The sequence below is a fragment of the Phacochoerus africanus genome, chromosome 2, assembly GCF_016906955.1.
Source record: "Phacochoerus africanus isolate WHEZ1 chromosome 2, ROS_Pafr_v1, whole genome shotgun sequence".
NCBI classification, from domain to species: domain Eukaryota; kingdom Metazoa; phylum Chordata; class Mammalia; order Artiodactyla; family Suidae; genus Phacochoerus; species Phacochoerus africanus.
This window is the reverse complement of record NC_062545.1, coordinates 29,288,434-29,432,612: the sequence shown is the minus strand read 5'-3', so window position 1 is coordinate 29,432,612 and position 144,179 is coordinate 29,288,434. Positions and strand designations below refer to the sequence as shown.

At 40.0% G+C, this 144,179-nt stretch overlaps 1 long non-coding RNA gene and 1 other non-coding gene across 6 annotated transcripts; both read left to right on the top strand.

The window, feature by feature from the left end:
• The first annotated feature begins 45,925 nt into the window (after positions 1 to 45,925).
• Positions 45,926 to 110,792, top strand: LOC125114778 (uncharacterized). Of its 5 annotated transcripts, none has more exons than XR_007131902.1 (8): positions 45,926 to 46,163; positions 101,353 to 102,391; positions 102,549 to 102,723; positions 103,627 to 103,693; positions 104,540 to 105,059; positions 106,166 to 106,309; positions 106,834 to 107,707; positions 109,997 to 110,792. It is a non-coding gene; the product is annotated as an uncharacterized LOC125114778 (long non-coding RNA). The 5 variants fall into 5 exon arrangements; XR_007131904.1 differs by lacking the exon at positions 109,997 to 110,792 and having other exon boundaries at positions 101,353 to 101,424; positions 102,314 to 102,391; positions 106,834 to 107,805; XR_007131901.1 differs by lacking the exon at positions 109,997 to 110,792 and having other exon boundaries at positions 106,834 to 107,805.
• Positions 110,793 to 120,025: 9,233 nt separating this feature from the next.
• LOC125121657 (U6 spliceosomal RNA) lies at positions 120,026 to 120,131 on the top strand. Its single transcript, XR_007133541.1, has one exon. It is a non-coding gene; the product is annotated as a U6 spliceosomal RNA (small nuclear RNA).
• The last annotated feature ends 24,048 nt before the right edge of the window (positions 120,132 to 144,179 follow it).

Sequence of the window (144,179 nt, the reverse complement as noted above, 5' to 3'; positions counted from 1 at the left end):
ACTGGGTCTGTAATGCAGTCACCATCCGGCTTCAGGGTTGCATCATCTTTATATAATAATATTTGTTTGCATAGAAGAGATCATAATTACACACCATGACCCACAGATTACTTCTCCAGCTTGTCAGGATCCATGAAACTTCAGCCTAGATGGGCGGAAGCGCTAATGATCTGCGACAGGGGTGACAAACTAGAGCCAGACCGTCTGTGTTTGCGTGGTTGATGAGCTAAGAGGGTTTTACATTTTTTTTCATTGTGTGTGGGGAGGAAGTCAAAAGAAAACTATTTCATCAATATCAGTATTACATGAAATTACAATGTTTGCATCTGTAAAAAACAATGTTGTCATCCACTCATTTTTATTCCTTTATATGTATAGTATCTGTTTTCCCCAGATCTCAGTAGCTGGAACAGAAACCATGTGGCCGGCAAAACACCAAAAATATTTATTTTAGGACACTCTACAGAAAAATCTTGCCAACTCCTAATTTATAAATTTGGAGTTTTCATCTTCTAAAGTTTCAGAATAAGGACAAGTTAACAATAGAAGTTTAATAAAAACCGTTGGTGTTTTACTTATAGTAAGTGTGGCGGAGTTCAGATATATGAAGTCGAGACGTAAATAGATATGGTAGGGCAGAGTCCTCCCCTGCTTTGTTTTTTTTAAGGCTGCACCTGCAGCATATTGAAGTTCATGGGCTAGGGATCAGATCGGAGCTGCAGCTGGGGCCTACACACAGCACACAGACACAGCCACATCAGATCTCAGTCTAACCTCACTTGCGATCTACACTAACGCTTGCGAGTGAGGCCAGGGATCAAACCCCCCATCCTCACAAGAGACATCCTATCCTTAACCTGCTGAGCTACAAAGGGAACTCCACAGTCCTTCCTTTTTGAGTGTTAATATTTTTTGTGTTTCTTTCCAGTGTTTTTTTGTTTTGTTTTGTTTTGTTTTTTTGCTTTTTAGGGCCGCACCTGTGGCATATGGAGGTTCCCAGGCTAGGGGTCAAATCGAAGCTATAGGTGCCAGCCACAGCCACAGCCATGCCAGATCTGAGCAGCATCTAAGACTTACACCACAGCTCACAACAATGCTAGATCCTTAACCCACTGAGTGAGGCCAGGGATTGAACCTGCAACCTCATGGTTCCTACTCGGATTCTTTTCTGCTGCGCCATGATGGGAACTCCAAAAACAGATTAGTTGCTATATAGTCTGAGTTATAAAATTTCCTTTGGGTTATAAACCTTAACAAGGGAGTTCCTTGAAATAAGGCTTGTCTTGGTGCAATTCCTGTCTGGGCTCATCCTGTCTATTCCCCATCCCATCCTGGAACTTTAGCATTTAATAAGGGCAGGGTCCTGTGCAACAACACAGGTTGTCCACACACAAAGCTGACCCTAGTTCACATCTCTGTTTAAAGTTTCCCTATAACTCTCAGTATCATTTCAAACATAATTTAAAGCAACATATTTGAATTGTCTATTCACCCATCTGCCTCCTTTTCTAGATTGTACTCCACTTGGGAAGGAACCATATCTGCTTCATTCTTTTATTTATTTATTTATTTATTTTGCAGGCATGGACTATGGAAATTCCTAGGTTGGGGGTCACATCGGAGCTGCAGCTGCTGGCCAATGCCACAGACACAGCAACACATGATCTGACATGGCAATGCCGGATCCTTAAACCACTGAGTGAGGCCAGGGATCAAACCAGAACCCTCATGGATACTATCGGGTTCATTACCACTGAGCCACGATAGGCACTCCCTCTTCTTCATTCTTGACTCATTCATTCATTCAATCACTGTGATAGATGCTAGGAATAAAACATACAAAAATAAATAAGACCAGTCTCTGCTCTCAAGATGATCACTGTACTGGAAGAATGAGATACATGAGCAGATGCTTATACAGACATATGGTGAATACAGGTGAAAAGGTTAGGCAGGAAATTACAGGTGCTTGGAGGAAGGTCCCCTAACCAGGCCAAGGGATAGGTGCCTGTCTGAATTTCAGGATAGGCTTCCTGTATAAGTGATTGTTGCTTGATAACTAAAGACTGAATGGGGATGAGCCTGAGAGAATTCCAAGATTTGAACAAATAGAAGTGCTAAGACATTTAATACTACTTGTGGTCATGGCTGGCAGAGATAGGAAGGGACTTCCTTAAACGTATTTAGCAATTAGAGACCAAAGGGAGATAGTATTAAGAGGGAGTTCTGAAGAGGTGGGTAGACACCAGATGCCTTGTGGTCGTACATAGCCTATTGTCCTCTAGATCATTGCTTTGCAATAGAAATAAAATGCAAACCACGGGTGGAATTTTAGACTTTCTAGTAACTGGGTAAAATTGATTTTACCAATCTATCTTTAAATCTTTTTTAAAAAAATTGAGATGTAGTCGACATATTAGTTTCAGGTATACGACATAGTGATTCAATACTTGCATATATTGCAAAATGATCACCAAAATAAGCCTAGTTGACATCCCTTATCACTGCTACAATTATTTTTTTGTGATGAAAACTTTTACGATCTCTCTAAGCATCTTTTAGATGTAGAGTAAAAGTATTGTTAATTATAGTCACAATGCTTTATATTACATTCTCATGACAGTTATTTTATAACTGGGAGTTTGGATTTGTTGTTGAGTGATAGATGTTATTAATGCAATATATCCAAAATATCTGAAAATACTATTGTTTTAACATGTATTCAATATAAAATTTGTTACTGAGATTGTCTACAATCTCTTTTTTGTACTGAATTTTTGAAACACAGGGCATTTGACTCTTAGAACCTGTCTTAATCCAGATCAGCCACCAGTCAAGTGCTTGGTAGTCATCCATGACTAGTGGCTACTACATCGGGACATGCTCTGGACCACCTTTCCCAAGAACCTCAGTCCTGCAACCCTTTCTGAAAACACTTGGGAGATCTACCTCATACAGATCCTTCCTGGAGATTCAAACAAGGGATTAACACATTCAAGTCCTTGAGAAGTCTTCCAGAAATAAAGTGGTTGTACTGCATACTCTTTCTCCAACTTGGGTAACCACAGAACGCTTCACTTCCCCTGGCGTCATCAACCACACAGGGTACGTGCCCTCCGGCAGCTCTGCTCCACGTGGTGGCAAGTTGCTGAAGGGCCTTTCAGTGGATGGTGTCAGGGGACTAGCCCACTCTAACAGCAGCACGTAGGACAGAATGAGGGACAGAGAGTCGGGACAGAGGTCTGTGAGAAGGCTGTCTTGGGGAACGATATAAGGAACTAGGACAAAAGTCAAGGAAGCCCACACAGGTTCTCACTGGTCCAATTGGTAAATAACTAGTTAGTAAAGAATGTGAACTCACAGGGATTTCATTGGACCTCTTGCCAAGTTGATTCTATTAGAATAATTTCCTCATTCGTTTTCATTGTTTTGATCACGAATGAAATCCTCATTAAGTAAAGAATGTGCCGACCTGCTGTATACCACGGAGGACCCTGATATTCTGGGATAATTTATGCAGGAAAAGAATCTGAAAGAGCAAGGATGTGTGTATATGTATAACTAAATCACTTTGTTGCACAGCAGAAATCATCACAGCGTTGTAAATCAACTATATTCAGTAAAACAAAAAAAAAGAATTTGTCGTATGTTATTCAAAATTTTGTTGTGGGACACACAATAAAAACTGCTCACTTTTTTTTTGTCTTTTGTCTTTTGTTGTTGCTATTTCTTGGGCCGCTCCCTCGGCATATGGAGGTTCCCAGGGTTGAATCCGAGCTGTAGCCACCGGCCTACGCCAGAGCCACAGCAACGGGGGATCCGAGCCGCGTCTGCAACCTACACCACAGCTCACGGCAACGCCAGATCGTTAACCCACTGAGCAAGGGCAGGGACCGAACCCACAACCTCATGGTTCCTAGTCGGATTCATTAACCACTGCGCCACGATGGGAACTCCAAAACTGCTCACTTTTAAAAATTTAAGCAGACTGCCTCTTAGAAGATATTCTATTTCCTTTTTCTATCTTTTCTTCATTGTTGCATTTTCTGTTTCTGTTATAATCACAGTTTTTGCTAACTCTAAAGGAATAAAAAATAAAATGTAATTAAAATAAATGAAAAATTTTAAAAATACACAAAATTTGAACATATTCTCAAAAATTATGTCACAGTAATGTAAAAACCATTATTTATAGTTTAAAATGTATTTTTAGGGAGTTCCTATTTGTGGCTCAGAGGTAACAAACCCGACTAGTAGTATCCATGAGAAGGCAGGTTCCATCCCTGGCCTTGCTTAATGGGTTAAGGATTCTGTGTTGCCTTGAGCTGTGGTGTAGGTTGCAGACTCAGCTCAGATCCTGTGATGCTGTGGCTGTGGGGTAGGCTGGCAGCTGTAGCTCCGATTCAACCCCTAGCCTGGGAACTTTCATATGCCACAGGTGCGGCCCTAAAAGACAAAAAAAAATTTATTTTGATATTTTTAATACAATTTATTAAAATTTAAAACAAATGCAAACTATGATGTTTAATAAAAATAAAAATTAAGACAATTTTTTTGAATTTTTAAAAACTTAAATCATATAAAATGTTTATAAAAATACAAGTATTTGCAATTTTTTTCTTTTCTTTTCCATTTTTTTTTATTTAAATGGCTGCATCTGCCAGATATGGAAGTTCCCAGGCTAGGGGTTGAGTTGGAGCTGCAGCGGCCAGCCTACACCACAGCCACAGCAATGAAGGATCGGAGCAGCTTCTTTGACCTACACCACAGCTTGTGGCAGTGCTGGATTTTTACCCCACTGAGTGAGGCCATGTACCAAACCCACATCCTCATGGACACTATGTTGGGTTCTTTTTTTTTTTTTTTGGTCTTTTGTCTTTTTGTTGTTGTTGTTGTTGTTGCTATTTCTTGGGCCGCTCCCGCGGCATATGGAGGTTCCCAGGCTAGGGGTTGAATCGGAGCTGTAGCCACCGGCCTATGCCAGAGCCACAGCAACGCGGGATCCGAGCCGCATCTGCAACCTACACCACAGCTCATGGCAACGCCGGATCGTTAACCCACTGAGCAAGGGCAGGGACCGAACCCGCAACCTCATGGTTCCTAGTCGGATTCGTTAACCACTGCGCCACGATGGGAACTCCCTATGTTGGGTTCTTAACCTGCTGAGCCACAAAGGGAACTCCTCTTTGCAATTTTAATATCCACCTTATTGCTAATATTAAAACTGATATCATACGTCACACAGGCTCTGTCTACACAGATATGCATAAATACACTTTAAGAGTAATATGAATTGTTTAATATTGGAAATTATTCCCCAGTCTCTATATGCAATGGTGGCAAATATTGCTCTAAGTTATGAGTCCCTCCAGAACCACTGAGCCTAATGCTAATATTTGTGGAGTCTGAAGCAAGATATGAGGACCTATGTGTCATGTGTCTAAATATACAAAGGTTGTAAATCATATCAACAAATCATAAAATAAAATATGTGCTATTCCCTGAGCCTTGAAAAATATATCTTCTTAAGGACCTGGGAGGTCAAATTCAAGTTAAGAGCTCCTGGGCTTCTCAGAGAACCATGTCAGAAGGTGACAGCACAAGCAATGCTGGCCTGCAGCCTCAGCCGCACACGTCACCCCCATCTCTTGCCACCTCCTGCTCCAACCCATACCATATGGACCTTGCACACGTGCATGTGGACATTCCTGTCTCCCTGTCACACTCCAATTATGTCACCCAACAAACAGCTGCTGTAAGTGTCTCTCCAGCTTAGGTTCCGTCCATCTTCCTGGGAAGGATTTGGGGAGAGGCTGGCCTAATCCCTGGTAATGGGCCCAGGGCTACAGGGACGGGGATTCTGGGAAGGGGGAGATAAGGCTTCCCATAGGGACTTCTAGGCACTCTGTCCTTCCGGGCCTGTGAGGAAAGGCACTGTCAAGAAGGGCCAGGTCGGGCTCTTTAAAGTATAGGCCCAGGGCTAGACTCTGAAGGTGCTACTCGGAACCATAAACTGGAACAGAAAGAAAAGCAAGAAAATGACACCCTGGGGACAAATATTCAGTTATACTATCTGAGAAGAAGAACTTTGGCAAGTGTATTAGCTTGCTAGAGCTGCCTTAACAAAATACCAGACTGGGTGGCTTAAACAACAGAAATTCATTTCCTTAGTTCTGGGTGTTAAGATGTTGGTTCCTTCCAAGGCCTCTCTCCCTGACATGGAGACGTCTGTCTTCTCTCTGTGTCCTCACATGGCCTTCTCTCTATGTGTGTCTATGTCCAAATGTCCTCTTTTTATAAGGACACCACTTGTATTGGATTATGGACTAGGGCCTACTTTAATGACCTCCTTTTTTTTTGTCTTGTTTTTTTTTTGGGGGTCTTTTTGTCCATTTCTTGGACTACTTCTGTGGCATATGGAGGTTCCCAGGCTAGGGGTCGAATTGGAACTGTAGCCACTGGCCTATGCCAGAGCCACAGCAATGCGGGATCTGAGCCACATCTGCAACCTACACCACAGCTCACGGCAACTGCCAGATCCTTAACCCACTAAGCAAGGCCATGGATCGAACCCACAACCTCATGGTTCCTAGTCAGATTCGTTAACCACTGAACCACGACGGGAACTCCAACCTCCTTTTAACTTAATTGCTTCTCTAAAGACTTTTTTGCCAAATACAAGTTCCATTCTGGGGTATTGGAGATCAGGACTTCCACCTATGAATTTCAAAAGGACATTTCATCTCGGTAAGCTGTGTTAATTTGTCTTCCTTTTCACCTAGACACCTGCCCGCTTAAATTCCTCAGCCACCTGAAAGCAACAGTGTTTTTTCCTCTTATTTAGGTAATGACACAGTCACACCTTTTAATAGCATTCACATGGTTGGTCACCTCTCGGGACCTAAGGGAAGAGATGTGGAGAAACGTTTCCTGGGGACGTGAACGGTGTTAGTCACCAGAGTGGATTTGGGGCTTGTGGGTTGACTCTTTCAGTGCTGAGCACCACATCCTAAGGGATGGAATCCTGCCTGTTCTTCAAAAACGTTCTGGGTTTGTGATATGCTGGTCCCTCTATAGCAGAGCATCTATGACTCCAAGAAGGATGGCAAGGAGTGATGAGGGATTCCATTATAGCTGTGCAAGTAGAAAGCAGAGGAATAGAGAGTAGGAGATGATTTGATAAATATTTCCACACAGTAAAGTCTGTAGGATTGATGGTAGGGAGTGAAAAAGAGGAAGATTATCCAGAGTTCCGGTCATGGTGCAAGGGGAACAAATCCCATTAGCATCCATGGGAAGGTGAGTTCGATCCCTGGCCTCACTCAGTGGGTTGGGGGATCCGGTGTTGCCCTGAGCTGTGGTGCAGGTTACAAACGTGGCTCAGATCCTGATTGACTATGGCTATAGCATAGGCCGGTGGCTACAGCTGTGATTTGACCCCTAGCCTGGGAACATCCATATGCCCCGGGTACAGCCCTAAAAAGCAAAAAAAAAAAAAAAAAAAAAAAAAAGCAAAAAAAAGAGAGAATCTGCTTTAAGTGGAAGACAGGAGCTGCATTTTAGGGTGGGCAAATTCCACAGGTAAATTCTACTGATCGCATGCCTTCCAGCTTATGTTCCTGTCACACATATAGCCTGGGTAGTGATGTCAGCCAGCAGAACTTGATTTATATGTTGTGGTGGTAGATGATATGCTACTAAGTAATCAGTGTAAATCCATTGAAAAGTGAATCACCCAACTTTATTAAGGATTCTACAGCCATGACGAAAGGAAGAAAAAAAAGGGAATAAGAAGGAAAATAGCATTTTCTTTTCAAAGATTAATGCTAATTTTCTGTTTCTTTTATTTATAAACGTCTATCTTAAAACACAGTCACTCTTCTCTTTTTGTGGGGGAGGGGGGTCAGCCTGAAGCACATGGGGCTCCTGGGTTAGGGATCAGATCCAACCCACAGCCGCCAACTAAGCCACAGCAACACTGGATCTACTGTGCCACCGAGGATTGAACCTGTATCTCAGTGCCCCTAAGCCACTGCTAATCCTCTTTGCACCACAGTGGGAGCTCCAAGAGCATGATGTTTAAAAGGGTTCTGCAAAAACAAACCAAACGTAAAAGAACAGGCAACAGAAGCAAGTCTTTCTGGAAGATTGCTAAGTGTTCAGTTATTACTTTGGCCTGGGGCCTCTAGAGCCAACCCCCATAATACCAGTGACACAAAATTCATCTGATTCATTTCCAGAGTATTTACTTCTTTAGCATCAAACGAAAGGCACTGATGCTAACTACGATTAAGCCAAGTTTTACATTCCAGAAAAATTCAAGAAACTTTAAAAAAAATGCTTACAAAGCCTATTGCTGTAAAATAGCCAAAAGATGGGAATAACACTAACGTCCATCAACAGATATGCGGATAAATAAAATGTGGTGTGTATGTCTACAGTGACTATTGTTCAACTATAAAAAGGAATGGAGGGAGTTCCTGTCATGGCTCAGTGGTTAACGAATCTGACTAGGAACAATGAGGTTTGGGGTTCGATTCCTGGCCTTGCTCAGTGGGTTAGGGATCCGGCGTTCCCATGAGCTGTGGTGTAGGTTTCGGACATGGTTCGGATCCCACGTTGCTGTGGCTCTGGTGTAGGCCGGCGGCTGCGGCTCCTCCGATTCGACCCCTGGCCTGGGAACCTCCATATGCCGCAGGTGCGGCCCTAGAAAAACCAAAAAAGACAAAAAAAAAAGGGAATGGAATTCTGACACGTGTTACAATGTGGATGAACCTTGAAAATCTGCTAAGTGAAATAAAAGGACAAATATTGTATAATTCCACTTATACTAATTGTCTAGGATAGGCAAACTCATAGAGACAAAGTGGATTAGAGGTTAGCAGAGGCTGGCAACATTGTGACCGTAATTAATGTCACTGAATTGCACTCTGAAAAGTGGTTAAAATGGAAAATTTTATGTTACTTATATTTTACGGCAGTAAAGGAAAAAAGTCCTGTTTTATAGGTTTTGAGCTCACAATAGGGTTGATTAAGCCTCAAAAAACAGTGTAATGTGTTCCAAGGAAAAGGAGACCTGAACTTACCCTCTAATTGCCAATTATGGGACCCAGATAGTTTTCTAGAATATAACAATTTTCTGTTTAATAGATGCTGATGAGCATTTGAAATAAGGTTTTTGGGTCATCAGTTCATTCTCAAGGTAAGAAACCCAATCTAAATGCATCTTCAGAGATGAGTTCCTTTGGGTCATGCCTGCTGACTAGATTCACAGGAGGTGCCCTACTTTTATTTATTTATTTATTTATTTATTTATTTTTAGTCTTTTTTATCTTGTTAGGGCTGCACTCAAGGTATATAGAGTTTCCCAGGCTAGAGGTCAAATCAGAGCTGTAGCTACTGGCCCACGCCACAGCCACAGCAATGCCAGATATGAGCTGTGTCTGCAACCTACACCACAGCTCACAGCAACGCTAGATCCCTGACCCACTGAGCAAGGCCAGGGATCGAATCTGTATCCTCATGGATACTAGTCAGGTTTGTTTCCTCTGAGCCACAATGGGAATTCCAGCAGTGCCCCACTTTTAGATGTTAAAAAAAAAAAAAAATTCAAACACCCTGCAAGATTTCTTAGTAGGAAAAACTTATAAGTAAAATGAAGCAACATCCACCAATGGGATGTTTCTCAAATTTATGAGTCCTTTTTTCCTTAAGGCATCAGATTTAATTTTTTTTGCTTTATTTTTTGTTTTTTAAGGTAAGATTTTTTTTTTTTTTTTTAATGGCCGCATCTGTGGCATGCAGAAATTCCCAGGCTAGGATAGAATCAGAGCTACAGTTGGGGCATATGTCACAGCCATGGCAACACATCAAATTCAGCCACAGCTGTGACCTATGCTGAATCTTATGACAATGCCGGATCCTTAGCCCACTCAGCAAGGCCAGGGATCAAACCCACATCCTCATGGATACCAACTGGGTTTGTGAGCCACCATGGGAACTCCCTATAATAAACTTTATTTTAGAATGCTTTTAGAGTTACAGAAAAGTTAAGAAGATTGGTTTCATAGGCCTCATATCCATTTTCCCTGTTGTTAACATTAGTGTGGCACATTTGTAACCACTAACGAATCCATATTAATACGTTATTATTAAATGAAGTTCATACTGGATGCAGATACCCTTAGCTTTTACCTGATGTTCTATTTCTTTTCTAGAATCCAACCCGGGATACCACAGTAACATTTAGTTATATTGTCTCCTTAGGCTGCTCAAGTCTGAACAGTTTCTCAGACCTTCCTTGTTTTTCATGACTTCGACAGTTTCAAGGACAATTTGGTCAGGTATTTTGCAGCATGTCCCTCCACTGGGTTTTCTTAGATGCTTTTCTCCTGATTGGACTGAGGCGATGGGTTTTGGGGGAAGGAAGATCACAGAGATAAATGCCATTCTCATTGCATCATATTGAAGGTCCTTGGTATCAACGACTTAAGACTGGTGTTGTTAATCTTGACCACCTGTCTGAGATAGAGTTTGTCGGATTCTTCGCTGCGGAAGCATTCTCCTCCCCACCCCCTCCATACTGCACCCTCTGGAAGCGAGTCGCTGCATGCAGCTCACATTTAGCGGATGGGAGTTATATCAGCTCACTGAGTGGAGACTAGTGATCTAAGTAAATGTACTAATCTATATACATGATTAAATAAAAATTAGGAGAGAATAGACAACTTCCCTGTGCAGAAAAATTCCATACAGTTTTTATAGATCTAATTTTTATGCCTATAACTCTCACTTCAACATCCTTTAAAACTGTGTAAGTTATTGGGAGTTCCTGTCGTGGTGCAGTGGTTAACGAATCCGACTAGGAACTATGAGGTTTTGGGTTCGATCCCTGGCCTTGCTCAGGGGGTTAAGGATCCAGTGTTGCCGAGAGCTGTGGTGCAGGTTGCAGACGTGGCTCGGATCCTGGGTTGCTGTGGCTGTGGTGTAGGCCGGTGGTTACAGCTCCAATTAGACCCCTAGCCTGGGAACCTCCATATGCCTTGGGTGTGGCCCAAGAAAAGACGAAAAAGACAAAAAAAATTGTGTAAGTTATTAAAAATATTATACTTGAAGAGGCAAGACTAAGGGATAATAAGGCCATGGAGCATCCTTCAATTGAAGTGAGCAAGCTAAGGCTGGTACAAAGCCACCAAAGGGCAAATCTTCTTCTACTTCACTCTTGGGTTTCCTGGGTAATGAACTTTACCTGACAGTTATAACTTTTTCCTACTTAGCTCTTAAGAGGACACTCCTCTTGCGTCTCCCAAGATCTGTTTGAATTACCAGGTGTACATGCCCTTGTGTAAGAGTACACTCACATCCACGTGTACCACCTTCAAGAGAAAGAGAAATGTAAAAATTTTTGTTTTCATTTGTAGCTAAAACAAAATCTCAATGTTTGCTAGTTTCCGAAAACCACAACAGTGACGGGATGCCGTCATCTTCCTGGTCACTCATTACTGATAGCTCCCAGAGTGTAAGGGCTGCAGTGACTCAGTGGCAAACACTGCAGCCTCACCCCTTGTCCTCCTGAAATGCACATTCAAAGGAGGGGTGAGCTGAGTGACTAAGCCGGGGGACATTTACAGTAAGTTTTGTGTGGTTCAGAAATAGCCACCAACAATGGCTAGTTCAAAAAAGCAAAACAGGCAGCAATACAATTGCTGAAAAATGTTTATTCTTTTCTCTACAAAAGGTTTGACCATCTGAGATATTTGGAATGGTGGCAATGCATTATTCAGCCCTAGTTATTCTTTCCTATGTGATCTTTGTCACAGTGATATGTCTTGCTCCAGCCTATCCAGGTAGCTGTGATTGACAGCCCTCCCGAGTGAACCTTTTGAAAATGAGAGGGCCCTTTACGCCACTCTCCTATCTTCAAAGAAATGGCAGGCCATAGGGAGCATTCATAGATTCTCAGGTAACAGTCCTGCCTTTAAAATCTTTATTTCTTCTATTATAGATGTAACAGCTGTTAGGGTAGATATGAACCTGAGGAGGGCAATTCTTAAAAAGAAATTCTTAAGAAATCCAAATTAGACTTAAATTATAGATAACAGATGTGCTTTTTGGGAAATAACTTATCCTATCATACAAGCCAGATAGAATATAAATCAGTTGTCACAAAAATTACAAAGTTTTAGCACCTATAATAAGGTCTTAGCTGGATTGAAAGACTCCTTTTTCATATCTTACTCTCTCTTGGAAGTCAACTCCAAACATCCACATAACAACGATGTGCCTGAATAGTGCTAATTATATAAATATTTTCAATGGATTTAACTAAATAAAAGACCCAACTTGCTCGCATTTGAAATTTGTTAACCCCTGTCCCTGGCCAGCATTTCATGCTGATCTGAAACTGTTAAACTGTGCAAAAATGCTGCAATATTGCAATTACTCTTTGGGTTTTGGATACCTTATTTTTGTAATTTCCTTTATGTAATGGGATTATTTTCCTTACCAGGAGCATATAAACACTCAAAGAAAGGACAAGGTCAGGTCGACAGATTATGGGGTCTAGCTTGGTACCGGAGCCATTTAAGGTTGACACTGTAATCTTGACTGTTTGTGTTACTGACCATGGTTCTTTAATCAATAGAAATTGATAAGAGACCAGACAAGGAATTCAGGTAAGGGTTCATTGGAACACATGCTATAGTAGGAGGGAGTGAAAACAAGTAAGAGGTGCCCTTGCTTGCTCCCCAAGGTGGAGGGAGGTGCATATCGGTGGGTGGGGGGGAGGGCTGCCTTGGGTGGTCCATACCCCCCTTCATGATGCTGTGTGCAAAGATCATTACATGGCTTTGCTCCCAACACTTCAGAAATGGCGGTTGGGTTATGGCCTTTTTTGTATCTCACTATTTATAATTTGCCCCGCACTGCACATGCACACAGTTATTTTCCGTCCTGTATAGTTTCTTCGTATTCTGTTGCTAGAGGAAACATTTGTCCAAGGGCTGACACTGCAGTAAAGGGTCCCAGGTCTCAGGTCCCAGCTTGTCTCATTTGTACCCACAGTGGAGTAAATCAGTGTTCTTGGGCATCTTACAAATTTTAGCTTGGGCACAAGTTGGGAAGAAGAAGGAAGGCTGGGAGAGTTATTTCCTAAACAACCTACTCAGTCCCTCCTCCATCTCCGTATGATCCAAAACTAAAAAAAAAAAAAACAAAAAAAACAGGAGTTCACAGGAGTTCCCATTGAGGCTCAGCAGTAATGAACGCAACTAGTATCCATGAAACTCAGCTCGGATCTGGCATTGCTGTGGCTGTGGTGTAGGCCAGCAGCCAAAAGTCCAATTTGACCCCTTACCTGGGAACCATCCATATGCTGTGGATATGGCCCTAAAAAGACATAAAATAAAATAACAGTTGATAGAAACAGACCTATATGGATCTGGATAACACTCATATCAGGAGTTAATTTTTAAATGCTATACTTAATATGATTAAAGAATTAAATGATTGAACTGAAAATTATGGCAAAGAACTACAGAAAAGAACCAAATAGAAATTTTTTTTGTCTTTTTTTTTTTTTGGTCTTTTTAGGGCTGCACCTGCAACATATAGAGGTTCCTAGGCTAGGGGTCGGATCAGGAGCTGTAGCTGCAAGCCTAAACTACAGCCACAGCAACGCCAGATCCAAGCCGCATCTGCGACCTTTACCACAGCTCATGGCAATGGTGGATCCTTAACCCACTGAGTGAGGCCAGGGGTCGAAACTGCATCCTCATGGCTACTAGTCTGATTCGTTTCCACAGGGTCATGACAGGAACTCCCCAAATGGAAATTTTATTTTATTTTAAAAATTTATTCGTTTGTTTATTTTTTCCCCTTCTTCAGCTGCACCCACAGCATATGGAAGTCATGAGCCAGGGATTGAAACCAAGCTGCATCTTCAACCTACAACATAGCTGTGGCAACACTGGATCCTTTACCCACTGCACTGGGGCTGGAGATCAGGGATCAAACTGGCAACACCACAGAGACAAGCTGGATCGCTAACCCACCGTGCCACAGTACTCCCCAAGTGGGAATGTAAGAAATGAAAAATATAATATCTGAAATTAGAAACCAGTGGAGGAGTTCCCATTGTGACACAGTGGAAACAAATCCGACCAGGAACCATGAGGTTGCAGGTTCGATCCCTGGCCTCGTTCAGTGGGTTAAGGATCTGGCATTGCCGTGAGCTGTGGTATAGGTTGCAGACGCGGCTTAGATGTGGTGTTGCTGTGGCTGTGGTGTAGGCCAGCAGCAACAGCTCTAATTTGACCCCTAGGCTGGGAACCTCCACGTGCCTTGGGTGTGGCCCTAAAAAGACAAAAGACCAAAAAAAAAAAAAAAAAAAAGAAAGAAACCAATGGATAGATATATAGGAACTTTCCAGGTTTGACTGGGGATAAACTTACAGACTGGTTCCAACATTTCAACATAATTATGACTCCAATTGTGTTGAAAGCATTTCAGGAAAAATGTGGATAGAGAAATATTTGGCTTTGGTTTATCTATAGCTGGGTGAATAAACAATACATGCATTTCACTATATAATTCAACAAAAACAATTTAAGTATTTCAACATAAATACAGAAGCCGTCTATTATGAGGTGTTTCTCATCTTCCAAGTCAATAAATAATTCACATTATTTTTATCCTATTCAACTCTGGCTTAATATAACTTTCTTTTCCCTGAGCCCCAAGCTTAGGAATCTCAAAACTTGCATTTATTTCTTTCCTAGAATTTAGAAATCTGAGCTTTATGCTTATCTTTGCCACTATCTTTGACTGACATTTCCTTTTTTGGCTCTCCTCTCTTCCTCTGTAAGGTGAAAGATGGCTCAGTCTCTTGCAGCTATAAAAGTCAAGATAGTAAAAATAAAAATAAATAATAAAAAGTTTAAGCTCTTTAAGGAAGGAAGGGTGTATTTTTAAAAAGAAAGAAAAGGAAAGAAAAACAAAAGGATTTAAAAAATAAAGGGTAAAATATAACCTTTACCATGGAAGGAAGACACAGTTCACTCGCGTTAACTGTGGGAAAGCAAAAAGTCAGATACTGACCAAAGTTTAACGTTTTCTAAAAGGCGACAACATTTTTCACACTATGAGCCTCTTGAAAGTCAACCCAATAAATTTCTGCGTGTAAAAGCCTACACATAACAAAAATTATTTCATTTTACATCTTGTAATGTGCTTTGAGTTCACAAATTCTGTATACATTTCATCTCTTTTGATCTTCATAACAAACCTATTAGGTGCAAATTGGAGCCTACGCAAATATGAGGCTGACAAAAACATTGGGCCCTTTTGTTCAGACCCTCAAGACTGCTCGACTTTGAGGACAGATTTCTGTTACTTTATGCTCTCTCTCTTATCTCTCTAGTGATCGAAATATTTAAGAATTTGTTCTTGTCAGGAATGTATAATGGGAACAATATTTATTTTATTAGATCCAACTGGATTATATTCTAAACAAGCTGCATTATTCTATCTTGGATTAAAAATTAGATCATAGTTCAAAATATGTTTAACATACTGCTAATGTTCAAAAAAGCAGAAAGCTTTGTATATATATATATATATATATATATATATATATATATATATGTATATATTCTTTGTATCACTTATAGTTATAGCTGCAATGCCTTGCCCAGGACCTTGCATACAGTAGGTGCTCAATAAATATTTACTGAAGTAGACTCTTGAATTTAACTGACACTCCATAGACATTATAACAAAACTCTTACCAGGTAAGCTGAGGACAAACTTTCAAAGAATTTGCAGTTTAATGTCTAAATATCCCTAAATAAAGTCATTTGGGAAGTTCCTGTTGTGGCGTAGAGGAAACAAACCCGACTAGGAAACCACAAGGTTGATGCTTCAATCCCTGGCATTGCTCAGTGGGTTAAGGATCCAGCGTTGCTGTGAGCTGTGGTATAGGAATCAGACACGGCTCAGATCTGGTGTTGCTATGGCTGTGGTGTAGGCCAGTGGCTACAGCTCTGATTCAACCCCTAGCCTGTGAACCTCCATATGCTGTACATATGGTACATATGGTACAGCCCTAAAAAGAAAAAAAAAAAAAGAGAGAGAAAGAAATTTGGACTCATTCATATAAGTTTTGCCTAAATATTTTTATATAGATAAGGTCACTTCATAGTTGCCTTCCACTTCTAAATCTATTGGCTTAATTTTGCTACATGTAGTTTAAACAGAATTTCTCTGATTTTTCTTTGGCTTTTTGGCTTGTCACACTGAACTACAAGGATTGATAACAGAAGAAAAGTAATCAAACATTTAGGTAGGTGTTTCTGATTCTATGTAGCAGTTACCATATACATGTGATGGCAAAGAATTACATTTTTCCCCCCGAGAGTATTAGCAAGTGGCGATTATATTTAGGAGGAAGATGGAGAGAATTGTGTGTGTGTGTGTGTGTGTGTATGGTAAAAGGAATTTCTATTCAGGAGAGCAAATACGTGAGAATGGAAATTTAAGAGGAAAAAAAAACAAGGCTAGTTTTGATAGAAATAATTATGATATCTGAACTTCCTCCATGTTGAAATTCTGTATTTATTATTCTTTCCCTTGCACTTATTTTCTTTGTTCATTAATTATGAGAAAGTAATACATGTATGAAACTTGTAAGTACTTTTTTAATGAATAAAAAGAACAATTTTTTTTTGGTCTTTATTTATTTATTTATTTACCTTTTTTTTTTTTTTTTTTTTGCCATTTCTTGGGCCACTCCCGTGGCATATGGAGGTTCCCAGGCCAGGGGTCTAATCGGAGCTGTAGCCACCAGCCTCTACCACAGCCACAGCAACGCAGGATCTGAGCCGAGTCTGCGACCCACACGACAGTTCACAGCAATGGCAACGCCGGATCCTTAACCCACTGAGCAAGGCCAGGGATGGAACCCACAACCTCATGGTTCCTAGTCGGATTCGTTAACCACCACGCCACGATGGGAACTCCTCTAAATGTTTTAATTCTTTTACAAGTGATACTTTCCCCATGATCTTTCTGCTCTTTTTGGAATTAGCTTTTCTAAGACATTTTCATTGTTAACACACAATCAATATATCTTACCAGTTACACCAGAGGTTGACTTGCTTAAAAAACAGTAGCGGCCAGAAATAGACTCACAGACATAGAAGACAAACTTATGGTTTCCAAAGGGATAAGGGTGGGGGAGGGATAAATTAGGAGTTTGGGATTAACATATACACACTATGATATAAAGAATAAACAACAAGGGTCTACTGTATAGCACAGGAAAATATATTCATTTCCTTATAATAACCTATAATGGAAAAGAATTGGAAAAAGAATATACACATATAAATTTATATGTTTAACTTATATATAACTTTATATAACTTTAATATTTAACTTTATATAACAGAATCACTTTGCTGTACACCTGAAACTAATAGAACATTATAAATCAACTATACATAAATTTAAAAAAAGTGAATAAGGGGAAAAACAAACAACCCCCCCCCCCCAATAATGTTATTTCTTCTCCTGACCGTTAGCCAGGTACCAATGCCTAGAGCCTAGTGGGAACCACAGCTGCTGTCCTGGCCTGTGGTGCAGCTCCTCTGGGTCAGAGGAAAGCTGGATGAGGGAAATGCTAGAGCTGGCTCCCACCAGGTATGAGAGCTGGTCGTGTGCCTCTTTTTCCAGCTCCATGTTCAGTACTGCCAGGTGGGTATCTCCCAGTTGGCCATGCTAGGAGTCTTTACATGGAAATCAGCAAACAAGGATTCCCTCCCACCTCCCTCCATCGAGAGAGCCAGCGGTTAACCATTGACCAGAACATCTTTGGTTGGATATGAGGTGGAAAGAGAAGTTGAAAATAGAGAATGGATCACAAACTGCTTAAAGGCTCATACTAAAATAAGAGACTGAGGCAAAGTGGCTTCACGTTCTCCAGCCTCCGTCAACATCAGTGGGTCTCACGGACAGGTTGCTCTATTCTGGAGTCAGTGGAATAGCCGAAGAGCATTGGCCTGGGGATTGGAGGAATGGGTTCTGGTCTTCGTGCTGCTACCTCATGCCTATGTGTCCTGGAAACTCACATAACCTCTCTTGGTCTCAGCTGTCACACCTAGAGAACAAAAGGTGGGCTGTGGCTTGGATTCTCCTTACTCACAGCATGGTTCATGGACCATCAGCGTGCACATCACCTGGGATCTTGTTAGATAAGCAGAATCTCATCTACTGAAACAGAAATTGAATTTTACCTGGATCCGGAGCTATGCACACGTTTGGAGAAGCACTGGAGCACTAGGTTGGTGATTCCCAAGGCTGAATGAGTATTTGGAGAGTTAAAAACAAAACAAAACAAAACTTTTCTTGCTTTCATTCCTGATCCATTGGCTCAAGATTTCTGGTGATGAATCTCCAAAAAAAAAAGTGTTTTTTTTTTTTTTTTTCATTCTGACCACACCCACAGCATTTGAAAATTGCTAGGCTAGGAATCAGACCCACACCATGGAATTGACAATGTCAGATCCATAACCACTAGGCCATCAGGGAACTTCTGAAATTTTATTTTATTTATTTTTATTTTTTATTTTTTTGGGCTGCACCAGCAGCTCATGGACATTCCCAGGCTAGGGGTTGAATTGGAGCTATAGCTGCTGGCCTACATCACAGCCACAGCAATGTAAGATTCAAGTCGCATCTGTGACCTACACCACAGCTCATGGCAATGCCAGATCCTTAACCCCCGAGCAAGGCCAGGGATCGAACCTTCATCCTCATGGATCCTACTCTGATTTTTTTTCTGCTGCAGCATAACAGGGAACTCCTGAAATTTTATTTTTAAAAAGATGGTTTTGAAGATCAAGCAGTGACGGGATCTGCTTGATGGGTTGATGGGATCAAACAGCGATGGTCCAGTCCAGTCCAGTTTGCATCATCTGTGGGAAGTTGCTAGCCTTCGAAATATGCTATCCTTAGCCTTACCTAATCACTCTGCTGGCAGTTACTAAAATTGGTGAAAAACTAATTTTTGAAGTGTTTAGAGACCACTTTTTTTTTTTAATTTTTATTTTTTGCTTTTTATGGCCACATCTACAGCATATGGAAGTTCCCAGGCTAGGGGTCCAATCAGAGCTGCAGCTGCCAGCCTATGCCACAGCCACAGCGACAACAGATTCGAGCGGCATCTGCAACCTACACCACAGCTGATGACAACACTGGATCCTTAACTTACCGAGTGAGGCCTGGGATCTAACCCCACATCCTCATGGTTACTAGTCAGATTCATCACCACTGAGCCATGGGAACTGCGAGACCATGAATTCTTAAACCACCTTTGTTTCATAAAATATGACAGGGCCCTGTAAAAGATTAGATTTTGGAGGGGATACAAAAATCTAAATATGAAAAAAAAAGTGTGCCAGCAGATACACATTATTTTGTGGAGTTGGAAGAGAAACTAAAGGAAAACAAATGACACAGTAAAAGGACCTGTCCTTGAAATCCTAGCTGACATTAAAATCACCGCCACACAGAGGGGTTTAGAGGGGTTCATCTAAATTAGGGAGGTTTAATGGAATAAATGTGGCTAAAAGCTCAGGAAATCTGCTTTTACCTACAAATTATGAAATAGATATATAATATATAGGGAGATTATTTAAGTGTTATTCTTCAAGTGAATAAATTTACAAACTCTAAAACATTTTCTCATGAAATAATCTTAGGATCATGTGCATTTTTATTTTAAAATTAGGGTTTTTTAAAAAATTTTTTTGTTGTTATTTCCCTAATACAATTTTTTTTTCTACTGTACAGCATGGTGACCCAGTTACACATACATGTATACATTCTTTTTTCTCCCATTATCATGCTCCATTGTAAATGACTAGGCATAGTTCTCAGTGCTACACAGCAGGATCTCATTGCTAATCCATTCCAAAAGCAATATTTTGCATCAATTAATACCAAGCTCCCAGTCCATCCCACTCCCCCCGCCCCCCAGCAACCACAAGTCTATTCTCCAAGTCCATGATTTTTTTTTCTGTGGAAAGGTTTATTTGTGCTGTATATTGGATTCCAGATAGAAGTGATATCATATAGTATTTGTCTTTCTTTTTCTCACTTACTTCACTCAGTATGAGAGTCTCTAGTTCCATCCATGTTGCTGCATATGGCATTATTTTGTTCTTTTTTTATGGCTGAGTAAGTATTCCATTGTGTATATATACCCCATCTTCCTAATTAGTTTTATCAAATACAACTAAAATCTGGGCAATGTCTTTCTGGTCAAAAACTAGCCTAAGAATATCAATTAGCAAAATGCTATTATCTATAAATAATAGAAAGTGGGACTTATAATCAAGTGGGATTATTTTTTCCCACATTGAAAAAGAGGATGCAGGAGTTCCCTTGAGGTGCAGTAGGTTAAGGATCTGGTGATGCCATTGCAGTGGCTAAGATCGCTGTTGTAGCATGGGTTTGATCCCTGGCCCAGAAACTTCCACGTGCCTTGAGCATAGACAAAAAACCCCCAAAACAAAACCAAAAAAAAAGCAAAGAGGACACAGAGATATGGAATCCAGCACATCATGATCCTCTGTCTTTTCCTTCTTGATGGAGGACAGTGGCTGCAGCTCCAGGCATCACATCCAACTTTCCAGGCAGGACTGACTGAAAAAAAAGTTGGGGCTGGCTGTGTCTGCCTCTTTGCATCAGGATAAGTAAAGCCTTCTCACACAGGCACCCGGCAGAGTGTGGTTGACTTTTTGGCCAGATCTAAGTCCTGCAGCCACATTTAAGTGGAAGGAATTTGTGGAATAGATGAGGTTTAAATTTCAAACTGTATTGGGAGGGTCTTTGGCTTTGTATTCTTTTACTTTCACTCTTCTTCCACAGCTCAGAAGGCATTCTCTCTACTTTGCCAGACTTAATCTTATCATTCCTACAATGGTCAGCTGAGTAATGAACTTTGTAATGAAGTCTGCTCTGATTATTTCCACCTAGTGATTTCCTCATTTTCTAAGCATGTGTAGACACATTGTATCCCACCACTGCACGTATCTGTGAATCTATTGTTCTGTTGTAGACTTATCTTTTTTTTTTCTTCATAGTTTCTCTCCTGTGCTTCTCAAGAACAAATGATTTTTGCAAGTCCCTTTGTGCCCAGAAGGAGGCTGTGCCTGTAATGCTTCTAAACTGAGCTGAGTGAAACACAGGCTGTTCAACTATTTTCCTCCACTACACAAGGTAACATGTGCAGTGCTCTTCAGGAAGTAAAAATCTTCAGTTTCTTTGGTGCTTTTGTGTACGCAGTGAACTCTCTCTGACACTCTGGAAGCTTACTGTTAATACAAATCACAAGGACCACAAATACGAATCATAATGGTAAACCTGTAAATTTCAGTTATCCCTAGTGAAAGATTCGATTGGAGTGGTTTGTACAGCATCCAAGAGATTTTCCCAAGGAACCTTATGATTAGAATGAGGCTACAACCTTCCATGTCTTAGATGAGTTGCCAGGAAAGGAACATGCTGGATGCATGAATTACCACTGACAAGCATGAACCCCCAGAGTCAGTGGCCTGGAACTCCCACTGGTGGATGCTAAAAGTGCAGGCGCTAGACAAACCCCATAGCAGGCAGTGACATGTGGATTAGTTTACGAGGGGAAAAAAAATCAACAAACTCCTTATTATGTACGTTTCCTCTCCTTCCCACTCCTCAGCCTTCTGTTGCGAGTTATTTTTGTACTCATCTCACACTTTCTGTATTTTTTCAGACATGCATTAACAAACTAGAGAGACGATTTTTACTGGCACTTGCAATTTTCTCCTGATGGATATATCCCTGGAACGTATGTGTGAAACACATTCGTTTGAAAACAATCACAAGCGGCGAAACGGTGATTCAGGGATGATGGGGTCAAAAATGAAGAAAACAAGAAAGGAGCAGAGAGAGGGTATTGAAAAACCTACAGGGAAAAAAAAAAGCTATGATGACACACATGGAAAGTAAGAACTGCAAATTGTAACTGTCAACTTGAAAAGTCAAAAATACATCCTGCCTCTTTTTTCATGGCATAATTTATCAATGTAGCACATTTCTGAGCACACATTCTGTTCTTCAAATCATGGCTACGACTACAAACAAAATAAATGTGGGAGGGCCTACCAAAAATAATACTGGGTTATTATCTTTAAAAGTCCTGATGCTAAAGAGCCCATGTGGCTGAAATGTTCACTTTCAATTAGCTGGAATAAAGTCAGGTCGCCTGATTACAAAGATAAAACATATGATGTATATCTCATTACCCAATGTTACAGTTTATATAGTTCCCCATTCGTGATTCTTATTCAGCAGAGGTGAAAGATCATTTTGGGGACATGTGTTCACCCACATTTGCTAATTTGCTACGGTCATCTTCCAAGATTTTGGTATCATGGTTCTAAGAGGAGGGTCACAAAGAGCCGAAGCAGAGTACATTACCAAGTTTCCACTTTCAACATTTCAGATGTTACTAGGTTTTGGTACTTTATAGTAGGAAGGATTCTTAAGTACAAATTTTGTTTTAGAGAAGTACTTCATCCTGAGCAAGCTGGGAGAAGTACCCAGTTAATGTTATCTCTTAAGACCTGTTTCAACAACCACTGGTTTCTATGGCTTGTAGGACATTTCAGTAGCCAAGAGGAGAAGGAGAGAATAGATTAGTTAAATTCCATGCTCACACCATATGACTTTTTGGTGGAATGTGGAAACCCAAGATTCAAGCTAGCATTTGAAATATCAGCTCACTTTTTAAGGTTTAGAAGACATAAAAAGATGCTCTTAGGACACAGCAATTCTTCTCTCAGGCATATACCCAAGAGAACTGAAAATCTATGTCCATACACAACCCAACTGAATGTCAACAGTGAAATTATTCACAATAGCTAAAAAATGAAAAGAATCCCAACTTTCCATCAACAGATGACTGGATAAGAAAATATATCTCTATTCAATGGGATATAATGTAGTATAAAAAGGAATGAAGGGTATTCCCACCGTGGCGCTGTGGGTTAATAACCTGACTGCAGCAGCGTGGCCCACTGTGAAGGTGTGGTTTGGATCCTCAGCCAGGCACAGTGGGTTAAAGGATTTGGCATTGCCACTGCTGCAGCATAGGTCACAGTTGCAGCTTGGACTGAATCCATGGTCTGGGAAATTCCATATGCCACAGATGTGGCCCTTAAAAAACAAACGAAAAGAAATACCATAATGTTTCACATCGCAACATGAATAATGGACCCTGAAAACAGTATTCTAAGTGAAAGAAGTCAGACACAAAAGGTCACTTATTGCATGATTTTTACTTCAAATGTCCAGAACAGGCAAATTCAAAACAGTAAGAAGTAGATGAGTAGTTTGCCAGCTAAGAAGAGGTTGACATGGGAGTGAAGGCTCCTGGATGGTGGTGTTTCTTTGGAGAAGCGTAACATGTTTCCAGAATTAGAGTCAGGTCACCTGATGCTACACCTTTGTGAATGTACTCAATTCCTGAACTTTACACTTGAAAAGGGTGAATTTTATGGTGTGTGAATTATATTTCAATAAAAAGTAGTAAAAGATAAACTTGGTATCAAATGGCTTTTAACTCGGAAGTCACATTACCTACCACATGATGTATCTTCCAAATACTGCACAAGGTTTTGAAAGAAAATAAACCACAAAAGGAGCCTGTTTCCATGTGGTGAAACTTTTAGTCAACTAAAACTATTTGGGTTGGTTGTTCCTTCCATAAAGGTAGCCCATTTTTCAGCCAACTGAAGCAAATAAACCTACATTTAAACTACACAGATTCCCAGGGTCTGTGGTGGGAATGTTTAGGAAGGCAGCATGGTGGTCTCAGCTTCCCTTCTCATTTCTGGAACCTTCCTGCCATCTTATTTCCAATGCCCTTCAGGTAACCAAGGCCCTTGTGAAGTCTGCACCATTCTTTCTCCATGCCTGTGGCTGCTCTCCACACTGCTTCTGAGAAGTTTAACCAGAGCTCGAAAGGCCAGTCCTATATCCCAGCTGCTATCAGTACAACCCAAAGAATGGTCCTCTATGGGTAAAATTTCTGGCCTCAGCTCCAGCTAGGCAGGGAGCTATCTTTAGATAGCAGGTAGATCCCTTGTGCATATTAGTGACAACACAGAGGGACAACTCACATAGGACCTGCTCTTAGCCCTCAGCAAGGTCTCCTGACTTATCTGGAAGCCTCATTTAATCACACCACTGGGAAGACTCTCCGGAAAATTAAATTATGTATAAAAAGATCTAGGGAACTTTGGAGAGCTCAGTGAGTTATTTTCTTTATGACATCAAATGCTATTTGGTTAAGTTTTAGTTTTAACTCAGTTGAGCTTCATAGCATTATAAATGATACATGTAAGGAAAGGCTCCTATGCAGTTCTCAGTCACTCCTTCAAGCGAAAGGATGTCTCCAGCAGAGGGTCAATTTTGTCCCTCATTCCTGCTACCTTTCTGATGTTTTCTGCCTGAAGACTCCTCAGAACCTTGTGCTTCCGGTCTCCTGAAAGTCATCCAAATCTAACACCGGGGTAGAGGCCCCCACCCCTCCCACCTATGCCTGTTCCTTTTGTTTTCTTAACACCTGCCCAGTCTTGCAACCTGAGGGACGTCGCGCATGCTCATAGTTACGTGGACATCCCAGCTCAAACACAAGAGGCCTGCAAAAAGGCTTCCCTTTGGCTACTGTCAGGCTGGGGATGCAGTTAATAGTGGTGATTAGATAAGTGTGGCTTGAAGAATAGGCCCATGCAAGTTCTGGAAGCAGGCTGGGTCACTTAGGAAGAAAGTTTCAGGGTTTGAGGTATACAAAGCATGGACCGGAAGGAAGTATATTGGCTCCAGGCGGGCATGACCCCTTGGCTTCACCGGCTTCTCTCCTCCTAAACTAAAGCACAGACCTCAGGCTTGGGCCTCGTCTGCCTGGTCTAAGGATAGAAGTGCCTGGAGATCCCATCCCCCTGCAATCCTCTGACCCCACAGCCCCAGAGACACAGGCATCTTACCCTTGATGGAAGATGAGCTTGGCCGTCAATCACTTTCTTACCTAACCCTCCTCTCCGTAACACAGTACACACCAGCATGCAAATCATTAAGAGGAGCCTGGCTCATTCTCTTGCTAGAGGAAGGTAAGAAGTCCATGTGACCGTGGAGTAAACTAGGTCAAGGTCTAGGTCCTAAAAAGACCTCCTGAAACACACACTCCTTCTTCCACATGTAATGACTAAGCTCTTGCTCTCTCACTGGGACGCTCAGCAGGACCCAGGAATTTAATGGATTTCTCTCACTTTATTGAGCATCCAAAGTGGGTTTTAATTCCATGGGGTAATTTAGAAATTGTTGTGAAATGTAATTGATTTTTTTACAAAATGCATATATTTTGCACTAATAAGCATTTGCATTGTGGTTTGTTCGTGCCTGTGTATCCTTGACTCCCCAGAATGCTAACAAACAAAGTGTTATGGCATGCTTTCAAAAAAAGCACAGTTTATTATTTTACTTTTAACAAATGAACGCTTTTCTCAAACAGAGAACAATGCAAAATTGCTGGAAAGATCATTTCTAGGAAGAAAGGTGAACTCAAGTCATTTTTATGATTGCGGTCTTTTTCTCCCTACCTTGTTTAACAAAAGCCTAAGAACTTCTCTGTTAGCTTCCCAATACTTTCTCTAATTGGTCCTGGATATATATTTAGAGAGAAAGAGAGAGAGGGGAGGGGTGTGGATTGAGAGAGAGAAAGAGGATTTAGAATGATTGTTTGTACAGCATGTAATTAAGCAGGGCTGTGTTCTGGTCTATAATCACCAGAGACTCCCTTCCGAGAAAATATTCTTATTTAATCTCGCGACTTGCTCTATAGTGTGACGCTTTCAAGGGACACACCTTTCCTGGGTAAATTAGTTTTCTCAGACAGACAAGAAAAGCTCATCAGGGGAGGATCTCCTTCCAATAAGTCCTCCCTTCTTATTTATTCAGTATGTATCCCTTGATTCCTCCCACCCCGTGAGTCCTCATCCAGATGGACTCCCTAATTTGCAAGGTCCAGGGCAAGAACACCACAGGGTCTCTTGTTCAAAAAGTTGAGTTCCCGTCGTGGCTCAGTGGTTAACGAATCCGACTAGGAACCATGAGGTTGCAGGTTTGATCCCCGGCCTTGCTCAGTGGGTTAAGGATCCGGCATTGCCGTGAGCCGTGGTGTAGGTTGCAGACTCGGCTCAGATCCCCGTTGCTGTGGCTCTGGCGCAGGCCAGCAGCTACAGCTCCGATTAGACCCCTAGCCTGGGAACCCCCATATGCCAAGGGAGTGGCCCAAGAAATGGCAAAAAACAAAAAACAAAACAAACAAACAAAAAGTTGAAAGAAAGCTTCTTTTTCTGTCTCTTTCTCAAAGTATTCTAGTGTTTTCTATTTGCTATGCACCCTTCTGCCCCCTCTAGCATGGGGGGTGCTTATGGGTGGTGCAGAATTGCCCTCATCCAGCCACCTGCTTGTCTTCTAGGCTGTAGTCACTGGATAGGGTTGGAGAGGCAGGAGATTGACATCCTGTGAGGTCAAAGAAGCAGTAGGGGGGTGATGAGCAGGTTTGTCCCCAACTCCCACTCCACTGTCCCTTTGGACTCTACTTACAAAGAAAGCACTAATTCAAAGATGGAATTATTATAATTTCAAGAGGTGGCCACAGAGTGTTAAGCCCCAAGCATGTGGCCCCTTCTGCCCCTGAGGCTACACTGGCGGTCCTCACTCTACCTCCTTGACACCTTCTCTGGGGCCCAGCTTAGCAGTAGGCCTGGATGGACAGTTAATACACCCTTGCTGAAAGCGTTCTTTAACTGCAATTTGCTTGACCACTTGGGGCAGGGAAGCATTTCCCTCTCACTTACCTGCCATTGCCCATCGTAGAGGCAGCAAGGGTCTGGCCAAGACATTCAGCTGTAAGTTATACCATTGCTCTGACTTCAGAAAGTACCACACCTACATCAGCCTTGAAGGATGGACAACTCTCCATATTAAAAAACTCCATCTTGAAGTTCCCATTGTGAATCAGCGGGTTAAGAACCTGACTAGTATCCATGAGGATGTGGGTTTGATTGCTGGCCTCGCTCAGTGGGCTAAGGATTCAGCACTGCTGTGGCTAAGGTGTCTGGCAGCTGTAGCTCTGATCCTGGGAACTTCCACATGCCTCAGGTGCAGCCCTAAAAAAGAAACTCCACTGAAGGCTTTGCAAATTCTGAGCCAGGCTAACATCCTCTGGCTTCTTTCTTTTCTGTTCTCAGAGGTCATCAAGGACATACAGGGTCAGCAGTATTCCAGGCCACTTGCACTGCCTAATGGATGGGAGACTGTATCTGCATCCACTGGGCACAGGTGTGGGCAGGAAAAGAGCAGGGGACGGTTTCCAACCTAATTCTGAATTGACCTGGACCTCTACTGCTCAAGCAGACTTAAATGCTCTCCCTTTTGAGACACAAATAGAGTTGCTTCGTGCATCCGTGTTTCGATTTTATTTATTTTTTCTCTATTTCTTGTTCATATCTGTCTACATCAGAGTTCTCTAGCCTCAGGTACAAATGTGAAATTCTCATTCCGTAGGTCAACAACACACACATACACACACACCGATCTGTGGATTTCGAAATAACATCTCTTTTTTCATGGAAGTTATACACATTACTGGAAATGTGGAAAATTTAGAACAAGAAGAAGATGAACAACCACCAGAATTGCCATCTTATCATCCAGAGATAATTGCTTAGCATTTTTCCATATGTATTTTTGGTCATCCATGGTACCTGTGCTATTGAGATACTGTAAGTATTTGCTTTATAATACGTTTTGACAAAATGCTTTGTAATATCATATAGCACAAATAGTTGCCATGGTATTAAGTATTAAACTGACCATGATTTTCAAACTTTTGTGTGCTTAGGAATCACCTAGCAGCATGTGAGAAGGGAAGATTTTCAGGTCCCTCACTCACCGATTCTAACTCATAAATCCGAGATGAAGAGCCTCCCTGGTGATTCCGGTGTAGATGGATCTCAGGGCTGGCTCTGACACCCACAATGTGTGACATGATTTTTAATTGCTACACTGCGTTCCATTACGTAGAGGTGCCATAATTTATTAAACTTGTCCCATAGTGTTTATTTAACTCTAGTTTCCAAAGTTTTACTTGCATGATTAATTCCTCAGTGAATAACCTACTACATAAATCTTTCTGAGCATCTCTAATTATTTCCTGAGGAAAATTCTGCAAAGTGGAATTACTGGGTCAAAAGAAATACAAACCTGAGCAAAGCAGGTGGTGTTTTGAGTGGGAAAGCAACCTTGTAAGCTGTAAAGTACGGGATGAATATGAAGTATATGACAGCTGTCATTTTTGGAGACACTTTCATATGCCAGGACAGTGGCTCTCAAAATGTATTGTGCTAATCAGAACCCCCCGGAGGGCTTGTTAAAAATCCATTGCAGCTCTCTCCTCCCTGTTTCCCTCTGATTCATTAGGTCTAGGGTGAGGCTCAGAATTTGCACCTCTAACAAATTCCCAGGTGATGCTGACCTTGCTGGTCTGGGGACCACACTTTGAAAACCACCTCGCCAGACACAATCCTAGGGGTTTTCGGTAAGTTCTATACATTTCACAGCATTTCTTTACAGTGGAGGACTGAGACTCAGAGAGGAGCTAAGGTCATGAGACTAATGATGGCAGGAGTGGCATTTGGTTGCACGTTTGATGCCAAGGCTGATGCTTTTCCCGCAGGCAGCCTGGTCTCTCACTTCATTTCATTGCCCACCCCCCCAAAATATGTAGGATATCTTCATAACAAGCACCCAAGGTTTCAGTGTAAACCACCCCCTTCCAGCCTATGAGGGGTACCCAAGGGAGAAGACAGATTAGGAAGGGTTTGGCTGAGAATTTTTTTCCAGGGAAACTGGTTCAATGGGTTATGCTCTACCATTCGCGTCAATGTGCAGGATTGCTTTCCTGGCCTCCAGTGGCTTCACTGACATGTGGACATTGAGAGACTCGTTTCTCCTCAGTTACTGGAACTGTATAATAGTCCCTCCTTGGAAGACAGCTCTAATTTCTCCAAGAACCACTTCCAGGCTCCTCCACACAATAGCCCAAATTACGACCTGTTTGTTCAGGCAACTCAGAAAATAAATCGTATTGTTGCAAAAAACAAAGAACTCTTGACAAACCGGTTGGCTAATAACACCCAGCAGAGCAAACACCCAGTGGATTGGCAAAACATGAAGTCAGGTTGGCTTCTATCAGTCAGTTTAAGAAAGTTGAACATTTCCTAACCCACACCCAGAATCACCCGGTGAATCATCCACATTTCACAACTAAAGACATTCTTAAGGCCTAATTACGCAAACTTTTACCTGTTTGCTATCCTAGGCTCTTGTCACTCTGCTGCCTTTTGGTGTGTTCATGATTGTGTGTGGGGGTTAGTATCATTATTTTTGCATGTCATTCCAACTTCATTTATTCATCCTTTGAGCTAAGGACTTTGCTAGGCACTCTACAAGGAGACATGGAGGGTTGTCTGTTGAAAACACATTTTGTGTGGCTTCTAGCAAAGCTCCGCTAGATGCTGATATCTGAGAACAATGGGGTGGAGTTACTGTACTGATCAAATACATAATGCAAGTGCATTGCTTCCATCCATGTTAAAAATAAATGCAGTCCGGGAAGCTCTCTCATGTAAAGACAATGCCTTCCAATAAATATTTTGTCCAGAGGTTATAAGAAGCCTTATACCACCTCTGGCTTTATCACTTTCAATAGCTCCTGAATGGATAAGGAAAGGCCTTGGGCAAAGAACACGTGGGAATCAGTGGAAGAGTGTGTCTTCAGAATCTAAGTGGTTCTAGGTGTCAGAACCAGTGTCAAAAGTTGACTGTTTTGGTGGTCAAAGGAGGAGAGCAATTAGAATTGTCTGACAAAGGAGGGGATGCTCAATGGCATAGAGGTCCCTATAACTAAAGGAAGTGACATTCAGACTGGATGTCAGGAATGCTGCTGAAGGCCTGTCTGCACTAGGTTAGAAATTTGATTATTAGCTGAGTCTTAAGGATCTTGTAACACACGCAGACACACACACACAGTGGTGAGTGAGCTTAAAGAAAAATAGAGAGAGTGGCTTGAGAGGAATGGGAGACCAGAATCATATCTGCCTGTTCTTTTTCCAAGGGAGTAGCTGGGTGAGAGATGAGAGAGGGGATTAGGGTGTGGCAGGAATGTATATTTTGTTAAAGCACAGGGTCCTCTTTCTTCTTTTTCTTTTTTAAACAAACAATGTTTTCAACTATTTGTTTTGCATTTAGTGTCTTTGTTAGAGCTTTCTTCAAACCCAGTAATTCAAGAATTACATTTGTGGAACTGCTTGAAACCTTAGTGCCTAGCCAGACCTTATTAACTGAAACCACAGAGCTAGAATCACTTTGAAAATCCTATTATTAGTATCATGGGGAAGATACCTCAAACAAACCTAGACTGATGATTTGGTATATAAAAAAAAAGAATATTTTCAGGATGGAGCACAGTTTCCATATAAATTCAGCTCAACATATTTTTACAGAATGATAATTGGTATTTATAATAATTACATAAGACATTCTTTTATCAAAAGAAGATCCCATTATTATTCTACCAAGAAGAAATACTAACATATTTCAGAAACTGTTTCGGTAATAAAGATGGAAACAAAAGAAGGTTTCTGTTCATCACCGACATAGCTGGAACATTTAATTAGCCGGTGTATTGCAATTATGTATGGTACATAGAAAACACCTATAAATTAGTAACGAGGCCATGAATACCGAGTACTCGTGTCAAAAGTAATTTTATATAAATCAGAAAATATGGCCCTAAAGTTTCCAGATACTGATGTTAAATAATTTATGTCTTTAAGCTTCACAGTGCACCATATACTGTACACTCTGCAAGGAGTGAGTGGGGTTTCTCTGGGAATGTTATGATTATATTTTCAGAAGTCAGATTCTTTTCAGTTAGGGAGGCTGTGAAGGGCACTGTATTAACACATGGGTTTCTATACCTGGAACTATCTCTGGACTTGTGCATTCACCTTTTGCCAGTGGCAGGCCCTTGAACAAATCATTTGGTACAGCATTCTCTGTAAACTGGGAGGGAAAACCATCCAGATTGTAGAAATCTGAAGATTCAGGGAGATAAATATGTAGGCTTTTCGCAGAGCCTGGCACTGGGCAGGCAGCGAAGCAGTCTTAGCTAAGATGATTGCATTTCCATTCAGTACTTCAAGTTAAGAGGTCCTGTGTTTCTTTTTAAAATTGTGGTAAAACCTACACAACATAAAATTTTAACCATTTCTAGGTGTTCGATTCTGTGTTCTTTTTATTTAGAGCAAAGGTCTTTATAGCAAGTGTCTGCCTATTAGCATTGTGCAGTTTGTTTTAGCCATATATATTGAAAAAAGAACCAAGACTAGTAAAAATATTCGGTATGAAGAACAAAACAATTGAAAATTCTCTACAGTTTTATCATTTTTTTCTTTTAAGGGTCAACCTGCAGCATATGGAAGCTCCCGGGCTAGGGGTTGTATCAGAGCTACAGCTGCAGGCCTATGCCACAGCCACAGCCACATCAGATCTGAACTGACTGCATTTGTGACCTACAGGGCAGCTAAAGGCAACGCCGGCTAAGAAACGCTCATCCTCATGGACACTATGTCGGGTTTTTAACCCACTGAACCACAATCGGAACTCCCTACAGCTTCATAATTTTAAAACGAGGTGTAGAAAGGCATAAAATGACTTCATCCAAAAGCTCAGCAATATTTCAAACACTGAATTTATTGAAAGCACGGACTTTCAGTAACTATAAAGGTAGAACATTGAAATGATGAGATGTAACCTGAAAGATAAAAGTCTCCTTCACCTTTTGCAAATTCCTTTCTCTCCTCCCAATAGTTTGCATAGCCTCCTAGGAATGTTTCATGTATCTACAAGCGTATAAACCTGTGTGTATAGGCTTACAAACGGAATCCCACTATACCCATTATTTTCCATCTAGATATTTTTAACTTAACAGTATATCTTAAAGATCTCCTCATGCTTTTAAATAATTCACTTTTTTTCTCTATTTTGTCTTTTTATGGCCACACCCATAAAGTTCCCAGGCTAGGGTTCGGCCTACATCACAGCCATAGCAACACCAGATCTGAGCCATGTTTGCGACCTACAGCATAGCTCAAGGCAACTCAGGATCCTTAACCCATTGAGCGGGGCAGGGATCGAATTCGCATCCGCATATTTACTAGTCGGATTCTTAACCTACTGAGCCACAACCAGAACGCCTAAAGAATTAATTTTTTTTTGTCTTTTTTGTTTTTTAGGGCCACACCTGCGGCATATGGAGGTTCTTAAGCTAGGGGTCCAATTGGAGCTACAGCTGCCGGCCTGTGCACCACAGCCACAGCAACGTCAGAGCCAAGCCGCATCTGCGACCTACACCACAGCTCACGGCAACGCCGGATCCTTAACTCACTGAGCAAGGCCAGGGATCGAACCTGCAACCTCATGGTTCCCAGTCAGATTCGTTTCTGCTGCGCCACGATGGGAACTCCGAATTAACTTTTGAATTCTGTTATGTAGATAGGTCAAAATGTACTGCTAAGTTTCCTAATTGATGACATTATATTTCCAGGCTTTTTTTTTTCCTCTTACGAAAAAAAGTGGAAGAAATGCCTTTGTACACAGATGCATATTTTTGCAAATATAAAGAAGGCTAAATTCCTAGCAAAAAAGACCTAGCAGATCATTTTAAAGATACTTGAGAAGCAAAGCGAAGATACACATTTAATGAGATTATTTGGGGGAGATTTATGTTGTGGATCTCCAGGCTCCTTACTTGACGTCTTGTCCTCTTTGAAATTAAACTGAAACCTAGAGCTTCGCAGCCAAGAGTTGAAGACATTGGAATCCCACCATTTACCAGTTAGACAAGGTACTTAAGCTCTCTGAGCCTAGCCCTGCCTAAATGGGGCTATTGTGAAAGTCAAATGAGATGTTGAAAGTAAGCATTTTGCACAGCCGCGTATAGCGTTAGTAGTCTCTCAATAAATAGTTAATAATTACCTGGTGATCATGACTATTCTTAAGACGCACCAGACCAGGACTTCCCTGATTTCCAGTGTTTAAATATCAATGTAAGCTAACTTAATTATCCATTTATCATTTACATGGTGTATATTCCCTCTTAGGCCTGAAGACATCATTAAGTCTCCTCTGGAAATGTTTTATTCCAAGTTTCAAACACCTTGATTGTTTTTCTGTTTATTTATTTATTTTTTTCACAAAAGTATGTCTTAAACAGTGATGTTTTCACAACTTTGCTTCAGGCCTTTACTTGGTCTGGGGCAGGGCTGGCCACCCGTTCCTCAAGAAGCCTGGTCTTGAACTGGAAGTAGAGGAGAAAATCATATCGCTTTTAAGAATATGTTCACTGAGCATTTAGTCAAGAGCAAAGCAATGATTGCAAGAATATCTCTTGGTCTGCTGGTGGTCAAGCTCTGGTGTATATCACTTTGGGGGCGGGGGGAGTCTTGCTTTCAAATCCTCCATCTAGAAACCAGAACCTGCAGCCAGGCTCCTCTGCAGCCCTGGCTCTGCCCATCAGGTGGCCCTTATCTGAAGACAGGAGTGAGAAATAGGAGCATATGGAACACTATTATTTTATTTATTTATTTTTTTTCTGGTGAGGGTGACAGTGATGGCTGGGGCTTCTGGCAGGAGGGGTGGAGTTTCCGGTATCAGGTGTCAACCCGGGATTTAGTCTTCTGGGCCTTGGAGACTTGTCTGGACCAGAAAGTGGGGCCCGGCCGCCAAGCCTGGCACTCTGGCTCTGTTGCAGATGCTGTGAATGCCCCCCAAGTAATTTGCTGCTTAAATAGGCCAAGTGAGACCTGTTATTTTAAATGGGTGCTAAAATCCCCCTTTCCCCAAGCTCCAAACACTCGTTTCCTCAATTCACTGTGCCCCGCCAGCAGCTCAGGCTCCAAATCTTTGCGTCCATCTTCATGTCGCTCTTTCTCCCAATTTCTCTCAACAGCTGCTTAATTGGTCTTTCTACAAATGCTCTGAGACCCCATGGCTTACTGTGAACACAGATTCTAGAAAGATCTTTCAAAAAATCAATCAGATTATGTCAGTCCTCTTGTTGCTAAGTCAGTCCTTCAGGGGTCTACGGGCGGCTCCCCTGGTATCCTTCTGACCTTTCCAAGGAGTCCTTCCATTCTTCACTCACTGCTCTCCACACACAGTGGCCCCAAGACTAGGGTCCCAAATGACCCAACTGCCCACCAAGCAGCTTCCACCACAGAGCCCTTTGCTAGTCTCAGAACATATCCAGCGCACCGCTACCTCAGGGCTCTCTCATTGGCTGTTCTTCAGCCTGCAGCCCGCCTCCCTCCAAGACACAACTCTGACCCCACCCCCACCCCCACCATTTCCACACATAGAACTTCTCTTTTCTTCCTTCCCTCTTCTCTTCTCCCTCCATGTATCTGTCCTCTCCATCCCACCTCACTCAGCTCCTGAACTCTCCTATCCTCTATTTTTTTTTTCTACAGAATTTTTTTTTTTTTTTTTTTTGCTTTTTAGGGCTGCACCCTTGGCATATGGAGGTTCCCTGGCTAGGGGTCCAGTTGGAACTACACCTGCCTGCCCAGGCCACAACCACAGCAACAGGGGATCCGAGCCACGTCTGTGACTGCCACCACAGCTCACGGCAACGCTGGATCCTTAGCCCACTGAGCAAAGCCAGGGATCAAACCCACAACCTCATGGTTCCTAGTCAGAGTCGTTTCTGCTGCACCACATCGGGAACTCTATAGCAGTTCTTACCCTACAAAATAAAATTGCTTATTTGCCTACGCTCTGTATCTCTTCCCATCAGAATATAAACTCTATGAAGGCAGAGATTTAAGTTCCTTTCATATCTTCAGAGAATATTGTCTGGCTCGTAGTACGTACTCCAAAAATATTTGTTGAATTGTTGAATGAATTAATGAAGATGAATGCATTCAACATTCTCTACTCTGAGAGTTTATAAGGAGGTTATTACCAGTCACTTAAGGAACCATTATAAGGGCAGCAACCTTAATGGAAATCAGTCAGAAGCCTTGAAGGAAATGACAGATTTTATCTACAGTCTTCATTTTAATGAGAATGAAAAGTGCCCTCTCAGATTTACTGAAGTCTCTTTGAAGACTTTCATAAGCTTAGTCAGAGGCATCTATGGTATGATTTAAGGGGTATATCATGCAATCACCTGCCCAGACCAATTATATTCTCTGGTCTATCATAGTGTCTAAAATTCTCAATATTCATTATTTTATTCATTCTATAAATATGCCAGGCCCTGTTCTAAGAAGTTGGGATATTGAGGTCCACAAATCAAAGTCCTCCCCTTGTGGAATCCACTCTTTATTAGGTAACAGGCAGTAAACAGAGAAATACATACACAGCAAGTGTCAGATGGTAAGAAGTGCCAGGAGGAAAATTAGAACAGATGAGAGAGAGTGGTATGGATGGGTGTGTGGCTTTTTTAGAGAGGGTTGTTGGGGAAGTCAGTATTAGGAGGTGACATATAGTTGCCCCAGTGGAGGTCCCATCGTGGCACGGTGGAAATGAATGTAACTAGGAACCGGGTTGAGGGTTTGATCTCTGGCTTTGCTCAGTGGGTTAAGGATCCAGCGTTGGTGAGCTGTGGTGTAGGTTGCAGATGCAACGCTGATCTGGTGTTGCTGTGGCTGTGATATAGGCCGGCAGCTGTAGCTCTGATTGGACCCCCTAGCCTGGGAACCTCCATATGCAGTGGGTGTGGCCCTAAAAAGCAAATAAATACATACATTCAAAACAACAACAACAAAAATTAGAGACCCCAGTGAGGTGTGGGAGAAAGCATACAAACGGTGCTCAAATCCCTCCCAAAGACAGCTCAATGGGAGAAGAGTGACAGTGACTCCTGCCTGTCTGGGAGAGGTAGCTTAGGCGGCTGCCATAATTTTGGAGTTTGTGTTTTAGCCTAAATTTCATGCTAAAATGTAATGTATATACTTTTTATTTTTAAAAATAATTTGTTTTAGCCATGAATGAGAAATACCATCTTTTGACCACATTTCTCAAAATTGTGAGGATGCCTTCATTAGTCAAGGTGACTGTTGTTTGTGAGAAGGAGTAGGGGCTTGTACCAGAGTCAAAAATTAGAGGCATCATATTTTAAAAACTGTCAGATAAAAAAAAATTAATTATAGTCGATTTACAATGTTCTGTCAATTTCTGCTGTACAGCAATGTGATCCAATTATAAATATGTTTACCTTCTTTTTCTCACATTATCCTCCATCATGTTCCATCACAAGTGATTGGATATAGTTCCTTGTGCTCTACAGTAGGATCTCATTGTCATTTGTAAATAGAAAATGAAAATAAAAGGCAGAGGTGAATGAGCATGTAGCTAGAATTATTTTTCCTTACTAGATTTTGGGTCGTGGGGTTTTAGTTATGTTTATTCAAAGCCAAATTCAAGTCATCCTTCAGGAAGTTGGATTATTCTCCTTCCAACTAATCCATTTGGCTGATTTTATACTTTCTATCCAGCTGCTTTGTGCAAAAAAAAAAAAAACAAAACAAAACAAACAAACAAAAAAAAACATATAGAAGGTGAAACTATCAAATTTCTTGATTATCTTTTTATCCACTAGCCATGAGACTTTAAACAGAGTAGTCACCCTGTGTTTCACGTATGCTACTTGCAGTGAGGATACACTCTGATGTATATCTTCTCTTAGAAATACTCTGAAAGCATAGTTTATGCTCTCAGAAGGAAAAGGACTCGTCACATCTAAAATCTTATTAATCAGTCCTATCACCTGAACATAGTTTGTATGTCTCTGTAGGCTTCGGTATGTAGTCTGAGATTATGAGGAAATGAGGAATATAGAAATGCGTGCAACATCTGGGAAGGGACATTTGAAAGAGGAGATGCATCCTTTGGACTTTGTTCTTCTTCTCCTTCTTCCTCTTCTTCTCCTTCTTCTTCTTCCTCTTCTTTTCTTTTTTGGCTGACCCAGGCATATGTAGCTCCCGGGCCAGGGTTCGGACTCCAGCCACAGTTGTGACCAGGGGATTGAACCTATATCCTGTCACTGCAGAGACACTGTAGAATCAGGTGCCCCACAGCAGGAACTCCTGGACTTTCTTCTTATCTTCTGAATGTAGTCAATGTGAATGGGGCCATATGGTACCATGAGGTGATGTCCTACTGAAGAGAACAGCATGACTGAAGGACCCTGGGTGCTGGCCGTTGGGAATCTGCCATGCTTTCCCCAGACCACCTACCTCGGGTCATCTTTCACACAATAGGAACATTGAGTTTCTTCTCATGTAAGCCTCCATCACTTTGAATGGTTCTGTTACAGAGTCAAACCTAACCCTGAGTAATGCACACCTGTGATTTGAAGACTTATTAGCATTTATAAAAACACCCATATGTGTTATTTCATTTTTAATTCTTCAATAATCCTATGAAAGACAAGGAACAAGAATGGTCATTCCCATTTTGCAGAAACTAACCTTTTAGGAAGCTAAGTGAGTCAAATAACTAATACACAGAGAATCTGGATAAAGGGATGTCTGTTAACTCTGTACAACCAATCACATACGTGCAGATGTGCAGACACAGAAACACAGGGCATAGTCTTGGAGCAAGGCAGACCTGATTTCAGATTTTTCTGTCTAGCTCTTATGGCCTTAGGAAAATTACCTACTTTATCTGACCCTTAATTATCTGCAAGATGGGTAAGCAATACCTCCAGGGATTGAAAATTCCAAGTGAGGTTTATGAAGCTCCTGGCCCAGGGTGTGATAAACAGTGGATGGTTAGCAAATAGACCCCTTATTGTTGGCGAAGGCTTATCGGTCTGAAGATATTCAGATATGGGAGCAAAGGAATGGAGTGGAGAGACCAGAGAGTCTGCTTCATCTTGAAATCCCAGGTGTCTGTAAAGAATTTGAAATATTTTGATCTTTTTTCTGGTTCAAAAGACCAGATTAGTTAATGTGCCTGGGGATGACCACATTCTTGGGTCCTCTGAACATCTTAAAGCTGTTTCTCCATCTCTCAATTTGGAGAGAAATATCACATGGAAATCTCTTATGCTTTCAAGCTCCTTATAAGGCTCAAGAAGGGGGTAAAGCACTGATTCCCCAGCAATTTTAACATTTCCCTTAAAGAAATAGGGTTGTGAATTCCTAGTATAGCAGGTTGAATTTTGATTCTCAAACACTGTTTGAATGCACCCTACAAGTATTTGGTGTCAGGTGGGTGTTGTGTTATATAGTGGGATTCAAGGATGTTTATGAGCTTCTTGAGGGGCTAAGAGTTATGAATTTCTTCCTTTTTTTTTTTTTGTCTTTTTAGGGCTGCACCCATGGCATACGGAGGTTCCTAGGTTAGGGGTCCAATCAGAGCTGCAGTGCTGGCCTACGCAGGAGCCACAGCAATGCAGGATCCAAGCCACGTCTGCGACCTACACCAGGGGTGGATCCAATGCTGGATCCTTAACCCAGTGAGCAAGGCCAGGGATCGAACCTGCGTCCTCGTGGATGCTAGTTGGGTTTGTTAACAGATGAGCCATGACGGGAATTCTGAGTTATGAATTTCTTAAGTGGGCATTTTATCCCAGATTGATGCAGCATTGGCAGCTGATGTTGTTAAGTGAGCACATCAGAAATTATCTGACCCAGATTCTAGTTTAAATTAGGTCCAATCCAGACTAAATTGGTGGTGGGTCAGAATAATAACATGAATCTGAAGTTGTGAGATGCGTGGCATTTATGAGTCTAACAGCAATGATAAGCTTTCTTTTCTTTTCCTTTTTTCAGACTCAACGAGATGAGAAAAATGTCTTTCAAGCTCCTCAGACTTTTATGTGAAGTCTTTCCTTTTTCTTTTCTTTTTTTTTCTTTTCAGGCTGCACCTGTGACATATGGAAGTTCCCTGGCCAGTGATTGAACCCAAGCTGTGGCCTCGGCAATGCTGGATCCTTAACCCACTGTGCTAGGCCAGGTATCGAACCCACGCCTCAACAGCAACCCAAGTGGCTGCAGAGACAACAGTGGATCCTGCTCACTGCACCACAGTGGGAACTCCACAGTTATTCTGATGAACACAGAGACATGCACTGGCAGTAACTGATGTTTACTTCATTCCTATTCTGAACAGTTGGCTAGATCGTGTAATCACAACCTTATTGACGCCAGAATTAGGCAGGGTTTGTTTGATGGAATGGACTCCAGTAATTCACCTTCACGTCTAAGCACTGCTCACACCATGACATAGCAAACGAGCCCAGAGCAGCAGCTGTTGGAACCACGTCCTACTTCCCACCCAAGACTGACATTTCTGGGGTAGGATTTGATTACAACCAGCAATACAGAATTATGGGCAAAGCGATGAAGTGCGGGGACCAGGAGATATTAAGAGATGAATCTAACAAGGCGGTGAGGCAGTCTGCGATATTCCCTGATCAGGCATTGAGAAATAGGCAAAGGATACTTCCGAGAAGGAGAGAAAAGACACCCTCAGGCCTGGCCCAGTGGAGAATATTTCACAGGACAGACACCAACCTATATGGTTCCTCCAAAGTGGCCAGTGTTGCAGGCAGACTCTAAGTCAACTACAGACCTTTTTTTGGGAGGGCCACACCCAGGGCATGTGGAAATTCCCAGACCAGGGATCGGAACCAGCGACACAGCTGTGACCTGTGCCACAGATGCAGCAACACAAGATCCTTTACCTGCTGTGCCACAAGCGAACTTCCTAGAGAAAATAAAATGAGAAATTCCAAGCTTATGTATACTTATTTATTTATGTGCTCCTTTAAGGACATTTTGGGTACAACTCATATCTCCCACAATCCAACTTCGATTGCATTTCCTCAAAGTTCAGCATACTCTAGTTTCTTACTCCATTGTAAAGTATTATTTCTAAGTTAATATTAAAATATTTAATATTGATAGTTATGTGTTTTCACTTATCTGTGCAAAATTCATTAAACCATTCGCCCTAGACAATTGTAAATACATCCAAATAAATGTAACTAAATATCTGAGGAAACATTATCTTATTTACATACATACTATGAACATATTAATATATAATCACATGTCTCCCTTCTCCCCACTGACAACTATGTTGTGTCAATGTCTCTCCTGGGTCTCAAGTGGGCAGTATCTTCTCGGGTTGCGTAACAAAATTTTTAATATTTTCTTCCTTTTTTGGATTTTTTTAACAGCTGCCCCTGCTGCATGTGGAAATTCCCGGGCTAGGGGTCGAATCAGAGCTGCAGCTATGGTCTACCTCACAGTCGTGGCAACACTGGATCCAAGCCACATCTGTGACCTATACCACAGCTTGCAACAGTGCTGGATCCTTAACCAACTGAGCGAGGCCAGGGATGGAACCCGCATGCTCACAGACACTATGTTGGATTCTGAACCTGCTGAGCCACAACAGAAACTCTTAAAGTATTATTTCTTTCTGCATATATTCCTTCCTCTATTTTTTTCTCTTACAGTGTATCACTAAATTTGTTATTGGAAGCTTTAGATACTCTAAATTGCAAGAGTTTTCCTTTTGAAAACTTAATGCCTAACAAAAGATAAGGAATAGTGATAATAATACATGTATATACGCATCTAGTAATATATGCATGGGTATATATGCTACTGAATAACTTACAAAGCAGTTTTCAAACACACTATTTCACTTAATCTTAAGTACAACAATAACATCCTACCCTCCTTCTCTTCCTCCTCGTTACCTTGAGCTGGGCAATGTGCCAAGAGCGCTCTAGCAATATCTCTAGAGAAAAGAACCAGGGAGGAAAAGCAACGAGAAAATACATTTTGATATGTGTAAGGGACCACGAAGGGTAGTTAAACACTAGGCATGAACAGTCCCAGGAGGGGTGGCCACTCTGCGGTTAATTCCACTTATTACTGGGCAAGTGAGAAGCTCTTTGGTCCTGGGTTTGCTTAGAGGCAAAGTTAGATTAACAAACACCTGCCCTGACTCCATCACAGAGTTACTCTGAGAATCAAGTTAGATAATATGGGAGAAAATATCTTGTGGTTTGCCAAATGCAGAATAAATATTTTCATGTTTTTTGTTTTTTGTTTTTTTTTCCCCTGCCCTTGACTTCTGCCAACATTTTGTAGTGTCAACCTAAACAAAAGCTTCGGTCTCTTGAAGAATGAAAATGATACACATTTTCAGAACTGGATAGGCATGTTCTCATGGGCTCTTGGCCATTTTTACTTTTCTTTTATTTCTGTCTTTCTTTCTTTCTTTCTTTTTTTTTTTTGTCCTTTTAGGGCCACACCTGCAGCCTATGGAGTTCCCAGGCTAGGGGTCTAATTGGAGCTGTTCCTGCTGACCTACACCAGAGCCACAGCAACACCAGATCCGAGCCTCATCTGCAACCTACACCATAGGTCACAGCAACGCCAGATCCTTAATCCACTGAGCAAGGCCAGGGATCGAACCCGCAACCTCATGGTTCCTAGTTGGATTCGTTAACCACTGAGCCATGATGGGAACTCCATTTTACTTATAATCAAAACATATACGTATTTGTTTGGCAGCCAAATACCTAATTAAAATCTAATGAGAGTTCAGCTCAAAGGGAACCAAGACTTTACTGCATCTCCTACCAATTAGGGTGGTTTTTTTTTTTTTTTCTCAAACTGAATCTGCAGACAACTTGCATATAAATCACATGGCATGATTATAAACAGTTATGATTTCTGCACCTGACTTTTACCTGAGTCAGAAGTTTCAGGGTGGGGCCCAGAAATCTGCCTTTTAATTTTTTTTTTTTTTTTTTTGCTTTTAGGACCACACCCACGGCATATGGAAGTTTCCAGGCTAGGGGTCGAACGGGAGCTGTAGTTGCTGGCCACAGCCATAGCAGCTCGGGATCCAGGTGGCATCTGTGACCTACACCACAGCTCATGGCAACCCTGGATCCTTAACCCACTGAACAAGGCCAGGGATCAAACCCGCATCCTCATGGTTACTAGTCGGATTTGTTTCCGCTGTGCCACAACAGGAACTCCTAAAATTTTTAAAAAATTAATTTATTTTTTGGCCTTTCTCGTGGCGTGCAGAAATTCCCAGGCCAGGGATTGACTCCGCGCCACAGAAAGGACAGGAGTCAATGCAGTGACAATGCCAGATCCTTAACGTGCCGCACCACAAAAGAAGTCCCTATCTACCCTTTTTGGAAAGCACACCAGCCAAGACAAGCCCACCAGTCAAAGAACCCAGAACTTAACGGCTCAAGTTTGCAAGTTGTCAGAGAACATTTGTTCTTCATTTCTTTCCAGCAGTAACAAGATTTCCCTATCAGCATTTTATTAAAAACATGTGCTTATGTAAAGTAAAAGCAGCACTGCACTGGTGCACAAAGTTTGACATCACTTTGTTGAAAGCACTTTGAAGAAATGTTTTCTCAGCTTGCTTTCGTTGGATGGTGCATTCAGAAGAGGACTTTGGAAAGAATATTCTATTCTAGGGTTATCTCTGACCTCCACTCAAGAAATAAACAATCTCATAAGCAGCAGTTAAATTGATAACCAACCAGGAACTGTCCAAATTAGAAGGAGGCTCAACTCATTTCTAGCTGTAATATTAAAATCCTCAAGATGTTAGCAATCTGTGCTCTACGCTGAAATAACAAAGCAGGGATTTTGCCTTTGGTGTTCAGTGAGTATGAAATAATGTAATGTTATCTCAGCAGCTATAGGCATGTCATCAATCAGCTGCATGGAACATAACAACTAAGAGATATCCATCAGTATTTATTCCACATATATTTACTGAGAAACAACCATCTGCCGGGCCCTGGTGCAGATCTAGGAGGTGTATATAAAGCGAACAGATTCCTAAGCACTTATATACTAGCAAGGGAGGCAGAAAAATAAAGAAAAAATGAAAAATCAACATTTCTAACCTCACAGGGCATATTAGAAGACCATAAGAACAGTGGGAAATGGTTTCCTGAGTCTACTAGGGTGAATTTTAAAATTCTGAAACTTGTAAAACTAGAAAGTGATCCACTTAATCAAACACGCCGATGGTCCCTTTATAGTCAACACATATAGTCCTAATTGGTTTCATTTTTCCCCGAGGCACAAGCCTGTCTACTTGTCATTCCTGACCTTCTTTTACAACGGTGCCCTGTGTAATGATGCTCAGAAAAGCAGCCAATCAGGAGATTTGCATTCTGTTCCCTTTTAGCACTTCTAACTCAGGCAACCAAACCAGTTTGAGCCAGACAGAGCATCAGCGCCTTTCCCTGGACTTAATCCAGAGTCTATGGATGTTCAGTGAGCTTCAAGACGGCAAACTAATACCCACATGTACCAGCCAAAACAATACTCTTTCTGTCTCTTTGGCATGCTATCCATATATAAAGTTGTAATATGACCACTTCTGAAAACCTTGTTGCAGAGATTTCTTGGAAAGAACATACGTTTTATCTGTGCCTATGAAGTCCTTGTTATGTTGGGGGGGGAAATAACCCAACCTAACCAAAAAAAGAAAAGAAAAGAAAACCGCCATCAACTTCCTTTTGAGTGTGTGTTCAGACCAAAGTGGGAGTCACGTTTTTCAGAGCTCCGTCAGCAGTAGAGAAGATGTTGCTATTCAGATCAGAATTAGTTTGATAGGTGTGTTTTGGTTTGATTTAACTTTCCATTTCTACCTTTCTGCTTGCAGAAAAATTTTCTCGAGGGGAAAATACATGTTAAAGTTAAATCTCATTTGAATTAACTAATTACCTACAAATTGCAGCCCTTAGCAATTTCTAATGAAAGAACACCATCAGCTCCATGCTCAACTGTGAAAAAGGATTCCATTTTCCTAATATTAATGTTATTCTACTCGACAGTGCTATTAGAAGAAAGCCCAGAAGCAAACACAGTGCAAATTGTAGAGCAGCTGTGTAGAGGTGGTTTCCTCATAACTGAACATGAAGAAGAACAAATAAATCACAGAAGAAACTCCTTCCCTTCTGCTCACCTAGAGATGTCCATTTTAAAGCCAGATAATTATCAAGCTACCTGCAAGAGAAGTTACATGGCAGCCGGGAGAGTGACAGCAAAGCCCACTGTGGCTGGGGAACTCAGATGTCCCAGAAACACAGGAACTTGATTTTGAAATCCAGATGGCGTATTTGAAAATGCTGGTGTTCCCAACTTAAACTTCTTGGCTGAGATGCTCGCTGAGCGTGCACATTGCCTGCATGGACAGTGGCAAAAAGCCTCCGGGCAAACAAGTCAGTCACATCCCAGCTACAGGCACAGAGCCTTGCTAAAGGCACATCACACAGACGGTGCTGAGGCAGGCGGCTGTGACTCGGGGAGAAAGAGCTAGAGTTTTCTTTCGGGTTCTGTCAACGTTGCGAGTGTTTTTCAATATAAAAGTGAATTTTGGAACGTTGATTGGAGTTGCATTTTCAGCTGACACCTCATTAGGGGGAAATGACAGGCTGGCAGTAAATGTCATCATTAGCTAGTGACCCTCAGAAAGCTGAACGGGGATGGAGGAGGTGGGGTCAAAGTCATCGCTTGGCAAATGTCCCATGTGCTGCTCTTCTCTTGTGCCCTTCCTTTGTCCTGAGCTGCACTGTCAAACATTTCACCTCCCAGCACTGCTTTTAGGGAGAAAGGGGCCTTCACCTTGAGGAAGGAACAGCTGATGGAAAGGGCCAACTCTGAAGGCAGCTGGGGTGCTCCGAGCTGCTCCGGGGCTCTGCCCAGGGCCAAAAATTGGCATCTTTGAGGTGCAGAGCAGAGGAAACTGCTTTAAGCATAAACACTGTTTTCTTGTTGTGACCGTATCTACGTCCAAAAAAGTCACTGCATTCATCAGCACTTAGTTCTAACGAATCACTTTAGTGATAAGACAGAGCCCCTGGGTCTGTGGCCTTTTGAAATATGTGATTTTGTTTAACCCACAGGCAGAAGGCCCAAGAATTGCAGGATCAAAAGAGTCAGCACCCTTGTCCACAATAGATCTTCCATATGTGAACATACTAATCTCCATTAACTAAGGAGTCCTATTCCCTCTGAAATGCTGAGCATGTGTCACCCTGGGAGAAATTGTTTACGGTCATATTTTCCCGGGTCTCATTTCAAAGAAAATGTCTTGCATTCTTTTAAGAGAGAAACTAGGAATCAGAAAATTATTTCTCCCAAAGCCAGGCTTGTTTTGGGGTTTTTGTTTGTTTGTTTTGTTTTTTGTTTTTTTTTCCCAAATGTACGTTTGCATCTCAGTTTGGGGAGAGATGCAAGTGTTTTTGCTTCACTGTTCCTCGCCCTGGCTTGTACCTTAGATGTTTTTATTCCATCCTCCAGACAGTTCAAATCTGGAGTGAGGTGCATTCGAGCTGGGCTTCTACTTGGCCAAGAGGATAATCCCCTCCTGACCAGTCAGCATTTTCATTCCAGCGAGTCTGACCTTTTGGAAGCAGAGGCTGCTTTGAATTTGCACAGAATAACTTTGGGGACAAATAAAACCTGAGTTTGCGGTGTCATCATTGTCCCCCTCACTGCCTGCAGCTCCCTGTTTTCCTTTTCCTAATGTGGACACTGCAAATACAGTGACTCTTCAAAGAGGTGTTTAGTTCCAAAACCCTTTGGAGTGAGGGCAAAATTTGCATAATTAGATTAAAAAAGGCTTATACCTCCGCTTTGAAAAATATTGGAGAAAATATGATTTGGGGGAAAGAAAGTCTTATCTTTTGGCCCAGAAGGAGCCTCTTGGAACTAAGCTTGTTAACGTTAGGAGAGGATGTTGAGCACCAAAAAACTAAAAAAGAGTGAGCCTGCAAGGGTTTCTTTGATCTCTGTTTCAAGTCCACAGTGGTCGGAAGCTTAAGAGAGAGAGGGGTTTTCTGTTTCTTTCGCTGCTGCATCGTCAACTTAGAAACTGGAGTCATATTACAGCGATGGGAAACGCAGGTATGCCTCTGTAGATTTTACAATAAAATGTGTTGGCTCCTCTCATCTGAGGACAGTTCATGCCAGTATCATTACAGACTTGAGGAGGTGGTCCTCAGATCAAATTTGAGACTCTCCTGTCATAGTGCCTGTTTTGATCATATGATGCTGCCCAACCTTCACAGGTTGAGAGCCAGTCTGGCAGACATTTTTCAAACTCAGCTTCTAAGAAAGGAACCAAACACCTTCCACAGTGGTAATATTACCAGACCAGTTGGAATTAGATTCCCTCCTGGTGTAGCCCATGTCTGCAGTAAACCAGATGCTACTCTAGCAGCTGGAGGCTGTGCGTCCAGTTGGCGACACACTGTGGGGAAAGATGTGTGAAGACTAAATGTGAGAAACCTCCTTTCTAGAACTTTCCAGAGCCTTAAGCCTACCCTCTTCCATAGGCATCCTTGTCTCACACAGAGTATGCTAAAGTCTAGGAACCTACCCTGATCTATGTCTTCGTTTTAATTCCATATTCACCTGAGTTGTTGCCAGAACCAAAATAAGACTTTTAGACCCCCTAAACCGTGAAGCACATAACAAAAATGCAATTTTTAGGTGGTTTCTTGATTATAAAATTCTGAGTACAGAGTTCCCATCATGACTCAGTGGTTAATGAACCCAACTAGTATCCATGAGGATGCAGGTTCAATCCCTGGCCTTGCTCAGTGGATTAAGGATCTGGCATTGTCATGAGCTGTGGTGTAGTTTGCAGATGCAGCTTGGATTCCGCATTGCTGTGGCTGTGGTGTAGGCTGGCAGGTGTAGCTCCAGTTCGACCCCTAGCCTGAGAACTTCCATATCCTGCCCTAAAAAGACAAAAGAAAAAAATAGAAATAATAAAAGTAAAATTCTGAGTAAACTCATGAAAGTGGAAAAATATCTGCTATTTATTTACTTACGCCTATGGGGTAATCCAGCAGTGACTCTTGGGCTAGAATCTAGTTACTGGCCATTGTCCTCCATTATCTTTTCTGCCCATCAGCAGAGCAGGATGCTTCATCCTTGCTTTTCAGTATTGAAGATTTTGGAGATCACTGATGGCTCAGCAAGTTAAGGATATGCCATTGTCACTGCTGTGACATGGGTTGATCCCTGGCCTGAGAACCTCTGTATGCTGTGGATGTGGACAAAAAAAATTCAAGATTTTGCTGGAGTCTTAATTATATTTCATATCTAATTTAAAGCCAGGTGGTTTTGTGATTCTTCTTATCTAACCAGTCCTAGGTTTGTAATCCCCTTTCCTGACAAGCGAACTTCCTTACTGTGTTTTTTACCCAGCTTACTCTCTGACTCCAAATTACATTAAATCAACCTTTAATTTGTTGAGATAAATGACATTTAGGACAATTTTAAAATAATTTTTAAAAAGCAACTTACTCCTGTGTGATAATGGCTCTGGGAAATTATACACACATCTGGCTGGCTGTCCATCTATAAATTCATGCCTTGTGCTTTGCTACATATGCGTAAAATTCTTTGATGAAAATTGTTTGAACAAAAGTGAAACTCTGTTAACTAAAGTTGCCTTTTTCAGATTAAAGACTGCGTATTATGTTCTCATTATGTAATACACAGACAAAGTTATGTTTCTGTACCTGACATGGGGCAAAAAATTTGTAATGTTCAGCCAAAATCACCACCTGAGGACACAGAGAACAAAGAAACAAAAAGCCCTAATCAGATTAGAGTTTAATGAACCCGTCTCAGGCCAGTTGTGAACTCACAGCTTGCCAAGCCGTTCCAATGAATAAACAGTGGAAAAAAGTTGGAGAAGAAAAATTCTTCTTAATTATTTGCACTCTTCTGGTTGTGATAATTAAAAATTATAGGCACTTTTTGGTTGCCTGTTACAACTTATGCCCATGGTGGTATGTTTTTTAAGTGGTGATTTATTCTCTGTTGCAAGGCAGTTATGATAATCATTAAGATGGGCACAATTTCTTTCTGAAATATGTAAAGGATGATAGAGATGTATGTTTCAACTTAACTAGAATTTGTAAATGAATGACAGCTCCAGGTTGGTTTGTATATAATTTAGTAAAACTGTTACCGAACTTCAAATACATTTTTACACACACTGTATTGTATTATAAGTTACATGGTTAGAATTAAAATGTCAGAAAAATCCCATTGCTAATATATTTATGTATTTGCTCTTTATTTCTAAATATAGAGTTTTAAGATAACATTTTCCCCTGATGACTGAAACAATATATTTTTACTTTAGAAAATATACACAAATAAAAGGGAGGCAATAAAAATTACCCACAATCCTATAACTCAGAGATATCCATTGTGTTGACCGGGAGTGAATATTAACTAGGTATAGGTACCCTATTTCTACTCTTTTTTTTTTTTCTACATATTTTCTTTTACAAAAGTGGTACCATACTATGACAGACTTACAATTTTATTTTATTTTTTATTGAAGTAGAGTTGATGTATAATATTACATAAGTTACAGGCATACAAGAGAGTGATTTATAATTTTTAAAGCTTATGCTCCATTTATATTTATTAATATGATAAAATATTGGCTTGGAATTCCCTTGTGGCACAGTGCATTAAGGATCCAGCATTACCACTGGATAAAAAGAAGCAGCCACCGATATAGAGAACAACCTAGAGGTTATCAGGAATTCCTCAGTAGTTCACAGGTTAAGGATCTGGTGTTGTCACTGCAGTGGCTTGGGTTGCTGCTATAGCATGGGTTTGATCCCTGGCCTGGGAAGTTTTGCATGCCATAGGTGCAGCACCCCCCAAAATATTGGCTATATTCCCCATGTTGTAAAATATACCCTTGTAGCAAATTTTATACTTAATAGTTTCCATCTCTTATTTCCCTACATTTATATTGCTCATCCCCACTTCCCTCTCCCCATTGGTAACCACCAGTTTTTTCTTTTTCTTTTTTTTGGCCATGCCCATGGCATGTAGAAATTCCGGGGCCAGGGATCAAACCCCCATCACAGCTGCGACCAGAGCCACAGCAGTGACAACACCAGATCCTTAACCTGAGAACCACCAAGGGATTTCTGATAACCACTAGGTTGTTTTCTATATCTGTGGCTGCTTCTTTTTTCATATTCACTAGTTGTATTTTTTTAGGTTCCACATATATGAGATCTCATACAGTGTCAGTCTTTCTCTGTCTTACTTATTTCATGTAGCAGAACACTTTCCAAATCCATCCACTTTCCAAATATCCATGTGTATTTATTATTTTTATTTCCAGAGACTGTTTTTTTTTTTTTTGGCTTTGGTTTTGTGTGTGTGTGTGTGTGTGTGTGTGTGTGTGTGTGTCTTCTCAGGGTCACACCTATGGCATATGGAGCTTCCCAGACTAAGGGTCAAATCAGAGCTGTAGCCATCAGCCTACACCACAGCCATAGCAATACCAGATCCAAGCCGTATCTGTGACCTACACCACAGCTCAGGGCAACACTGGATCCTTAACCCACTGAGCAAGGCCAGAGATTGAACCCGTGACCTCATGGACGCTAGTCAGATTCGTTTCCACTGAGCTATGACAGGATCACCCAGCTACTGTTTTTTCACATCACATTTTTAATAGCTGTATAGTATTTTATGTGTATACTAAAATTTCAAAAATGACTCTTGGACCCGACAAGAGTTACAACCCAGCAAGAGCTTCAGGCTGTAGCTTCCAGGGCAGATTGATGAATGGGCTGCAGACTCTTATTTAAGTTAGAGCTATCGTTTTCTTTGATTTGCTTTGAATGCCTTTAGGTGGTTAAGCCTTCTTCCATGTGTTCTGTTCCAAGGGCAAGTTCCAAGTACCATTGCCCAGATATTTTCTATCTGCCTACTGCATGCATTTTAATTTCCCACCTGAATTTGCCCCTTTTGGTATAGAATGTATGAGAATTAAGGAAAACATTAAAGGCATTAAAAAATGAATGAAAATGACTTTTCTACAATGTCAATCACAGTTTAAGTGGGAACTTCGTTTTTTTCACTGTTAAGCATAGCTGTTTCAATCTATGTAACTAGCATGATTTTCCCTCCATGGTGCCCAGTATGTGCATCCAATGTGCTATCTGGAAGAGAAAGAGAGCAAGAAATTAGGAAGATGGGTCACAATGGCTTGGGCTTAGTTCTCTCATTTTTTCTTTTCTCTTATGGCTGTTCCCAGGCCAGGGGTCAAATCAGAGCTGCAGCTAAGGTCTATGCCCACAGCCAAAGCAACACCAGATCGAAGCTGCATCTGTGACCTATGCCACAGGTTATGGCAACACCAGATCCTTATCCCACTGATTGAGGCCAGGGATTGAACCTGCATCCTCACGGACACTGTCATTTCTTAACATGCTGAGCCATAAGGGGAACTCCATGGCTTAGTTCTCTTGGCAGCACTTTTCTCAGAAGCTGCTCTTTCTCTTTGGTCCTGGACAAGGTAGGCTATGCTTTGAAAACAATTCAAACCTGAAATCTCTGTGGCTTAGAAAAAAAAAAATCACTGCTCTCGTAGAGACTAGTGGGGACTCCCCATCATCCATGACTCAGTGTTGCAGGTGTCCTCCATCTAGTGATGATGCCATCTCAACATGGGTCTTCCAAGGTTGCTGCTATAGAGGAGGAGAGGGATGTAAAGTCACACCAGTCTTCAACGCCCTCATCCCAGGAACTATATGGTCTCTTCATTTCCCAATCCCTTGGACAGAACTAGTAAATGATAGGGGGGATGGGGAGCTGGAAATTGTCTGCAGAGCATGGATATTTGATGAGTGTAGTCTCTGCTACCTTATCCCATATCAAACCATAGATACCAAATTAAAATAATTTCGGTCATTAAGATCAGAGAATCATGGGAGTTCCTTGGCTCAGCTGTAATGAACCCAACTAGTGTCCAAGAGGATGCAGGTTCAATCCTTGGCCCTGCTCAGTAGGTTAAGGATCTGGCGTTGCCATGAGCTGCAGTGTAGGTTGCAGATGCAGCTTGCATTTGGCGTTGCTGTGGCTGTGGCGTAGGCCTGCAACTATAACTCCGATTCAATTCCTAGCCTGGGAACTTCCGTATGCAAAACAAAACAAAACAAAGCAAAAAAGCCCCCCAAAAAACAGAGAATCAAAGGATTATTTGGGTCAGATAATCTTGAGTAACCAGTAAGACCCTTAAGACCTGAGAATGAGAATAGCTTGAAGAATGTACTGGTCAGAGTGGGAGCGAACTGGCCAACTCAGCTACTGGATGGTGGTAACCAGATAGAGTAAGACCAGAGAATGGATATGGCCCATGAGGCCAGGACCTCATGACTCCAGCCTAGATTCTTTGGAAGTGTGGTTCTGAATCTAAACACTCAGATTTAGAAAACTTTAGAAAGAAATTTAGAAAATGGGGAGTTTTGGCCCCATCTGAGACCTACAAAATGAGAATCTCCTAAAGAATATCCCATATATCCTATATTTTTAAAGCTCTCTGATTATCCTGAAGTGGGCAAGGTTTGAAAAACCATTGCTTAGAGGAGAAGGAGGTAGAAGTTGTCCTTGGGAGGAGGTTGCCAATGAGAGAGAGTCTTAGAAAAGTACTGGGAAGAGCCACAGGAGAAGGAAGCCCTGTTTATGGCCCTATGGTTGGGTGATGGTTAGCATCATAAAGGGAAGTCAATTCAGCTCTGAGTCAAGGTCCCTTGAGTAGAACCACCTATACCTACATGGAGATCACAACTTACAGGCCTGCCAGGCTGGAAAAGTCTGATTTAGCTAGTCACTGCTTCTTGGTCAAAAAATTACAAGGTTTCATAGCACTGTTAAATATACAGAGGTGTCTAAAAAAATCCAACACAGATAAATCTTGAGCTCTGCCCAGAAGATGAAAATTCAACCTTTGTCTAATGGCTGAAATTTTTAATCTACAGTACCTGTTTTGCATACGGCTTTCTCTAGACATAGCAAGATACAGCATGACCAAAACCTGGGGTCAGCACCACAGAAGCAGTAGGTAAAGGTTGTTTCCAGAATAGAGTTGAGGGCAGGGCTTGGGGTGAAGTCAAGCTCAATTAATGGATGTCCAAATATAAGATTCCACGGCTGAATAAGCAATGTACTAAATCAGAGTCATGAAACCCAAACCAGGACCAGACAAAGACATCTGAGTTGGCTGGTGTCATGAATTCAAGGAAGAAATATGAACAGTCCATCTTAATTCCAGCAGAAGTCCAACTGGTTTGTAGTGGTTCTTATATTACCAGAGAATGCCTTCTCACTCTATATTTAAAGCTACTAGAAGCACAACTGAATGTAGAATCTTCCTTCTTAGCTTTATGGTTTTTTTTCTAAAAGATAATTCCCATGCTTTGTATGCCTGCTCTGTTATAGCCAGAGTCATGATTCATTAAGACCACAGCAGTGGATTTTGAAAGTAATTCTTGTTTTCCTTTTACTCCATCTCACTGCATATTTGCTTAGGAGTCCTTCAGGTGGCTTGTGGGTCAAGCTGGGAGAGTAGGGTTTGGGGGATGTCTGCTTCTGAGTCACGTTCCAGGACATGTAGGTATTTTTAGGCTAAAGAAGAAAAATCCAATAGAAGACATGCAGGGAGCCCTCCTCATCTACTTGAAGGAACAAACTTGCTCTATGCTGCTTTAAAAGGCCAATATTTTGAAATTCCACAGAGGCAGGTTCAAAATGAAACATCCTAAACATTTAAGCCATCCAACAATGGCAGTGGCTTCCTGGGGTATTATTGAACTGCTTGTTCTCCACCAAGTTCTAAATGTTGGGACTCCTGAGAGCCTCCTCAGTTTGGGACTCTCTTTTATTTCTACACGTTTTTCAGCACTGCATCCACTTCTCTTGTTTTGAATGCCGTGTACATGTGATGATGAACCCCTTATTTTCTTTGGCCAAATATCATCTCTAGTCTCATATATTCAACCATCTCTATGGTCTTTCACTTGAATGTTTCATTAGCATCTCAAACTTAGCATATGAAAAATAGAATTCCTCATTCCTGTCATCCCCTATCCCAGAGGCTTCTTGTCGTCCTCAGTACTTCCCAGCTCAGTCAATGGCACCATTGTCTACCTGTTACTTAGCCCCAAACTCCTGACCTCGCTCTGTCTGTCACACTCAGACTCCTTCAAACCCATTGCCTCTAGACCTGGACAGGAACCGTAAGTGGCTCCCTTAAACCACTGGCTCACAGTAATAATATTTGATGAAAGAATGAATGATGTAAAATATAAAATGTTTATCTGGAAGAAATACCAGGAACTCCTATAATTTATGGAGCATTCACTATGTACTAGATGCTTTAAATATTTTAAATCTATTCCTAATAATAACTCTTCAAAGTAGGCAGACAAGAAAATAGATCTATTTTATGAACTTTTATGGGACATTGTGTATAGCCAAATGCTGTGTGTGGCATTTATCATGGCACACATAAGTATAGTACTTAGTTATATAAATTTATAAAATTTATATATAAAATTATATAAAATCTCATTTAATCCTTACCAACACCTCTAGGGTTTTTTTTTTTTTTTTTTTGTCTTGTCTTTTTGCCTTTTCTAGGGCCACTCCTATGGCATGTGGAGGTTCCCAGGCTAGGGGTCAAATCGGAGCTGTAGCTGCCGGCCTATGCCAGAGCCACAGCAACGCGGAATCCCAGCTGCATCTGCGACCTACAACACAGCTCATGGCGACACTGGATCCTTAACCTACTGAGCAAGGCCAGGGATCAAACCCACAACCGCATGGTTCCTAGTCATATTTCGTTTCCACTGAGCCAAGACAGGAACTCCTTCTATTTCTTTAGATATCACCTTCCTTACCTTACCCCTTAAAAAATTAAAACCTTATTTTGTAAATTTCAAAGAAAATATGGACGTGTTTTAAGAAAACACCTAACACACAATTTTAAGGAAAATTACACCTGATACGATGGTAAAGATCTCCCTCTTTTTTGTAAGTTTTGGCATTTTTCAAAGTAGGATTCTCATCTTATTAATATCTGGACCAAATTAACCAGCCTGGCAATGATTCCCAAAGCTACACTAGCAGATACCCAGTGCAGGATGCCGCTCCCGGGCTGACTTACAACACAGAACAGCTAGTCACTCAAGGAGTACTGTTCTCAATGATCCAAATTTACTGAGAGCTATTCTAAGTAACTTTGAACAAAAAAAGACCTTATTGCAATTAGCATATTATTCAAACGAGAAATGTCGATGCTAAAAATCTCTGCCTATCTGTTTATAGCTCATTTGAGCCCTTAATTCTATTTGTTATAGTCATACGATTTCATGGAAACGAGTTCATGTCAACTCCTCCATTCCACTATCATTTTTTTTTTTTTTTGTCTGCACACATCGCATACGGAAGTTCCCAGACTAGGGGTCAAATAGGAGCTGCAGCTGTTGGCCTACACCACAGCCACAGAAACACCACATCTGAGCCGTGTCTATGACCTACACTGAAGCTCATGGCAACGCTGGGTTCTTAACCCACTGAGTGAGGCCAGGGACGGAAACTGTGTCCTCATGGATACTAGTCAGATTCATTTCCACTGAGCAATGATGGAAACCCCACCACCATCATTTTAAAGAAGGAAATTAACAATGATGCCTGACAAATATTTGCAGTAGGAAAAGAGAACTGTGACAGTCAAGTGAAATAACAGGGAGAAATGAACCACTGGGAAATCACTATCAATTTTCTGAGCAATTCAAGATGCTCAGATGAAATAAACCTATGTATAAAGTCAGGAGATTGAAGAGAAGGAAGAAGCACCAAAAACTCTTGATTTCTCTTCCTGCCCAGTGTAAATGATCTTGGAACTCTTAAGCGTAAATGTTACCTTTCTTGCCTGTAAATCTATATTAGGTGCTAGGCTGATCATGACAAATCACTCTTCACATTCACAAGGCAACAGCATTCTGAATAATTTCAGACATTATTTACACTCACATAATGATAGCAGGTATTTATCCAACACTTGCCAGGTGCTCTTCTAACTGGAGCTGGATTGGAACAGAGGGAATCTAGCTCCGTGCTGTGCTCTTATTCATCACACCCAACTGCCTCCTCTGTGATGGGTTGTTTCAATAAGTCCCCTAGTTAGAGGATCCATCTGTTTGTAGCTCATATTAGTGTGAAAGTGGAGCTACAAATCGGATCAGGAAATGCCATCTCCACCACTTACAAGTGGACCTTAGTGGCCTGTGTAAGTCACAGGCCTGCTGAAGTCCATAGTTTTAGAAGGAATGTCATAAACTTGGTTCATTTTAAGGGTGCATGAAAGATGCTTGAGGAGTAAGTAAGGGGAAGCCCCACCCCAATGTCCTGAGAGGTGGATGCAATTATAGAGGAGCGATCTTGAGAAAAGTGTTTTTTTAGAAGGTGAGAGTTTTAATTTTAGTAATGCTTCTAAAATTGTCTTTGACTCTTAAAATAAAGATGTTTGCTTTGTTTAAACTTCTGGTATTTCTGCTTTGGGTCAAGTGAGTGGACAAGATAGCAACGGAAAAGAGTGGGTCGCTTCAGTGGGTCCCAAGTGGGGATATGCACTTGCTGAGTTCATTAAGACTCCAACTCTGGAGTTCCCATTGTGACTCATCAGGTTAATAACCTGACTAGTATCTGTGAGGATGCGGGTTCAATCCCTGGCCTCGATCGGGGTTGGGGATCCAGCGTTGCCATGAGCTGTGGAGTAGATCTCAGATGTGGCTCAGATGTGGATCCCGCATTGTTGTGGCTGTGGCGCAGTCCAGCAGCTGCAGCTCTGATTCAGTCCCTAGCCTGGGAACTTCCATATGCTGCGGGTGCAGCCCTAGAAAGAAAGAAAAAAAAAATCACCTAAACTAATTACCTTCCAGTTTGCACAGGGAACATAAGTATATTTTATTCATCGTTCCCCTCAAACCACTGGTTCATAGACAGGAGGAGATGGGGGATGACTGTCCTTTCTCTTCTATACAGTTTGAGTCCAGGCAGATGGCACTTTATCTGGTCCCAGGTGCATCTGCTTCTTGGTCCTGGGACAGCTGTACATTTTAACTCTAATGCTGCTCTCCATTGCTATGAATAATAGAAGATATAGTCTCTTACAAGGTAATGCTAAGGTCAAAGCTGAAGGAAGACTCCAGAAGTAGTGATTTTTCCTTCTGAATGCCGAGAAAGATTACTCTGTTTGAGCAGGCAGCATGGGAAGTCGCTTTGCTCTGCATCTCTGAGTTTACCAAGGGAAATGCTGGAAGGTATGCAACCATGTCCAACACAAGCTCTGGTCAGAGGAATCACTTCAGAATCTTTGCCTTCTTGAAACATCAGCAAAGAGGATGATTACTTACATTGTCCAGACTATTTTCATAAGATATGCAATGGAATTAGGAAATCCAAATTTAGAGTAGGTGCAATGGAACTGTCTTCCTGAGAGAGAAAAGGTAATTATAGAAAAGCCTTTCAAAGAAAGTCATGGAAACACTTGCTAATGTTTCCCCGAGACCTTCACAGAGCCAGGTTACAGGGAGAGGAAGCCTGTCTGGATAACCTATTACTTCTTTTCCCAGGGCAATTCCATGACCTGAGTTACAGCCATCGAAAGCCAAGACAATGAGTGGAATCAGGCTATGCTTGGGGCCAAGATAAACTGGGTTAATGCTCTGAGTGTTCGCAATGGCTTGGAAACCGGGCACCACCCCTGTGAATACCAGCCCCCAGCCCCTGTCCCAGCTTCCCAGCAGGCAAGATTTGCCCACGGGCTACCACCCAAAAAAACCACATCTAGCAGGACAGAAGCCTGAGTGCCTTGCTAGATTACAGCATTCTTGTAATATTTCCCTGGATCTCCTTGAATTTATTTTCTTTTCCAAATTTTATTTATTTATTTATATTTTACTTTTATTTTTTAAATTGTTATTTCCCCAGTATGATTTTTTTTTCTACTGTACAGCTTATATCTGTAATCTAATATACAGCACAAATGAACCATTCCATAGAAAAGAAAATCATGGACTTGGAGAATAGACTTGTGGTTGCCAGGTGGGGAGGGAGAGGGAGTGGGGTGGATTGGGAGCTTGGGGTTAATGGATGCAAACTGTTGCCTTTGGAATGGATTAGAAATGAGATCCTGCTGTGCAGCAGTGGGAAAAATTGTTTTTTTAACCATGGTTCAAAAATCAAAACTATATAAGAAGGTACATCAAGAAGTAATGTCACTTTCCTCTGTCCTCATCCACCACTTTCTAAGTTATTGAATTTTGGAAGTTCCCTGGTGGTGCAGAATTTCTGTTTCTGTTATTTTGTTATGCACATATGAGTAAATCATCTTAGTCTTCTTTTATTTGGTAGTGGGTGTGGGAGGGTGCTGTGCCTGCAGCATGTGGAAACCCAGGCCAGAGATCAAAACCGCAACACAGCCTGTGAGAGAGCAATAATTCGATTAATAGTTGATATTGATGAGAAACCATGGAGGCCAGCAAACAGTGGAATGACATCTTTTCATCTTAATTGAATTGTATTCCACATATAGCATTGTGTAAATTTAAGGTGTACAACATGTTAATTGGATACATTCATATAATATGATTGCCATGGTAGTGATAATTAGCAACTCTATCAGATGAAATAATTATCATTTCTTGCTAAGAAACTATAACTTAATTATTTCAAACACTAAAGAGAGTGAAAATATCTTTGAAGTGCTGGAAAAAATTTTTTTTTTCAAGCCAGAATTCCATAGCTGTAATAATGAAAGAGAAACAAAGATGTCCTCAGATGAAGGGAAAGTGAAAGAATTTGGTACAAGCAGATCCACATTACAAGAAATGCTAAAGGTAGTTCTTGAGGCTGAAGGAAATGATAAGAGGTGGAAAGTCGGATCCACAGATAAAAATGAAGAGCATCAGAAATGGTAACTGTCTGTGTAAACAGAAAAGACCAGTTTTTGCTTTTTCATCTTAGTTTCCTTATAGTCAATGTGATTATTTAAAGGAAACTATATCTTGTGTGGTTTTATAACACCCAGCTGCAATATATATAATAACTATAATAAGGAATTGGGAGATATCAATATGGGCCTAATACATGGTAAGTTTTCTGCATTTTATATGAAGCCATAATGCATAAATGTAAGTGAAATATGACAAGTTAGGGATGAATATATACACACACACACAAATATACACACACACGCACATCTATCTATATATATATATACACACACATACATATATATAAATTCTTAGAGCAACCATTAACATAAATAATGCAAAGGAGTAAAATTAGAAAGCCAATAGGAAAAATTAAATGCAGTTCTAAAAAATATTTAAGAAAAATCAGGAAAGGGGAACAGAGGAACAAAATATTGACAAACAAATAGAAAATAAATAATAAAATGACACAACCAATTACAAACATATCAATAAGTACACCAATAGTCTAAACACTTTGATTAAAATATTGTTATAGTCATAATGGATTTTTAAAAAATGCCCCCAGTACATGCTACTTACAGGAGTAGCACTTTATTTATTTATTTATTTATTTGTCTTTTTAGGGGCTCACCCATGGCATATGGAAGTTCCTGGGCTAGGAGTTAAATCAGAGCTGTAGCTGCCGGCCTACACCATAGCCACAGAAATGCAGGATCCTAGCTGCATCTGTGATCTACACCACAGCTCACAGCAACACTGGATACTTAACCCACTGAGTGAGGCCAGGGATCAAACCCAAGTCCTCATAGATAGTAGTGGGGTTCAGTACTGCTGAGCCACAAGCAGAACCCCCAGGAGTTGCACTTTGAATGTAAAGATGGAACAGACTGAAAGCAAATGGATGAACAAAGATGTACCATGAAAACAGAGACACAGGAAGGCTGGAGTGGCTATATTAAAAGAAGATTCAAAAGAAGATTTAAAGGTACAAATATCACCAAAGATAAAGATGGACATTTCTTAATGATAAATAGGACAATTTCTCAGAAAGACGTAACAGTAATAAGTGTTTATGTGCCTAATATTGAAATTTCAAAATATGGGTGATTCTCATTAAGTATATAAGGAAGAAATAATACCAACCTAAACAAATTTTTTTAGAAAGCAGAAGGAGAGGGAACATTCAAGATTTAACAAAGTTAGCATTATCTTGCTACCAAAACACAAGACATCACAAGAAAAGATATCAAATTGATAGACCACAAGAACATGAATGGTAAATTCTTGAATATAATTTTGGTAAATTGAATTCTTCAATATGTAAAAATAATACTTTATAGCAAGTGGAGTTTAACATTCGAAAATAAGTCAATGTATGTTACCATTAATAAAATAAAAATGAAAAAAGCATATGATTATTTCGATATTGATGTAAAAATCATTTCATAAAATTTCAACAACTCTTTATGATAAAAACTCAGCAAATTAGTGAGAAAAGTTGATCTTTCAAAATCTGATTTCAGAACATCAACAAATGCTTACAAATAACATCATATTCAATACTGAAATATGGTTTCTCTTAAGATAAAAAAACAAGGCAAGGATATTCACTTTTACTGTGTCTATTCAGCATTTCACTGGACTCTTTACCGATGCGAAGGCAAGAAAAAAATAATAAAAGGCACTTAGTTAGCAATGAGATCCTGCTGTGTAGCACTGGGAAGTATGTCTGGTCACTTATGATGGAGCATGATGTGAGAAAAAAGGACATATACATGTATGCATAACTGGCTCACCATCCTGTACAGTAGAAAATTGACAGAACACTGTAAACCAGCTATAATGGAAAAAAAAATAAAAAGCACTATATATAAAAATGAATAAATAATAAATAAATAAATAAATAAATAAATAAAAGGCACATAGCAAAATTCTCTTTATGTATAAAATGACTGTAAACATAGAGAATTCTAAATAGTCTATAAAAAATTACTAGAAGTAGTATAACAAGAAGGCAGGATTCAAGGTTAGTAAGCCAAATCAACTATACTTCTATATACTAATAATGAACAACTGGAAAAAAATATTAACTGTTTTACCTGTAAATAGCATAGGAATACTGGGGGGATTCAAATTTATTTAAAGGTGAATGAGACTTCTATACTCAAAATTATAAAAATTTGCTAAGAGAAATAAAAGCAGACCTAAATAAATGAAGAGGTACACCTGTTCATGAATTTGAAAATTCAATATTGTTAAGATGGCAATTCACTGGGTGTTCCCTTTGCATATCAGCAGTTAAAGAACCCGACTAGGATCCATGAGGATGCAGGTTCTATTCCTGGCCTCGCTCAGTGGGCTAAAGATCTGCCATTGCCATGAGCTGTGGTGTTGGTCGCAGCTGTGGCTTGGATTCCAAGTGTCTTTGGCTGTGGTGTAGGCCAGCAGCTGTAACTTTGATTTGCCCCCTAGCCTGCATACTTCCATATGCTGTGGGTGTGACCCTAAAAAGCCAAAAAGAAAAAAAAAATGATGGCAATTCACCATTAATTGATCTATACACTCAATGCAATATCAATTAAAATTCTAAAATTCTTGCCTAAAGAAATTGATAATCTGCTTTTGAAATTTACAAGCAAAGGCATAGAATGGGAGTAATAATTTTGAAAATGAAGAACAAAGTTGGAAGACTTGCACTACCCAATTTCAAAATTTATTACAAAGCTACAATCTTCAAGACGTTATGGTAATGGATAAAGATAGACAATTAGATCAATAAAATTTAATACAGATATAGATCCATACTTACACCATCAGTATAGGTTTTTTAAAAATGTGCCAAGGTAATTCAATATGGGAAGGATAGTCTTTTAAAATGATGCACTGAAATAATTGTATATCTGTATGGATTTTTAAAAAATAACCTTGGAGTTCTCCTGTATCTCAGTGGGTTAAGCATCTGGTGTTGTCACTGCAGTGGCTTGGGTCAGTGATGTGGCACACGGTCGATTCCTGACCTAGGAACTTCCACATGTAGTGGGCATGTCCAAAAAAAAAATAATAATTAAAGGTAAAAAAATTAACCTTGACCCTCACCATGTATCACAAGCAAAAATTCACAGATAAATGCACAGGAGAAAAATTCTGTGATTTAATCAAAGATTAATCGCAAAGGGCACAGAAAGCACTGATGATAAAAGACAATATTGCTAAATGGACATTAGCAAAATTAAAAACTTAGGTTCTTAGATACACAGACTGAAAGAAATAAAAAGGCAAGCTGTAAATTGAGAGAAAATACTTGTAAAGCATATGTCTGTCAAAGGGCTTGTATCCAGAATCTATAAAGAATTCTTACAATCCTATATAAGCAGACAAACACAATAAAAAAATTTGGCAAAAGATTTGAACAAATTCTTCACACAAGGAGATATACAGATGGCAAATAAACATATAAAAGTATACTCAATATCTCTAGTCATCAGAAGAATGCAAACTAAAACCACAAAGAGATCCTATGACATACTCACTAAAATGGCCAAAATTAAAAGCATTGACAATATCAGGTGCCAATGAAAAATGTGGAGCAACTGGACTTTCATATAGTATTAGTGGACCAAACTATTATGGTCCCTTTGGAAAACAGTATGGAAGTGTCAAGTTTAAACGTACTTTTATCATCCAACTCAGCAATCCCATTTCTATGTATTGAAGTGAGAAATTAAATAGATATCCACATAAAGACTTTTATATGAATGTTATAGCAGCATTATTCATAAACAATAAAAGTAGAAACAACTGAATGTCCATCAGTTGGTGAATTCATACTGTGAAATACCAGGAGCATCATCATGGAACACAATATACAGAGCATAAATAAACCTAAAAACAGTCTAAAGGAAATAAGTCAAACCAAAAGACTATTTATAGTATTACTTTTTTTACATTAAACTCTTAAAAAGGCAAAGACCTAGTGTCAGAATGAACAGCGATCTCTGGGATCAGAGATTTAAGGAAGACATTAACTGCAAAGACACTAGGTTGTGTCTATTGGCTTGACACCCACCATGAGGTGAACCCAGTTTTCAGGTAACACTCACAAAAAAAAAAAAAAAGCCTGTGAGGTTCATAGTATATATAGAAAAATCAATTGTGGTCCAGAGAAGTTAAGTGCCCAAGGGCACACTGCTAGGGTCAAAGTTAGACTAGAACCCAGTCCAGTTCTGGATTCTTGCCATTTTATCCATCTCAGGTAATGCTACAGAGAAACAGCTCTACCATCACTACCACCCATCCCAAACTTCATGGACTTGTCTCTTTTTTGTTTCTTTCAGTTACCATGTTATTTTTTAATTCATTAATCCTTTAAGTCATTAAACCAGGATTTACTGAAGTGAGCACCTCCCTGTGCCCGGAATATATTAGGTGCGTACCGGGAAGGAGTTCAAAGTCTAGTGTGGAGACAGAAAAGTGAACAGATTCTGATAGTTGCCAGGATACAGGGAAGTAGAGTGTGAGATGGGAGTGAGCCCCAGAAGAGACATCTAAAACAGATTCTGGCACCAGGAGGAGGCTGGAGCAGGTGGACTTTTGAAAGAGATGAGGTCTGCACCCAGCCAGCCAAGAGAAATAGCAGGGGAGATGATCCTGCGGAAGAAGCAGCTAGAGCACAGACATGGCATCATGAGATGTGCAGTCTTCTCTGGAACTGCATGGAAATTTGTTCAATAGGTAGGTTGAGTGGTGAAGGGGAGACTTGCGAGTTAAATAGGGGTCAACTCATAAAAGGCTCTATATGCTTGGTGAAGGCCTTTGAATTTTATCCTGAGGCAAAGGCAGGGCATTCAAGGATTTTAAGCTCCTTAAGCAAAAGGATTTTGTGTTTTGGAAAGATCCTGATAGCTAGATTAGGAAGAAAGGAAGAGTCAAGCTACTGTTGCTATTACGCTGGCACAACATAGTGCGTCAGACAGCTGCAGTGAAGAAAGATGAGAGAGAGTGATGAAGAGGACTGGTTGGTTTACCCTCCCGCCTCCCAACCAGTCAGGAGGTTTCTTTCTCTTATCCCCCTCGGCTGGTGTTTCTCTTTAAAAGAAGAAAGTATAAAGGGTCCCAGGCTTGGACCTAAGTAGCTGGTAGCGATGCTTACTGAGATGAGCATGCCAGAGGGCCAAGGCGTGTGATGCTCCTTCCTTGATGGAACCTCAAGCAACTCTTCCTAACAACCACATGGTACTGATAGTTATCTACATTGTTCTTTCACATGCAGTTTGGTTATTCTTCAACAGAAATATATATATATACTCTTTTCCAGTTCTTTGATCATAGCATTATTCACCCATTAATAACCTCTGATATGAATTTGCAAATAAAGTCCACTAGCCAGATGGGATTTATTGATTCTCTAACCAGGAAAACATGCATGCACAAAAGCCCTGCCCTTTCTTTTCTTCTTCTTTCCTTTCTTTTTCTTCCCTCTTTGTCTTTTTCTTTCCTTCCTCCATTCCTCCATTTCTTCTCTATTCTTCCATTTCTCTCTCTTGCTCTCACTCTCTCTCTTTCTTTGTTAATCCGAGAGAAACATTTTCTCCAAACTCAAACTGATTTCTCTTATTGGTTCTAGCACAAACATTTGCTTCTGTAAAATCTGGACTTGGATAGAAATGTGATACTGAGTTTGACATTTCTATGGAACGTTCCATCAAATATCCCCTTCTTACCATCCCCTTGCTCTTCCCATGACCCATGGTTTAGCCTCTGCAAGATGGATTACATTCTTTCTTCCAGCTGGCATGAAGATACCACCTCATGGGAAGAAGTTTAAAAATAATTGTAAGCTCATTAGATGTAGCAGTATCTGGGTGAGAGGGAGGATACAGCATGAGGGGAGAGTGGACACAGGAGATGGGAGAGGGCACATGTTTCCATTTATAAGCAAGAGCTTTAAAACTGTGCCAAGCAAAGCTGCTGGGGGACCAAGGCAGAGTAAGCACGTGAGCACAAATCACCACATCTGACTATGACAAAATACTTTGGCTGAAGCAGTAAAAAGACTTTAAGGTAACTTTTGGGAACTTTCAATCATTGTTCCATTGCCATCAACACATGATATACAAGGCTGATGAAAAGAACAGTATACTGGGAAGCCAGCCACAAACTCAAATTATGGGTTTTCCATAGACTTGTTATAAGAATTAAAAAGACTTTTCATGGATTTGGGCTTCAATATCCTGACCCATCAACAAATAAAACAATAATTGCTACCTCAAAAGACTTTATGAAAATATACTGAGATAACCTTTGTGGAAATTTTTCCACTATAAATTTCATTTAGTATTGCTGAAACTGCACAACTCAGATTGGAACTTGAACCCATGAGCTGGGACTCTAATCCAGCCAAAATCCATGTTGGGACTTGAATCCACTGTCTTAATTAATGTCGTTCTCTTAAAAGTTGTCCCCTGCCCCCTTCCCTCCTGTTCATTACCAATTATTATTATTATGGAGAGAAAAAAATTTTCAGAGTTAGAGAGTATTTACTTTTTAAAAAAGCAAGGCATAAGAAAAAATAATTCATGGGGAAAATATTTTTTTATAAAATTCTGATCTCCTTCTAAAACTTTAGATTAAAATAATGAGCATTTTAATCTTTAGTGGAGACCATTACGACAATAAAAACAATTTCTTCCCATGTAGACTATTTTTGTTTTGACTCTTGAATAAGCATCACATGGGAATATCAGTTAAAGGGATAAAAGCTAAAAATGATGAAAATAAATTTTAGCTTCTTAAAAATATCACAAAAATCATTTTTGCTGTAAAATAAACTTTTTGGCAGATATAATGGTATTGGACCTTCACTGTGATGAAATTACATCAAGCATTTTAATTAATTTTTGCTCTTCTTAGAATTTGGCTTTATTTTTATAGCATGTATTCAACTGCTGAATGCAACATTATCTAATTTTGTTTCAGCTTCTGTAACTCATAAGCAAAGGTCATGATGTACTTGCAACTTTATATAAATTGAGACACAGAAGGTCATTAGGAATCAAGATCTTTTCATACTTTCATCACCAAATAGGAGCTCTAGCTACATTCTGGTAGTGAATTTGGACAACTTTCAAGTTTCAGGTTTTGCTAAAAAGGGCTATTAAACAAACCAAAACCTTCTAAATAAATGTAGTACATCCCAGAACATTTCCTCCAGGCAGGCAAATCTGGTTCATTGGGGATAATGACTTATCGGTAACAAGTGAACCATTACACACAATCCATATAATTAGACTCCGAATGTAGCTGCATCCAAATATTAGTGGAGTAAGTAGTAAAACATTCCTTTCCAATAATGATGACTTAATCTCAAAAACATATTAGTAATAAATAGCCAGGGTTTAATTTCTTTAAAATCTGTATGCAGAGACGTAGATTATTTTTTCCATGACGTAACAACCTACTTCCTGTCCAACTCACTAGAGAGATCAGTGTCTAACTTGGCAATTAAAACACAGATACATCAGGACACACACAAAGAAAGTACTGCAGCTGTTACCCTTTATCATTTAGTCAGCTGGATGGAGCAGAAGACAGTAAACTCCAGACCATTTTGCTGGATTTAGTCAGGCTTTCTGTGTGAGAACCCAAACAGGATGGTCTTTACTTTGAGGAGCTCAGAGTCAGGGAAAGCAATTGTCCATGTACCATGATAGAGCCATCTACAAACCATCAGTTCTTACTTAATTATAACAGAATAATTATTGTTATGTTAGGGATAAAGACAGTCAATTTCACTACCTCTCTTGTTATGAGTAAACAGTTTCACCATCATAAAGTGAGACACAGCAGCAAATGAACAAAGTCTGGAAAAGGAAATACAGCTGGTATTGCAGTAGTGGATTGAGAGTTAATTTCATTTTTCTATCTTTTATTGTTTTTAATGTTATTTTCTTTGTCTTTTTTTTTTTGTCTTTTCCAGGGCCTCACCTGCAGCATATGGAGGTTCCCAGACTAGGAATCTAATCGGAGCTGTAGCCACCTGCCTACATCAGAGCCACAGCAATGCCAGATCCAATCTGTGTGTGTGACCTACACTGCAGCTCACGGCAACACCAAATCCTTAACCTGCTGAGTGAGGCCAGGAATCGAACCTGCAACCTCATGGTTCCTAGTCAGATTCGTTAACCACTGAGCCATGACAGGAACTCCTTAATGTTATTTTCTATCATGAAACTCCTGATAGAGTAACAAATGCTCATTAACCTAGAACATACTCGTGGAGAATTTTAAGTTGTGTGAGTATACACTAGTCTTGTTTAATTTTGTGCCAGATGTGAAAGATATGTTAACACAAATTACAGACAAAAGGAAGTTCTGTTTGGGGAGTAGGAGATTGGCTTAATCTGAGAGCAAATTATTTCTAATTATTTCTAAGTATTACTTTGATCCATGTCTATAAAATCTTCATGCTAGGAACACACAATTTAAAGTCTTGGCTTCAGCAGATTTATCAAGACCAAAGGTGACATTTCTGTAACCATTACTCTAAGTACTTGAAAATGATGTAATTGACTTTCTTTAAGAATCTTCTATAATTGAAGACTACTTTAATGACCTAGTAACTTGTCTTACCAACTCTGAGCTCTCACTGTCTTCCCCCCCCCCACTGCCTCCAAACCTAGCTTCCCTGGTCAACTTTCCTAAAGCTTTGCTTCCTAAAGCCATGGCCCATGACTACTCTTCTGCTAAACACCCCAGTGGCACCCCGGTGCCCACTGAACACTTTTGATTTTTTTTTCCCCCAATACTTTTCACATACAACCTTCTCTTCTAAATCCCCGACAAAAAAAATTCCAGTTTATCCTCCTTAAAAATCCTTCTCAGTCCTTTCAAAGTATCTAAATCCTTCCTTGTCTGCCAACTTAATGTACCATCCAACATGTCTTCCTCCAGAATCAGAGCCCAATTTGATGGTTCTTATTTCTGAATTCCCATGAAAACATATTACATATCCTTCTACGACCACAAAAGCATAAATAACCTTGGATTATTTTAAAATACCTAATATATATTGACTTAACTATTTTTTTAATCAGTTCAATGTTCCTTAAGACACTTTCTATTTATTATATTTATTTTGGGCCTCTCTAGCATCTAGTATATACCCAAGAGTTGGTAAATTGTAATAACATGGCCTAGAGTAGATACTCAATGAACACTTGTTGAAAGAATGAAGGTGGAGAACACTGTCCCCAGCCAGAAACCATGATTCTGGTTCCAACTTTGCTCTGTTTTAATCAGAGTGATATTTGCTAAAGCAGTTAATATTTTTGGTCTTCCTTTTTCTTATCTGTGAAAGGAGCCAAGTGAAAGAGATGAGCTTTCGTTGCAGGCTTGTTCTACTTCCAGGGAATATCTACCTCACTCTGTCATCCAAGCCTCCTCTTCCCGTAAGAATACTTGTCAAGGGTGATGGAAGAACTTCCTTTCAGTAAGTCCTCACCCAGCATCCACAGGGAAAACTTGCCAGGACAATGTGCTCCCTATTTCTCTCTTTTCTGTTAGTTCTAACTTTCGTCCTATATCTGGAAATTCCTTGGAATTTGGAAACACACAAATAGCTTCCGCAAACTTGAGAAATAGGCCTGACTTTAGAGACTCTGCCAGCCTGGCTCTGTAGCCAAGGTAACAGGTCGGCCAAGGAAGAGCTAGTGCTCAGACCTGGAGGATAAGTTCATAAAACAAATGCAGGAACATTAATGATGGGGAGCAGACAAGGTAGAATAGTAGGGCCAAAGGTCGGACTTCAAGCTGACTGGCTGCTCTGAGGGCGCCAGAGGTCAAGATCCAAAGGGGCAAAGGTGGAGGTGTGGTCATGGGTGGGGGTGGCGGTCATGCAGGAGGAGGTGCTTTCAGATCCAGAGGTCCCAGCTGCCCTGACTCGTGCACACTCAGAGGGATAAAGTCTAGGGATCTGGGCGTGTCAGGACTCAGGTCCAAGCTGGCCTGAGGGGTCAGGGAAAGAATGAAGCTCAGAGTGGGAATTCAGCAGCAGCAGCAGCAGCAGCAGCAGCAGCGGCGAGGCAGCCAGGAGAGCAGCTCAAGTGGGCTGGTAGTCCTGACTCTAGGGACAGCTGCTGGCCACAGCCACGGGGGCCTGATCGTCACGCCTTGAGTTTGCAGATAAGGGTTGGTAGGGTGAGGGGAGGGTTCTTCTTCTTCTTCTTCTTCTTCTTCTTCTTTTTTTTTTTTTTTTTTGCTTTTTAGGGCCACACTTGTGGCATATGGAGATGTTCCCAGTTCCCAGGCTAGGGGTCAAATTGGAGCTGTAGCTGCCAGCTTACACCACAGCCACAGCAACACCAGATCGGAGCCATGTCTGCGACCTACACCACAGCTCACAGCAACGCCAGATCCTTAACCCACTGAGCGAGGGCAGGGATCAACCCTGCAAGCTTATGGATCCTAGTCAGATTTGTTTTCGCTGCACCACATCGGGAACAGGGTTCTGTTGGTGCTGGAGAAGGCAGAACACTCTGCGTCCTTGGAGAGTTTTACTAGTTTTTCCAGAGGCCTGGAGGGCGTGATCTCCCCTACAGCCCTTACAAACGGTTTGTTGGCAACTGTTAGCACCCAAAGAGGTGTGCAGGTGGTGTGTCAGGGGCATGCCAGGTACAGCACTCAGGGCTTCTTGGACTAGGTTCTGGATCAGCATCTCTTAACAGACATGTCTCTGGTTGTGATGGGTTCACCACCTAGACCCATGGGCAGCATGCAATGAATGCGAGTCAAGCCCTCAGACAGCCAAGGGTGCCCTTCATGCCCCTCTCTGGAGCCCGTTTCCTGCTTCCTGTGGAGAACTCCAGAATGGAGAAAACCTAGACTGTGAGGGGGTGGAGAAGGTGGCCCGGATCCTAGCTTTCCTGCCTGAGGAAGCTCTTAACAAGCACCCATCTGCCTTCAGGGAAAAAAACACCATTCTCTCTCATCTTTCAGATTCAGTGTTCAGACCACATGCTCGCATCAGCTGTCTGTTCCAGTGCCTTTGCCTCTGGACTTAGTTTCAAATGTTCTTTATTAAATAGTCCATGGAGAAGGGCATAGAACCCAGATATCATTTACCTTCTCCATTTTATTTCTTTAATAAGTAATTATGACCTTTCTTCAGCTATTTATATGTGTTCTCTGAGTCAGGTAAAGATCATAATAGCTAATCAAGAGCTAATTCTTGAGTGCTTAAAAATATACTAAGCACTTAATCATACTTAAAATTGACTATTAATGAAGCTTATAAACTCTTTTGCTGCTCTGAAAGTGAATTTCGCTGGCAGCTTAAAGCGTATTAAGCCATTTAGATTTTTACCAAACAAATATTATTCATGCTTTAATTCCTGGGAAAAGAGATTTAAAAAGCGAGGTTAACGTTCAGTTGTCCTTTGCTGGGTTTAGTAATTACTTACACCACGTGGGCAGCCCTGGGCTCCAGTTAGACATTATTCGAGTGATTCCCAAACCTAGGGAATGTTAGTGAAAGAAAAGAACAAGAAGACAGCTTGAAGACATTATGCAGTAGCTTTGCTTTAATGTTGGCATTTAAGGTAAATAGGTCACGTTTTCTTTTTCTCAAGATTACTGACCCACAGGAAAAATAAAAATAAAAATAGACAACTTCATTTAGTGTTTTTCTTTTAAATACGAAGATTAATCTAAATTGCCCTCTCACCTGTTTTTAAAATAAAGGACAGAGTGATAGCATTTATTTAACAAATATATATAGCAATATACTAAAAACCTTTAATTTGACAGTGAGGCAAAGATAAACAAAGAATGAAAGAGGATTAAGAAGAAAGAGGAGAGAATATGAATATTATTACCCCTCCCCCAAGACATGACTAAGATTTCTTTTAAAAAATAAGTAGTTCTTTAGAGCAGGAGTTGGAAACTTAAAGGGCCAGAATTTTGTATTTTGCATATCACATACATTTTCTGTAATAATGGAGCTTATTTCTTGCCTTTTTTATCAAAGAGGATAATACTTTTAAATGTTTAGAACATTCTGAGCACACACTTGCACTAAAACAGACAATGGGCTAAGTTACACTCACAGTTGGTACCATTTGCTGATTCCTGCTTTGGAGTTTAGAATGGGGCAAATGTTGCCAAAATATGTTCAGTAGTAGTTTTATATAAATTTTGCAAGTAAAGTGTTCTTGATGTGAAAACTTCCTATTTTTAATGGAGAAAGGTATACTGCTCCTTCTTAAAAAGTGGAAATCAGTGTGTTCTTTGCTTTCCTGAGATAAAGAAAGACTCTTCTTTTGAGGAATAGCTTCTCTATTTTTTTTTTTTTTCTCTTTTGCCCTTACTCACGGCATATGGAATCTCCCAGGCCAGGGATCCCATCTGAACCAAAGCTGAGACCTACACCTGTGGCAATGCTAGATCCTTAACCTACTGCACAAGGCCCTGGATCGAACTGAGACCACAACAGAGACAAGGCTGGGTCATAAATCCACTCCGCCACAGCGGGAAACACTGCTTCTCTATTTTGTGACCCTTCAATTAGGATGGTTTTGAAAGCTTTAACAAGCTTGTGTATTTCCAACTTCAGGAATAAAATCATCCCTGATTACCTTCTTTGCAAGCAGGCTATTTTCTACTGCCCCAACACTTTCTTCTCTGAAGTTTGGTTTCTTCAGCTGGACTATAGAGGCACACTCTTGAGGTTACTCAAGTTCAACACAAAATTTTTAAGTTTTGGGTTTTCATTTCTAAAGGTAATAAAATAATCGATGTGATCAAATGTAGGACCACCTGGGTGATCACTGTCAAAATAAGTACCATCAGAGGAATTTAGTGCCCACTGAATTCAGGAGTTCTTGCTAATAGGCATATGAGTGAAGACCAATGATATCATAGCATCCTGTATATATGGAGGTTTTGCTATAGTTTGGTTAAAACAAAAGAGTCATGAATGAATACATCCATAAGACGGTTCTTCATCTAAAACCAAATGAGTTCTGCTGTAGAAATGGGAGTCAGAAGCTTGCTGCAGAAATGGGAGCCAGAAGCTTGCTGCCAGCAGTGGTTTTAACCTCTGCAAAACACCATTACTCAATCAACTATCCTAGTTAACTTGCATTTCATTGAATTTGGTTAATGTTGCTAGTTTGTAAATTTATTTCAGTTTTTTTCACTTGTATAAGAAATATAACTAATAATAATGGTGAGTTAATAATAACTGCAAGTCTGAAAATCTGTGTTCTTTAAAAGATGCCTGTTTCTCATTTAGTGAAAAACATTAGTAAGTATTGCACCAAAACCCAAAATATTTCAGATCAGATATCTATTATAATAAGCATATATGGAAAAATCTTTTTTTTTTTTTTTGTCTTTTTGCCATTTCTTGGGCTGCTCCTGTGGCATATGGAGGTTCCCAGGCTAGGGGTCGAATCGGAGCTGTAGCTGCCAGCCTACGCCAGAGCCACAGCAACGCAGGATCCGAGCTGTGTCTGCAACCTACACCACAGCTCACGGCAACGCGGGAACTTTGACCCACTGAGCAAGGGCAGGGACCGAACCCGCAACCTCATGGTTCCTAGTCGGATTTGTTAACCACTGCGCCACGATGGGAACTCCGGAAAAATCTTAATAATAAAGGTAATTTAAGTCAGTGATAATAGTTTTTTTTTTTCACATAACTGGATATTTTCTTTATTGGGCTTATTCATAATAATTACCTCCATTTCCCATGTATTATAGTACTAGTAAGATGAAAAGTATATATAGATTGATACAGAACTTTTTATCTTTTCTTTGGTTTTTATTTCTTCTGTCGTAGTTGATTTCCATTGTTCTGTCACTTTCTGCTGTATAACTAAGTGACCCACACGTAGATTCTTTTTGTCACATTATCTTCCATCATGTTCCATCACAAATGACTAGATATAGTTTCCTGTGCTATATAGCAGGATCTCATTGCTTATCCACTCCAAATGCAGTAGTTTACATCTACTGATCCCAAGTTCCCAGTCCATCCCACTCCCTCCCTCTACCCCTCAGCAACCACAAGTCTGTTCTCCAAGTCCACGAGTTTGTTTCTTTTCTGTAGAAAGGTTCATTTGTGCCATATATATTAGACTCCAGATATAAGCGACATCGTATGATATTTGCCTTTCTTTCTGACTGACTTTATTTAGTATGAGAGTCTCTAGTTCCATCCATGTTGCTGCAAATGGCATTATTTTGTTATTTTTGCTTGTTTTTTAAGGCAATACCTGCAGCGTATGGAAGTTCCCAGGCTAGGAGTCCAATTGGAGCTACAGCTGCTGGCCTATGCCACAGCCACAGCAATGCTGGATCTGAGCCTCATCTGCAACCTACACCACAGCTCATGGCAACATTGGATCCTTAACCCACTGAGTGAGGCCAGGGATAGAACCTGCATCCTCATGGATCCTAGTCGGGTTTGTTAACCACTGAACCACGAAGGGAACTTCTATTTTGTTCTTTTTAATGGCTGAGTAATATTCAATTGTGTATAAATACCACATCTTTTCAATTCATTCATCTGTCAATGGACATTTAGATTGTTTCCATGTCTTGGCTATTGTGAATAGTGTTGCAATGAACATATGGGTGTATGTATCTTTTTCAATGAAAGTTTTCAATGAAAGATATATGCCCAGGAGTGGGACTGCTGTGTCATATGGTAGTTCAATATTTAGTTTTCTGAAGTGCCTCCATACTGTTTTTCATAACGATTGTACCAATTTACATTCTCATCAACTTTGTAGGAGTTCTCCCTTTTCTCCACACCCTCTCCAGCATTTGTTATTTGTTGACTTGTTAGTAATGGCTATTCTGACCCATACAAGGTGGTACCTCATAGTATTTTTGATCTGCATTTCTCTAATAATTAGTGATATTGATCGTTTTTTTCATGTGCCTGTTGGCCATCTGTATATCTTCTTTAGAGAAATGTCAATTCAGGTCCTCTGCCCATTTTTTCAATTGGGTTTTTGTTTTTTTTGCTATTGAGCTAATAATAGTCTATTTAAGGTAATATTTGGAAAAACATTCTAGAAGCTTGTTAATGGAGACAATTGATGATGAAATGTGTTATAATTAACAGAATTTGACTGAAACTTAAGCTACCACCTTCACCAAAACATAGTCTTTCTTGTACTATCAAATGCTCTGAAGAAATGGTAAGTAGTCACTTGTGCAAAACTTCAATAATTTTTTTGTCTTTTTCTGAAGAAATGGTAAGTAGTCACTTGTGCAAAACTTCAATAATTTTTTTGTCTTTTTTTTTTGTATCCATGGCATATGGAGACTCCTAGGCTAGGGGTCGAATCAGAGATGTAGCTGCCAGCCTACACCACAGCCACAGCAACATAGGATCCAAGCTGTGTCTGCAGCCTACACCACAGCTGATGGCAACACCAGATCCTTAACCCACCGAGTGAGACCTGGGATTGAACCTGTATCCTCATGGGTACTAGTCAGGGTCATTAACCACTGAGCCATTATGGGAACTCCATAAAAACTTTAATAATTTTAGCTTTGTTTTTGTTATCTGAATATTGTACATGAATATGACAGTGAAAATAAGATCTCTGTGTAATTCCTAGTTTTTAATAACTAAATCTAGTGACATTAAAGACTATATATGTTTTCAAACTATGAAAATCTCTCAATTGGGTTCAAAATAGATGAATTTTTTGCACTCATAATGATTAAACCTGTTTATGCAGTGATTGCCTTTGTGTAAATGAAACCTAATAGCTGACTCTGCATTTATATGCTATGCCAGGTTCCTAGCGAACATGTTATCAATATGCTTGAAAATATTTTTATTATGTGGGTCTTTGTCTAGATTACTTTTCATGTATCTAACTTGGGATTTTGCTTGCAACCTAAAAACAAGATTCCCTTTGGGCATTTCCAAAAATTTGTATTTGATTTTTTTTTCCTTTTTTTTTGTCTTTTTATTTTGTGTTTTCTTGAGCTGCTCCTGCAGCATATGGAGGTTCCCAGGCTAGGGGTGTAATCGGAGCTGTAGCCACCGGCCTATGCCAGACCCACAGCAATGTAGGATCCGAGCCGCCTCTGCGACCCACACTACAGCTCACGGCAACATCAGATCCTTAACCCACTGAGTGAGGCCAGGGATTGAACCCACATCCTCATGGATCCTAATCGGGTTTGTTAATCACTGAGCCAGGAAGGAAACTCCTAAACCACATCTTCTTTATCCATTCATCTGTCCTTGAACCCGCAACCTCTTGGTTCCTCGTCGGATTCGTTAACCACTGCACCATGACGAGAACTCCCTGATTTTTTTTCCTTTTGTAATTAAAACATAAATATAGTCCCTCTTTAGATTTACCTACCATTTTCAAGAAGTGAGAATAAAAGCAGTAGCTTATAATTTTTGTCTTAAGCTACCTTCTCAAAATTATTGAGAAACCCTGGAGTTCCCATTGTGGCTCAGCAGTAATGAACCCAGCTAGTAACCATGAAGACGCTGTTCCATCCCTGGCCTGGCTCAGTGGGTTAAGGATCTGGCATTGCTGTGAGCTGTGGTATAGGTTGCAGATGTGGCTCAGATCCTACGTTGCTGTGGCTATGGTATAGGCTGACAGCTACAGCTCTGATTCAACACCTAGCCTGTGGCTTGTGGCCTTAAAAAGCAAAAGTAATTAAATAAATAAATAAACAAATAAATAAATAAGTAAAAAATAAAAATTATTGCGGAACCCAGAGTTTTTGTTTATGTGGATTATATTAATTGCTATTTACCACATCAGACATTAAAACTGAGAAGCTTTAAAAATATTTATTAATGCATTTAAAATAATAATAATAAGCTCACTGCCTGTAACATTTTCTGAAAAGCAACATATTTTCTGAAATGGAAATAATTAGGGTGAAGCACAGCTTTATTTATGTTTTTGCACATCTCTTTAATGTCTGGCTTAAGGGAAAATGCTAGATTTTCATATCTGCTTCTGCATTCAATTTGTTGCATCATGTTGTTTTGGTTGAAGTATATGAGGAAAATCTGGCCTCACACAGATGTGTATTTGGAAAAAGGAGCATTTTAATAGTCTTTCCAGATGATTATGGATATTCCTCCCTGATAGTATATCAAAACTCAGCAAGTAGTAGCTTCTTTTTAAATTTTTTTTTTTCTTTTTACAGCTGCACCACACGGCATATGAAAGCTTTGGGGCGAGGGGTCCAGTTGAAGCTGCATTTGCCAGCCTATGGCACAACCACAGCAATGCTGGATCCTTAACCCACTGAGCTAGGCCGGGGATGGAACCCTTATCTTTATGGACAGTATTGTCCACTTAAAAAAAATGCACATCCTGAATGTTGAGAGTTAAATTTTTGGCGGGGTGAAATTAGAACTTGAGCCTGGGAGACAGCATCTCAGGTAGCCCTGAGAAACTGCTCTGAGATGGTGAGGGGGGAACTAGGGTATATAGGAGTTTTTGCAACAAAGGGCAGGTAACAGGAACAAAAGAGGCCTGGGCTCACTGAAATTATTCCTTTGATATGCGCCTCTGCTATCAGGGCCAGTATCCAGAGTTTTCACAGCCTGCAGGACTCACTGGCACTCACCCTTGGAGGTGCCTGCATTCCACAGATGATGGTGACAATTCTTTGTTTTATCCTTAACTACAGACTGGGCAGTGGTATTTTAGAGAGCTCTGGCTTCAAGAAAAAGATAGCTCTGAAATACTGCCCAAAGAAGAAAAGGGGGAATATCAGGATATTATGATAAAAGTAGGGGGTGGCATGCAGCCATGTGCATATCTTATAGAAGTTTGTTGCTGATTTCCTGAAGGTCACAAGGACCAGCCACAAGGAGCAGACATCAACATGAAAGATTTTAGTGTTTTTTTTCTAGATATGAGGAAATGCAAGATGTGGACACATAAAATCTTCTCCTAAAAATATCTGACTATATGCCTCTTCTTCCAGTTTTCCTAGAGCACAGAGTGCCTCACTTCTGATTTTTACCCTGAAAAAAATTTTTTCCTCCATTCAGGGGGTACTGCCAGTCGGCAGCTGCAGCGGATCATAATTTAATCAATGTAGAGGCTGATGGCAAGTGCCAAACCAGTTCACACTATGTCAGGTCCTTAACCTGCTGAGCCACAACAGGAACTACCAAGTAGTATTTTTCTTAAAGACTAGTTGCAACATGAAGTTTGAAATCACATCAATGATATTTGTATACTCAGCTACACTTAAATTCATTATTCTAAAAATATTCATTGATCTCTCTTGCACTTTAAATAAATATGTCCCTCATCTCATGCTCACCCTCCAAACTTCACTCACCTGCCTTGTCCTCTGCTGTCTGTCTGATTTATTTGCCCAGAATCCTGCTTTCTGTGATGGTAACTAATGAATGGCTAATGATTCCATGAAATGTTATCAATAAGAGGTAGTAGGAGAATGAAGTTCCCCACCCCTTGTCCCTAAAACTAGTGCCAGGTCACTGCAGAGTTTGCAGACAAAGAAATCTTGAATGAGGGTGTGGTGCCAGTCAGTGAGAAGCAGAACTTGCATTAATACCATGCAAATATCCCCTGAATCCACCTAGGTGTAGAGCAGGCCCAGGTTGGGCCCAATGGCATGAAAGAAAAAGTCAGCAAAAAACTACAAAATTATTGTGTCATTACACCTGAAACACTAAAAAACTAGTAACTTTTCATGGTCCATGATAGCTCGTAAATCAATTATTGACTTATTCTCATATATTACTAAATGTCTAAAACAATTCAATGAGCATCTCACTTTTAGATCCATTATTTTCTCCTCTCACTTATTACCGTTAAGATTTGCTTCATTGATCTAGGATTTAACAGAAATTTTCATTAAACCTCTAATGGAAAGGAGACCAAATATTTTAAGATGGATGATTTTTTTTCAGATGTGTATATCTTATGTGTCATAGGTAACCTAATAATTCCATTACAGTTAGTGTGATGGTTATTGTTAATATAGATCTTTCATGTAAACTCTAGTCTTAAAGGTTTAGAGTTGGTGTAAACGAAATAAGAGTTCTTATTCACGTGTCACTTTCAGAGTTAGAGAGAAAGAGAGGGGGAATAATCATGTGGACGACCGATGAGGCTGTTCTGCTCTCACACAGCATTTGGCAGGTTTTCTTCAGGTTCTCATTGCCTCTGTAGTATTCAAAGAAGCACAAAAAGAACCAGTTTCAAACTAGCCCTCGGTGCTACCTTGTGCTTTTGTAGGTGTGTGTGTGTGTGTGTGTGTGTGTATTTTTAGGCCCGCACCAGCAGCATATAGAGGTTCCCAGGCTAGGGGTCGAATCAGAGCTGTAGTAGCCAGCCTACACCACAGCCACAGCAACGCGGGATCCAAGCCATGACTGTGACCAGCCTATACAGCTCAAGGCAATACCAGATCCTTAACCCAATGAGCGAGGCCAGAGATTGAACCTGCATCCTCATGGATGCTAGTCAGATTCGTTTCCACTGAGCCATGACAGGAAGTCCCCTTGTGAATTTTGTAAGGAGATTATAGATTTGCTCATTAAGAACTGTAAACTTTCCTTCTTTTTCTTTTCTTTATTTTATTTTACTGTTTGCCAAATTCGCAGCACGTGCAAGTCCCAGGCCAGGAATTAAACCTGTGCCACAGCCGCAGCCTGAGCCACATCAGTGACAACACAAGATCTTTAACCTACTGAGCCACCAGGGAACTCTTCATCTATTTTTTAATTTAAAAAAAGAGGTAGATAAGAGTAGAAGAATATCTTTTTTTTTTTTTTGCCATTTCTTGGGCCGCTCCCACGGCATATGGAATTTCCCAGGCTAGGGGTTGAATCTGAGCTGTAGCCGCCGGTTTACACCAGAGCCACAGCAACGCGGAATCTGAGCTGCATCTGAGACCTACACCACAGCTCCCGGCAACGCCAGATCCTTAACCCACTGAGCAAGGCCAGGGATGGAACCCACAACCTCATGGTTCCCAGTTGGGTTCGTTAACCACTGCGCCACGACGGGAACTCCAGAATATCTTAATTGTATATACGAGATTGGGTTTGAATTCCACATTTTTTAGCAGCCATGGAGAGGTTATTATAACCTCTTTGACCTGGGTGTCTTCATGTGTCAAATTGGATTAATATCGGTCTGTTATGGTTGTTATGGGTTAGAGATAATAGTGTATGTCAAGTGCCTGGCACATGGCAAGCACCCCTGGTATTGTTATTTGGCGAAGTGCTACAGTAAGCTGTTTACATTTAAAAGACATTCACATTCTCTGAGTTTGATGTTGCTTGAAAGCCTTCTTTCCTGCCTGGTGGTGGACTTTCCCTTTCCTTATTGTTCTAAGAATACCCCTCCGTTTGGCCCATTGTAAATAGTAACAATTGTTTAGTTATTCCATCACAAGAGGGAAGCCTTCCTGGAGCCTGGCTGACAGAGCTCCCTGTCTGATCCGTCTAACAGCTTCTCAGCTGGAGACAAAGCACCGTGCTCCCACTTCCTCCTCTGGGATGAGAATAGTATCCCCAACCAAAATAGATCTCCATCATCTTGCAAACACCACCCAGAATAAATACTGAGGAAATGAGGGCAAAAACCCACTGTGGTGGATACTGAGACAGAATTCTGCCCCAAATAAAAAGGTTTTCAAAGTTCGTAGGAAGCAGTAATGGATATTACAGCACATGAATCATTGTGCCAATTTCAGTTATAAATATTAATATACTGTATGGAGGGTGGTTCTGCTTGGATTACTTAAACACGGATAGGTATTATATCTAAAAAAATTTGCCTATGGGAGTTCCCGTTGTGGCTCAGTGGAAACAAATCTGACTAGCATCCATGAGGACGCAGGCTCAATCTCTGGCCTCACTCAGTGGGTTAAAGGATCTGGCGTTGCCGTGAGCTATGGTGTAGGTTGCAGAAGTGGCTTGGATCTGGCATTGTTGTGGCTGTGGCGTAGGCCAGGAGCTGCAGCTCTGATTCAACACCTAGCCTGGGAACCTCCATATGCCAAGGGTGCATCCGTAAAAAGACCAAAAAAAAAAAAAAAGGGAAAAAAGAAATTCGCCTATGGAGCTATATTTACAAACAAAGGAGCCTACTCAAAAGTCACAAGAACCAACTCACCCAGGGAATTTAATGGAAAATTAATTAAGACATTAAAAAAATAATAAGCTTCAGCTCTCTCACATCCATAATGAAGCCTGGAATAATTAGAAAATGATAGATGTGAATAAGCAATTCACAGCAGAGGAAATACAAAGAACCAATAAACATAAGAAAGGATGTTTGACATCCACATTAGTAATCAAGGAAGTGAAAATTGAAACACCTAGTCATCATTTAGCAGGGGTCAGGCAGTGTTCCCATCAGCATGATATAACATCAAACAAGGCCTGACACTTGGTATTGGTAGGGCTTGAGGGTAGTCCTTACTCTTGAGCACGTGAGATGTTTCTATAAATTGCTTTAGTCCAAAAGTACTCTGCCAGCATTTGTGAACATATAAAAACGCACAAAGACTTTACTGACCATCTCAGTTCTGGGTAGTTATCTGATGGAAATAAAAATAAAGTATATAGGAATTTCCACTGTGGCTCAGTGGGTTAAGAACTCAACTAGTATCCATGAGGATGTGGGTTCAAATCCCTGGCACCTCTCAGTGGGTTAGGGATCCGGTGTTGAGGCAAGCTGCAGTGTAGGTCACAGATGCAGCTCAGATCCAGGGTTGCTGTGGTTGTGGCGCAGGCCAGAAGCTGCAGCTCCAATTTGACCTCTACTCTGGGAACTCCCATATGCTGTGGGTACAGCCCTAAAAAGAAAAACAAAAAAGTATATAAACATGTGTACAAGTATGCAAATTAAAGGAGGAAGGCAGAACTGTGTGATAATTAAGAGCATTGTCTCTATAGATAGACTCATTAGGATTCAGATCCACAACTTACTATTGAGTAAGTTGTTCAACCCTTATGTGCCTCAATTTTCTCATCTGCAAAAAATAAGGCAAAATAATATCTATCAGATGAAGTTCTTATAAACGTTAAATGATAAAATGCATGTTAAGTGCTTAAAACATTGTCTACTATATTTTAAGACCATAATAAATATTGGGTGTTATTATCATTATTTGTAATTAAAAAAAAAACCAACCTGGATATCCATCAACAAGGATAATAATTGAGCAAATTCTACTATGAAACCATTAAAAATGAGGCCTATATATATGCATGTATTTGTCCAAGACATAGTAAGTGAAAGAAGTACAGATTACAGCTTGATGTATTGTATAACACCAATTTTAGGATAAAAAAGTAATTCTTTTACAGATGTGCCTATTTTTGTGGTAGGATAATATTTAGAGGTATTAACCTGTTTGTTTGTTTGTTTTTCTTCCAGTAGTTCACATTTACCCCCTTCTACCTTGACCCCTGTTCAGGCCCTAAATTGCTCCGGGCTTGTTGTTCCAATGAAGTACAGATAGACTAAGAATCATCTTAGCAACTGGCTTCCAGAAAGGCAAACTTGCAACTATTTAAGGCTTTGAGAAGATAGGGATCGCCTCATTGCCTGATTGGAAAAAGATATCTGAGAGGAATGAAAACACACGTCTACAAAACACATATACAAGGATGCTTATTAAAGGTTGGAGAGGAGATGCTCCCAGATTGGGGAGAGATGAGGTGTATTGGAAGGAAAGCAGTGGGTATTGGAGATGAGCCTGGAAGAAAGGGGTCTGATGCCAAAAATGAGGCTGGTGGGATGTAAGACCAGAAGAAAATGACCTCGATTTCCAGGTGGAGGCCAGGGAAGGTGCAAGAGCCTGCAGAGGAAATGGCTGCAGGGAGCCAAGCAGGTAGGGCCTCAGGCAGCCTGGCAGGGAGTGCCCTGGCTGAAACATGGCCCAGAAACCACCATACCCGACAGGGTCTGACCATAGGAGCCAGTGCATCTTTGGGAACCAGTGGCCAAGGCCCAGATGGAGTGAAAGAACTCTCAGTATCACTATGGTTACCATGAATCAGATGCTGCCCATGCTCTACCCCACTCAGATTCTTCGTACAACCCACCCTGATCCTGAAATGTAGGCACAGTTACAAGGAAAAAAAGGAGATTATTCTAAATTCACTGAGATTGAGTGGGCACCTACCTAATGGGAATGGTGCCTCAAACTAGAAATTAAAAATTTTAAAGAAAAATTGTTGTATTTCTTCCTCATCAAACGTTGTGTACTCAAACCAGTTACATGAATTTTAATATATTTATATATTAAATAGATGATGAAAATACCAATTGTTAAGAGGGATCACCTGGCATCAGAGGAGAGGCTATACAGCTGGAAGAGGAAGGAGAAGTTACTAGTTGTAATTTAGATATTTCTGTAGTACCTAAATAGTTTAAGTGAATAGGGATTCCTTTTGTCAGTTAATTGACTGGAATATTATCAAATCCAAAGACAAGAGCAAGTGCCACAGCAAGTTAAAATCATTTTGTAGTACATGGTAAAAATCAAATGCCTATTTTGGGCAGCTTATTAATATTCCTATTCTTTGATGTGCTTATTTATAGAATGAAAGGTTAAGTGAGTTTATATAATCCACTCCTGCTCTTGAAAATGTACAACCACGTATGGCAGAAAAGAGTTGTATTTATGAAGGAACTTGTATTGGTAAAGACCATTCAAAGTTAATAGTCTAAAGATATAATGACTACAGAGACTACCAAGGAAAAACAGAACTGTTTCATGAAACAGGGATTTGGCTGTCAATCTCAGCTCTGCCAATTATTTTCTGTGTGACTTTGGTCAAGACAGTCTAAATACTTTAGGTTTCAACTTTCTGAATATCCCTAAAGTAGAAGTTTCCAAACGTGTCTGTACATTAGAATGAATCAGAGGTTTAAAAAAAATGCAGGGAGTTTCTGTTACGGCTCAGCGGAAACAAATCCGACTAGTATCCATGAGAATGCGGGTTCGATCCCTGGCCTTACTCAGTGGGTTAAGGATCTGGCATTGCAGGTGAGCTGTGGCATAGGCAATTAGCTATAGCTCCAATTCAACCCCTAGCCTGGGAACTTCCATATGCCACGGGGGCTTCCTTAAAAAGCAAAACAAACAAACAAACAAACCACAGGCCATAATCCAATAGGAATATGTATATAAGTTACCAAAAACACGTACGAATGTTCAAAGTAGAACTATTTGAAATAACTCAAAACTAGTAAGAATCCAAACATGCATCAAGGGTAGGATGGATAATGTAATGTTGATATACTTGAAACTGAATACTCTAGAGAAGGGGTCAGCTAACTTTTTTCTGTAAAGTACCAGATAGTAAATATATATTCAGATTGACAGCCAAACAGTCGCTGCTGCAACTAAACTCTACCACTGTTGTGTGAAAGCAGCTGACAATACAGAAACAAATTAGCCTGAAGATTTCATGATCTAACAGAAGGCAGACATGAGACTGGCCTGGGTGCTGCCAGCCCTATCCCTATAGCTCACTTCTCACCTTGGTATAGCTACACTGGCCTTCTTTATTTTGCTTAAAACACCAAATCCCTTCCTGCCTTAAGATTTCTACAGTGCTGCTAGAGTCTGCCCCAAGACTTTTGCCCCTCTGACCCCTTTTTTCATTCCGGGTTAACTCACAGGTACCGGCTCAGTAATGCCTTCACTGGCTACCCAGTCTAATTGCGTCCCCATCACTCTATCACATCATCTTTATCACTTCACTTTATTTTCATCATAGCCTTCCCTTAATTATCTATAATCCATTTTTATTTGTTGTGCAGTTTCCCTATATAAAGCATAGCATTTAGAAGAGAAAAAAAAATGTGATCTTCTCTATTGGAAAAAATTATCCAGGACTCAGAAACAAAGAAATTATTGGGTGTCCTTTCAGTTTTAGGACTGGGCACTGTCTAGGGCAGAGACCAGCAATCTTTTTCTGTAAAGGACCATAAAGTAAATATTTAGGCTTTGTGGCCAAAAAAAGCAAAATTGAAGCTATAACATAGGTACTTAGATAACAAGAGAGAAAACAGTTTTCACACCTATTGAACTGATAACTTGCAAAGCAAAATAATAATTGTATAAAATGTGTGATAACATAGGTCTATTAATGTGAAGAATGAAATTATTTTGGAGAGTATGCAGTTTGCTTCATTGGAGTTCAAAGTACGATCGAAATCAATTGCAAACACTCATCTATTACTGCTAATCTGTAATGAGATTTTATATATCTCATCTGTCTTTTCACACAGATAGGTATTGCCCAATGCTGATAGAATGTGATTCAGTTGAGCATATCCATTGGTCGGAAAACATTTATAAAGTTCTATTACATTCTCCTGTTGGTATTTGCTTAAAAGATCATAATAAAACTTTGCCACTGATAAACCATCAAGAAAAGGATGAAGAAGGGGGAGGGAGGAGGGAGGGGAGGGGGAGGGGCAGGGGCAAGGACTGGAGCAGGGGAGAAGAAAAAAAAAATTAGCCTGGCAGTGCTTCAATAAAACTTTATTCACAAAACAGGAAGTTGACCCCATGCTATATTGCAATGAAAACAAACCATAACTATATGCAATAATATGGATGAATTTCACAAACATTCAGTTGAGTAAGAGAAGTTAGATACAAAAGAACACACACTGTGTGGTTCTATTTATATATATTTCAAAAATAGGCACAGCTTCTATGATGTTAGAAGTCAGAATATGGTGGGTTATCTTGGGAAAGAGTGACTAATAGGGGACTCAAACCAGTGTCTTCTGGACAGGAAAGATCTGCTACTTGATTTGACACTGTATTTACTTTATGAAAATTAATGAAACTGTACACTTAGAGGATGTGTACTCCCCCCAAAGTAAGCTTTATTTAGTGAAAAGTTTACATAAAAACGAGAGGTTTCAGGGTCTACCTCTTTAAGAAGCTGAGTTCGCTTGTTGGGGGTGTGGCTTGAGGATCTATCCTAATCCAGCCTTGAAGAGGTAAGTAACCTTTCCAAGGTCACATTATTGGCAGAGCTGACACGGAGCAAGCTCTATCCATGCTGGGAGTGGGATAAGTCAGCTGTGAGGAACGCTAATTAGCTAAAGGAAGCCAAGGTTACATTCCAGACTTTAACCTAGAGTGATATTTGTACTACCATCTGAATATTCTCATGGGTTTCTGCCACGTGGGAAGCACCCAGTTCAGAGCTTCTTCAATTTCTAGGGTCACTGGGAAGCTGCCAGAAGGCTTTCTGAGCTCAGCATGAGTACAGCAGCCAGCTCTCCAAGTAGATGGTCCCACCTTCTTTCTATCCCCTGCTCCTCTTAGAGGAAGACATTGTGATATAGCAGACACACCCTGAAGTTTGGGTTCAAACAGATAAAACTTCAGCTTCTATTTTTGCAACTTGTTGGAGAAGTATGAATTTCACCCAACTATAATTTTTCCCATTTGTAAAATAGACATAAAATCTACTCCCACTTATTTATCCCCCACCCCATCCCTATGACATGCAAAATTTCTTTTCCTCTTTTTTAATTTGATATTCATTGAGCCATCATTTACGTGCCAAGCACCATTAAGGATTTTATAAGGATTATCTCATGCAATCTTTGTCAGTAAGGAAGGTTCATTTACGAACTTCATCTTACACATGAAGAAACTAAGAATCAGAGAACTTAAGGGACTTACCCAAGGTCACACAGGTAACAAAAGGCGGAATCAGTTTCCCACTGAGGAAATGTAATTGGACAGAGCCTCCCTGCCTGCCTGCTTGCATCTCTCACAAGTGCCCTATCTTAATAAATTCATTTCTTGCCTAAAAAAAAAAAAAAAATGTAATTGAGAGCCTAGCCCTTAACCCCTGCTTGTGAAGATGACATACTTGGCAGTTGTCACCATGTCTAGCCCTGGGATGAAATTCAATAGATGTTAATTCTGCATTTCCTCTTTTCTCAAAGAGCTATGAATCAGAGCTGAGACTTGACAAAAAAAACTGGATTCTAGTGGACTTGGTTAAGTTACCTTTATTCCCTTACCTGTATAGTAAAGCCCTTGGATTAGGTAAATCTGAAATGTTTCTCCTAAGCTGATTGAATTTGTACTCTCCATGAATGCTTACTCCACCGAAAATAACTTGAGAATATTTTTGTCCTAAAATTTTATGAAAATCTTGCATTTGCTTCCATAACCTGAATTTGTTTTAAAAATAGATAATAAATTACACACTAATCAAACATTTCTCCATCACATGTGCACTCCCCTCATTCCAAACTGCAGCTCCTGTTTTTCCCTTTATCTCAGGGACACCTCATTCACTGCTGCACATTCTCAAAAGTAAAAGCAACATTCTCTACTTGGTTTGGAAAGCAGTGGCTTTTCTTTCTTTTCTTTTCCTTCTTTCTTTCTTTCTTTTTCTTTTTTTGGGGGGGGGGTCTTTTTGGGGGTTGCACTGACGGCATATGGAAGCTTCCCAGGCTAGGGAGCCGCTTGCCTACACCACAGCCATAGCCAACACCAGATGGAAGCCGAGTCTGTGACCTACACCACAACTCAGGGCTATACTGGATCCTTAACCCGCTGAGCAAGGCCAGGGATTGAACCTGCAATCTCATGGATATTAGTCAGATTGGTTTCTGCTGAGCCATGATGGGGAACTTCTGTTTATTTCTTGAAGCTTCTGCATCCAGACCACCCTGCTAATCTGTTTGATGTGGAAGCGTATGATAGGGACGCTCACCCCACAACTGACCTGAGTCCCTAAAATTCATCTACAATAGAAGAAACTATTCTCATTAAAAAAACCTATGCACTTTTGACATCTTGCCAACTTGGCAGGTAATGCTGAATTTTCTACAAATTGAGAAGTGGTGATGGTGGTGTCGTTGGTAGTGATGGTCCTGATAAAATATAACCCTACTTCCAAACGGGATGGTTTCTTAGAAAGGCAAAGTTGAAACAAGTATCAGATTTGGAAGCCACTGGACCAACAAGTGCATGTAGTGGGCAAGAATGGTAAATTCACAGGATTGTTGTTCTGTTACTCACTTCCCTGTCATTTGCCTACATCTAAAACTCAATTAATAGTTTAAGGGAGAATGAGTTTTGTTCAAGCCTTTTACAGAAGTAAAAACAAAAGTTACTTTGAATAAGAAGTCAATATTTTGCCCTTGACACAAGATTAGCAAATTTTAGAATAAATGTAAAATCAGTTGTTATGATTTGTGTGATGTGTATAGAAGCATTACATTTAAAAAAACAAATCATTAAAAACCATTGTTAATTCTGGACAGCATAATAGCCAGTAAGTAGGGTTGAAAGATTTAGCATTCCAGTAATACGACTTTGGAATTCCAAAACACACAGAGATGGTCATTTTTTATTGTTTTGCTTAGTTTGGTTTTATTCCAGGAAGTTAGGAGACCCTGGGCTAGACAGTATAGATGACAAGCCACGATGTGAATGCTTCCTGTGGGACAGGAAATGCTTCCAGACACTGCATGTGACGCCTCACAAAGTCTGATCTTTGTTTTCAGTACATCCATATGCTTATTTTTACTTAATTCTGTGCATTGTGTCCAGATAAAACAGAGAGAAAACTGCAATTATAGAACAATGTGCCTATTAAAGAAATTGTTCTTATGGCACCAGGAATACATGAAGATGCTTCCCATTGATTTATGAAGATATGCTTGGTATAAATGAAGTCACAAGTATCTCATGACAAGATTTTTCAGTTCCCAAAAGCGAATTATTTTGAACACAGACATGCACGCACGCACACACACACACACACACACTCACACTCCTAATTGATTTTCAAGTATTTTCAGATTTTTAAAAAAGGAATCACTAAACATTAATTTTAATAATGAATAAATTTTGGATTTGTGTGTCTGAGCTATTACTATTTGGGTCATGTAGACCTTGAGAATTAATAACCCAGGATGTTTTCTTTATCATATTGAGACTGATTCAGCCTGTCCTTAAATCTGCCCGCCTAGAAGTGTCATGAAAATCTTTCCTTAAAAAACTAGAATTGGCTTCAGTTCAACCATCTGATTCCATCCAGTGCCGCAAAAGTATGCTACTATTGCTGAAAAAAAATACATAATGTATTTTTAAATTATTAAATGATACTAGCTAAAGCACGTAAATTTACAGTAACATTAGTACAAAGTTATGGTAAAAAAATCTTTCCTCCTACAAGTGTTTCTGATGAAATGATAGCAATATCATTTTAAGCCAAACCAGAGAATTGCGATAGAATGAGATATTTCAGTCCATTTACCATATAACATGTTTTTATTGCAAAAATCTTATTTTTCTTTAGTATCATTTTTAAGGCATGTATTTGGCCATTGGTGGAGGGAGTAGAATGCCAGCATTTGAAAAGAGAATTGAGGTGTTGGAAGGGCCCTGTTCTTTCTGAAGGCTTTAAAGAAGGAATTTTTCCTCACCAATTTCAGCTTTTGGTAGCCCCAGTCATTCCTTGGCTTGTAGCAGCATAACTCCAATCTCTTCTTCTGTCTTTACATCATCGTCTTCTCCATGTGTCTGTGTCTCCACAGAGAGCGTGTTCTCTCGCTCTCTGTGTCTCTTTTCCTATAGAAGAATAGTCTTTTTGGATTAAGGGTATACCCTACTCCATGTGAGTTCATCTTAATTAATTACATATACAATGACTGTATTCCAGAAAAGGTCATTTTGAGGTATGGGGGGTCAGGATGTCAACACATATTTTTTGGGGGGAAGATAACACAGTTAAACTCATAACATTTGTCTTAGCAGGTGTTCTAGACACTGGGATTACAGCATTAGTAGGACAAAGTTCATGCCCTCCAAGTGCAAGGAAATTGACATTAGATAAAACCCCAGAATATCATTTAGTGATCAATGGTACACAGACAATTACATAATAGGACTCCTACTTAGATTTGCTGGTCAGAAAGATCACTGTAGAGTGACCTTGAAGCTGAGATCCCAAGACAAGATGGAGGCAGCCATGGAAAGATGGAGAAAGGGGATTCCTGGCAAAGGAAACCATGGGAACCAGGAGCGAAGAGGCGTTTCTTCTCCCAATGCTCACAGCAAAGTCTCTCAGGACAAAGGATTTCTTTTATTTCCATGAATTTATGTATTACTTCTCAAATTATTTACCTGAGTTTGAGCTTCTGGTAGGCAGTTTTCTGTAAAGTTGTGGACAGATGGAATAACCCAAGGAATGGAACTTTCCATGTTCTACATAAAGGTATTCATCTTTAGTGTGAAGATGACATGTTATTTTATGGACTTGGAGGCTAATTTTATAGTTTGACAGCTACTTTCCAAATACAGCTGAAATATCATTGCCTACAATGTACCCTGGTGACTCAGCAGGTTAAGGATCTGTGGCTCAGGTCATTGCTGTTGCTCAGGTTCGATTCATGGCCGGGGAACCTTCACATACTGTGGGTGTAGCCAAAAAAAAAAAAAAAAGAAAGAAAGAAAGAAAGAAAGATCATTACAAAGAATTATAGAAAGTAGAGAAATTTGTGACTAGGTAATTCCTACTCATATCTCCTTAAAAGACACCAAATCAGTTGCACGAATGCATTCCTAAAGAACATTAGTACTATTTATAAGAGAACTGTCCTCAAATTTTCTTCCAATTAATTAGAAATAATCTACAGTCATTTTCATGAAATATAGCTTTTTTTCCTCAAAAGCCACATTTTTCTAAGAACCCCTTTTCCCTTTTAATTTCTGCATGATAGGCTATAATCATCCAAAACTGGGCCCTAAATTGTTTTGTCTCAAGGAAAATTGCAAATAGTGGATGATAATGAAAACCTGTAGAGAAGATTTAAAGGCTAAAATCTTTTGTGCTTTTTCTATGTCAAATATGGATTTGCATTTTTAATACTGTTAGAAGATTCACAGTAAAAATGGGGCACATTTTTTCATCTCTGTTGTTTGCAGACATAAGCATATTTTACTCACTGAATTAATAACTTTTCCATAAGCCTGTCAGTTTTTAGAAAAAGACCTAGAACTTGTAAAATAACACGTCAGAAACCGTGATTCAGAGAGAGAGCAAATGCATCCAGCTCCCAGAATAACCTCAGAATTGACCTAATTGAGTCTTAAATAAGGAGCTTTCTAAGAACATGGTTGCTTTACAGTAACTTTCTATGAATTTCCTCAAAGAAAATTTAGCAAGGGCCAATGCTGATCTTAAGATACTCAACATTTACAACTACTCATCTTTTCATCCATTTTGGGGAGGGATATCATAACAAATCCTTTAAAAATAATCAAATCCGAAGAATCCTTACTAGGAAATAAACATTTCAAGAACTTATAGGAGACCTTCTCTGTTCTATTGATCTATTTTAAATGATTGCATTGGAAGAAAGACATGAGGAGATTCAACACAAAGTTAATTTTCCTCTATCGCTTTGGGTCCTTCTATATTAGCCTAAACAAAGTAGACCAGTTCATTCATTTTGGGGATGAAAACATTGGTTATCTCTCTCCCCATCCCGTTATCACCTCTGCCTATGGCTCCTGGATGCATTAGACTCAGGCATGGGGCTTCTGATGTCCTAGCCCAGGGAACAGTCACTATGAAGTCTGCAGCTACTAAGCATGATCTACAAGGGCAGCCAGAAAGAAGGTCGCTTCTTACTCAGTTGGGTTTTCTGTTACTTCTTAAAGGCCACACAGATAATTTTCAGAGGTCTGAGTGAAATACTTGTTCCCTAGAAGAATTAACAAATGAACTATGAATATTTCCTTAATACTAGCTCATCAAATAATGGATGGAGGCTGGTAGATCCAAAGCTTACACATAAATAACTATTTAGAATCCATTTCTGCCGTTGCTGAGAATTAAATCTACTCTATAGCCTGCTTTAGTAAAACGATGTGTATATAAATATAATTTCAGAGATTGGAAAGTGGGAATCCAGAATATAGAAAAGTCTTTGAACTTCCTTTGCCTAAGCCAACTGTAGGTAGCTATTGTTTTTCTCTTTTCCTTTTCATATCAATTGAAAAGACACCTCATTCCTTTGGTTCTGGAAGTGCCTCACAAGAGCAGGTACAAGAGTCTGTTGGCTTTTTACTTGGTATTCATGTTCCCTTTGTGCCTCTCAAGTTTTGCACAACAGTAATTGAAGACAGTATCTGTAGAGAGAAGAGCTTGCCCTTGAGGTAGTTTGCAGCTTCAAGGAACAGAACAAATGTCAGCCTAGGAAAGAAAACAGCCACTTATTCAGTGTTAAAACAAATGCAATCTGCTGTCTTAGATGGAACAACTTGTTGGTACAGGTGAAGGAGCACCTTCTTCACGTGAGAACTGCCCCATTTTGGCAAGTGTGTGTGTGAACCAGGCTGCGGTGGAGGTGTCTTTCTTCTCAAACCTTTCATTATGCCACTCTGACTTGCTACCAAAGGCTGCCTGGGCATGTCGATTCTAGTGAGCTCTGTGCATCAGTAGGGACTGAGAATATGAAAAAAGAAGAAACTTCATGGATGTGGGTTATTTCAGAAGAGTGGAGAAGAGGAGGAGGGAAAGTGCAGGTCTTAAGGAAAATATTAATATTATGAGTCAGACACACCTGAAGTTTCCATATGCTTTGCAGATTCATTTTATGTGGGGAAAAACACAGCGCCTTTCTTTGTTTACTCTTCCAGATTTTCCTCTTGATTCTCCTCCAACTTGGGAATTTCTTCTGCTGGATTTGAAAGCTATGATTTCAAAGCAGGCTGCTCTGGCCTAGGCAGATTGGTTTAATCATGATGGTTTCCTGGACAAGGTCTACTAGACAAGATACTCCAAGTATAAGCAATATCTTATTAAAGAAGAACAATTGGGGGGAATGCACCCCAGCTTCTTGAAATTAGAACTCTACTTGGTTTAAATTCCCCAAATAGTTATCTATTGCATTGGATCCAGAGAGTCCCATGGCTATAGTTCAGAGAAAGCGAAACACAGTAAAAATATCATTCCCATCATCATCCAAGTGAGTCAGCTGCAAAAATGGGAGAGGTAGAAGTAGGGGGAAGAGGGCTGTGCTTTATTTATTTATTTATTTATTTATTTTTGTCATTTTAGGGCCACACCTGCAGCATATGGAAGTTCCCAGGCTAGGGGTCAAATCAGAGCTGTGGCTGCCAGCCTACACTACAAAAAAGTTTGCTGACCTCTGATATGAGTCCACAATTCCCTAGAGCATTGAGGTGTGTCCTTGGGTTCCTGTAAGCAGCCACTGATGAGAAGAAAGAGGGTGTGGAGGATTTTGCGGAAGGGTTTAGAACCAAGCCTGGAGAAGAAATATGCTCTTGGTGTCTGTACTCCTTTGGGTAGAACTCAATCACGTGGCTGCAGCTACCTGCAAAGGAGGACAGGAAATACAGTCCAGCTCTGTGCTAAGGAGAAAAAGAAATCTGGTTGGTGGAAATGCAAGTGTTACAAGGCTCATAAAATTAACCACTAAAAAAATTAAATAGGCAGATGTTGAAGAGTTCAGGAAAAGGCCAGAGCACTTCAGACTGAGGTTACGAGGTTATCATGGTGGTTTCCCAGAAGGGGTTCAACTATGATGGTCAGTCATCAAGAGGGTGTGAAATGCGTGTAACTGGAAAGAGATAATCAAAGTACAAGGGTGGAAAATGTAAGGTTTGCCCAGGGAATCATATTTAACAAGGAAAGAAGCTTTCCAGAGAAATTCTAGTAAATGCACTTTAGAAAGATTGGGTTTTGCTGGTAAAAGGCCTTAAGTGTCAGGCCATGGCAGGTAGTATATATAGATACCTAGTTTTTGTGTTGTATATGTATGTATGTATTGTCTTTTAGGGCTGGACCCAGGGCATATGGAAGTTCCCAGGCTAGGGGTCAAATCAGAGCTGCAGTTGCCAACCTACACCAGAGCCACAGCAACACCAGATCTCAGCTGTGTCTGCAACTTACACCACAGCTCATGGTAACGCCAGATTCCTTAACCCACTGAGTGGGGCCAGGGATCAAACCCATGTCCTCATGGACACTAGTCAGGTTCATTACTGCTGAGCCTCAAGGGGAAGTCCAAGTTTTTGTGTTTTTTCAATCAAACATTTAATTAATTAGTTAATTAATTAATTTTGACTGCCATGTACAGAAGCTTAACATAAGATCTCAGTTCCCAGACCAGAGACTGAACCCTTTCCACAGTGGTAAAAGTGAGGCATCATAATCCCTAGACCACCAGGGAACTCACCAATGTCCACTTCTAAAAATCATTCAACCAAGGATTTTTTTTTTCTGATTTTTACTTTATTTGTTTATTTTTGCTCTATGGCTGCATTGTCTATGGGTCTGGAAAGTCTGCCTCTTGAGTTTCTTTATAGACTTCTTTGAGTAAAGGCTGCCTTCCAAAGACAGGAGTGTTAGGATTTCAAGAAATGAAATGATAAAAATGGATCCATCATTTTTGAAAAAAAAAAATCAAATATATAAGTATATGCTTATCTGAAGATATGATAACATGTATTCTCAGTTGAAAGAATAATAATTACATGAACACTCAGGCACACACCACCATTATAAGAAATAATAAAACATTGTCCACAGGTGGATTTGTGACAGTCTCCACCCCATGCCCTTCTTGATCACATGTCCCTGTCTTTTATTCTAGGAAATAATAATTCTGCATTTTATGTTTGTTGTGCCTTGACATTCTTTATACCTTTACCACCTGCATATGAATCTCTAAAAACATATCATTTAATTTGACCTTTCTATAGATGGAACCATATTAAACAGTCTTCTGTGACTTGTTTTTTCTCAATGTCCTGTTTTTAAGAGTCACGCAAGTTGCTGCTGCTTATAACTAGTAGATAATTTACGTACCTGCTATTTTACTGTTGTGTTATGCATTCTACTCTTGATGGCCATTCTTCTTTCTTTTTATTTATTTATTTATTTATTTATTATTTTTCTTTCTTTGCTTCTTTAGGGCCACACTCACAGCATATGGAGATTCCCAGGTCAGGAGCCCAGTCGGAGCTGTAGCTGCAGGTCTATGCCACAGCCATAGCAATGTACAATCCGAGTCACGTCTGTGACCTACACCACAACTCAGGACAACGCCAGATCCTTAACCCACTGAGCGAGGCCAGGGATCAAACCTGCGTCCTCATGGATGCTTATCAGTTTCATTAACTGCTGAGCCACAAAGGGAACTCCCCCTCTTTCTTTTCAAATTGGAGAAAATCTTTCTCTTCCCAAGAAGATGTTAAAATGAATACCAACCAAACAGAACAAAACAAAAACAGGGAAATAAGATGCTAGTGAAGGATACACTGCTCTTTGTCTGTAGAACATTTGAAAAGTCTAACACATCTCCTTGGAACTCCTTGTTCTTATAGGAGAGTTCACCTTGATTTACTGTGACATTCATCTCTACTCTTTTTTGGTGGTTTGTTTTTTCAATTCACCAGTTCCTGCATGTGACTGAAAGGCTCTGGCTACTTTAGAAACTACCTCTCTCCCCTGGTCCTCTCCCAGCCAGTTAAGAAACTTCAAGAATGTTCTTTTGTGCCTCCAGGTTTCAGATCACTCTTCATGACATTTTTGGCCCAGACCATCACAGGAGAATTTCCTTGCAAGCCTCAGGCCACTGACTGCACATGACTTGCCTTTGATAATCCAGTTCTTCTAGATATAATGCAAATCTATCAGTGATAGATCTAACAGTGATAATTCTGTTAGTCATTTCATTGTTAGACTTTCATCCTTGAGTCTATGAATGATTCAGTTTCATAAATTAAAAAAAACCCTTGTCTCTCCTTCACATCCTGAGGCTTGTTCAGAGAACATTTCTCAGCTCCACTTGAAACATCCATTCATCCACCTACCGCAGAAAGTTTGGAAATCTTGAATGGGCAGCGGGGAGAAGTCTTTGTTCTGCCCTGTGAGAGAACCTCAGTTGTCCAAGCCTCTAATGAAGTTTTCAAGAGCATAAACAACCACCTGATCTCTTCCTACAGAAAGAGACAAAGAAAGATTTCTGAGACTGGTGGAATATTTTACTTCTCAAACATTTCTCTAAGTTTTTTTTCCTTTTTGTTGTAGGTTTCAGTTCTGAATAATTAGCATACGTTTGCCTCATGAGAACAACCTGAGTTGCAAAAACTCATTTTAAAGCTTCTCTGCTTAAAGCACCCAGTTCCATAAATTATACATCTGTTACTTGATATGCATTTTCCATTAGGTAGTCTAAAGCCATCCCACATGAATACTCATTTTCACATTAAAGGTAGAAAAAGCCTGGAAGCCTGAAAGCCTGATTGTCTGTGTTTTTTTTTTTCCCCCTTTTCTTTTTGCCAAGAGGTAGATACTCTTCTTTTGAAAACCCTATTTATTCCTGATGGGAAGTTTTATTTCTATCTTCAGAAACACCGTTTTAGATTTGTGTAATCAGTTCAGCAAACTGCTTCTTAAAGTGATAAATAAAAATCCAATTAAACTTGCAATTAGAGTTTACTAAAAATATAGGTTGCTATAATTTTGTTGGCAATAGAAGTACAGAAGTAGAAATGATTAATGATGATTACTAATTATGCAGCTGTGTTCAGAGCACACAAATCTATAAAACCATGGATTTAGAGTTAAATAAGGGATTCATGCTAAGAAAAACCTTTGTAGACAGTATCTAAATCCAGCTCATTTCTATTCTGTACTTAATCACCCATCACCTGTTATCACTTTGCTTAACAAAGAAAAGCCAGAAAAATAGAGTTCTAGAATGACCGTCTCATTCTTATTTCCTTTGTTGTTATTTTGCTGTCTAAGTTTGTGGTCAAAAAAATGCCGTCGATGTGAGACATTATCAGATATTAATTATAGTGAAGGGCAATTCTGACTTCTTTCTTTCCTGAATTTTGGATAACTTATTCTGATCCTTCATATCAAAAATAGATTTTTTTGTGGGGCTAATGGAAACCTCTAAAAAATAAATATTTGACTTATAGAAAGAAGACGTGAGTTTGATCACTTCCTCTGCAACTTAAAATAAGAAAACTTACCAAATAACTCTCAATATTTTTTTAGCCATATATTTTTTTTGGATGAGCACCAAAGTCACATTTTTCCTTTTCTACTCTTCACTCCTGTAGAAAAATCATTCTTTTAGGAAAAGACAATTTTGCAAATAAAGAAACAGAGATCCAAAGGGCTTATGTGAAATTGTAATATCTCAAACTTAGTTCTCTTATATCCTGGTGGTATGTTACTTTCAGTTTCCAATCAATGAGCAAAAGTAAAAACAAATTAAAAAACAACAAAGAAAGAGAGAGACAGAGAGAGAAATGAAGAGAGAATAAAGGAGAGAAGAGGGACATAGGGAGAGAAAAAAAAGGAGAGAGAAAATGAAGGAGATAGAAGAAACTGTTATTACTTAAATGAATGTTAAATAGGGGATGCTGGATAGGGAGGAAAATGATAATATATTGCAGGGAAAAAAAGAATATAGAAATATGGGAAAGGTTTCACCTAACAAGCGTAGGTACTGTGAAGAAAGACAGAAGGAAGGAAGGAAGGAAGGAAAGAAAGAAAGAAAAGGAGAGAAAGAAAGAAAGAAAGAAAGAAAGAAAGAAAGAAAGAAAGAAAGAAAGAAAGAAAGAAAGAAAGAAAGAAAGAAAGAGGGAGGGAGAGAGAAAGGAAGAAAAGAAGAAAAACTTCTAGAGAGATGCATCTGTTGGAATCCATTTCCACCATTGACGTGCAGAGTGAACTTGATCACGTTACATAACTTATTGACTTTTCTTTATTCCTCTGAGAAATGGTGCTAGAATATCCAGCAATCCTACCCACTTCCCAAAGTTATCTCAGGACTCGATGAGATCATTTTTGTGTAAAAGCTCTTCGAAAGCTGTAAAGCACCAAAGTAACATATAACATATGACTGACCACAAGGGAGCTGCAGGCTGTTCTCTGGCTTGGCAGCTGAAAGACAAATACAAAAGAAAATGGAGAGGATGGACTACCTTTTTTTTTTTTTTTTTTGCCTTTGTAGGTCTGCACCTGCAGCATATGGAAGTTCCCGGGCCAGGGGTTGAATCTGAACTACAGCTGCTGGCCTACACCACAGCCACAGCAACACAGGACCCAAGCCACATCTGCAAACTACACCACAGCTCATGGCAACACTGGATCTCCAACCCAGTGATCGAGGCCAGGGATCGAACCTGCATCCTCATGGATACTAGTCGGATTCATTTCTGCTGCACCACAACAGGAACTCCCTGGATTACCTTTTTTATAAAAGGCAGTTAATCTATAGCCAGAGTTTAAGACTAATCTTAACATTTTTAAATGCTTAATAGTAAACAACAGAGCTTATGCAATTATTTATTTTAGCATGATGATTATACAAATAGTCTTTTGGGAGTTCCCGTCGTGGCTCAGCAGGTTAACCCAACATAGTGTCCTTGAGGAAGTGGTTCTATCCCTGGCCTCTTACAGTGGGTTAGGGGTCCGGTGTTGCCTCTGCTATGACATAGGTCGAAGATGAGGCTTGGATCTGGCTGTGGCATAATGAGCAGATGTAGCTCTGATTTGACCCCTAGCCCCAGAAATGTTCATATACCAAAGGCGTGGCCATTAAAAAAAATACTTAAGTAAAAATTAAAATAAAAATAGTCTTTCAAAGAGGTATTGAGAGAAGGAAGCAAGGTATTGATGACTGAAAACTGTTCTCAGAGGACGTTGGTCAATTACTTGCCCCCCAACCCCCGCTTCCAGAGCACTGGGAGATGCCTGCAAAATGAGAAAGCTCAGGCTTGCATGTGCCTCCTTGCCTTCTCCAGAGTACTGCAGAGCCAGCTGCAGAGCTGGAGAGAAACGTGCCTGCGACATCCCAGCCCAGCACCTCCTGTCAGAGCCTGCCAGCAAGTGGTGGCAGATGGATGTGGTTAGGACAAGGGCGGATTTGGGATCAGAGCTGCTGACACATTGGCCTCTCGCTTTTGACAGCAGCTCAAACTTCTGGGGTTCCAGAAAGGAAATAGACATGTGGAAACAGATATGACAAAGGCTTTTCCCTTCAACTGCTCAGCATGTGGTACCGAATTTTAGAGGATTAAAAAAAAGAAAAAACAAAAAAACCTATTGCTTATCCTCTCTGGGCTTATCAAGTGTTTTACCACATTTTTATAAAATATAGCCTTAGCCTAAAAGCCTTGTTTGCATGAGGGTGGAAAATTTCCATAATTCTTTCCATTCTGTTCTGTGTCCCTCCCTCCTTTGTTCAGAGGTTCAGGGTCTCTGTCTATTGTGATCTTAATATGCTCTGATCCTAAATATCAACTTTGTGATGTTCAAGTTTCAAGGATCAAAATGGTGAGGAAAAATAAATCCGAACTCTTTGGGGATAGGGTCAAATATTTGCCAAATGTCTGTACGAAGAGCAAATATGACTCTTTTCTTACTTAGTCAACCATCCAATTTTATTCTTTAAAACATTATTCAGCCAATACTATGTCTAAGATGCCAAATGCCTTTTTCTTATAACCCTTCAATTCAGCCAATTAATGGAGGGGACCGGTGTCGCCACTAAAATGGTTACAATGGTTGTGCACCTTTGTCTTTCTCCCACTTATGGTTTTTCCCAAACCTTGCATCTGAGGCAGGTGTGATGGGAATATCCAGAAACACCAGCACAGTTGTGTGGACAAATGTTTTCATCAGGAAGTCATGAACTGGCTTGAGAGACGGAAGGGTTGATTTCAAAATCATCGTCCCCGTGGTCTCCTTTGGGCTTCCTCTTCCTTCAGCTGCTCGCTGCTGTGCATGCTGTATTTTAAGTCTCTGCAAACCTGTCATGCGGGCACTCTTTTACATACACACGCCCTCCTTGCACACAGCATCCTCTTACCCATTTCGAAGAGAAAGTCATAGGTTCATAGAGTAAGAGACAAAAGTTGATGTCAACACTCTCTGAGACAATAGACTTCAGAAACGAGAGAGAAAAAGACTTTCACATGCTAAGAGGCACAGCTTGGCATGTTCTTCTCTTCTGGGAGAGTCAATTCTGAGACCACAATGGTTTTTCACGAGCATCAGGGTAAGCAGCCTTCCAGGCAGCCTGAAGAGCAAATTCTGAGACTTTCTTTTTGTTACCATGCAAGGGCCCTGCCATTGGCCCGCAGCACACCTTTTAACTTAAAAGCAAATTTGAATTCTTTGACTAAACATTAAAAAAACCCAAAAAACCTCTCAAACTACAACAAGTTTTAGTCTCCCTGGAAAAGCAATTGATAAATACATTCAAATTGTGAATATATTTTTACACTGTTAAGCCTTTATTTATTAAAAAATATTATGTGTTTCTGGAAACAGTTGTCTTTTGATAATCTCCTCCAGGGAAAGAACATGAATATATTCTGTGGAACCAAGGCCTCAGAGGTAAAAGAAATCATTTTGTCAGATGGATTCCTCAGGAAAGAAGAACAAGCAGGGATAGGCTTCTACATTGCATTTATTTGTTTATTATTTATTTATTTATTTATTCATTTTTGTCTTTTTAGGACTGCACCCATGGCATACGGTATTTCCCAGGCAAGGGGTCGAATTGGAGCTGCAGCTGCTGACCTATACCACAGCCACAGCAACACGGGATCCAAGTCGCATCTGCAACATGCACCACAGCTCAAGGCTATACCACAGCTCACAGCAACACCAGATCCTTAACCCACTCAGCAAGGCCAGAGATCAAACCTGAGTTCTCATGGATACTAATGGTGTTCATTACTGCTGAACCACAACAGGAACTCCTACTTTGCTTTTAAATTGTATTCTCCATCCTGTAGTAATCTCCCAGAATTTCTATTTGTGGTAGCTTTGTACTGTGGGAACTTGGCAAAGACGAACTACATTTCCCAGAATTCCTGTCCTGTATGTTTCCAGGGCAGTGTTACTCTTGGCACCCACACTGTTGCTTACCTGCTTGCTCACTCCATTGGTGTGAGGTGGTGGCTGGCCTTACAACAGCCTAATCACCCCCCACCTCACTCCACCCCCACCCTCCTTCAGCTTCTTTCATTCCTACACCAGGTAAGCAGAAAGGAGCAACTCCTTTGAACACAGAGGTAAAACAGGTGATTTCCAGAGGTTGGGAATAAATCCCATGAAAAATCAAGGACCTGAAACCTCAGTGAAATGTCTAGGAGTTCAGTCTGTGGCATGTTGAGGTTCCCTTTCTGACCTATATACTGAGTGAAAGAAAACAACATGAGTGGGGCCCAGTACAAGCTCCCTAAGCCCAGAGTGCTATGCAAGCAGCTCTCACACTTGTGTTATCAAACACAAGTTTGTGTGCCTCACACACAGTGAGGCCATACTGAAACATCAGAGTGTGAAGCAAAGATTTATTGCAGGGTCAAGCAAGGAGAATGAATGGCTTGCTCCCCTAAAAATCTCATACTCCCTGAATGGTTTCAGCAGAGCATTTTCAAAGGCCAAGTGAGAGAAGGGGGTTGCCGGGTGTGTGATCAGCTTGTGCACAGCTCTCTGATTGATACTGAGGTAACAAGGCAGTTAACATTATTAATCCATAGTTGCCAGTAGGTTTGGAGGCTCAGTATCATCAAATAATTAATTTCTTCCATTAGGTGGTAGTTTTTGTTTTGTTTTGTTTTGTTTTATTTGACTGCATCCATGGCATATGGAAGTTCCCTAGCCAGGGGTTGAATCTGAGCTGCAGCTTCAACCTATGCCATAGCTGTGGCAATGCTTGTTCCTTAACCTACTGTGCTGAGCCCAGGATCAAACCCAAGCCTCAGCAGTGAGTGACTGAGCTGCTGAAGAGACATTGCTGGATCCTTAACCCACTGCAACACAATGGGAACTCCTGGTAGGGGTTTTAGCGTCTGTAAAGCAACTCAGGAAGTTTGTGTCAGAGTCAGATACTATTGTCTAGGAGAGGAGCTATAGCAGAGGATGTGGGGGATTGGTCTGTCCCAGGAAAGCCCAATAGGGTCCTGCTCCGTTATACTTGAACCATCTAATTCAGAAGATCCAGTGGTGCCTGAAATGCCGTTGATAGATAGGGAGGGACTTTAAAACCTCTTTCAGGTTCTTAAAGGTAGATCACGGTACCAATCCTTCAGATTTTGGAATAAAGCCTTGCCATGCTCTGTGGATAAGAAATCTTCTTTTAAGAAATAGCTCTTGGAACACATGCACCTGCATGTTCATTGCAGCACTATTCACAATAGCCAAGACATGGAAACAACCCAAATGTCCATCGACAGAGGATTAGATTCGGAAGATGTGGTATATATACACAATGGAATACTACTCAGCCATAAAAAAGAATGACATAATGCCATTTGCAGCAACATGGATGGAACTAGAGAATCTCATACTGAGTGAAATGAGCCAGAAAGACAAAGACAAATACCATATGATATCACTTATAACTGGAATCTAATATCCAGCACAGATGAACATCTCCTTAGAAAAGAAAATCATGGACTTGGAGAAGAGACTTGTGGCTGCCTGATGGGAGGGGGAGGGAGTGGGAGGGATTGGGAGCTTGGGCTTATCAGACACAACTTAGAATAGATTTACAAGGAGATCCTGCTGAATAGCATTGAGAACTTTGTCTAGATACTCATGTTGCAACAGAAGAAAGGCTGGGGGAAAAATGTAATTGTAATGTATACATGTAAGGATAACCTGACCCCCTTGCTGTACAGTGGGAAAATAAAAAAAAAAAAGAAATAGCTCTTGGAGTTCCTGTCATGGCTCAGTGGTTAGCAAGCCCGACTGGTATCCGTGAGGACTCAGGTTTGATCCCTGGCCTTGCTTGTTGGGTTAAGGATCTGGCAATGCTGTGGCTGTGGCATAGGCCATGGATACAGCCCTAAAAAGGCCAAAAAAAAAAAGAAAAAAGAAAAAAGATATAGCTCTTGTTTTGCTACAAAGTCTTAGTAGAAATTGAATGCTTGGCCATGGGTCACTAAGGTACTATGTGACCTGAGCTGCTTATTGGTAGGTATTGTCTGACCCACTGAGCCATGGAGCTGGGTATGCACAGAAATCCTTCATTCTCAAATGGGAGTGGTATAGATGAAACTGGACTTGAGGAGAACTTGAAGGCACATGTGTTTTGCATGAGTATGTGGCCAATATATCCACCATCCCTATACCTGATACATTGTCTTCTCTCTCTTTACCTGTACTTGTGGTCTTTTAGGGAGTTCTTGGTGACCAAGTGATGGAGGAAGAGAACACTCAGGCCTAATCTGCACATGGTTCTTCACTACAGGTAGACACTACTCAAAAGGGCACAGCTAAGACCAAAATGGACAGAGGATGCACAAAATCCCCACTCTGAGGTGGTGTTGAAGAACAAGGGTGAAGGGAAACCCTCCACATACACAGAATTTTGAGCACTGCACCTGGTTGTCCATTTTGCTTGGAAGGAGAGATATATAGAAGTACAAGTCTATACTGATTCGTGGGTCATGGCTAACACTTGGCTGGAAAGTCAGGAGATTTGAAAGGAATGTGATTGAAAAATTGGTGACAAAGAGATCTGGAAGGGAAGGTTGACAGATCTCTTCAAATGGGTACGGCATGTGTAGGTATTTATGCTCTATGAAAATGCTCTCCAAAGGGTGAACTCAACAGAGGAGTATTTGAATAATCAAGTGGAAAGGATAAGCCTTTCTGTGGACATGAGTCAGCCTGGTTCTCCAGCAATTCCTGTCATTTCCCAAGTGGCTCGTGAATAAATTGAAAACGGAGGCCAAGATGAAAGTTACGCAGGGACACGGCAACATAGATGTCTACTTCCCAGGGCCCACCTGGCTATGGCCACAGCAGAGAGCCCAGTCTGCTAACAGCAGAGGTCAATGGTGAACACCTGACACAGCACCATTCCCAGCTACTGACTAGCCACCTATTGGCAGGGTGACTATTACATTAAATCACTTCTCTCGTTGAAGGAGCAGTGCTTTGTTCTTATTGGAATAGACATTGACTTTGGAAACACACTTGCTTTCCCTGCCCACAATTGCTTCGCCAAAACCACTACGAAAACCATACACAGAATGATTTATTCACTATCACGATATTTCACACAGCATCACTTCTGATCAAGAAACTTACTTCCCAGCAAATGAAGTGCAGCAATTGCTTCATATTGTTCACAGGTCTTATCATGTTCATCATCACCCCAAAGTAGCTGGCTTGACAGAATGATGGAATAACGTTTTGAAGACTCAGTTATGGTAAGTTGTCCATGATATAAATTATGCTCTAAATCATCATCCAGTATATATTTTTTTTCTTCCACAGCTGGGATTCATGGGTCTGGGAACAAGGTGTGGTTATGGGAAAGGTTCCTCTCACTGTTATCCCTGGTAATTCACTAAATTTTGTTTCTAGTCCCTATGACATTAGGTTCTACTGGACTGGAGGTCTTAGTTCCAAAGGGAAGAGTGTGTCCACCAGGGCACCCACTGATGACTCTGTTGAACTGGAGTGCCGCCTTTAACTCATGCCATTGAATCAACAGGCAAAGAAGGGAGTGATTGAACCTGATTGGCTTCTACACAAAGAGGTAAGGGAGAGTGTCTACAAGGTTAAAGCTATTCTAGGTTGCCTCTTAGTATTTCCATGTCCTGTGATTAGGCTACATCAACTCAATTGGCAGGACTCTCAATGGCCCAGACCTTTTGGAATGAAAATCTGGTTCACCCCACCAGGTAAGGATCTACATCTAGCCAAAGTGTTTGCTAAAGACAAAGGGAATATGCAATGGATATTTGGAAGGAAGTGGTTATAAATACCAGCTATGACCACATGACTAGTTGTAGATGTAAGCACCATACAATTATAACTATTTCTTCCTTATTATGATATGATCATGCATATGTATGTGTGTATAGTTATACATAATTTACATACATATATGCATGTAAATATATATATATATTTAACCAATTATTTTTGCATTTATCCTCTTTCTCAGGCCTTTTTCTAGCATTAGATGTGTTACTAGTAGTTGACTCAATATCTCAGAATATAAATCATGGGATCGCCAAGGAGAAGTGTAAATTAGCAAGAAGTCCACTAGAACTGAACATCACCCGAAGTCATAAAATGAACTTTGGATCCTCTTCTGAGGAAAAATTAATGTGTTTGGGTTGTACTTGGGATAGAAGCATCATGTTAGGTGGGGACATGACAGTGTTATTACTTTTGTTTGGAGATTAAGTATGACTTAAAGAAATGTGTTCGAGTGCCCGAGTTGTCAAGAGTAGCTCTGTAATGAGTAAACTTGAGGAAGTGGAACTCTAGTTCCCAGAATTTCTCTACTGTGTGTTTCCAGTTAGTGGGCAGAGAGACATTCTTGTGCAAAATTTAGAGGGGGAGTGGTTGCAGCCACTGTATAGCTCACACATGTTGTCTCTTTCCTGTCTTACCTCCTTTGTCATACTGTCTTACCTCCTTTGTGAGGCAGCAGCTGGGCCTGTAACTGCTCTGCCTCCCCCTGGATTCTCCTCCAGCTCCTCCAACTCCTGGGCCAGGTATGTGTATTTAGCTCTTTGATGAAGGGCCTTGCTTCTACAGGACCTCCATGCAATCAAGGTCAGAGGCATTAAGAACTGATAAAAGTTTCAATCTGTCCTTATGAGCTAGAGCTTTTGCCTCTGGATTCCAGCTTGTCCTAAAATAGGCTCTTCCCCATTTTACCTTCCTTTCCCAACAGTATTTCCTTGAACTTCAGCTCTAGCATCAAATATGAAGACAACAACATTATAGACATGAATTACCCACACCCCACAATTACATAAGGCAAATCCCCACAACTATATTATATGTGTGGATATAGATATGGATATATACATATAATCTATATCTCTATCTCTCCTAATGCTTCTGTTTCTGTAATTAAACCATTACTAATACAGTATTTTGGTTGAATTTTAAAAGGTTACATTCTTTTTTTTTTTTAAAAAAGCCTAAATTTTATTAAAGTATAATAGGCTTACAATGAAATGCACATATTTATATTGTACAATTTTGTAAGTTTTGATCCATGCATACATCCATGAAACCATCAAGATAATCAAGTCAGTACAAATACTCATTAGGCTCAAAAATGTATTTCTTCCTCTTTCTAGTCCCTCCACCACTGCCTCTCCTCCCTCACCTCTCTGGGCAAGCACTGATATGCTTTCTCATATTTTAAATATTTTAAAATATGCTTTCTCATATTTTAAATGAGTATGTATTTTCTAAAGTTTTATATAGTATGTGATCTCTTTCATCTGTCTTCTTTCATTCAACATAATTATTTTGAGATTTATCTCTGTTGTTACGTGTTCATTCCAAAATAGTTGAATCTAAAAGTCAAATTCTTTTTTTTGGAGGGTGGGCGGTCAGCATGCCCGAAGCGTGTCGAAGTTCCTGGACCAGGAACTAAACCCATGCCACAAGAGTGACCCTAGCCATTGCACTGACAATGCCATATCCTTAACCCTCTGCGTGACAAGAGAATTCCGGAAAGGTTAAATTCTGAATGAACAGCCTTTTGTTTAAGTGTAGGTCAATCACGAGCCTTTAGATGCAGTGTGACTGGGCATAATTCAGAGAAAGAAGAGTCCAGGCAGTCAGATGTGATACGTTGGGAGCACTTCCTGAGGGCAGGAGAATCTAGAGATAGCAACATTACATCAGCCTCACTGTTACGTGGAGGAGCATAAGCGTCTTTGGAAAGGGCTTTGAAAGGCTGGCCTCTGCATAAAACAGAAATCTTGGCTAGTGGAGCAGGGCTGGACCGCGCCTTCTCCAAATGTCGTGCAGGAGACTAGAGGGAATCGACATTACCTATTGAATTTTGAGAGCAGCTTCTTCTGAGAGAAACATGGAATGGTATCAGTCTGAATAAAGGTGAGTCATTCTTGTTCTTACCTTGTTTCAGCACCCTCAATGTATGAATTCAGCAGCTCCAGGGTGGTCCCTTTCACCTAGTTTTGCTCTAGCCCGGTCTTCTCTCACATTGCTCAGATAAGCCAGGAGTGACAGATTGCTCCACAGGGTCCCTTCAAGCCTCCAAATATGAGTCATGGAAAGCAACATAGTGTGGTGAGCGTTTGACTGAAAAGCAAGGGATCTGGATTTTTAACCCAGATCTGGCACTTATTAGGTAAAGGGCTATGAATAAATCAAATTCTCTCTGAGTCTCTTTTCCTCAACTGTAAACTGAAGTTGGGCTATGTGATCTTGAAAATCTCTTTATTCTATGCATCTAAGAGTGGGATAATAAAGGCCTGGAGGATAAACATTCTATCATGCCTAGAAAGATGTAGACAACCTGAATCACATCCCCAGGAGTCAGGAATTTCCACTGAAGGGCAGTGCGTTCACCATCTGGCTTGCCTCTGTGGCATTGCCGGTTCAATCCCCATCCTGGCCCAGTGGGTTAAGGATCTGGTGGCATTGCCGCAGCTGTGGCATAGGTCACAGCTGTGGCTCAGATTAGATCCATGGCCGGGAAACTATCATATTCTACAGGTGTGGCAAAAAAAAAGAAAAGAAACAAACAAAAAAAACCCATGCGTAATGGTAGGCATTACAGGATAGCCAGCCATCCACCCATCTGTCCACCCATTCATCCACTCTCCATCCATTCCTCTATTCATCCATCCAATAAATATTTAGTCAACACCAATATGTACAAGACATTGTGCTTGGCGGTGGAGGCAAGAAGATGAACATGATCTAACTCCTTTCCTCAAGATGCGCACAGTTCACTGAGAGAAAAACCATCTAATTACAGCATATGATCCTTTCAATAATAAATATATTAAGAACAGAGAGGGTGTTTTGGTAACATTTTGATTTTCAGAATCTTATGCAGAGTAAGAGGGGAATACTTTGTTGTTGTTGAACTATGTGAATATGAGTACTTTTAGGGCAAAAGGTATTTCAGAAAGTACTACATGGAGAGGTAGGAAGGAAGGATTAAATGTTAATCTCAACCTTTGTCCCTTTAGGAAATTCATGGTCACCGTTTTTCCTCAGCATGTCGTACTCCCAGTTATATAGTTCTTATATGTATGAACCACTCAGCAAGCCTTTGAAAAGAGAAAGAGGAAAGAGAAGAAAATTCTAATTCAACTCTCCATATAGCTAAACAGGTAACCATCCATTTCCGTACCAGAAGAGGCCCAAACTGGGAATCCACGAACTTTCTAAGCAAAGGATACAATCTCTAGAATTGGCTCACTTTAATTAATCCAATATTATTAACTTACTCTCCTAAATGTAAATGTGATGATTTTATACCTGAGGTTCATCCTAAGTGTACATTTTTGAGCTGAAATATTTATTATTACCATCTAAATTCTCTAGAGAGGGCTTTACATCAATATATTTTGGTTTTCAAAAAAAAAAAAAGATTCTCATTTATTCTTTTCAACTTTATCAGCATCAGACAGTTTTAGGTGAATTGATTAAAAGAGAAGAGACAGCTTATAAGAATGAGAAACTTTTTTTTTTCTTTTTTAGAAAACTTTATTGGCGTATAATATTTTATTAGCTTCAGGTCCAAATAAGAAACTCTGACCACCCCTTTTATATTGTGTTCTTAACTTACACAGTTGAAGGTAGTAGTAAGTAAAAAACATATGCCTATTTTAATGGTTTAACCTTAAATGTTTAGCTATCCAACAGACCTAGGTGAAGTCTTCGGCTTTCTGATTTCCCCGAAGCCAGTGCGCTGGGTCATGGGGCTGGCTGACCTCCCAGCACCACCTACCTCCTCTCTATGAGATGCCATCAGATCCCACCCAAAGGAGCCAGTCGTCCCTGTGAAACAATAAGCAATTCTTACGAGATACAAGTGGAGCTCTGTTACTGTGGCACAGGAAGGCTCGATAAGATCTTCCAGCCACAGCATTCTTTTGTGTCAGCAGACGCAAGTGGGATGTTCCTTCTGCAGCTCTTACGGAGCAAGAGGAAGCAGGCTTTGAAACACAATGTTCATTGAAATCGGCTTTCATCTAAGGAATCCCGTGGTGGCTCCTGGTCCACGCGATGTGCATTCTGTCTGCAGCTGGGCTCTCCTGATGCATTTCCGTTGTTTGTTCTAGGGGGAAGGCAGCACCTTTATGAGACTCACTCTTACTAGGTAAAGGGCATCACATTGTGCTAGGCAGAGCATTCTGTGTCAGGATGTCTCCAGTGAGTCTGGAGCCTAGAAGGAACATTTAAAAAAAAAAAAAAAAAACAATCCTCAGCCATCCTGGCTCACGGATGAAGCACCAGCTCTGTCAGGAGAGGAACATGAAGCCGCCCAGATGACTCTTGGGCAGTACATGCATGCTTCGTGATTTTAGGAGAAGGAAATGTTTGTTGCTTTAGCTATTACAGCAGGCACGATGCCACAGGCCATAAATAGTGGTAAGTAACTATGGTTTGAGTGCTGCGGGCCCAAAAGAACCTTCCCCAAAGCCAATTGGTCTCTATTATTCCACTCTGGCTCTCAAAGGACAAAAAATGAAGAGGAGGAAGTGATCCACAGTGTCAAATCATAGGTAAGAAGTTTCTCCATTCTGCTGTCCTAGTGGAATAACAATTCATCTTCTTTTCAGAGAAAACTATTTTGGATTCAATAAAGAGTCTCTCTGATTAAGACAAGGTCTAAATCAATACCTGGAGAAACAAGCCAACACTGTTTAGTCCATTTTTATTTCTTCCTAGACACCTCATCCTATATATTGCTGCACTTCCTTCTCTGCTCCACTCCATCTGGACTTACCAACCCATAATGCTAAGGTAGTTGAACAATTAATTCTCAAAATGGGTAGAAGAGTGAACACAAACCTTTTTATTTCATGGCATTTGAACTCTGCATATATTTTTTTTTCCTTTGGCTCTCAAAATAATCTGGCAAAATTCGGTGGGCATTGTCTATTTCAGCAGTGGTAGGAATCCGCAGGGAAAGAGAACATGGTTAGAGAGCTTGGATCTCATAAAGAACTGGCAAGCAGTACATGAAGGAGAACTCGTGTGGGGTTCCTGGCTAAGGTCCCGTTGATCAGGTTGCGTCCCCCAGACATGTGAACAAGTGATCAGTCTCCAATCTAACCTTCAGGGCTGACTTTCATCACCACCAAGGGCTAAAGTTCTACAAGTGTCTGTGTGTTTATGGGAAGGTAGATGTGACAGATATACAAGGAGATACTGATACTGGAAACCTTGAAAAACCTGGAGGTTATTTCTTGGAATCCACTGTACTCGTTCTAATCTAAAAAGAACAGACAGACGTCAATTTTGTAAGTGACGCAGGACATGAGAAAATGACAACCCAGGCAGTTAAACTTTCCCAAGAGGGAAGTAATAAAAAGAGTCCCAAGAAATCAAAATTTTAGCTCAACCCCATGAAGAGGGCCCAAAACTGCTCTCTAATGGCTTATTTTTAGCTGAGCTAACCATAGAACTTTTGAATATTTGGAAATTTTGTGGAGTCTTCTCTGGGATGTTCTTGGGAAAGGATTTGCCCAGACATAGGTACAGCAAAAATTTCTGGTGACATTATCCCCACATCTTGACTCGAAGAACTCATTCCCGATAGCAATACAGCATAATGATTCAACCTATCTACATCATGAAATGATAATCATAATGCATTTAATGAACATCCATCATGTCACATAGACACAAAATTATCAAAATGGAAAAATCTGTTTCTTCCTTGTAATGAGAACTATTAGCTGTTACTCTTTCAACAACTTTCATATATAACACACAACAGTGGTCATTATATTTATCATGTTATACATTATATCCCTAGTACTTATTTATCTTGTAACTGGAAGTTTTTATCTTTTGACTACCTTCACCCAATTTCCCTGACCCCTACCCACTGCCTGTAACAACCACAAACATTTTTTTTTTTTTCCCGTGAGTTTGTTTGTCTTTTGGTTGGTTGGTTGGAATGTAATTGATCTTCAACACTGTCTTTGTTCCTGGTACGGTACACAACATAGTGATTCATCAGTCCATTTTAATTTAGGCAAAAAATATATACTGAATGCTTGCTGTGTGCCAGGAATCTATAACTTGCAACCAATAAAAAGATACATCTCTGCCCTCAAGAACATCACAGCAATTATATAAATATATGATTTGGGTATAATATAGTATATGCTGGGTGGTGTGATATATCTTTGGGTTAGCATTGGCCCCAACCAGGACCCTAACTTGCCTAATGAAGGAATAGGAAATTCTTCTAAAGGAGGTAATGCCTGAGATGATATGTAAGGCTTGAAAAGTAATTACTGAGATAAAGAGGATAGGGAAGGAGACTCTAAACAGAAGGACTAATATGAGAAAAGTAAGGGGGACTGAAACACAAAGCACATTTGAAAAACTATAAATAACTCGATATTTCTGAAATGTTGACAGTAAGGCAGAAATGGGGCAGGGTACATCTGTAGGGATAAGGCACGAAGATTATTCTAAGATTCTAAAGCTTCTGTTAGGATATAGATAAATAAACCAGAGGAGGATTTAGTTCTTAGTCATTTCTATTCTAAGACTCCAGAAATTAGATTATGTGAGGCTAGGGATCAAAGGAACTGAAAAGGAGAGTTCCCTGGTGGCTCAGTGGGTTAAGGATCTAGGCATGCCCCCCCCCAAAAAAAGGCAAGACTGATGTTATCCTAGGATCAAAAGATTTACTTTAATTTAAAGTGATGAAAGGCAACTACAATTGAAGGCAGCGGTAAAACATTATTGACATTTTGGTCAGTTGGTTATGGCCTCTCAGTGGAACTTTAAAGAGCATTTAGCAATGTGATTCATTTTTCGTTCTCCCTTAGAAACCAACAGGACATCTACAAAGGCCTGGGTCATGGCTGCAATTCTCTGCACCTAAGAATAAATGAGAAAGAAATAAGAACACAATAAAAGAAAGAGAAGTGGAGGATCAAACTCTGCAGGTTATGTGTAGCATATTTTTAGTGACCTCGAATTATGGGATTAAAAATGGAATGAAAAAGAGGTGATTTTGAAGGTAGATGATTGAATACAATCTCTTGAACTTGCTCTATGGGAAGTAACAAAAGCAGAGATGACATAAATTCATGTATATTTAGAAAATCAGGAACAAGGAAGAATATTGGGACCATTCTTTGGGTGGGGAACTGATAGAAACTACTATTATTAAAATAATTAAAATAATAAGGCAAGAAAGACCTTCATTAAAACAGTAAATAGGAGGGTCCACAATCCCTGGGAGAGAAGGGGCTTGAGGGCCCCTCAGTGTCTCACCTCCCCTTCCATTCTTCCCAAACCTCATCTCTTAATCACTTTGCAAAATCAAGAAGCAGACAGCTCTGGAGCAGCCAGGGGCAACTACATAATTTGTAGGGATCAGGACAAAACGAAAATGTAGAAGCGTTTATACAAAAAGCAGAAGACAATGTGCTATCTGAGGTATTAGACACAAAGCTTTCTTTCCTTTCTTTCACAGCCTCTCCCTAGACTTGTCATGGTATTTTATTAATCTTGTAATGTAATGCCATTATAAATGAAGAAAATATAAACATTTAAATTCTTTTCGTTCATCTTTAAATTGTGTATGCCATCTAAAATACAAGTATAAAAGCACTTAAATCCTGTGTAGAGTCATCAATATTGCATAATTTGTATTTTGTAGCTCATACATGATTATGTATTTTGTGGAAGAGTGAAAATGCAACAGGATACTAGCTCAACTATTTTAGTTCACTTCTCAGTACCCTCACGTTCTACTAACACGCTCTACCTTCAGCTATAGACCAGAAGGAGGACTAAAAGGAAAAGTACTAATGGATCACTTTATCTTTCTGTTTCCTTTCTGTCATGATTTCCAGCACACACGATCAGGTAAAAGGGAACTAAACATGAGTAAAAGGATATGATAGAGTTCCTTGGTTGTTCGTGTTTCTTAGGATGCCATTGTTTTCTGTCTACATTTGAGAGGAAAGCGTGTTCTCTCAGGGTTTTCAGACTGGCCCTCCCCGCTTACTCAGTCATAGTCCTCACACACTTGCCTTGTATTTACTTTAAGGTCTCGGTGAATTTCCTGTGGTGTGCTCGGAAGTCATGATGAACACTCAATGAGAATGGGGCAAAAAGGAATCCCAGCAATCATGCATATCTTGCTGGGATCATGCATAACTTGCTGAGAAGTATACTATCTTCTCTGCTTGGGCACATGTTCCATTGTTCTGCTTGTTTTCATTTAAAGAACATGAGTTCAAGAATCAATTTAAGGAGTGACTCGGCAGAAACGAATCTGACTAGCATCCATGAGGATGCAGGTTCAATTCCTGGCCTCGCTCAGTAGGTTAAGGATCTGGCATTGCCATGACCTGTGGTGTAGGTCCACAGACCACAGATGTGGCTCGGATCCTGCATTGCTGTGGCTGTGGTGTAGGCCGGCCTCTACAGCTCCAATTCAAACCCTAGCCTGGGAACCTCTATATTCCATGGGTCTGGCCCTAAAAACGAAAAAAAAAAAAAAAAAAAAAAAGAATAAATTTAAGACTCTTAAAGTGGCAATAGCAGAGGATTAAACCACACTCAGGCCCTTTTGAGCATTTGTATGACTGCACACTTTGTATGCCCATGAAGCCAACCTTGGGGGGGTTGAACTAATCTTCCCAACTCTTTCTTAACTATGACCTAGAGAAATGCCTTCTTCCCAGTAATTGTTTCTGATTTTGACTGCAGAGCTATTTCAGAAAATCTTTTGGGATCAGCAAAGGCTCCTTCAATTTATAACCCTACCTCATAGAAACAAGGCAGCAACACTAACAGCAGTGCAATTTATAACTCAACCTTATAGAAACTAGGCAGTGAGATTAACCAATTGCAAGGAAACACACATGGAGAAATAATTTAGTTACCCGAGCTGAAGACTTTTTTTTTATTCAATTAGAGATGAAGATTGAAATGATTTACATCAATTTCTTAATGACTACTATCAGTTTTAATGTGACTCACTCAAGATTCTACAACAAAGACCCATGTAGCCAGTCCATTGTCTATTTTCCATTTTGGACAGGGATATCCCAACCCATAGGGCTCCCTCATCAACCAGGAAACAAGACATAAGGAACACAGCATGAGGAAATAAGCTAAATGTTACCCTTGGATTCTTCAATATGGGGTATAAGACACTAGGACATGGCAAAGCTTCTCCTGGGAAATCATAGAGGAATGTACAGACTGCTTCTTTTGCTTCTTTGAGTTGCAACGGTACCATTTTGAAGAACACTTTCTTAGAATATGGCTCACTTTAAAAGCATTTATTGGTGGTAATATCAATATATTATATGGCTTTTTTGAACATGTCAGCTAGCATGTGTGACTTTGTAGATGTGAAACTAGAATATCCTGGGGAGAAAGAGTTAACAATGAAGTACCCAGCATAAGGCCTGCTGGACGCATTTCCTTACCAGAAAAAAATAGGAAGGCACTCAGCCAGGGACTCATAAAAGACACTGCAGAGAATGTTGATTGGCTGCTTTTGCCTCTGCATCTGGAGAGTTATTTATAGCCAAATCTCGATAATCAGTGGTAAAAGAGAAGAAAAGAATAGATTATTGAAAACCGTGGATCTTTCACAAACTTTATTTTAAACCTTGTTTTTAACTGTCACTTTTCTATCAGAATTTCCACCAGACTTATTAACAAAGAGTCAATTGACAATTTAGTGTATAATTTCTTTTTATGCTGTCTGCTGACCTGCAGGAATAAATGTCAAAGACTGGATCAGAGCATTGTTGGGTAGCCATAAACAGAGGATAACAAGCAATGAACTATTGCTATAAAAAAAAAAAAAGACTTATTTGATTGGTCTCCATACAGCTATATCACACAACTATAGGAGCTCACTAAAAACAAAACCGAGCATTGGACCTAATGTTTTGAGGAATGCTCATATCACTTAGCATATATCTTTGAGATTCCAAGTCATACCTCACTATAGACATGTGATTCACTCCAAATAAGCAAAAAGTAATTGGCTAGAAAATAACCAATGATTCTAGAAGGGAAATTCCTGAAAGGTGTATTCTTTTCTTTTTTTGGTCTTTTTAGGGCTACACCGGAGACATATGGAGGTTCCCAGGCTAGGGGTCAAATCAGAGCTGTAGCCACAGGCCTATACCACAGCAACAGCAATGCCAGATCGGAGCCCCACCTGTGACCTACACCACAGCTCATGGCAACACTGGATCCTTAGCCCACTGACCGAGGCCATGGATGGAACGTGCGTCAGATTCATTTCCACTGAGCCAAGAGAGGAACTCCCTGAAAGGTGTATTTTAATTCAGCCTGTAAAGAACAGCTTCATGAAATGGATCATGTTTTTGGACTTTATTTGATAAAAATCTTCAGACCTTATTGGAGCGGCAGGAAATCTTGGGGTGCAATCTTGCTTTAGTACTTAAATTAATCCATAGTGACCGAGGTTAAGAATATCACATTAGGAATTCCCATCGTGGTTCAGCAGTTAATATCTGACAGGCATCCATGAGGACACAGATACGGTCCCTGGCCTCGCTCAGTGGGTTAAGGATCTGGCGTGTAGGTCACAGATGTGGCTCGGATCCTGCCTTGCTGTGGCCATGGTGTAGACCAGAGCCACAGCTCTGATTTGACCCCGAGCCTGGGAACCTACATATGCTGCAGGTAAGGCCCTAAAAAGCAAAAAACAAACAAACAAACAAACAAACAAACAAACAAAACCCAGAATATCACATTGGAGTTTCCACCTGTCGTAGTGGGGTAAGAACCCAGCTACAGTGGCTTGGATTGCTAGGGAGGTGTGGGTCTAATCTTGGTCTAGTGCAGTGAGTTAAGGATCCGGTGTTGCTACAGCTGAGGCACAGGTCGCAACTGGGGCTCAGATTCAATTCCTGACCTAGGAAATTCCATATGCCACAGGGGAGGCCATGAAATGAAAAAAAACAAAAACAAAAAAAGAATATCACAAATATATCTGATGCCTTAGGCCTAATGGGTTACACGTAGTCTCTACTGACAGAGTCAGGTACTATTCTCTGCCCTCTCAGTTGTGCTTTTTGTTTGTTTGTTTGTTTGTTTTTTGTCTTTTTGCCTTTTCTAGCGGTGGCATATGGAGGTTCCCAGGCTAGGGGTCGAATCGGAGCTGTAGTCACCGGCCTACGCCAGAGCCACAGCAGTGTGGGATCCGAGGCACGTCTGCAACCTACACCACAGCTCGTGGCAATGCCGGATCCATAACCCACTGAGCAAGGCCAGGGATGGAACCCACAACCTCATGGTTCCTAGTCAGATTCGTTAACCACTGCGCCACGACGGGAACTACTCAGTTGCGTCTTGAATCCAGAAAGTTACACACTCTATACATGATTCTAAGATGTAAGTCCATTGACTTTAAACTCCTTACCACCTTTCCAAAGACACTTTACACAGGGTATGGATGCTATATTCAATTTCTTTCCAGTTAGTATAGACTTATAATGTCATTTGCTGAATTTTTTTTGCACGGTAACATTCATTGAGTGTCTATTATATCCCATGTCTTATGTTTTCAGAGAGGGTGAAATGTGGTAGATTGTTCGAGAAAAAAGAAAGAAGGTAAGGGGTGTCCAAAAAGAGTTGCTAGACTAAGAACACATGCTTGAGATGGCATGGGTGTTATTTTTACTGGCATGGGTTGATCATTACTGAAAATATTTCCTCACTCTTGCGTCTGAGAGTAGATCACCAACACGAAATGCCCAATTTTCCACCAGTAAAAAGTCAACTGTATTACCCACTTCTCTTTCTCATTCTTTCTCATTTCCTACTCTTGTGCCAAGTCTGCTCAGAATAAAATAAATCTCTGATCTAGCCCACAGATAAATAATTGACATATCACTGATCGAAAGAAGTTAATCTAAGGAGTTCCCATTGTGGCTCAGTGGTTAACAAACCCAGCTAGTATCCATGAGGATGGGAATTCGAACCCCGGCCTTGATCATTGGGTTAGGGATTTGACATTGCTGGAGCTATAATGTAGGTCACAGACATGGCTTGTATCCCACATTGCTGTGGCTGTGGCATAGGCCAGCAGCTCCAGCTCTGATTCAACCCCTAGCCTGGGAACTTCCATACGCTGCAGGTATGGCCCTAAAAAGACAAAAACAAAAGAAAAGAGAAAGAAAATAGTTAATCTCCAGTCTATCAATCCATAAACTAAACATTAGCCCCCAAACCATCATAAAATGGATGTCTCATCAATAAGACTCTTGTCAAAAGCCCAGGGTTAGTGTTTGTCAGAACTACACATCTAAATAGCACCATTATTCCTGGTATTGTTTCTCTCATGATAAAAATCTTTTTAGAATTGAGAATGTTCTCTGGAATATTTTTTATTGAAATAAGGAAAATAGAAAAGACACATAAATTACAGTTGTCACAATTTCTGATGAGATAAATATTGACACATAATTTAGTAGCAGAAGAGTCTTTTGAGAAACTTTATTTTGACTTGAGAAAAGATAATAGAACAAGGGTAATAACTGATCACTGAATATAGAAGATATTCTAACTATTGTTGCCTATCTGCACATGGATAAAATTCCTCTAATTCTAGGCTTCTGCTGTAGAAAGTGAGCTGTAAAGTGGGCGAGTTCAGTACATTCTCCCACTCAGAATCTCTGTTAAAACAGACGCAGAGGGACTTGGGAGTGAAAGGCCTTATGTTCATAGAGTAAGCTTTCATTTTTGGTAATTTTACTTTTATTGGTGGCATGATCTCTTAAAAAAAATGATGCATATTTACTTCACTCCTTAAGTCCCGAAATTGTTTTTGTAAAAGATAGTGAATGTCTAAAATAATTGGATCAGTATCCAGATGGGTGACAGATTAAACTACAGAATAGATATATGGCTAGGGTTAGAGGGGGTTGAACCTGAATTATTAAAAACAAACAAATAAAAAGTGTGAATATTGTACAGTTTTCAATGCTGCTTAGAGTGACGTTATCATACAAATGTGGAAATAACTTCTTAGTTTGTCCCCATCTCAACATCTAGTGTGAAGTGTTTTATTTTTTCATTTTTCATGACCTTAAATGATAACATTAAGTCACTTTTCATTGTGGCTGATGATATCTTATGAACACAGAGCTTAACAAAGCAAGAGCTTCGACTTTGCTTCACATTTCATTTCCTTTATATAACTTATTGTTTACAATGATGGAGAGCCTTTGGATAGTCCTTAGAATATAGAATTAATTTGCTGTTTGTACACATATATACTAAAGTGAGTGAACAACTGACCCTGTGGTTCTTAATAATAAATAAGTAGCCCTTTGTAAACAGTCTTTACCTCTTTCACTTCTGGAGTAAATGAAGCTTAGTTGAGATGACTTGGTGATTCAAAATTATTTGGCTCAGTTTTTTTCTTTCATTTTGACCATAAGTGTATATATCAGAACAAATTTCTTTCATCTATTCTCCCTTACACCAGAGATTACTTATGTTTAGGATAAAATTTTCAGTGGGGTGAGATAGTAGTTGAAAAGCTGTGTTCAATAGAACAAAAAAAAATTATTCGTTTGCTAGAATTTTGCCATCTACTGACTGAAAAAGCATTTTCTGGATTTTGATGTGTATTTTCCACTCTCAGGAAAAAAAATATGGAAAAATAACATTCACGTGGGAAAAGACAAACATCTACTCATTATTTCCACACAGAAGGATTGATAAGGAAAATGTACTCATTTTCTCAACAATAATCAAGGAAACAGAGATAAATCCTAATTGAGAACATTTCTATGAATTTGAAACTATGGAGAATTACTTCCTGTGTAGAAGTCAGCTGCATGCTTACAATTGCTAAACTATGCTCCTACCTGGAGCCCAACCAAGGTCAGAAATCTCGAATTTGATTCCTCACTTAATGAAAATTCTGACGTATTTTTGTATGTGGAGGTCAATCTACATGCAAACCTATCAGTTTTTTTTTAGCAAAATCAGTGTTCTTGCCGATTTCTTGTCAATTACCTATTAGGAAGGAGCATAACTGGAGGAATTCTTCACTTAGAGCACAACCCACCTAACTCCACTTTCTCCTTCTTTAGGTCAAATGAATGAGTCCCTTTGGAAATCAAAATAGACAACTACCACCACTATAATAAAACTTAACAAGACATGTGAATGCATAACAAAAATATATTTACATTTCAATATAAGTTATTTTTAAGACTATCTCCTATATCTACTCTCTTATGGTTTGTCCCCCAGTCTCAAGGTCAAATACTAGCAAGTGTGGATGTCAAGCTATTTAAAACTAAGTTTATTTAAGTTATATTGATGAGAATATAAATTGGCCAATAGTTTTTGAAGGGCAACTTGTTACTACCTATCAAAGTATTTCCTCTACTAGGAGATTTCCAGTTTCAGCTCTAATGTGTAAACACCTGGGAAGTGGTCACTCCCATTCTTACAAGATAAAGCTGAACAAACTGAAAATCAATGACTTTCTGGACTCATCAGAGAACTGAGCTCACAAAACAACCTGGCATCCCCAAATCTAGAATCCAGAGAGGCACGTCTACTTACCAGAAGTAAGTGAAGCCACAATTGGTAGGAACACTTATATAGCAATTTTGACACATTGCTGAAGGCTGAGTGTGGTCCAGCCTGAAATGCAGAAAGTGCTGTGAGCTGCAGAGTTGGAGTTGAAATCTGCAAACTCTCTCTGAGGGGGAGCACTTAGTGGGGAGCCATCACTCAAGAGGGGAGTCAAAAAACAAGAAAACCAGAGAAATGCAAAGTTACTGGCACCTATTGCTACTTCAAACATTAAACACAGCCTGACTCCTAGCAAACTGACATAAAACCTCACTCTAGAGGCCAATATACCTCAATTCCTATTACCCAACAAAACATAATCTGGCTTTCAACACAAAACTATAAGGCAAGCCAAATGCAGGAAAAAACACACTCTGTAGAGACAAAGCAAACATCAGAACCAGGCTCAGATATGACACAGGTGTTGAAATGATTTGTCATGCAAGAAGAAATGGGTAATGGAAGTGGAGAGATGCAAACTCTAAGAATAAAGATTAAATGCTGAAAACAAAACAAAACCAAAAAACACACACTGTGATACGAAATAAATAGTGACATTGAGATACTTATTAGTAGTATCTAACTGAGAAAAGAATTGATTGGCTTAATGTTAGGTTAAAGAAACTTCCCAACTAAAATGCAAAGAAAGAAAAGAATGAGGAAAAAAAAAAAACATAACACGCAAGAACTATAGTGTAATTTTTAAAAACTTAAAATACATGTAATTTAAATACCAGAAGGTAAAGAAAAAAAGAATGGACCAGAAGAAATATTTGAAATAAGAATGGCATAGGATTTCCCAAAATTAATGATGATAGCAGGCCATAGATCCAAGAAACTTATAAAATACCAAGCAGGATAATACCAAAAAGATATACATCTTGAAAACTTGAGAACTTTCTGTACTACCTTCACATTTTTTATTAAAAAAACGAACTAGTCCAAAATAAAAAGTTTATTTTTTAAAAATGCAAAACATAAACAAAAAAAAACCCCTCTTTTAAATAATCTTTTAAAAAACGCACTTCTAGTAATTTATCATAAACACATACAAGCAAAAATATGCCGTGCAAGATTTGACATTTAGGCTTTGTAATTTCAAAAATGACACCACAGTGGATGTCTATCAGAACAAGCTTTATTAAATAAATCACATAATATTAATAAGACAGATGATTATGCAGTCATTAACAAAAAGAAAAGGGGAGTTCCCATCATGGCACAGCAGAAATGAACCCGACTAGGGATCATGAGGTTTTGGGTTCAATCCCTGGCCTCGCTTAGTGGGTTAAGGATCCAGCGTTGCCGTGAGCTGTGGTGTAGTCACAGACGAGGTTCAATCTGGCGTGGCCATGGCTGTTTTGTAGGCCAGTGGCTACAGCTCCAGTTAGACCTCTAGCCTGGGAACCGCAAGTTTGGTCCAACAAAAAGACCAAAAAAAAAAAAAAAAAGAAAATGTAGTCGACCTATATTCACTGCTTTAGAAAGAATTCCAAGGCATAGTAAGTGCAAAGGCAAGGTGAAGAGCAAAATGCATTGTAAGATCCCATTTGAGTGCATTTAAATTTAAATATTTATCAAGGCTTATCACAAAAAACATCGGTGGCATGTCCCACTCTCTCCCTGTCTCTTACTGTGTCCTTGAGACAAACTATTTCCAACTTTTTTACTAGCTTTTTAAAAAATATTTCCCTACATTTTTAAAGAGTGACATATTTATGCTTCTCTTTCTGGATTTTTCAATTTTAGATTTTCATAATATGGATGATGAAAATTGAACTTTCTAATCCTATCCCACTCTTCCTGCATATTTTATTTCCTTCATTTTCTCAGTAAATTGAGGGAATGTAACAATTATTCATAAAATTAAGATTCAATGGTTATATAACATTATGAGCATTTAATTCTTCTTAAACAGACTTTTGGACTTCAGCTTGATAATCCCCTCTGTTTTTGACTGACCTTGGGGTTTTGGGGTTCAATATATACTTCTATGCTTCTACTACCACCAACTTAGGTTTTAGCTTAAGCTTTAGGACCTCTTACTGTTTGCACAGTCACCTTCTGGTTTGCTAAGTTAGCAATGACTCAACCACCTGCTTTCAACTTCCAAATTTTATTCCTATTCTGTTCTCTTCTCTTGTCTGAAGAGATCAGAACGTGAAGATCCACGTTTCATGAGGACAAAAGTTTATGAAATTTTGAGTACCCTCTTGAAGAAAATGAAAACAAAATTAAGAATACGAAATTTAGTGTTCTCTTTGGCAGCACATATACTAAAATTGAAAGATACAGAGAATATTAGCATGGCCCCTGTACAAGGATGACAGGCAAACCCACGAAGCCGTCCATATTTTGAGGAGAACAATGGATGCGCCCCCAGAACCACGGGGCAGAGCGACGAAAAAAATATATATATACAAAATTTAATGCAAAAGCAAATACTTACTTTGAATAAGAAAATAAATTATAAAATAACTTTAAAAGACTTACAAATTGCCACAAAAATTTTAAAAATAATGGTCTGACGTGACTATATAAAGACATCGCTTTCTTTGGAGAAAATGGGAAAGATGGGAAAGTATTTCAATCTTTTCTCTAGCTTTTTTTTTTTTTTTTTTTCGCTTTTTAGGGCCGCACTCCCAGCATATGGAGGTTCCTAGGCCAGGGATCTAATCGTAGCTACAGCTATCAGCCTACACCACAGCCACAGCCACGCCAGATCCAAGCGATGTCTGTGACCTATACCACAGGTCAGGGCAACACCGGATCCTTAACCCGCTGAGCAAGGCCAAGGATCAAACCTGCAACCTCATAGTTCCTAGTCAGATTTGTTTCCACTGCTCCACTAGGGGAACTTCGCCAAGTCTTTTTTAAAATGAGATTTGGGATGTGACTTAACACACAGATATAGTTGACCTTTTATGCTAGAGGTATGAAAACATTGAGCTGGTTCTACAGACACAAGGAATCTTATAAATCCTGGTTTGTAAAACTCTCATCAAAAAGGAAAAAAAAAATATTATCTGCGACACCAAATTTTTTACTTATTATTTATATGATATTTGGAACAATTTTCCAAAACACTCGTTTCCGTTGTATATTTTAACTCTTACCTCTCCTGCTCTACTTGGATGCACTGATGCCAGGTGCCATAGGAATGCATCAGACCACAACACATCTCCTACCCTCCCTAAGTATTCGCATTGTGATGCCGAGTGTGTAAACTGGGTAGCAGATGTATTTCTGGAGTCATGACCCACAATAAAATGGCTTGTAATAACATATTTGTATACAGAAGTGATTGCACACGGAATAAATATATCTTTCTAAAACAAAATTCAGTGTGTAACCAAATGAACCTCCTTAGCCAGATCCCAAAAATGACCATAGTCACCAGCCCATCCAGCCCATCCAAGTCACACTGTGTTGAAGGAGAAATCAGAGTAGAAATACACAGCAATTCCAATTAATGACACAAAAACAAAACACTTAGCTTTGCAAATCTTACAAAAATACATCACAATGTGAATACATTGCAAGAGTACCTCCCAGAGCCTGGGAAGTCATCCATGCCAGCAAAGAGGGGCCCAGAATCTTATGCTTCATTAGCTTCATAGTAAATCGACCTGTGCTCTTCGTCTTTTGGGTTTATGCCTTTAAAATGACCTTTATTTTGCTATTTTAAGTAAGCTGCCATAAACAGTCATGTACAAGATTTTGTGTGAACTTAAATTTTTATTTCTCTGGGATAAATGCCCAAGAGTGCAACTGCTAAGTCATATGGTAAGCACATGTTTAATTTCAGAGGGAATGGCCATAATCTTTTCCAGAGCAGCCATGCCATTTTGCATTCCCATCAATGATGAGTGAATGGTCAAACTTCTCCACATCCTCACCAGCATTTGGTATTATTACCATTTTTAATTTTAGCCGTTCTGTTAAATATGTATTATCTCATTATGTTTTTAATTTGTATTTCCCTCCTGACTAATGATGTTGAACATCTTTTCATATATTCATTTGCCATCTGTATATCTTCTTCAGTGGAATGTCTGTTCATGTCTTTTGCCCATATTCTAATTATATTGTTGGCTTTTTAATACTGTTGAGTTATGAGAATTCTTCATGTATTTTAGATACAAGTCCTTTGATGATTATATAGTTTGCAAATATTTTCTATAAGTCTGTAGTTTGTCTTTTTATTCTCTTCATAGAGCCTTTAATAGATAAATTTTTTGTTGTTGTTCTTTTGGAAACAACCCAATATCCTTCATTGGAAGAATAAATAAACAGTGGTACATATATGCCATGAATGCTACTCAGCATTAAAAAGAAATGAACTATTTAAGTCTCTGTTGTGGCTCAGCAGGTTAAGAACCCAACTGGTATCCATGAGGGGTGGGTTCAATCCCTGGCCTCACTCAGTGGGTTAAGGATCTGGCATTGCTTCAAGCTGCAGTGTAGGTTACAGATGTGTTTCATATCTGGCATTGCTGCAGCTGTGGTGTAGGCTGGCAGCTGCAGCTCCAATTAGCCTGGGAACTTCCATATGCCACAGGTGAGGCCCTAAAAAGGTGTGGGGGGGCGGCGACTATTTATACACGTAAAAACTGGAATGGATCTCAAGAGAATTATGCTGCGTGAAAAAGCCAATCTCAAAAAGTTACAGACTGTATAATTTCATTTATAATGACTTTTTTGTTTTCTTTTTACAGCCACATCTGCAGCATATGGGATTTCCCAGGCTAGGTGTTAAATCAGAGCTACAGCTGCAGGCCTACACCACAGTCACAGCAACACCAGATCCAAGCCACATCAGTGACCTATGCTGCAGCTTGTAGCAATGCTGGATCCTTAACCTACTGAGCGATGCCAGGATCAAATCCACATCCTAACTAACACTAAATTGAGTTCTTAATCCATTGAGCCACAATGCAAACTCCCTATAATGACATTCTTGGAACAAAATGATAAAAGTGGAGAATAGATCAACGGCTATCAGAGTTAGGGGGTAGGGAGGAGACTGTCACTAGAAGAGGGTAGCATGAGGAATCCTTGTAATGAAAATTTTCTGATCTTCAGATAGTCACACAAATCTATACAGATGACAAAATTGCCGAGAGCAAACTATACACACATGAATGAGTGCATCTGTAATTGGTGAACATGAAAACAATCAATGGACTATGTCAATGTCGATTTCAGTTATGTTAAGATATTATCGTAGAAAGAAACTGGGTGAGGAGCTTTCTGCTTATCTGTAAAACTTTTTATTTCTCCTTCAAATATGAATGAGAGCCTTGCTGGGTAAAATAATCTTGGTTGGAGGTTTTTTCCCTTCGTCACTCCCTTCTGGCCTGCAGAGTTTCTGCTGAAAAATCTGCCGATAACCTTATCAGGGTTCCCTTGTATGTTATTTGTTTCTTTTCCCTAGCTGCTTTCAACATTTTCTCTGTCTTTAATTTTGGTCAGTTCAATTAGTATGTGTCTCGGGGTGTTCCTCTTGGGTTTATTTTATATGGTACTCATTGTGCTTCCTGGATTTGAGTGAGTGTTCCTTTCCCATGTTAGGGAAATTTTTGGCTATTATCTCTTTGAGTATTTTTTCTGTACCTTTCTCTCTCTTTTCTCCTTTTGGCACCCCTATAATATTGGATGTTGGTGCATTTAACATTGTCCCAGTTCCCTTAGACTGTCTTCATTTCTTTTCAGTCTTTTTTCTCATTCCTGTTCTGCATCAGTGATTTCCACTAGTCTGTCCTCCACCTCTCTTATTCATTCTTCTGCCTCCTGTATTGTATTCTGCTGTTGGCTGCTTTGATGAATTTTTTATTTATGCTATTGTATTTTGCATCTCCACTTGCTTAAGTTTTAAATATTGTATTTCTTTGCTCAATGTTTGCTGTAAATTATCAATCTTTGCCTCCAGTTTATTTCTAATATCTTGCATCATCTCCAGCATCATCAGTCTAAAGTCTTTTTCCTGGAGGCTGATAATCTCCAGGTCACTTGGCTGTTTTTCTGGGTTTTATTCCCTTGTTCCTTTATCTGAGTTATGGTTCTCTGTCTTTTCATTTTTATAGGTTTTTGGTGTAGTCTCCTCTTATAGGTTTTTGGTGTAGTCTTCTTTGTAGCCTCTCTTATTTCTGATGTCTGCCCCCCTTGTGGCTGAAGTTGGTATGGGGGCTTGCTGTAGGCTTCCTGATGGGAGGGACTGATGCCTGCCCACTGGTAGGTGGAGATGATTCCTATCCCTCTGGTGGGTGGGGCTTTGTTCCTGAGTGAGATTAGAGGCAGCTGTGTGCCTGGGGTCTTTAGGCAGCCTGTTTATTGATGGGCTTGGGGTTTCTCAGTGCTTGATGGGTGGGGCCAGAGTTTCCCAAAATGGCCACATCTAGAGGATCACAGGCTGATTCCTGAGAGATTTGCCTCCAATGTCCTTCCCCCACAATGAGCCACACTCACCCCCTGTTTTCCCAGGAGATCCTCCTAGAACTGCAGTTAGGTCTGACCCAGATTCCTATGGAGCCTCTGCTTTGCCCTGGGACCCAGTGCACATGAAATCCTGTGTGCACCTTTCAAGAATGGGGTCTCCATTTCCCCCAGTCCTGTGGAGCTCCTGCTTACAAGCCCCACTGGCCTTCAATGCCAGATGCTATGGGGGTTCTTGCTTCCAATGCCAGATTCCCAGGCATGGTGACCTGACAAGGGGCTCAGAACTCTCACTCTTGTAGGTAAGTCTCTATGATACAGTTTCTTTCCAGTCTGTGGGCTTCCCACCCAGTGGGTATGAGGTTGCTTATATCACATAATTGCCCCTCCTACCTCTTTGTCTTCTGGAGTAGGATATCTTTTTGAAAGCTTCCAGTCCATTTGGTTGAAGGTTGTTCAGTATTTGGTTGTAATTTTATTGCTCTTATGAGAGAAGGTGAGCTCCAGTCCTTCTATTCTGCCATCTTTGGAGCTTTCTGTGTTATGTCTTACAAATGCAGTATTATTTCAAAATAAAGAGTTAAAAAAAAAACTCCTTTGTTTTACATCTGAGGAATTTCAGTAGAGAATACAGAGCAGGTATTTCCATGCTTAACTGAAACTCTGTGCAAAAAATAGTTTTTGTTTTGATTTGTTTTGGGTTTTTATGTAGCCACATCTACTACCTACACCACAGCTTCATGGTGTTCCTTAACCCACTGAGCAAAGCCAGGGATCAAACCTGCATTCTCATAAATGTTAATCAGATTTATTTCTGCTGAGCCACAGCAGAAACTGCCCAAAAATTTTTTGAAAGTATACATTTACAGTCTGAAATATTCAGAAGACTAGACAAAGCTTCCAAAGAACTTTTACTGCTACTTACATTGGGTGTAAAAAATCCATTCAAAAAAAATACTCATGAAAAGTAAAAAAGTTTAATCACAAACAAAACAAAGAACAAGATGGCATATTTAAATTCAATCGTATCAACAATAACGTTTATTATAAATAGTCTAAACACAACAATTAAACAGCAGAGAATGTCATATTGGATAAAAACAAGATGCAAGCTTCCCAATAGAAATCTACTTTATAAAGAAACAAATAGGTTCAAAGTAAAAAGATGATTTGTTGGAAAGTTCTTCTACTTGAAAAGTAAGAAGAGGAATCCTCTTTTTATACTTAGTTGTCTAGAAATAAGAAAACCTGATTGTAGATGTTAGCAGGTGAGGGAGCCTTGAAATCACCTCTCCTATGCATCCATGGCAGAATTTTAGTTGTTACCTGTGCACCCAGTTTTAGATATTTGGTGTAAAGTAGCTAAATCATTTCAAATAACCAACTCAATTTTCAACCTTTCGCCCAGGAAATAAAGAAAGAATCTCTCTGGATTTGAGAGTAACTTGAATTTCAGTGCTTATATCATTGGGAAATTATTCCATTTGCTTTGATTCTTTCATACTGAGAAATGCAGGAGTTCCCATTGTGGCACAGCAGAAACGAATCCAACTAGGAACCATGAATTCGTGGGTTTGATCCCTGGCCTTACGCAGTGGGTTAAGGATCTGGTGTTGCCATGAGCTTGGGTGTAGGTTGCAGACACAGCTCAGATCCTGTGTTGCTGTGGCTGTGGCCTAGGCCGGCAGCTGAAGCTCCAATTGGACCCCTAACCTGGAAACTTCTATATGCTGCAAGTACAGCCCTAAGAAGCCAAAAAAAAAAAAGAAAGAAAGAAAGAAAACACAATGAACCTATCTCAACCCCTCCATGTATTTTTACTGATTTTTGGTATTTACTCCTTCCCTTCCCAATATTTTTCTGTGCTGCAATAAAATCAATTTCAAAAGCTTTCAAATCTTTTTTTAACTAAAGATTTTTGATCATTACTTTCTATAGTATTTTATGCTTCACCTCATTAAGTAATCACACTGCTCTATTGTTTATTATATTCCTATACAAAAAAAAAAATATGATGGGGGTTAGAGAGCCAGTGGTTAGACCAAACACTTTATAGCTAATATAGGTGATAGATTGTTGCATTTTCTTGACAGTCTTTTCATTGACATTTCTTGTTAGAATACATTTCTTCTCAGGACATTTCAATTGTAACAGTTTCTCTTTGTCCCTTTTATGAAAATATCAATAGAAGATCTCTAATATTTCCTTGAAGATTCATCAGGATTGTAGCACTACAATTATATCTCCTTGTGTGAGATAAGAACTATTCCAGAATTGCTGCTCTGAATTAGACTTTTCCCAATCTGATCAGCAAAAGATACATTGGAAGATAATGTGATTGATTGATAGACATAAGGATGGTGCCATCACTCTGATTGCCATGTAAGTGGTCCATAACTAATGCACTGTCTCTAGACAGAAATTCTTGTTTAATGATTTTTTTCTTTTTAGGGCTGCACTTACAGCATATTAAAGTTCCCAGGCTAGGGGTCAAATTGGATCTGCAGCTGCTAGCCCACACCACAGCCACAGTAATGCCAGATCCATGTCATGTCTTTGACTTACACTGCAGCTTGCAGTAATGCTGGATCCTTAACCCTCTGAGTGAGGCCAGGGATCAAACCTGCATCCTCATGGATACTAGCTGGTTTCTTAACCTGCTGAGCCACAATGGGAACTGGACAAAATTCTTGCAAGGACTAATGAAAGCAATGTTTCTTACAGGGTTTTCTTAAGTATTTAAAGTGTGAATTGACTCACTAGGAAATATTCCCTTCTTCCTACTCCTCCACTTCCCACCCACCTCTGCCTTCACATATATATAAAACCTTTCCATGATATCTTCTCTGTTATTTTAACTTAGCAAAAGGTATACAGCCCTATGTCTTGAACACAGATGTAACTATATCCATGAAATAGTGTGGTCATGATACTGATAATGACCGAAACAAATAAGTAATGGGTCACAAACAGTCCAATAGGAACCTTGTACAGCCTCTCCCGATTTTGGCAGGGTACAATACTGTGAAACTAGCATGTTGCAACACTTCACTTTAAAGTATGTAATAATCTGCAGAATGCTTATTTCGAAGGGAACAGCTTGATGCAATTGATCCCGACTCTTAAACTAAAGCTTATTATCAGACCAAACTCTTATACTCTTCTACCAACATATAGACCCATTTGGCCTTTGGGGCATAACTGGGCAGGAAATGACACGCTACTGGTAGAATCCTATTTCTTACCTTCCAAGACCACACACAGAAAATAATTATAACTGATCACTGATTGAAACCCATGTGTCATGTTTTCTTTACTGGGTTAATTTTATTCAGAGGGGTTTTTGGTAATAAGCCATCAGAATTATCTAAAGTAATGTGTGTCCTTTTTTTTCAAAATCTCTGGGCTTTTTTGTAATTATAGTTAGGCCTTTGGTCTTAACTGAGACGTTATGCTCATAACTTGCCGTAGTACTTAATATATTCCAAGCATAAACAGTAATTTCTGGCCCAGAGTAGGACTCCTTTCCAATCAAGTGTACCAGCTGTTCTGGGATCTCTTTGTTCCTGTGTCCTTTACCAGTGACTCTTAAATTATCCTAGCCTGAGAACAACTGAAATGTGGTAATTGTTTAAGTAATCCTTTAAAGGCATCCTTGGGAAGTAAGCTACTGTTGAAAGAAGAACCATAGGTATGGAGGTTCCTTAAAAAACTAAAAATAGAGTTCCTATACGACGCAGCAAATCCACTCCTAGGCATATACCTGGGAAAGATAAAAACTCTAGTTCAAAAAGGTGCATGCACCCCAATGTTCATAGCAACACTGTTTACAATTGTCAAGACATGGAAGCAACCTAAATGTCCATAAACAGAGAAAGGAATAAAGAAGATGTGGTACATATATATAATGAAATACTACTTAGCCAAAAAAAGCATGCAATAATGCCATTTGCAGCAACATGGGTGGACCTAGAGTATTACACTAAGTGACGTGAGAAAGAGTAAGACAAATGCTATATGACATCACCCATACGTGGAATCTAAAGAAATAAAAAAAGATATAGATGACTTATTTACAGAACAGAAACAGACTCACAGTCATAGAAAACAACTACTGGTAATGGTTACAAGGAGAAAAAGTGAGGGGAGGGATAAATTAGGAGTTTGAAATTAAAATACACACACTACTCTATATAAAATAGATAAACAAGGACCTACTGTATATCATAGGGAATTATATCCAATATCTTATATTAACCTGTAATGGAAGAGAATCCAGAAAAGTATATGTATACACACACCTACACAAACATATATAACCGAATCACTTTGCTATACACCTGAAACATTAACTATACTTCAGTTAAAAAATAAAAAAGAACTGCAGTTTGTTAGAGACAATTGATGCTATGGAAAAGAGCTGGGAAAGAGAATCTAAGTCCTTCCTTTTGAAGGAATGGTTCACACTAAGCACAGAAGAGGATAGCAGTGGTGGGGAGTGAAGTGACTTTAAGATACTCTTGAGACAAACATTAATATTCTCCAAAGCACTTTGGTAACAGGCACATTTTGTTCTTTCCTGTGCAAGTAGACTTGCGCCAATCAAAAACTAAGCCCAGAGGCCTGGTATCAAAGAAACAAACTCGGTTTGTTTTATGTGATTAGTAGAAACCTTATGGGACAATGTACACGTTACTCTGAGGAGAAGAGCAGTTCGTGACTATCAGCATCACTGCCTGGTAGATCTAGAAGCCTTTATAGGATATCTCAGGCCTCTCAGACAAGGTGAAGCCTCTCTTCCTCCTTTATTTAACACATAAACAGACACAGCTTGGATTGTGCACATTTTAAGAAGCGCGGTCTAAAGCACAGTGGCTAGAAGTTTGGTATAAAATAATAATATTGGATTTGTAGCAAAGTGATTTGGGCCTAGCTGGAGTTAGCTGGCCAATGAACTGAGTGTCTTTATTTTCTAGAGTACTTCTCTCTCTTTTTTTTTTTTTTTTGCTTTTTGCTTGTGGCATATGAAAGTTCGTAGGCTAGGGGTTGAGTCGGAACAGCAGCTGCCAGCCTATGCCACAGCAACACGGGATCAGAGCAGTGTCTGCCACCTACACCACAGCTCTTGGTAACACTGGATACTTAACCCACTGAGTGAGGCTGGGGACCAAATCTTCATCCTTATGGATACTAGTCAAATTCTTAACCTGCTGAGCCACAACAGGAACTCTACAGATTTCTTCTCTACAAGAGTATCTGGCAGCAAAGAGGTGTGGTCTTGTCTGAATTCAGCCACATGTCAGTGAAAGAGTCTAGGGAAAATATAGGGAAGAAGGGGGACTCATGAAGAAAAGACGTGTGCTTTTTGGGGGTCTGAGAACATGTTTACTTAAGCTGTATTTTCCTTTAATCCAATAAATGTATTGGCAAAGTGTTTGGTATTGGAGGCAAAGTGGTGGGAGTTCTGTCACGATGTAACTAAAGACAGTGGGAAAACCAGTTTGAATAAAATGAGTTCCAACTTGAACCTTCGCCCGTGCCTGGAATTAAAACCAAGTCAACCCACTGTTAAGTGTCAAAAACGTTGAGTCATTGGCCTCCTTTCTGTTTCATCTGCTTCTGAATATCTGTATGTGTCTGCTTTCTTTATATTCTTTAAAAAATAGACTCACTTGTGGCATTCATGATGCAATTCTTAACTTACTACCTCCTCCTGGACTTTAAAAGGATAAATAATAAATAAAAATTCTTATCAAAATATATTTATGAAATTAGGTGTTTTATTTGATTCCAAATATACTTCTTAGAACCCTTTTTTCATATAGATCCTGCAAACAGTTAACTGCCAAGAAATCTGCTCTACTAGGTTTCATTTTAGAGACTATTGGGAAATAGAGGGTGAAACATGTTTAGTAGCAGTTCCAAAGTAACTGAGTAATCACGAATTTTTCAGCCTGCAAAGTGAAGGTTTTCAGTTCATCTTATTTTGTCTCCCTCTTCACTTCTTCACATGAGAACACCGCTTTTCGAAATTATGTCTTTTTGGGTTTTTTTTAATTTTTGTTTTTTTAGGGCTGCACTTGCAGCACATGGAGGTTCCCAGGCTAGGGATCAAATCCCAGCCGTAGTTGCTGACCCACTCCACAGCCACAGCAACGCCAGACCTGAGCTGCGTCTGCAACCTACACCACAAGTCAGGGCAAAGGCTGGATCCTTAACCCACTGAGAGAGGCCAGGGATCGAATCTGCATCCTCATGAATACCAGTCAGATTCATTTCCGCTGAGCCATGATGGGAACTCCTGCTTTTTGAACCTTTTGAGTTCCCTTTAGACCACTCTGGAAAGGCAAGCTACCTCAGAGAAAATCAATCCCAATCTCAGACAATCACTACTATAAAACCCTTACCAGAATTAGGAAAGAAAACTGAAATGAACTGCATGAGAGAGAATCTCAAGGAGAAAAATGATTAACTCATGTCATGAATAGGCCTGAAGTTATTGACATATATCTCTGGATATGTTAGGTAGCCTTCCATTAATCAGCTTGATGAATCCCTCCTGAGAACATACCATCCATTAAAAGTGACTCTATCTTCTGAATAGAGAAGTTATGAGGGATTTAGGGGGTCAGAGGTACTTATTGCATTTTATAGAAATAGGATCACTTATGGGCAATTTTATTTTAGCAAATTGGGATACATTGAAACCACACCTTCCTCCCTGCCGCACGTGCACACACACCATTTTTTCAGTCTTCCAGTCTTCCTTGGTGTTGGCGAGGACGTGGAGAAAAGAGAACACTTTTACGCTGTTGGTGAGAATGTAAACTGGTGAAGTTATCACGGAAAACAGTATGGAGGTGTCTCAAAAAATTAAAAATAGAACTACCATATGATCCAGTAATTCCACTTCTGAAAAAAAATTTTTTTTTGGCTTTTTAGGGCCACACCATCCCCATATGGAAGTTCCCAGGCTAAGGGTTGAATTGGAGCTGTAGCTACTGATCTAGCCACAGCCACAGCAATGCCAGACCCTTTACCTACTGAGTGAGGCCGGGGATCGAACCTGTGTCCTGACGGATACTAGTTAGATTGATTTCTGCTGAGCCACGATGGGAACTCCCACTTCCAAATATTTATTCTAAGAAAACAAAAACACTAATTCAAAAAGATACCTACACCCCAATGGTCACTGCAGCACTATGTACAAAAGCAAGGTACACAAGCAACCCAAGTGTCCATCAATAGATGAATGGATAAAGATGTGGTATACACACACACACACACACACACACACATACAACAAAATATTACTCAGCCATAAAAAATGAATGAAATCTTGCCATTTGTGACAACATGGCTGGTCCTGGAGGGTTTATGATAAGTGAAATAAGTCAGACAGAAAAAGACAAACATGTGATTTCACTTATGTGCGAAATCTAAATAGCAAAACAATAAACAAACATAAAATAGAAATAGAGTCATAGGTTCAGAGAACAAACTAGTAGCTTCAAGGTGGAGGCGGGGGAAGAATGAAATAGGTGAAGGGGATTAAGAGGCACAAACTTCCCGTTATAAAATAACCCACAGGAACATCATGTATAGCATAGGGGATAGAGTCAGTAATACTGCAGTAACTTTGTGTAGCGACAGGTGGTAACGATTTATCATGGTGGTGATCATTTCGCAGTGGATAAAAACATCAAATCACCATGTTGTACTCCTGAAACTACGACGATATTTTAAATCAATGGTACTTCAATTAAAAAAATTAAGACATGCAAACAGACTTCAAAAGGAGACAACACATTCATGAAAGAATTTAGTGAGAAGTTTTGAAGGAAGTTTAGGATGATGCCTTCATTCTTTGAGGTCTGGGGAAGAAATTATATTTATAATATGGTCTTGGATACCCCTGTCAAAAGTGAAATCCTGAGTTAAGATGGTTGGTGACCCAAGATGATGTTTTATTTTATTGATTGATTGATTTTCTTTTTAAGGCTACACATGCAGCATATGGAAGTTCCAGGCTAGGGGTTGAATCAGAGATGCAGCTGCTGGCCTACCCGACAGCCACAGCAACGCCAGATCTGAGCAGCATCTGCAACCCACACCACAGCTCACAGCAATGCAGGATCCTTTAACCCAATGAGCGAGGCCAGGGATCAAACCTGCATCCTCATGGATACTAGTTAGATTCTTAACCTGCCTAGCCATAAGAACTCCCCACAAGTTGATATTTTAAAGTACCTCTGTCTGGTCTTACGATCAAAGGTTCTCACTATATTTTGCCTAGATAGTCTTATATTGATAGGAAAAGAGCAAGCCCCATATGATCCGTGCATCAAGCTCACAGTTCTGAGTGCCCTGTGGTTCCTGGACAATAGTGACTAAGGCCAACAAAACTACTATAAACAAAATTACTGTGGCCCCAAAAAATTGTTTAAAAGAGAAAGCTATGCATTTTTTCTCCCTGTTTCCTATACCCTCCCTCTGACCTTTTCCCTTTTAATCAGGTCTTTCTCTAAGAGTCAATGTATAATTTCTTGGCTTTGGGGATTCAAAAAATTAGACAATCTATCTGGGAGAATATTTAGCACCTAAGAAGAAAGCTTTGGAGATCCCACTGTGGTGCAACGGGATCGGCAGTGTCTCTGCAGCTCCAGGACACAGGTTCAATACCTGGCCTGGTGCAGTGGGTAAAGGATCCAGCATTGTCACAGCTATGGTGTAGGTCACAACTGCAGCTCAGATCTCATCCCTGGCCTGGGAACTCCATATGCCATGGATTGGCCAAAAAAAGAAAAAGAAAAAGAAATTAATTAATTAAAGGAAAGATAAAGAAAGCTGTCCCAATCCTGAGGATTCTGGGCAAGGTCTCTGGTTGAAGGAAGGGGGAGAAAGCCGGAAAGATGATGTGTATCCCTGAGAAAGAGGACTCCCATGCCTTGTCCCCTGATCCTGAGAGGGACAACAGCAAACCCCCAGATAGGTATGTGGTTTCCAAGAATAGAAGGACATGGGCTTTGCTCCTTGGTGTATCCCCAGAAAAGGAGCAAGACCAGGGAAGGTACACCTCCACAATGCGCATAGGAAGAGAAGGCCCTAGACGTCCAGGGGACAAGATGTCCTGGGTCCAGGTTGGATGGAACAGCAGAATCTGAGAAGAGCAACATATATTTGATTACAGACCATCCTATTATCCCAGAAGTCGAGAATGAGAATTACATGTATTATAGGCTTTTTGTCTTGTGGCAATAGAGATTTTATCCTGTTCATGGGGAACAAGATTTGGCTTGCAATAACCCAAATCTGTGGTAGAGAACACTTTATAACAGAGTTCCATTGTATTCAGAAATTGAGATTACTAATAAAGTCGCCAATAGAAACTATTTAACCTCCCGTTCAAATATTTTCTAAATTATCGGTCTCTCTGTGAGAACATTTTTCTCTGGCATAAACAGTGGCCATGAATAGGATGAGTGTTTGAATGGTACAAAAGTACCAGGTTTCTTCCTGTTACCCAAACAGCAATAAACACCAGTGGCACAGCACCCAGCAAAGCAGCCTTGGTCACACAATGGGGCTTAACACACGAGGGGCCGAGACATTCAGTTCTCTGATAACATGAATGTCCCAGCTGGGGAGACACCAACAGCCAAAGTTAACAGTTGCAAAAGAGCCATTGACGAAAAAAAATGGGAGGGTTCCCTTTCCCTCCAAAGTCATTGCAGAGGGCGACAGAGCTACATCTGGGCGTCTGGGAATGAATCATGTTATTGTATTAAGGAGCCAGGCGCAAGCTCTGGTTCCCTTCCCAAGCCCCACAACCTGTTCCCAGGGATGCTGTCTTCTTGATTTATCTTATCAGGGCCACCTGTGTCTGTACATGTCAATGCCAGTGGCAGAAGAAAACAAAGAATGAGGTTTAAAAAAGAATCACAAAACCCTCCAATTTTCTTTAATTTTGAAGAAATTAAGGGCAGAAATGGTGACTTAATCTTTGAAAAGCACTAAGCATTTAGATGTATCTTTTAAAATGTAACATATATGTATTTATACATATAGATGTAAATTTCCCACGTAACTGTTATGATTTTCTCCATTTTTCAAATGGAGAACTTAACCACAAAGAGGTTAAATGAAAGTTTTGTGACGGAGAAGCTAGTTCAAATGTGCCTGGCTCCTGATTTTCTCCTGGGAATTATGAAAATGACAATGAGAACAGTGACTGTCACACTTTTGTGGACTATAATTCACAAGAAGAAATTCATTTTTTATTGAGACCTAAAACACAATTCACATGTGTGTGTGTATAACAAAAGTTTCATGAAATAATAACTAAATAATACACATCTTACCTGCAGGCCCAGAATATGAATAAGAATATGAATATTTCCTATTTTATTTTCTTTAAAAAAATCCTGTAATGATCCACTGAGTTGGTTTCATCTCGTGGTTCTTAAATAGATCGTGAACCATATTTGAAAAGCACATCCCTAAAACATGTCCACCAAATGTCTGCCTTGTTTACAAAAATCTGAATTCTTCTGTAGCTGTCTATTTTATTTCCAAACATTTCTATGGAGGAGGCAGGTCTATGTTTCTGCTATTCCTTTTTCTTTTCTTTCTGTCTGTCTGTCTTTTCTTCTTTTTCTTCTTCTGCTTTTTTTTTGTCTTTTTAGTGCCATAGCTGAAGCACATGGAAGTTTCCAGGCTAGTGTTTCAATCCAAGCCGTAGCTGCCAACCTACACCACAGCCAGAGCAACACCGGATTCCAGCTGCGTTTGCAACCCAAGCTCAAAGCAATGCTGGATCCTTAACCCACTGAGCAAGGTCAGGGATCAAACTAGCATCCTCATGGATAATAGTTGGGTTCGTTATCGTTGAGCCACTAGGAGAACCCTGAGTTTCTGCTATTTCTATGAGACCCTTCTAGGTCCGGGGAATGACTATCAAATCTCTCATGTCACCTCTTCTCTAAATTGGATATTGCCACTTTCTTTATTCCTTGTATGATACAGTTTCTATTCTGTCCACTCATCTTAGAATATGCACCCTTGTAAGAGATCCCCAGCTCTGTGAGGCAGATCAGGACTCCAACCCTTAGCCTTAAATATCGAACCTAGTTTGCTGTCCAGAGCTATATTTCTATTTACTGTTTAAAATCATGGTAAACTCGGTGGCTACATTTACAGTGCAGTGTTTAATGAACTTATGAGCTCCAGCCAGAAATTTCATTTGCTTATGACAATGAAATGCACTGTAGCCTAATGCCAACCTGATGTAGTTATTTTTAATCATAAGTTAAATATTGACAAATTCTGAATACAGAAACTGTACTACGTATACGCAAAGGACAACCACACCATTCACTTTAATAGTTACCTTATTTTTAAGGTTAAATAATGCATATTATCTCAGAATGTAAGTCAAAATGATTCCTGCTGTTTACACTATTTCATAGATCAGCAGTGCATTCCTTCTTTTTTATAAGTATACCTTCAACATGATTTTATGACCCAAATTTGCTTTGCTTTTTTTTTCTTTAACTGGGAATATTTTATTATTTTTATTCTGACATTCTAACATTGATTAGATGTTTCATCTTAGGGACTATGCTTTTGTTTGTATATATATATATACACACACACACACACTGTATTTATATACCCACACTATATATATATATATTTATTAAAATATGTATACATATATGGTTAATTTATATGCTTTTTATTTCCTGAATCATGTCGAGATTGCTGCCCAGCAGACCTTGCCTTTTATAAAAATAATATTCTTTTTTCTGGTTTTGGTGTGATACTCTTTGAAACAAGGAGAGAAGCACAGATCTACTCCAAAGATGTAGGTTAGGAGTTTTGTGAAGTCCTTTGATTTAAATCACAAAATTTCAGGATAAAATTTCTTAATATGGTACCAAAGGGTGCTGATGTATGGACCTTCCAAACAAACAAACAAAACCTTGGGACAAATAAGGGTAGAACTGGCCAAAGAGAGAATGTGCTGTTTCAGAGAGTGAGGATTCTTTCCTCCTGCAGGTGAGCAGCTCTATGGCATGGACTTTAAAGAGGATAAGGAATTGATACCTGGACTAGACTAGCACTCTTCAAACTCTGCTCTCTGAACAGGGAACGGATGTTAGTGAGGAAGAGAAATAATCTTGCAAAGCTCCAGTTTCTTGACTCGTACACCCAACAAACATCCTCTTTCTTCAGCCAAAGCCACTCCCCTTGTGTCTTTTTCTATATGTTATACCTCTATATAAACTGTGTTTGCCCACGGCTAACAGAAGTTTCCAAACCAGTGGACAGGATGGTCTTTTGACCTGTTCTTCTAGTCTGCTATTAATCCATCTGAAGCAAAATGGTTTCTGTTTGGATACCACATTGTAATGGTTATATTAACCTATAATGGCAGAAGGGAAGAGTCTTTAGAGATGACTAGTATTTTCACTTATCAATCTTCAAAATATTCTGGAATAACAGCAAAAAAAAAAAAAAGATGATTTTAGGAAAACTACCTCCACAAGAGATGGAGGAGGCTGAGTTTAGTAACAGCTAAGTCTCGGGTAAGTAATTCAGCAAAATGCCATGCATCAGAATATATGCAAATCAGCTACCTGTTGACCTTTCTCCTTCACTCCATTGCTTCTCTGTCTCCCCATTTTCCCAGGAGACTCCTCACTTCCACCTATACTCATAGGTCTTACTGACAAATGACTCCTTTAGACTTGGGGAGTGAATTTCAGCTCTTATTTGCATTGGTTTTCCTCTCTGCCAGATTGACCTTGACCTGGGACACTGCTGATGCTGAGCTCCGATGCAGCAGGTCTCCCATCCTATTGGCACCTATGGCTGGGTCCACTTGGAGTTACTCTCTCAAATTCCTAGCAAGCCCACCTTCTCCCTGAGACCCAGCTGTGCTCTTAATGTCTTTGTCTAGAATTCATGCTGTGGCTTAGCAGTAACAAACCCAACTAGTATCCATGAAGACTCGGATTCAATTCCTGGCCTTGCTCACTGGGTTTAGAATCCATCATTGCTGTTAGCTGTGGTGTAGGTCAGAGAGGAAGCTTGGATCCCACATTGCTGTGGCTATGGCATAGGCCAGCAGCTTTAGCTCCAACTAGACCACTAGCCTGGGAACTTCCATATGTCATGGGTACAGCCCTAAAAAGACAAAAACAAAAAAAATTTCTTAAATAAAATAAAATAAATAAACTGTCCTTTTTACTGAGCTCTCAGAGACCCATGACCATACTAGAGGCACCTGCTCTCTCACCAAGAACAGGCTGTGCCTGCAGGAATTGTGCCTGAGAGCTGCTCCTTCCCCACCTGGCTGTGCCTTTCGCTTAGATGCAGGTAATGGCTCTACCTCTGCCCATGCTCTGATTCATTAAGAATTCAGAAAAAGGCAGATAGAAGAAGAGTTTAGTTGTTTTGTTTGTTTTTACTTTGTTTTGTTCTATCCATTAAGAGTGGTGAAAAGAATGTCTCTAACACAACTTGCGTTCAACTTTCTCTATTTCCACCTAGTTCTGTCTGTATTGGGCTTCTATTGCTTCCTCATCCCATGTCCTGATACAGATATACAAGATGAAAATACATGCCTTTCATATGCCCCCCACACACACACACACATGCGAATCAGCCCAGAGTCTGGGAAGTTTACATATATCAGCTCTTTTACACATACCATAGATCTGCAAGGTGGGTATCATTAGCCCTTATTTTATGGAAAGACTAAATTTCAGAAAGCTGAAATTCCTTTTTCAAGGAAACACAACTTACAAGCTGGGATTGGAACTGGCTTTTGAAACTTCAGTGTCCATGACATTTCCTTATGTTTGTCGCCAATTAAGGGCAATTCATCTCTCTTTAAAGTATTTAAAATTCTAAGCCACAGTATTTTTAAGTGCTTTTATTTTTGAGGTAACCTAAATCATGTGAAAACTATAATGTTGAATAAGTCTCCTACCAAAATAAAACTGTGGGAATGTTTATTATCTTCAAACTGTTAAGAGGGAATTCTCTCCTGAGCAGTTATGATAAGGCTATGTGGGCTGTGTGGCTGTGCTTGCTGCACCCCAGCAGCTCTCAACTCTCATACTACCACTTTCTCTCCTCCCATAAAGCAACTCATGAGTGGGAGTGACATGGTGAGTATGACAGTGCTAAATCTGTGATTGTTTGTTTATTTTAAAAAAAATTCCCCAATTTTCTTGGCACCCAGTTTATAGTTGATGGCAGCACGGGAGTTTGTCATGACATTGCATTTGGCAGATTGGGAAATACTGAGCCAGACAATTCTTCAAGGTTCCATTTTGATTGTCAGTTGTATAGTGGGCATTAATTACTCTGTGTTCAGCTTTTAAACCCATGGTTGGTCTTGCCTTTTTAGCCAGAGTCCCTCACCTTAGAGACACCCTCCTCAGCCTCATCCCTCCCCGTGAGGTAAAGGGACCATATCTGCCCTGGTCCCACCCCCAAACCAGACCATGCTCCAATTACTGGGAGCTGGAATTCCCTGCCCTAATGACCCGACCCTCCTCCCAGGGATGCTGCAGCCTCCCCCAAGTCTATTTCCCACAGTAAGGAGAGTGGAAAAACCCCTCTGGATGTACTGGCCCTTAGGTCCAAAGGACAGTAAGAAGGGACTGCAGAGCGACAGGGAAGAGGAGGAATTTTGGACAGAGTTTGGATATGCTCTCATAAAAAATGAGGAAACTGGAGGTGAGAAGAGAAGGGAAGAGGGTCAGGCTGAGATGGTATCTCTATTCTTATGGTTGCTTAACCCTGGGCTGCTAGGAATTCAAGGATGATAAAGATTTCTGTTTTTAAGGAGTTTTCAGTCAGGTCCGAGAGATGGACAGATAAATCTATCATGTTGGTCCAACATGATACTTAGGATTTTTTGAGATACCAGAGGAGGGTCACTTGGTCCAGCTTGGCATGAGGATGGAAGGATTGACTGGGAAGGGTTAATCCTGAAGGATGAAGAAGGTAAACTAAAAAATAGGGAATCAGAGTGAGGGGAACAGTGGGATTGCAGAAGTTTCGAGAAAGAATGTTGCCAGGAGAGGCACTGAGACATGAAACAGGAAACTTTCTTACCCTGAAAGCCTGGGTGAAAGGCCCTCCTTCTCTGTTCTCATATCTCAAAAGAAGTTCTGTACACACACCTGCAAAAGAATAGCAGCTGACTATAAGTGAGTTTTAATCGACACCATCCTGGTGTAGGAGAGGGACCTACAAATTTCTTAGCATTTTCGGAGCAAAGGTCCTCCGGGGAAAAGTAGCAAGTAGAGGGGTAGAGACATCAGCACATCTTGACAAAGGTTGTTTCCAACACCATGGAGATTAAGCTTATTTTAGAAATAAGAGCCTTAAACACAAGACTAATATAATTAGATTTAATTTTAGTTAGCAATGTGAAGGATTATTCAAAGAATGCACAAGACTGAAGCCACAAAGAACCAGTTCATAGGTAGTTATTATAATCCAAGAGAGAGATGATAAGAGTCTGAGCTACACCAAGTAGAAATCTCAGCATATACAAGGCTGCATCCCTTGCTTGCCCCACAGTAGGCGCTCAATAATTGATTGATGAATGAGGTGAATAAAATCAATAACAATAGGAATGCAGAAAGGGTGAAAGTATTTAGAAAATATGGAAACCCTAGGGATCAAAAGTGGGATTGACAGGGTCAGAAGTCAAGGATACCTCCAGGATGTCCTGTTGAGTCTTGAGCAGGTGACATCAGTGACAACAAAGGGATATCTTGTGAGGACGAGATGATGAAGCAAGTTTGGGACGAGTTCAGCTCTAGGTGCTAGACAGTCAGCCCAGTAGCAACAATTCAGAGACAATAAATATAAAATGAGAGAAGTGGTTACAAATGATAGTTTCTATGAGAATGCCTGTACATTCATTAAAGTACAGATTCCTAAGCATCATCCCCAGATATTCTAATTCATGTAATATGGAATGATGTCTGAGAACTTGCGTTTTGAATATGCATCCCAGGTGATACTAGTGCAGGCTGTTAGGACTTTATTTTTAAAGGAATTTTGTTTAGATATATAATTTTGGTTACTGGTTAGAGGAATAGATTTGGGAATCAATGACAAAAAAACTAATATTCAACACGGACCGTTTGCAGCATGACAAGCTGTTCTAAGCACTTTATTAACACCTACAAACCTTACACATCTATAGAGTAGTTATTATTATTCTCTGCACTTTGAAAATTGCAAAACTGAGCCTTAAAGAAGTCCGTAAGTGTGAGATGAGATTTGAATTTAGGGAGCCTAAGTTCATGGCCAGCATGTGTGTTCTTAACCATTATGCTATTCTAGCCCTCAAATTACTGTCATACTTGTTGAGAATAATCAATAGTGTCAAAGTGAGTGAGATTGCTTGAGAAGGTGTCATCTATGTGGGCCAAATACTGAATCCTGAAAAATACCAACTAAGGTAAAGAATTAGAAGTGGTTGAAAAGTGTTTGAACCCGTGTTAGGTTCTTTAAAGAGCATCTAGATTTCCTGACACGGAGAATACAAATGCAGAGAAGCTCTTAATAAATTTTTTTGGCAATAATATTAATGATGGAAACTTAATTAGTCTCAGTTAGCCTGAAGGACTACTTCACTAAGTCATCATTTAATGGCATACTGTGATGTTTCTTCATAACATTTTCAACGACACTGGATTTTTTATATTGCTGAAAATGGGAGAAATAACCTAAAGACAATACAATCTACATTATTTTTAAATGAGTATATTTTATGGTTAAATGTTAAATAATGGCTACTAATATGAAGAACCACTTTTATTGCTGTTGAGTCATCTACTTCCAATGAAAATAAGCATCAGAATGGAGATATAAAGTCTGATCTCTTTTGCATAACTCATCCTCCATGTTTCAACTTGACATGAAAGTTGAAAATGAAAATGGTTTTCTTAATATTTGCAAATGTTTGGTACTTACTACCTCTTGGTATCTGCAATCCTTATGTAATCATAATTATGGACACTTTTTTTTTTTTGCTTTTTAGGGCATATGGGGATTCCTAGGCTAGGGGTCCAATTGGAGCTGTAGCTGCCAGCTTAGGCCACAGCCACAACAATGCAGGATCCAAGCCACATCTGTGACTTACACCACAGCTCATGGCAATGCCAGATCCTTAACCCACTGAGTGAGGCCAGGGATGGAACCCGCAAACTCATGGTTCCTAGTCAGATTTGTTTCCCCTGAGCCACAATGGGAACTCCAATTGTGGACACATTTTTACCCCCCTTGAATTTCCTTTATTTGTTACTGAAAGAGTCTGATAGTGCTGGCAGGATTTTGTTGATTTATATGTTAAGAGATACAAAATAAGGGACTTCAATGTAAACTACAGAATAATTTTCTGATAATGACTTAGTTGATCATCATCGAAATGCATTTTGAAGACTGTAAAATCATTTGCTTTAATTGCATATTCTCTTTCTAAACTGTTCTTGTTTGAAAAACTTTCCTTTCATGTTCTGGGTTCACACATCCTTAGATATGCTAAAAAGTTTGAAGAAATCATCAAGTTCTTTTCCATTATCCTGTCTCTCCTCAGTCATAGGATAACCTTGACCTTGACCGGTGTGTTTAGTGTCAAAGGAGCTCTTTTCCCTAGAAGGAGGTCCACCCCCAAGAGGATATCCCTTGTTATAACTTTGCTGAACACTTTTAAACAAAGAAACAAGAAAATACTTATAGTAAGCATCTGTGTCAGAAGCTTGAGACAGCAAACACAGCGTTTGTCTAAAAGCCGGTGCCAGTGTCTGCTTTTGTCCACCATAACTTATCTCCATTGGCTTCTGCCGGAGGACAGACAAGTGACTAATGGGTATTTTGACTCAGCTCACGTAGTCAGCTAGAAAGACAGGTGAATGATTTTAAAAACCATTTTGAACATGACCTGTCACAAAAGCAGGAGATTTGGGGCAGGAGGAAAGAAGAATGTAGACATGATAAGAATACAGTGAGGAGTGAGACCCTCATTTCATCATAAAGATGAATGTAGATCTGTAGCGATTTGCAAATAACACATAATTAGGGATACTTTTTGTAATGCAAAAATAAACTCTCTAATTATATATAGAACTGATTGCAGATAATGATAGGGCCCTGCTAGGAATACATTAGGGGACTGAGATCATTTTTTTCCCATCTCATTTAAGCATTGAGGTTTTCTGCATTGACCTGTAGAAATGATATTAATGGGAGACACAGACAAGAGACTGTCTGGATTGTTGCAGAGGTTAGATTTACACATTCAGCAGAAGATTCCTTATCAGGAACCTCAAATCCCCAGCACAACCACCAACGAATCAAAAAATGAGAGAAAGGGAAAAAAAACGAAAATAATTTTGGCACGATCTAAAAATTTATGTAATAAGTAAATATACCTAATACACTCTTACAATATAGAATGAAATTTCCCTATTATATATGGAATTTGTGTATTAGAGACTAAAATTTTGGAATAATAAAACAGCATATTCACATGCAATAATTTTTTATTTGATCATAAGTTTTCAAATATAAACAAATGGATTGGACTTTAAAAAAATGACAGAAAGGAAATGTCTGCTTATTTGGATCCATTATGTAAGATCGAATCGAATGTTTTAGAATTTTGGACATTTATCAGGAAATTTTTTTTCCCTGTTTTTGCCATGCCCATGACATTTGGAATTTCCTGGGCCAGAGATCAAATCTTAATTGGAACCACCTATGCAGCCTATACCATAGCTGTGGCAACACTGGATCCTTAACCCCCTGCACAGGTCAGGGCTCTAAATGGCAATACCACAGAGATAGGCCTGATTATTAACCCACTAGGCCACAGCAAGAGCTCCTATCAGAAAACTTTTTTCACTCTGATTTCACTTATGTCTCATCCCCCATTTCTCTCCTCTCTTTCTTTCTTTCCTTCTTTTTCCTCTTACTAGTTTATTCCTTGGCTCTGCACAAATTCCATCAGCCTTCTTTTCCCCCTTAGGTAAGTCATGAAAGGCAGGAATAACCTAAAGCTTTTGGAAGACAAATTTATCTTGGGAAATAAAAATATGTCTTTTTTTTTATTAACTATCATACTGTTACTCTCTGACATAACAAATTACACCTCCATTCAAAATGGAAAAGCAACTTTATGTAATGGCCTTGGGCAAGGATATATTTTGGTTAGCTGTAGGCTTGAGCTTTGTGGAATCCTGACATTTGATGTCTGTATAGAGAAGGATCAGCCTAAAAAAATGAAAATAGAGAAGTGATTAAATATGTTATAAAAAAAAAGTAAGTACATGTGGTGCAGTGAGAATTAAAGGCATAGGGTACTTCAAAAGGAATGGGTATCCAAAAGTAAATGAATTGCAGCACTATTCACAATAGCCAAGACATAGAAACAACCTAAATGTCCATCAACAGATGAATGGATTAAGAAGATGTGGTATATATACATAATGGAATACTACTCAGGCATAAAAAAGAACAAAATATTGCCATTTACAGCAACATGAATGGAACTAGAGACTCATATTAAGTGAAATGTCAGAAAGAGAAAGACAAATACCGTATGATAGCATATATCTAGAATCTAATACATGGCACAAATGAACCTTTCCACAGAAAAGAAATCATGGACCTGGAGAATAGACTTGTGGTTGCCAAGGGGGAGGGGGAAGGGAAGGGAGTGGGATGGACTGGGAATCTGGGATTAATAGATGCAAACTATTGCATTTGCAGTGGATAAGCAATGAGACTCTGCTGTGCAGCACTGGGAACTATACCTAGTCATTTGTGATGGAGCATGGTGGAGGATAATGTGAGAAAAAGAATGTATATATATATATGTATGTGTGTCTGGGTCACTTTACTGTACAGTAGAAAACTGACAGAACAGGAGTT